The sequence below is a fragment of the Xyrauchen texanus genome, chromosome 9 (genome assembly GCF_025860055.1).
Source record: "Xyrauchen texanus isolate HMW12.3.18 chromosome 9, RBS_HiC_50CHRs, whole genome shotgun sequence".
NCBI classification, from domain to species: domain Eukaryota; kingdom Metazoa; phylum Chordata; class Actinopteri; order Cypriniformes; family Catostomidae; genus Xyrauchen; species Xyrauchen texanus.
This window is the reverse complement of record NC_068284.1, coordinates 273,144-417,322: the sequence shown is the minus strand read 5'-3', so window position 1 is coordinate 417,322 and position 144,179 is coordinate 273,144. Positions and strand designations below refer to the sequence as shown.

The 144,179-nt window shown below is 39.5% G+C and overlaps 3 protein-coding genes, 1 long non-coding RNA gene and 1 pseudogene across 4 annotated transcripts in view; 3 read left to right on the top strand and 2 right to left on the bottom strand.

Annotated features, from left to right (window-relative positions):
* LOC127649414 (gastrula zinc finger protein XlCGF8.2DB-like) overlaps window positions 1–31,014 on the bottom strand; it is a 73,735-nt gene extending 42,721 nt beyond the window's left edge. The window contains exon 1 of the mRNA XM_052134488.1: window positions 30,911–31,014. The gene's annotated coding sequence lies outside the window, so the exon portion shown is untranslated. The remainder of the gene's footprint in view (window positions 1–30,910) is intronic.
* On the bottom strand, window positions 12,588–13,972 carry LOC127648947 (putative nuclease HARBI1; annotated as a pseudogene).
* Window positions 23,426–25,618, top strand: LOC127648946 (mucin-5AC-like). Its single transcript, XM_052133793.1, has 4 exons — window positions 23,426–23,455; window positions 24,196–24,367; window positions 24,458–25,176; window positions 25,520–25,618. Exons 2-4 carry the CDS (start codon window positions 24,196–24,198, stop codon window positions 25,616–25,618), a joined length of 990 nt encoding a protein of 329 aa, XP_051989753.1. The 5' UTR covers window positions 23,426–23,455.
* Window positions 31,015–33,817: 2,803 nt separating the features above from the next.
* Window positions 33,818–47,904, top strand: LOC127649416 (uncharacterized). Its single transcript, XR_007971292.1, has 3 exons — window positions 33,818–34,158; window positions 46,641–46,861; window positions 46,957–47,904. It is a non-coding gene; the product is annotated as an uncharacterized LOC127649416 (long non-coding RNA).
* Window positions 47,905–59,976: 12,072 nt separating this feature from the next.
* LOC127649409 (protein SSXT-like) lies at window positions 59,977–112,693 on the top strand. The gene is made up of 10 exons (XM_052134482.1): window positions 59,977–60,130; window positions 84,427–84,503; window positions 84,713–84,797; window positions 89,902–90,028; window positions 94,144–94,368; window positions 96,904–97,068; window positions 104,108–104,185; window positions 104,696–104,818; window positions 108,905–109,035; window positions 111,984–112,693. The coding sequence occupies exons 1-10, from the start codon at window positions 60,062–60,064 to the stop codon at window positions 112,008–112,010; spliced, it is 1,107 nt and encodes a 368-aa protein (XP_051990442.1). The 5' UTR covers window positions 59,977–60,061; the 3' UTR covers window positions 112,011–112,693.
* The last annotated feature ends 31,486 nt before the right edge of the window (window positions 112,694–144,179 follow it).

Here is a 144,179-nt window from a genome sequence, read left to right as displayed (position 1 = left end):
AACAAATATAAAGAAATAGGTTGCAGCAGTTTGTCTTTCGACTACACTTGAGAAATCCGCGATGGGACTGAGCCTGAAATAGCTTCAGTGACTTCTTATAGTACAGATTCGCTGTCAATCAAAAGGAGATGCAGTCTTTCGACAGATCCTCCAATCATCACGCTGAAGCCCGGAGTCCGGGCCAGCCCACTCCTCATTCACCCCCAGAGACGCTGAGCGTCCGTGGGCGGGACATAATCGCAGCATTTATCCAATGACCGTCTATTTTCGGAGCACTGAAAAAAACTGTTCAGAGAAGCCCCATTGAAGTCAATGGACGCTCGGCTTCAACAGGGAAATGCACTGACGCTACGGGAATGTATGAGAAGTAAATCGAGTCAGCCGACCTGCTATATGTAATGTAGCTGATTCTGAACGAACTCATCTTCGAGATGAACGTGTTCTAACGCATTTTTAGTCAATAAATTGTTTACACAATAGTACATATTTGACCATTATTTTTTTGACATTATAGGGGAAGCTGAGCTTCCCTTGCAGTCTTAAAGAAATCCCCACTGTTTCATTTATATCCTAAGGTGTTTAAGTTAAAAAGAAGGAATATGTATTTATAAATATGGGTATACTGCAAGCAAAACTGCTTATTTCTTTGAACTGGAAAAGTATTTGTGCACCAAATATAGGGTGTTGGTTGAAAGAAATGGTAACAAATATGTTGATGGAAAGATAACTTATATTTTACGGGATAAATATAAGATCTTTGACGGAGTCTGGGGGCCTTTCAAATTGTTAAAACAATAAAATATGGTGAATTGCTAGAAGTGTTAATAGATTAAGAGGTAAAATTGAATATAAATGTAAGGTAAGACATGTTTTTGTTTCCTGTGTTGTTTTGTTTTTATTTTTGTTTGATTGTTTGCTCTTGATCTTGTTCTTTCTGTTATTTGGAAATGCATATGTATATGTGTGAAATTAAAATGCAATAAAAAATAATTATAAAAAAATGAAAGTGTGAGACTCGATGCTCAATTATTAATCATTACCATTGCAATAGACTTGAACATGGAGTCGGGGTGAGGGGCTCAAAATTCAAATACATGTAATTGAGGTTGGAATGGGGGGAACAGTATGCTTTATTATGTTCATTTATTAACCTGTTGATAACCATTTGTTCGCACTCGGGAGTGACGTCACTCTGCTTACATTTAATATATAATTTCCGATTTTTAATATATAAAATACGATCTCTGTTTCATGATAGCAATGCTCCAGAAACAGCAATTTGTTTATTTGTGCCAGGAGTACAAATGAAAACATGCAATATCAAAACGAAAAAGACTTCATACCTTTATTATGAAATCGCGATCGCCAGATGAATCCAATTCGCCACACTTGGGTCAATTGTCCATTACAAGGGTTCATTCTATAACATCCAATAGCAATTTTTTGTCCATAAAAGTGATAAATCTGAGAAATATTGATATATTCTCCATTGTTTACATGAGATCTTGCCTGGAAGAATTACCCTTCATTGTCGTTCTTCAACAAACTATACAATCTGAGCAGCATTCATGTTGTAAAACTGTATATTATCTTATATATTAGAGTCTTATAAACAAAATGAGCCCATCTCCAAAGTCTATTTTAAAAATGCGGCGTAGTTTCATTCATAATAGCTAAGCAGTGCCGTCGGAGATTGTGTTGAATTTGAGATGCGGAGCCTTAAATATACTCTGTATGCTTTCAGCGATTTACTGAGTAAAAAGCTCACAGGAGCATAATTTTTTGTTAGATCATCTTCAAATTTGAAACCTAAGTTCTTTAGACTTGTGGCTTTGAGAACATTGTATTTCTGGGATGTCTTGGCACTTTTATTATTGTTTTTATTATAAAAACATGTTCAGCACAAAATATTTCCATTACTATAAACTTCATAGTTCTCTAACTTAAAAAAATAACAACATATATTAATTTCGAATTTGGGAAATAAAGCCCAAAGTGTCTTCTTTCCAAATATACAACTACAAATCTACAACTGTGTCCATACTCCAAAGGATCCAGTAAATACAAACATTTAAGTTCAGGTATGTCATTTTCATGGTTTGTGCTCAAAAAGGGGGCGAACATCAACAGGTTAAATAGTACACAACTCAGCACTAAGTTCATAGACCATTCATTTTAAACACTTAGAGTAACATTTACATCCAATTTGATTGACAAAATCCACTTGGCAGAACTCAGAATACACAATAGTATAAGGTTTATGCAACTTACAACTCATAAATATGCATAATTAGCTTAAAAAATGACTTCCCACGAACCATGCATTTTGCATCATTCAAACAAATTGGAAGTGGGCACTTCCTGTATGATTCAGTGAAAAAAGCCTTGAATCATATGCCAGAAACTTCAGCCATCGAGTACTCCATCCTGGGGCTTTCAGATACAATACATAATAATTTCATGTCCCTCAGTGTTACTGTAACAAAAATCAAGAAAAATATTCCTGAAAAATTATTGTCACATTACACTCACAGGTCAGCCAATTAAGCACTTAACAAAGTCATTGGGACTTGAACCTTTCTGAGTCGTGAAAATGTGATAATGAATGGTTGAAATTGTAAGTGGGACGTGCTCTAACTTTGCTCCCTGAGCTCCAACGGACCCCAAATTTCACATGATGACACGTCAAGAGTCATACTAAGAGCACTAAGGTCTAGGATGCAAAAAAAGTATTTTTCATTATTTTCAACAGATCTCTATGACAGTCATAGGAATCAATGAGACAGGCTCAAATGTAGGCCCATGTGCAACAGTGTATTCAACGGAGGCTTTATTTCTTAGCAAGCCCCCAGGGCCTCCAAAATCTAGGACCTGACTCTGGGGCCCCTTAGAAGCTATAGTTTACAATTTGGTCCTTTCAGGCCTTCAGAGACCCCCCCTTCAAGCTGCTAGAATCAGAGGGTTTGGGGACCTGCAAGCGTTCTCTGTCAGCGACACTTGCCTGGAGTTCGGTCCGGGAATGGAGGTTTCAACAGTAACCTAGATGTTTTCTGATTATGTAAAGACCTTTCTTAAATTTAAACAGGAGGCTTCAGGTTACCCCTCTCACGTAGTCACTGAGGAGGAAAAAAAGGCATATATTGATGATTAGTTCAAATAAGAGGGTATTAAACTCGAATTTGAAAATATCTATCTCAACCCAGCTCAGAGGTCTATCAACAAATTGTTTTTGAATAATCTGTGGGGGCATTTTGCAATGAGGGAGAGCCTAATCGCTTCTAAGCTTTTGAAAGGCCCAGAGGACTTTGCTCACATCATATTTGGCTGTCAGTACGTTGTTAAATATTTCACATTCATGTATGATGAAATTGCTCTGGTACAGTATCGTCACTGCTTTGTACGACACACGTGATGTGAATATATTTCTGGGGGCCTTTACAACAGCACACACCCGGTTAGAGTTGTAAAGCCTCATGGACAAGCTAGGGGACAGATTGTTGTATAGCGACAGAGACAGCGTTATCTTTATCTCTACAGACGGCGATTGGGATCCACATCTGGGTCCTTATTTAGGAGAGCTGACAGATGAAATTGATGCATTGATGATTACATCACAGAGTTTTGCTCAGGAGGCCCTAAAACATACGGATATCACACTGTGAAAGGTAGTGTATGAAAGCAAAGGTTATAACTTTGAAAGCAGAAAATTCCATAGCCATTAGATTAGACACATTGATTTGTCTTATGTAAAATCGCATGACACCAGACACATCCTAGCCTACACAGACAACATCACGAGGAATAAAAAGAACTTCACTTTGCAAAACAAGTCAGTTGTTAAAACGTTTCAAGTGGTGTATAATAAAAGTGAGCTACTCCCTGATTATACAACGCTACCATATGGCTACTAATCATTTTTTAAAACACCGCAGTGTGCGGGAGGTTGATGGTTTTGATTTTAAATTCAACATCCTTTTTCATGTTTAATAAGTGTACCTTAAATTCTGAAAAGTCTTATTTTGTAAAAATGTTGTTGGAAAATGCTGTAAATATGATTTCTAAAAAGATTGAAAACATTGTGTACATTTATGATTGCTGGCAACCACTGTTTGATGAACTGTATAAAATGTATATCATTAAATTTGTGGAAGGAATACCGCAATCTCTGAATGATGATGTTTTATTATTACCTGTCAGTAAAACAAATCTGTTGATAATTGATGATATGATGGAGGTGAGTGGAAACTCTGAAGTGGAGAAGTTATTCAAGCAATATGTTCACCATAGAAACCTCAGCACTATTTATATTGTGCAGAATTTAGTTTTCTAAGGTAAATCCAGCAGAACCATCAGTTTGAATACAAATTATTTAATACTGTTTAAGAACCCACGTGATAACAATCCAATAAATATGTTTGGAAAACAAATGTACCCCGGAAACACAAAATATATCATGGAATGCTATTAAGATGCCACCAACCAGCCTTTTGGATACCTCATGATAGACTATAAAGCAAAAACCCCTGAACATTTTAGTCTCAGAACGGGGTTACTTTCAAACCAACCTGTAGTTTACATTAAAAAAGAAAACAGTGAGTTGGTAAAATGTCTGCTAGACTATCTAGAAACCTCCCCCTGTTAAAAATGTTATTTAAAGCGACCCCAAAGCAAAGGCAACTTATTTTGCAATCAGCATCTGACAAAATAATTTTAACATTTTGTGAGGTCGGGCTTAAAATTCTCTATGTCACAATTCCGCTAAGAACCCAGCAGCACCGCCGGTTGAAGAGGAGAAAGACTGAAATCAAATACATCACCAATAAAAAGATTGAAAAAAACACATGATCAACCAGAACGGAGGATTCTTCTACCACTCTTGAGCATAGCAGTACCCTTTATATCCAGTCTGATAATGTCTAAACAAGGTTGAAGATGGAGTACGCTGAGAAGATGTTTTAGTCCCACAAAACCATTTAGATAAACTAAAGATGTCCAATACACGAGAGTCTTTTCAACAAACCCTGGAAGACAATCTGGATGTTACTATAAAAATATTTGGTATAAAGACAATTTGAACACTCATGAGATGGCTAAGCTTTACACAGCAGCTTTACAATTTTTTTTAACAATAGTTAAACAGGGTGATCGGGACAGTAAAACCTTTACGTTTGCATTACCAGGACCTGATGTGTCTCACAAAGAGCCATCTGTTACCTCTGTTGAAGATGGTGTGGGTAATGATGTTGTCGCTGAGGTATTGGAGAATGTACCATTGAGAAGTGTGAAAAATGCAAGATCACCATGGATAAAATGTCTAAAGCCAAAGAAGTTTCATCTTGGAATGATTCTGGGGAGTTTGTATTCAAAGGTAATACTTTACCGGGGTCACGTACTGTCTCACAATGGCTATTGCCATTGATCTGGGGCAAGCACGTGTTTCAGTCCGTTCCAACAACACATTGACAGTAGCATATTTAAATCGCCAAGGTGGTGTACGTTCTCTTCGCATGTTGCAACTCACCCGCCATCTCCTCCTCTGGATTCAGCAGTGGCCACTTGCATCCTGGGCAGCCTCAATGCCACAGCGGATGTGCTGTCGTGGTAGGCGATGCTCATCAGAGAGTGGAGACTCCAACCCCAGGTGGTCCAGCTGAATTGGAGTCAATTCAACAAAGCACAGGTAGACCTATTCGCTTCCCAGGAATCCTCCCACTGCCGGCTCTGGTATGCAATGATGGGAGCCACCCTCGGCATAGATGCGCTGGCACACATCTGGCCCCGGGGGCTGCACAAATACACGTTCCCCCCAGTGAGCATACTTGCACAGACCCTGTGCAAGGTCAGGGAGGACAGGGAGGACAAGGAACAAGTCACCCTTGTGGCGCCATATTGGCCCACCTAGACTTGGTTCTCGGACCTCACGCTCCTCACGATAGCACCTCCCTGGCAACTTCGCCTGAGAAAGGACCTTCATTCTCAGGGACTGGGCACCATCTGGGACCCATGCCCAGAACTCTGGAACCTCCACGTCTGGTCCCTTGATTGGACACTGAAGACTTAAGTGGTCTCCCGCCACAGTGGTAAACACAATCACTCAGGCCAGGGGTCCTGGAATTTACAATGTCCGGGTTGAGCCGGTTTCATCCCGTGTTCTTTAAGGTGCAAACAGGTAGAGTTTGGAAATACAGAAAAGCTGGCCAGGTGTATAGCTTGCGTACACGAATTCGTGGACCCTGGATGTCCTTCCTCTTTTAGCCCTGTGGCTCGCGAATTCGGCAGAGGAGTTCGCAGCCAGACCCACTACAGGTACTAATATGCCCTGTACTGGGATAGGTGCTCCACAGGTGCTGATCACTCCCTGTGATGTATTTTCTGTGGTACGGTCTCCATGTCGGCAGACACGCATCTCCCTTGGCCAGAGCTCTCTCTGCCCCCGGTTGCTGTGTTTGTAGAGCTCCTCCCCTTCGAGGCAGGACCTACCACCGCACCTCTTCCATGTGTGGCTAGCCATGTGTCCTATTGCCAGATGTTGAACTCCGCTTTTGGGCAGGAGATGGTCTCCGCAGGGTTTTTTCCCCCTGAAAAAATAGGAAAGGAAAAGAACACCTTCCCCGATGCGTATAATAGCCAAATCTAATACTCTGTGGAGAGAAAAGCTAGTTATGTTGCTTCCCCCCCTCAGGGATGTGGGGTACTACATGACGTCTTTTGGGGTGTTGGGGGAGTTTAGGGGCAGTCTAATGCACTTGCTATTACGCACGCAACAGCTTGCTTGCACCTGCATCGACAGTTCATGCAACACAGATCAGCTGCTGTGCCGTTTTTCTATAGGGACCCATAGTGTCACTACTTCGACGGAGGGAACGAGATATTGTGTCCCTCTTGCCACAATGCTGTACTAGCCGCTGAAATGTTATCAGATCAGACTCACACATAAATAATGATACAGTGATTCTATAAAAACACATTTTTATTTTATTTTTGTAAATCAGGCATAATCACAGCAATCCTCCCACACACAGTACAAAGCAAGCTTAACTAGTAAAACAGAAACACCAACATCATGCAATATCAAGATAATGTAGGAATTTAACACATATATCTGTATTTTTGTTAATCAGGTAATTAACCAATTTCAAAAGCATAACTATCACTCTGCTCATTTCTTGAAAACATCGCACACATATCTGTTACATATATACATTAGCATATTATGTCAGCAACTTAACAGACATTATTGCATTCAAACTAAGAGTTTAGAATGGTTTTAAGGCGTGCCTACTTCGGCAGGGGATGATTCACCAGTAGAGACCCCAGACATTAGCAATTGAGGAGGAGGAGGAAGCAAAGGTCAAGTGACAAAACATTTATTGGGTCACAAATCATAGGTCATTAATAATCTTTGTCATTCGGTGTATCATATTTACTACTAATGATTCTCCTTCTTTTACTTGAACCAGCACTGAAGAAAACATGTCCACCCCATATCTTCCCAAATTTTCTGCGGGGAAAGAGGAGTTTCTTGAAGAAACACTATATCATATTTCTTAAGTTTAAGAAAATAAATAACCTTCCTTCTCTTTATGGAATTAATGCTGCTTAATGGATGAATAGCCCATTCACTTTTTATGTAGAGAGAGATAACCCACTCATATTAACATTTGACATTTTGATATAATAGAAAAAAATAAATTGTGTCAAAAATAAAATTCTAAATACCACATCTCAGCATTAGTGCAACAATCAAACCCCAAACTTCCCCCCGAACAAAACAAACAGAAAAAAGAAAAACATGCGCATTAACCCCACGCACGACAGGGCAAACTGCCGTTGATCCCTCCAAACTCAAAAGGTCCAAATGGAACTAGCCTACGAGAGTCCCTGTTACAAATTTGCAATCGGATTGCTCAATTTTGCCTCACAAATTTGTTTTTAAACTAAATTACATAACAGAACAAACCCAGCCAATAGGCAGAATAAAAACAATTAAGATGTGTATATTCATTCACAGAACTGTCTCAAAGGTGTGTTCCTCCACAAAACAAATTCCAGCCTATATAAAGCTGTTCCGTTTTCTCGGACAGACAATCTAATGTTGAGTGAGCTGGCTGTTTATGAGTGCAGCAGATGACGTAATCATTCCAATGTCCTACAAATAATACCCCACAAAACAAACTCCATAAGCACAAGGAATGAACAGATTCATCCACAATTGTCCCGAAGCAGTGTTATTCCACAAAACAAAATCCAGCCACTAGGCGGAACCAGCACAAAAAGAAACAAAACATGCATTCTGGTTCCTTGGATGGTCAAGAGAGTCAAATTCACTCGGAGGCCACATACAAATATATACCATGACTTACTCAATCCGTCAACTTTATAAAAGGCATCCTTTGTGTAGTCATGTAGATATTTTGCGGTCGCCCATAGTGTCCATTTTCAATCTAGCCGAAAACCTCTGTGTAAAAGTGATCTTTTACCATCAATGCAAAAGTCATCAATGCAAAAGTCCCTTGGAGTGTCATTCCACAAAACAAACTCCAGCCGCTAGGCATAAATGATGCCCAACTTCCTCAAACAGTCGAGTCATTGAACAGCGAGTTGATCCACTCACATGGGAAACACCCACTGATTACTCACCCATTGTTTTTATGAAAGACAATGCCTGTTTTTGGCACAAAAATACCTTACGGCTGTTCTTGGTGTCTATTCTCAGTTTGGCTGGAAACATCAGAGCAAAAGTGATCTTCTGTTGATGTAAGAGTTTCTTACATTCCTTGAACCGATCGTGTTTCTCTCTTGTCGAACTAGCAAAGTCTGGGAACAAGAAAATATAGTGATTCTTCCAAGAAAGCTTTCCTTTGCTCCTTGCCTGGCGCAACACGAGATCTTTTTCAGATGATCTCAGAAATTTGTCCAGAATTGATTGGGGCCTGTCATGATAAAATGGGGCTAATATGATCATATTTCTTGGTTCTTGTTGGCACTCTGGCTGCTGCATTTTGAACCAATTGAAGTTTATTTATTGATCTTGCTGGATATCCTCCCAGTAATGCATTACAATAATCTAGTCTTGAGGTCATGAATGCATGAATTAGTTTTTCAGCATCAGCAACAGAGAGCATATGCCTTAATTTAGCAATATTTCTTAGGTGGAAGAATGCTGTTCTACAAACATTTGTAATTTGATTTTCAAAGGACAGATTGGTATCAAATATAACACCTAAGTTCTTCGCTGTTGAAGATGATATAACAGTACATCCATCTAGAGTCAAATTTAGCAGCTTATTTTTTTAGTTTTTTTGGTCCAATAATTAGTACCTCTGTTTTGTCAGAATTGAGTAGAATGAAATTTCTGGCCATCCAATCTTTTATTTCATTGATACACTCTGCTAAATAAGAGAATTGTGAAATCTCATCAGGTTTTGAAGAAATATAAAGGTGTGTATCGTCAGCATAGCAGTGGAAACTTATTCTACGATTCCTGATAATATCTCCCAGGGGAAGCATATACATGGAGAAAAGCAGAGGCCCTAAAACTGATCCCTGTGGCACTCCATATTTTACTTTTGTTTGGTTTGACAATTCCTCATTTACATAAGCAAAGGCAAGGCAAGTTTATTTATATAGCACATTTCATACACAGTGGTAATTCAAAGTGCTTTACATAGAAGAGATTAAAATAAAAAAAAAAAAATAAATAAAAAAAAGAATAATTGAAACAGTTTAGAATATAAAATATTGTACTGTAATACAGTACCAGAAAGTGGTAGCGGTCGGCTAAATATGACCTAAACCATGCTAATGCCACTCCACAAATGCCAACATAATTCTCTAGCCTATTCAAGAGAATGTCGTGATCTATCGTGTCGAATGCAGCACTAAGATCTAAAAGCACTAGAAGAGAAATGCAGCCGCGATCAGATGATAAGAACAAGTCATTTGTATCTCTGATAAGTGCAGTCTCTGTACTGTGATGAGGCCTAAATCCTGAATTAAATTCTTCATATATACTATTTCTCTGTAGAAATGAACATATTTGGGAGGGTACTTCCTTTTCTATTATTTTTGACATCAATGACATCATTAAAAATCGGTCTATAATTAGCAAGTTCTCCAGGAACAAGTTGTATCTTCTTAATAAGCGGTTTGATAATTGCCATTTTAAAGTTTCTTGGGAAATGTCCTAAGCATAGCGGGGAGTTAATGATATTAAGAAGAGGTTCTGAGATTACAGGAGATACCTCTTTTAAGAGCTTAGTTGGTATAGGATCTAAAAACAAGTTGTGGGTTTTGATGTTTTGATAAGTTTTGTTAGCTCTTCATGACCTATGACAGAGAAAGATTGAAGTTACACGTGAGGAAAATTATTAGGCACTGTTTTCTGAGGTGCGATGACAGATGATTGCATAATTCCAATTTTTTTCTGATTATTTCAATTTTATCTGTAAAGAAATTCATAAAGTCATTACTCTTGTGCTGCGACATAATATCTGGTTCTGTTGAGGCTTTATTCCCAACCAATTTAGCCACAGTACTGAATAAACATCTAGGATTTTTGTGTTTTTTTTCTATGTGTTTACTACAATATGCTGACCTGGCAGCTTTTAGTGCCTGTCTGTAGCTACAGACACTATCCTTCCATGCACCACGAAATACTTCTAATTTTGTATTTTTCCACATGTGCTCCATTTTCCGAGCTGCTCTCTTGAGAGCATGAGTGTGATCATTGTACCATGGTGCAGGGCTTATTTCTTACATTTCTTTAATCGAAGTGGGGCGACAATATCAAGGGTGCTAGAGAAGACTGCATTTATATTTTTTATTATTTCATCAAGTTCTTCTGGGCTTTGGGGTTTATTGAGTGTATGAGATAGATCTGGGGCCTGTACCATGATGGTAGTTGAACAAACTCGGGGTTACAGGATTGGTTTTGAGTCGACAAAACCAAACCGATGCAATCAGGCTTTATTGGTACCATGACGCAGCTCATCAACTTTCTCTGTCAACTCAGGCTTTGATCCTTAAGCTGTGATTACTCCACACGCGCGTGCACATAAAAGAGTGACGTCGACACTGAACAACCAATCGCGTTCGATATGGATAGAGCGAGAGCTATATATTTTTCAAGCAGGAGCAAGAGATTATTATTCAGAAATATGAAGAATATAGGAGTGTTTTTCAAGCACGCAGTAACACTGTATCTGTTGCCAAAGCAAGAGAACAATCTTGGAGGAAGATTGCTGATTGCGTTAATGCGTAGGCTAAGTTAAACAATTAATGTAAATTTATGTAGGATAATCATATTAAAAATTTATTAAATGCTAAAATTAAAATGTGTATTCGTGCTGATATATACATGCATACATAAGTGTGTGTGTGTGTAGATGTATGTAAAGTGTGAATGTATAGGCTATTACATCCTAAGAAAGATTGATATTCATTGATTTTTAGATGCAACCCCAACTCAAAACGTTCTTGGCAGCAGATCAAAACAAAATATAAAAATATAATTCAAAGTGGTGAGTATTTACCAAAACCTTTTATTACTTTTGTGAACATTTAATCACAAACACTTGTTTGCAGCAAACAGAAAAAAGTGTGACATAAGGAAAACTGGGGGAGGGCCACCTCCTCCAGAATACACTGTGGCGGAGGAGTTGGCACTGAGTAACAACAAGGGGCGGCCGATTATGGATGGGATTGCAAGTGCTGTACAGTCTGACCCTGGTGCTGGCTCCTCTAAGCAAGTGACACTGGGTATGTGTGTGCAATGCATTACTAATGTTTTAAAAAAAAATTTAATATGGCTGACTCTATAATCTGCACAGTAGAGGGAAATACAGTGTCCCTGTTGAAGCCAGCACACATGCACACAGTCTCCTGCACAGAGGTCAGTACACCAGACAGAACACAATGAACATAACCTGCTTTATAACAATTTTGATTTAAATTGGCCTTCAATTTATAGGGTGAACCAAATGATGAAGACACTCTGTCTGTGTCTTCAGAGACAGTTGCTGAGGTGAATGCACTGGGCTTTTTATTATAGCACACATTTGAATGTCATAATTAAATGACTGGCTCTTACACATCTCTTTTATTGTAGGATTTTTCACAACCTGCCCCAGAAACTGAAGCCTCTACCTCAATGGGCTTCAGAAGGAATGTGAACAAGGTAATGCTTTAAACCCTTAATTACAGTCAGTCCTATGTTTGTAGAAAGTCATGCCACTTTTTGTGATTTGATCAACCTCCAGAAAACGTGTAATGATTGTTTGTGGTGGAATTGTTTCAGGTGGAAACAGACTCAGTCAGGGCCCTTTACAAAAGGAGTCTAGAACTAGACTGTTCACTGAAGGAGCTGGACTGTGAGCTGAGGAGGCTCCAAACTAAAAAAATTAAATTGGAGATCAAACAGCTGGAAACAACAGATCTCAGTATGTGAACTTTTTTTTTTTTAACCAAGTTACCCTGTATGAACACTATGAATGTTTATTAATGTCATTTTTCTTTCTCTCTTTCCTCCCTAGCCACATGACCAATAAAACAGTTTGAGACCTATCAGCAGTGTCAGTGTGCTTTTATTAAGTAAAATATTGTGTTGTGATTGCATCTCTGACAGCTGCGCCAGCTGGGTGGTCAATTGTGATGGGGTCAATTTCATCAGGGAGAAGCTGGTTTTGTGGTGGTACTCGCTCCTTTCTGATAGTGGCTATATTGTGCAGAATGGCACATGCAGCCACTATCTGTGATGCCCGCTCTGGTGACACTCTTAAACGCCTAAGGCAGTTGAAACATGCCTTTAGGATGCCAAAGGTCATCTCGATCTTGACCCTGGTTTTACTGAGGGCCACATCGAAGCGGTTTTGTGGCCCTGTCTGAGGGTCAGGATAGGGGGTTAGCAAAAACCTCGGGCATGCATAACCTCGATCTCCTACCAACAGGCCATCAAAAAGCCCTGTCATAGAACAGAAAAGGGAAAAATTGTGTAAGCTTTTCAAATTAAAACTTTAAAGTGTACTGTACCAATTTTAACTTGCCTTCCTCAAAGCGCTGACACAAAATAGACTCACGGAAAATTTGTGAGTCATGCACTGAGCCAGGCCATTTGGCATCCAAACTTGTGATCATGCATTCATGATCACAAGTCATCTGCAGATGAAATGTACAGTAAATAATTGTCCTATCTGTTAGTTACTTATTTAAAGATTGATCTCAATGCAAATAAAAATAACTTCACATTTTTCAAATACCTGAACATTAAGGCTGTGAAAGGACTTTCTGTTCACATAATCTGCCTCATGTTCTCCTAGAGCTGTGGAGATTGCAACATGTGTGCAGTCTATTGCTCCTATGACTCTAGGGAATCCTATCATAGGAATTAAAAATATAGATTTAAAATCATTCTTAACAGCTACTGTAGCCTATTGCATTATATATTTCTAAGTATGAAATGTGCTTTTTTGCAGAAGAAAAAAAACGAACGTGAAAGGTTAAATTTGTTCATATGATGTCACCCAATCAAGATATCTTACCGGCAATTTTATAAAATCCCTCTTTTATGGACATGGTCGATAAATGTCCAGGGAACACAATGAAGCTATTTATGTACCCCTGCAGAGCGAGGACCACCTTGCGAATGGTCCGACAGACCGTGTTTTTCCCTAGATTCTCTGCATCACCAACCGCATACAAGTATGTACCACTTGCCAAAAAACGCAACGCAATACATACCATTTGCGGTACAGTAAGGGCATGGCTTCGACGAGTCACATTTGTTATGTGCGGCTCAAGAAGTTCACAAAGATAAGACATTCCTTCCGCGGAAAATCTGTATCTTTCATACAAGTAAGTATCGGGAAAGTCAAAATGGATTTTGTCTGTCCCTAAAAACTCTATCTCTACGAAGTGCTCGTCTAACAATTTGCGTGGAGATGTCCACAGGATTTGGGAGAAAAGGTGAAGCCATTGCAGCAGAGAACAGACGCTGGGAATTAGTTGCGTCACCTATATGTTTCTTTGCTCACAGCTGATTGGTCAAACTTCAGTCTGAGATCTTGAATCCAGAACATAACCTGCCCCGGAGCAGGTTAGCCGTGCAGCGTAAGATACCATGGCAACGAACACCGATTAAAGCCGAGCTACTTTCATAGTACCTAAAACCCAGGGTTGGCGGAAGCTAAACTGGAACATAGCTGGCTAGCCACCTAAACCGGCTTCATGGTACAGGCCCCTGGAAGATTATTAGTGAAGCTATCTTTCGTGGTCGAAAGAATAGTTCTACCTGAACGATAGCGTGGTGTAAATTGAGTAACATTAGTTGACTGCAGCATACAATAGATGAGGTAATGATCTGAGATGTCATCGCTCTGCTGCAGAATTTCTATATTATCAACATCAATACAATATGACAGAATTAAATCTAGCGTATGATTATGGTGATGAGTTGGTCCTGTTACATTTTGTCTGACTCCAAGAGAGTTGAGGATATAAATAAATGCTAATCCTGGGTGATCTATACATTGTAGTAAGGATAAAAGACGACAGAGATTTTTTATTTATATTTGACGGTGTCACATTAAGCATTATTAGTTCAAAAGATTTACATTTATTATCCTATCCTCTGAGTAACACCAAAAATGTCACTGTAAATTGTAGCAAAACCTCCTCCTCGACTCTTCAGACAAGGCTTATGTTTATAACAATAACCCGGAAGAGTAGATTCATTTAAACTAATATATTCATCCAGTTTAAGCCAGGTTTCAGTCAAACAGAGGGCATCCAATCTATGATCTGTAATCATTTAATTGACAATTAATGCTTTGGTAGAAAGAGATGTAATGTTTAGTAGCCCTATTTGTATATTATGTGTATTTTTAATTTGTTTGTTTTGTTCAAGTTTGACCTTAATAAAATTTTTTCTAAATGATTTAGTGAGAGTATTGTGTTTGGTAGTTCAGGGAACAGACACAGTCTCTATGAGATATCTAGGTGATACAGTCTCTATGTGTTGTAGTTTATGTGACCTTTGTGACGTCTCAATGCAGCTAGCAGACGTTCGGATTAACCAGTTTGTCTGCTTCCTGACCTGGGCCCCAGTTAGTCAATTACTATCATTATTAAGACTATGAGCCAAATTACTAGAGAGGAGAGCGGCACCTTCCCTGGAGGGATGGAGTCTGTCTCTCTTTAGCAGGTCCGGTGTACCCCAAAAACTCTTCCAATTGTCTATAAATCCTATTTTATTCTTCAGACACCACTCAGACATCCAGCCATTCAGTGACACTAATCTACTATAAACCTCGTCACCACGATGAGCAGGGAGGGCACCAGAGCATATTACAGTGTCTGACATTGTTTTTGCAAATTTGCACACCTCTTTAACGTTATCTTTAGTGATCTCCGACTGGCGAAGCCAGACATCGTTAGTGCCGACATGGATTTTAGAAAATCTACGTTTAGCATTAGCCAGCACTTGTAAATTTGATTTGAAGTCAGACGCTCTGGCCCCGAAATGCAATTAACAATAGTGGCTGGAGTCTCTATTTCCACGTTCCTTACAATAGAATCGCCGATAACAAGGGCTATTTCAACATGATTCTCAGTGGGTGTATCACTGAGTGGAGAGAATTGATTGGAAACCCTAACAGGAACGGGAGACTGGTGTCTCTTTGCTGAGCGAATATGCCGCCGAGACGTCACCCAAATGCCCTGCTGCAGGGGCTCTATAGCCGGAACCAAAGTATGTATGTTGCTCTCTGTACTTCCCGCATCCGAAACAGTATCTACCGTCTACTCTTTCTCACTGACCTCCACAAGCGTTCGGATGCGAGTCTCTAACTCATTAACCTTCTCCGTCAGCCTGACTAATTCCTTACATTTATCAAATGCGAATCCCTCACTGCTGACGGAGGAGGCTATTGTAAACATGTGACATGCAATGCAGAAACAAATAACATGAGTGGATGCCATGACTTATCGCAAATTATTTGTTGTTGGTTGTTCCTGAGCAGTGAGGGTTTGAGATTGATGTGAATCCTTCACGCAATTGTTTGTTGTTGTTGGTTGTTCTTGATAAGCGGTGCTTTGAGATCGATGCAATAATCTGTGTACCGCAGAGGAGAAAAAACGGGTGCACGCTGAAAAAATGCACACAGTTTAATCGCGATAAAAATAGAACGCGGATGCAGGTAGAATATGCACACAGTTGAATCGCGATAAGAGAATAATACGAGGGAAGACACTAGGCGGATCCAGCTCAAAAAGAAATAAAACAAGTGTACGGTTTCTTGGACGGCCAAGTGTATATTTAATGAGTCAAGTTGACTCAGAGGCTGCACAAGAAACACACCCTGATTTCCTCATTGCTTGTTGTAGGCATGTACTGTAGATATTTTGCGGTCATCCTTATCACTGGTCATCACTGGAACTTCCTTGTAAAAGCGATCTTCCATCAATACAAAAGTTTCTTGAAGGAGTGTCATGCCACAAAGCAAGTTCCAACCGCTAGGCGGAACCATCACAAAAAGAAACAATAATGGTGCCCAGCTTCCCCAGACAGTAGTACAGTGAGTCAATCTACTCAAATGAGAAACACCAAATAGCTTACTCACTACAATTCTTTTAAATAAAGGACATGGTTGCTTGGGGCATAAAACTACTTTTAAAATACTTTGCGACCATCCTTAGTATTTATACTCAGCTTTGCCGGAAACATCAGTGCAAAAGCGATCTTCCATTGATGTAAAAGTTTCTTGCATTCCTTGTTTACAAAGTCTGGGAACAAGAACATTTTGTGATTCTTCCAAGAAAGCTTTCATTTGCTCCTCGACTTGCATAACACGGCTCCTATTCTCAGATGATCTCAGGAATTTGGCCAGGATTGATAGGGGATTTATCAGCTAGTTCCCTCTCTGATGAATCCAGATAATCGATCTGCTTCTCAACATCTGCCAATCTTGTAACCAACTCAGAGAATTTTGTTATACAGTATAACAGTATAACGTATAACAGCGAGATCTTCTAAGTCAGCAACAACTTTCGTCAGCATCACAAACATGTTTGACAATGACCTGCCATCCAAATCGAGTCCCCGGTCAGCAGGCCCGTTAGAGGTTTCAGCTTGAGCGCATAAGTGTCTTTTAATATCTCCAGAGCCCGAGGATTTTGAAATTTTGTACATATTGACTTCAAAGAGCAAATATGTAGCATGGTGTATCAAATCTCACCAGATTATAAAACAAAAATAATAAAAAACTAGCAAAGTGTGCAGAGCTCGTCACTCACACGTCTACTTCTCGCATGGCGTCACGTGACTCCCCTGCTTGAATCATATTGTGACTCTAATACAATCCATGATGTTGGGTGCTTCAACAGGCCAAAGCAGAGACGCTGGTCTTCACATCTCATATCTTCCATGTTTGTTTACACACAGGACTGCATGTGTTTCACCCATCCAGTGGCAGTAGCAGAATGAGCAGAACGTTTTTAAAAGTTGTAATTGTATGCTCTTAAAACGCAGCACACTTCGACGGTTTTGTGCGGAAAGGTGCCAATACTTTTAAAGACATACATTTTTACAAAGGCCAACAATTAAAAATAGCACAGATGGGTGCAAAAATAGTCCAGGACACCTTCAAAACAGCACAACATCATGACAGCACAGAATGAAACACAATGGGGGTCTCAATTTTAGTTATAATTTGGCATTGCGTCTTTTAAAAGTGAAATCATACACACGATAATGGTCAACGCCATTCATCTAGTGCACATTTATGTAGAAAAACATTTAAATCCAGACAAGCACATGAAGGTGTCCTGTTGTAAGTCCACTTTGGATGAATGAATGGGTTACACAAAAGTAAAGCTGGTGTAATAAAACTAGCGTAGAAAATACACATACAACTGTTAAGTATTTTAACACAATTATAAACCACAAACCTCAGGACATAACACCCCCACCATTAAGTTTGCAACCATAGGTTGTAAATTCTACTAGTACAACTTACCATAAAGAGAGTAAAAGAAAAGATTATATATATACACACCCACACACACACCACCTAAACTTTCAACATGGTCTACTCTGGAAATCGCATAAGCAATCACATTCTCAGAGCCTTTAATATGACGGATGTCGCGGTCATACTCCTGAACAATGAGCGCCCAACGCATCAACCGTTGCTTTGAGTTACACATCTGTGATAGAAATATTAAGGGGTTATGGTCTGTATAGATCACAATGGGAAGAGAGCTACCACCTACATACACATCAAAATGCTACAAAGCCAACAAAAGCGCAAGAGCCAGTGTAAAGTTTAGGAGGACAGTGAAGGCCCGCCCACTTGATGGCCAGACACCCCTTTTCCACGGTGCTGTACTTCGTTTCCCTCAGGGAGAGCATACGGCTGATGTACAGCACTGTACGCTCCTCCCCCTCCACCACCTGCGAGAGTATGTCCCCCAGCCCTCTGTCTGAAGTGTCCGTCTGTAATAGAAAAGTGAGAGAGAGAAATTAGGTGTATGCAAAAGTGGCTCCCCACAAAGTGGGACTTTAACCTGCATGAACGCCTGTTGGCACTGCTCCGTCCACTGGACCGGGTCTGGAGCCCCCTTTCTAGTGAGATCAGTCAGCAGGCTGGTGATGTCCGAATAATTAGGTACAAACCTCCTGTAATTGCCAGCCAGCCCCAGGAACTGTCTCACCCCTTTTTTGATCTTGGGTCTCGGGCAGGTCGCAATAGCCACAATCTCTTCAATTTGGGGATACACCTGCCCTTGAGCCAAGTGGAACCCCAGATACCTCCACCCGCCCAATCTTGCACTTCTTGGATTTTGCTGTGAGCCCCGTCCGCCGCAGAGATCTCAGGGCCGCCCTCAGATGCTGCATGTGCTGCTGCCAATCGTTGCTATAAATGATGATATCTTCTAAATAGGCAGTGGTGTAAGCTGTATGCGGTCTAAGCCTTCGGTCCATGAGATGCTGAAACATGGTCGGGGCCCCAAACAAACCGAATGGAAGTGTCACAAATTGGTGCAATCCAAACGGCGTGGAGAAGGCTGTTTTTTCGCAGGAAATTGGTGTCAAGGGGATCTGCCAATAACCCTTTGTAAAATCCAATTTCAAATAAAATCGAGCAGAACCAGGAAATTATCCTGAGGATGGGAGGGGCTACAGCCTCTCCACCCTCACATCATCATGACGTGGAGCTGACGAAGATGGTCCCGGCTCCGCCTCCCCTGCCAGAGCATCGCACATATCACATCTCATCGCTTTTACGCAGGACCCATCCGCACACATTCCCACGATACATTCCGGCCAATTAGTCCCCAAAATCAGCGGATGGGTGAGGCGGGAACTAACTGTGGCCTCCACCCTATGTTTTGTTCCACGAAATTTAATCCCAAGGGTAACCACAGGGTATTTGTGAATATCCCCATGCACACACTTCACCCTCACCATTTTAGCTGTGCCCAATGCCTCGGGTTGAACCAAGCATTGGTGGATCGTGGTTTGATTACAACCCGTGTCCACCAATGCTTGGTGAGTACCCCTCTTGGCCTTTACTGGTATCCGTACTCTCTGGCTCGGTCGGGGGCAGGCTGCGGGGTGTCGGGGATCTGGAACACAGTACCCAGCTCCATCACGGGGCATTGATCGCGGAAGTGTCCCGGATCCCCTCAACTCCAGCAGGCCGGCCCAGATGCCACGCCCGCACCTGTGTCAGCGGACACTACCACCTGAGGGGCAGAGCAGTGGGGCGCTGTAGAGGTGTGTGGGGGGGGTGTCCACAACCATGCGCGGGAAACTGGTTGCGGTGGAGGAGCTCCTCGCCTCCGCGGGGCAGAAACAGGTTGTGGGGAGAGAGCAGAGTGAGAGGGAGGAGGGGAACACACAGGGGGAGGGGGAAGAGAGAGAGAGAGAGAAGGGCTCCTCCGCCCTCGGGTACACCACTAAATAGTCCTCCGCAAGCTGGACAGCTTCCTCCAGCGACGCCAGGCGGTAGCACTGGACCCATTCCACCATCCCCTTTGGCAGTCTATGAACCAGCTGTTCTAGTACCACCTGGTCGATCACTCCCCTGATGTCACGATTCCCCACCAGCAACCATTTCGGGCACGTGTCTCGAAGCCGTTGGGAGAAAGCAAACGGGCGTCGTTTTTTTCCAGCTTCAAGGACCGGAACAGCTTACAATACTGTTCCATACTATGACCCACCCACTGCAAGATAGCCTTCTTCAGGTCCGTGTATACCAGGAGATTAGCCACCGGCAACTGTTTGCAGCAAGCTAAGCTAAGCTGACAGTAATGGAAGGAGCCTAGATGCCCACTGGCTCCAGATCTCTGCTGTTTTTTCAAATAGGTCGTTGAAGGCCTCAGCATCATCTTACGCCCCCAACTTCAGGAGCATGGGGGGGGCAGCTGGCTGCGGTTGTCCGGGGTCATGGCCGGGGCTCTCTCCTGGCCAGTGAAGCTCCGGATTGCGTGCCGGTCCTCTGCTTGAGCGCAGGATCCGTCGGTCCTGGTCTTGGCGTAGCTCAAGCAGGCATTGTTGGTTCGTCTAATGCATACTGTCGAGGGGCTGAAGGATTTAATCCAACTGGGAGGACTCCATGGGACATACTTGGATTCCTGGGTTTTCGGCACCAGAGTGAAGGTTGGGAAGAGAAGGAGGACACGGAAGGCGGGTTGCTCCACTCAGGTAATGATTTTTACTGAACACACTGCAGCGCTCACAGCTTCACAATAATGTCTAACAATTACAACTGTACAGCTTCACAATAACAACTCTACAGCTTCACAATAACATCTGTCCAGGACCCAGACTCTCTCTCTCTGCCTTCTACTGGTGGCGTGGGTGGTTTTATCTGCTCTCCCCTTACTCACTGGAATTAGAGACAGGTGTTAGTCATAATTTAGCTCAAGTGTAAATACCCTTACCGCTTTCTCTCTCTCCGGACGGGCACTTGACCATGCCCCTATTGCGACAGCCACTTTTCCTTAGCAGCAAAAGGTTTCACACACCCCTGACCAACTTGCTTGCCCAGGTATGTGACAACAACCTTTCTGAACTCGCACTTAGTGAGATTCAGTGTTAGCCAGGCTTCAGCCAAGTGGCTAAATACCAACCTAAGAGTTTGCACAAGCTCTCTCCACTTTTTCGAATAGATGATTACATCATCTAAACAAATTTCTAAAATGTTCACCCCGGCCAGGGCTTTTTGCATAAGCCTCTGAAACATTGCAGATGCGTTACGCATCCCGAAAGCGAGTATCTTATACTGCATGAAGTGATTGGGGTTTACAAACACAGAATTCTCAGAAGCACGGCAAGTAAGAGGCACTTGCTAATATCCTTTAAGACGGTCAAGCTTCGTAACAAACCTTGAGGATCCTAACCAATCAATGCAATCCTCAATCCGTGGCAAGGGAAACGAATCTGCCTTAGTAATTTTATTTACCTTACGTTAATCAGTAAAGAAACGATAAGAGGTGTCCGGTTTGGGAAAGAACAGACAGGGGGAACTCCACAGGCTTTGGTTGGGCACTGCAAGTTTGTGATACAACATGTATTCAGCTTGTTCTTTCAAAACTTCTCTTTTTCTGTGATTCTCTCTGTAGGGGTGCTGTTTTATTGGAGTACACTCACCTACATCAATATCATGAAACAGCACGGTGGTCCTACCTGGCACATCTGAAAACAGAGTGGGGTGCGTGTGCATTAAACTAATCACCTCATCTCGCTGACTGTCAGATAAGTGAGAAAGATAGTTAGGCAAATCTTTCAATATCACTGAGTTTTTTAAATGTCAGAATTTAGAGGGTTTTTTCCATCAACCCATCAATCATCTAGACAGTAGCTAACAGAAGAGGGTGTGGCAGCAGAAGCTATAGCTACAGGAAGAGATTTGTCAGTACGTAGCAGATATCTCTTTAGCATGTTAATGTGACACACTTGTGTTTTTCGTTGCCGATCAGGAGTACAGATCACATAGTCAGTGTCACTATGTTTTCTCTTGATTTTTTATGGCCCAGAAAACTTAGCTTGGAACACTGAGCCAGGAACAGGCAAAACAACAACAAGATCACCTGGTTTAAATTCTTGTTCAACACTCTTTCTATCAAAACGAGTCTTCATCTTTGACTGGACTGTAGCAAAATGTACTTTAACACCTCCCAGGCCTTATGAAGTCATTCTCGGAAGGAACTAAACATTGTCTAAAATAGAGGAGTTTTTAACCAGCATATGTTCGCTCAACATTTTCAAGGGTCCTCGAACCGTGTGACCGAACACGGGCTTGGCAGGACTAAATCCCACAGCATCTTGCACAGACTCCTGCAGTCTCAATACAATAAGCATGAATCATGGATTTTAGGGTTTGGTGGAACCGCTCGAGCACACCCTGCGACACAGGATGGTAAGCGCTCCACAACCTATGCGACACCCCCAATGGCTCCAAAGTCTGTTTGAACTTTTTGGAAGTAAAGTTCGAACCCTGATCCGTTTGGATTTCTCTTGACAACCCAAACATAATACAAAACTTTACCAGTTCTTTAATTGCTGGAGCTTTAATTGTTCGTAACGGAACTGCTTCAGGGATCATAGATGCGGTGCACATGATCGTTAATATGTACTGATACCCTTATTTAGACTTCTAAATAAGACGCAGTCTAGAATTAAACTTTCAAATGGTTCATTCATTACCGGTATATGTTGTAACGGGGCAACTGGAACCTTTTGATTTACCTGGTTGTTGACATACCATACAAGTTCTACAGAACTCCAAAACAGATGATTTGAAACCAGGCCAGAAGAAATATCTAGAGACACATTGAGATGTTTTCCTGACCTCCAAATGACCTGCGAACCAGAAAGCTCTGAGAACCAGAAATGTCAGGCACAGGAACAGTTTTTCCCCTTAGGTTATCCATCTCATGAACAGTTGAATCTGCCCCATTGAGCAATAACTATGTGCAATACACAGTTCAGTCTTTTTTAATTGATCCAACACATCCAACAGCCATTTCATTCCTCTGGAAAAAAAATTATAATAATTTTATATAATATAATTTGTAAATAATTTGATTTTGCACTGTACATAACAGATAACAGAATTGTATTATATTTGCACTACGTATGTGTACAAATGTGCATAATAATTTTTTTATTGGATTTTTTTTATTATTATTATCTATGTCTTGCTGCTGTTTTTGTATTGTTTTTGTTTGTTGTGCTCCTGTCATCGAGACAAATTCCTTGTATGTGTAAGCATACTTGGCAATAAAGCTGATTCTGAATATCAAAATATGGAGTAGTATGAAGCTGCAGACTCGGAGCCTGCATCTACAGTCCCGCATTCCAGAGTCCCGCATTCTCAGACCCCTCGTTTTTCGAGACAGCGCCTCCTATCAAATCGGATCGGATAAACATGTGAAGAACTTAAGCTGAAACGTGAGTATCGTCAATTTTATTTAGCGAATCATTCGATTTCTTTTTTAATCAAACTACTTTATAGCTCATCGATACACCAACATAGGCCATTTAATATTTATAAAGATAGTTTGTAACAAAATTTGAGCCGTTAATGTATGTTTTTTCGCCTTTTTCCCCCGAAAATATTTTGACAGCTAATACGTTAGCCTTTAACCTTGGACTTTTTTGTAGACAAGCCATTGTAAAAATTATTATTGATTAAAATTAGTTGACTTTAAAGTAGACCAATTAAATACATTAAGTGTGTTAATATCAAAGAATGTCATAATTAATTATTTAATCAGATTTGCCGTTTGACCTTTTTTTAATTACCGGACCGTTTCTCCTAAAACTATAAATTGAATTAATTAATGCCTGAGTAATTATTTTACTTTATATAATTTATGTAGACTACTTAGATTAGTTCTTATAAAACGGAAGTATTAAAATGAATCAATATTACTAACTAATAATACTAACTAATATTATTAACTGTGAAGTTTTATTTACAACTCATACAATTGCCTAAAACTCAAATTTACTATGCCTTTACTATGTATTAACCAGTCTATGGTATTAACATGTGAGCTAGAATATGTCATTTGGCCTTTTGTTTGGGTTCCTTGTTTTAATTTGTATTGACTGAAATTTGACTGTATGGGCTCTGTGGGCTGGTCTTAAAATTTGAATTTGAGTTTGACTCTCTCTTTTTTTTAAAGATGGATATTACAATTCAAAGGGGGAATTCACTTCCAGAAATCCAGAAATGTCATAAATGCTGCAGTGATTTTCACTGCCCATTCTGTGACCCCATATATTTCAAACCCACAAAGTTGTCCAAAGTTCAAAAACATCTCAAGGGACACTTCAACAGAGCACTGCAACATGAAGGTAACATTTGCAAACATCTTTTTTTTGTTTGCTTTTTGAAAGATCATAAGACTGTGTGTGATAGTGCAATCCTTTGCTGTTGTTTTCCAGGGTACACCATACATCGATGCGGTCGCCCCTGCCGAACCCAGCAACATTATCATTGCTTGTACTGTCAGTCAACAATTTTAAGAAAGCCAGATTTCATTACACATTTAGGTTCCTGCAAATGTAAGAGCGTTAAGAGAGCAAGTGCCACTGATGCCTGTAACATCACACCCACTGCTGTGGCAACTGCTGTTGCACAAGCTACTGCCATTGCTGTTCCAGCTACCACAGCCATCGCTGCCACCTCTGTGCCATCTATCATTGTGCCACCTACTGTTATGCCGCCCTTTTCTGCCATCTCTGTGCCGCCCACTGCTGCGCCTTCTACCACAGCCACTGCTGCCACCTCTGTGCCAACCAGCACTATGCCACCCACTTCTGCCACCTCTGTGCCAACCAGCACTATGCCACCCACTGCTGCCACCTCTGTGCCAACCAGCACTATGCCACACACTGCTGCCAACTCTATGCCACCCACTGCTGCCACCTCTGTGCCAACCAGCACTATGCCACCCACTGCTGCCATCTCTGTGCCAACCAGCACTATGCCATCCACTGCTGCCAACTCTGTGCCACCCACTGCTGCCACCTCAGTGCCAACCAGCACTATGCCACCCACTGCGCCAACCAGCACTATGCCACCCACTGCTGCCACCCCAGTGCCAACCAGCACTATGCCACCCACTGCTTCCACCTCTGTGCCACCCACTGCTGCCACCTCAGTGCCAACCAGCACTATGCCACCCACTGCTGCCACCTCCGAACCAACCACCTCTGCCATTGTCAGGCCAGTCACAAAAACTGGCATCCGTGTGGGTCCAAAAGTATTGCAGAAATGCCCCAAATGTCATTTGACATTTTACAGAAAAAATTTAAAAAGGCACATTGAACGAAGACACACAGCAAAAATGATGGACATTTCATCCTCATCCCATCTCAAAAGTGAATGCATAGATCCCCAGAATGGACTGTATGCAGTCCACAAAAGTATTCATGGGGCTTCTACTCCTCTCCATGTTCAAATTAAAATATGGGGGGAACAACATCATGTTTCTTGTGAATTAGGTGACTGCCAAGCTAATATGGAGTTGGCATGGAGAAGTGGACTGCAGTCATACCAGTGTGTACACCTCCGGTCAGTTTCATACTGCAAAACCTTTTTAACCTCGCCCTCACTCAGAGAAGATAGTCTTAAAGAAATGGTGAAAAGCAAGTGGTTTGGGAAGGAAAAAATTAAACTGTGTGTTGATCGTCAAACCCTAGCCAAAGAAAATAATGCACCACTTTCAGTTCTGTCAAAGATTTAAGCCCCTCCATCTAAAAAATTTATATCGATTCATGAGCCAACTATTTCATATTACAGCAGACTAGGCAGAGTCATGGTGTCTTATGATACAAAAAAAAATGCATGGCACTGTCCTTGTGCAAAAACACAGAGATCATGCATACATAAATACATTGCAAAATGGCACTTATTCCAAACCAATGCAGAACTCTTTCGGAAGGTCCGGAGCACTGAAAGGAGCGCTGAGGAGTTTCAGGTGACAGCAGTGGAGGAAAGTGATGGAACTCATGTGTCTCATGTGTTTTAATGCAATTGAAGACGAAAAGTAAAGTCACTAATACAATACTTTCTTCCTTTTTTCTTTGCTTTGTCCTGTTTACAGCAAGATGATGTTTAGGTGATTGTTAAATAAAGTACAGAATTGTTTATTATTGGTGTTTTGTCTATTCTTATTTGAGTTTTGCTTCGCATTAAAAATATAAAAAAACAGGTTTTGTAATGTTAGCATGGTATAATGTTAATTAGACCATTATAGGTTGAACTGAAAGAAAAATTGGAATTTGAATAAATAAAACATTGTAGCAATATAATATCACATAATATTTTTCAGAAGATAGTTCAATCTGTAATTGTATCCCTTCCATCAGTAATTTTCTTTCAATTACACCCATGCTCAAAAAATTACTACTAGGAAATTTGTTAGTCAGAGAATACGAGTTTTTTTGGCACATGCATTAAGCAGGGAACGCAAATATTTATTTGGATAACTTTAAATAAAACATCCTATTGTTTTCAATGGCATTTAGCAGGAGGTGCTGTCTCGAAAACCAAGGGGTCTGAGAACGCGGGACTCTGTGTGCGGGTGTTATACGATCTTCCGAACAGCAGGAGGCGCTGTCTCGAAAAACGAGGGGTCTGAGAATGCGGGACTCTGGGTGCGGGACTGTAGATGCAGGCTCCGAGTCTGCAGCTTCATAATATTGAAAATATGTCATATATATATATAAGGTGAATTAATATTTAATTCACAACATAATTATGTGTCCCCAGTGTGGATAGACAACCACAAAATATGGTGAAAGACAATCCTCTCGTTCCTATCCTTTCCTTTCCCATCAATAAAAACAGTGTCTCTGCACAATTTTTTTTTTTTTTTTTTTTTTATTGAATTTTAAGAATTACAATTTCAGTCAGGGGTACAATGAATAAACTAAATAAACAAACATAAAAAGACAAACAAAGCAGTGACAAACTTAAAAGTTAAACAAAAATGTGAAAATGCTTACATATAGATACGCACTTTGCAGCTTTCTTATTTTTCAAACCCAGTATTGTTTTTAGGTATTGTTGAATTTCTGCTCTCAAAATTAAAAACAAAGGCTTGTTTCCTCCAAATTTACATTTATGAATACTAAATTTAGCTAACAGAAGAAGCAGATTAATTAAGTAGTATTCCTTATGAAAAGATTGGTCATAAAGGAAAAAACCAAATAACACATTTTTAAAGCAGAGTTGAAAGCTGGGCATGATATGAGCCTTAATAAAGCAGAAATCTGACCAAAAACAAACTGAATGAGGACAACTCCAAAATAAATGATAAGATGTTTCATCATGTAAATCACAAAATGTACAAGATGTATCAATATCACAATTAAATCTGTTCACAAGATAATGATTACATGGGTAATATTTATAAATTAGTTTAAGGGAAATTTCTTTGATTTTGTTTGTGACTAAATATTTATGAGGAAGTTTCCAGATTTTATTCCATATCAGATTATCAGCACAACCATTCCAAAATGATATAACAGCAGGTCTGGAGACAATATCCCTTTGAAACAAAGCCCGTACACAACGATTCTTATTTTTAATATAGGAAGGAGAAAAACAGATACGGCCAACTTCAGTATCAGCAGGATCCAATGAGTATGGAGATAGCAAAGGGCAGGTATTTTTAAGAAGCATTTTTAGACCAGAGGGAACAGCATCCATAACCACAGCAAAATCTTTAGGAGTAACTGGAATATTATATTTAGAAAGAAATTCAGAATAGGTCAACATAAGTCCTTCATGGTTATACAGTTGGCTAACAAAAACTATATCATTACAAAACCAGTTCATAAGAAATAAAGATTTAGATTTATACAAAATGTACTTATTATTCCAGATAAAACACCTGTTTGGGGAGAAATTGTGTTTATAGATTAAATTCCAGGAAAGAAGCATCTGTTTGTGAAAATTAGATAGTTTTAAAGGAAGTTTAGCAATTCTGTAGTCACAAAGCAAAAGGAATGGAAGACCACCAACTTGTGAAAAGATAAAGTGAGGTATAATATTCCAAATAGAAGTTGTTTTTTTAATAAATTGCTTAATCCAGTTAACTTTGAAGGTGTGATTAAGAGTGGTAAAATCTAAGAAGTTCAGGCCTCCATTTTCAATTGAGTTCATAACCACAGATTTCTTTATATAATGGGTTTTATTATTCCATAAGAAGTTAAACAGTATTTTATCAATCATTTTACAAGTATTATCATTAACTGCTAAGGAGAGCTGCATATGTAAGTCTCGAGATGCCCTCTGCCTTGGTGATCAGTACTCTCCCCTCAAGGATAGGTCTCTCAGTAACCACTGATTCCATTTTTTCTTTGTTTTGTCAATGACTGGTGAAAAGTTAAGCTTACAACGTTCCTCTTCATTCTTTACAATCTTAATACCTAAATATGTGATTTCGTTTTTAATGGGAATATTACAAATTGACAGAAGATTGCTGTTTTTAAGAGACATTAATTCACACTTATTTATATTCAGATAAAGCCCTGAAGCTTTAGAGAATGTATGGACAATTTTAAGGGCTAAAGGTATTTCTCCTGCATCTTTTAAAAAAAAGAGTGGTATCGTCTGCCAATTGACTAATGATAATTTCACTGCCAGCAGCAGTGATACCTCTTAAAGGGCTCTGTTTAATATGATCTGCAAGAAGTTGTGTACAAAGTAAAAATAAGTATGGGGAAATAGGGCATCCCTGTCTGATACCACGACTGAGATTGAATCTGGGTGAGGTGCCATTACTCAGCTTGATTGAGCAATTTGCATTAGAATATAACGTTTTAATGGAATTAATAAAGAAATCACCAAAATCAAATTTTTTTAGGGCCGAATATAAGAAATGATGTTCAACAGTGTCGAAGGCCTTATGGAAGTCTAAGAAAAGAATGAAACTCTCATCTGGGTATAGATGTGGGTAATCAACAAGGTCTAATACCAAGCGAATATTATTTGAAATATGTCTATTACGCATAAAACCTGACTGTGTGTCATCAATAATAGAGTCCAAAGTCATCTTAATTCTAGAAGCTAATATAGAGGCTAAAATTTTATAATCATTATTAAGTAGGGAAATTGGTCGCCAATTGTCTAAAATTAAAGTGTCTTTTTTTGGTTTTGGAATTAAGATAATTAGGCCTTGTGTCAGGGTAGGCGGAGTTTGCCATAATCAATACATTGTAAGAAAAGATTTAAAAGAAAAGGAGCAAGTTCTTCTGAGAAGGTTTTGTAGAATTCGGAGGTTAAACCATCTACACCAGGGGATTTATTAAGCTTGAGCTCTGTAATAGCTTGAAGGACTTCCTTTATACGTATAGAACTATCACAATGTTCTTTTTGATCTTCATTTATAGTTTTCGAATTAGTAAGACTATCCATAAAAACAGAGGAATCATTTTCACTAAACCTTGACTTGTAAAGAGTGCTAAAAAAGTTTGAACAGTAATCCGCAATGTCCCTTGAGTTATGTGTTATCATACCATTAATATTCAAATGCAAAATTGTATTTATTTTTGCATGGAATTTTTCTAATTGAAAGAAATATGCCGAATTCTGTTCACCCTTTTACAACCATCTCTGTCTAGATCTAATGAAGGCCCCCTCTGCCCTCCTTTTATAAATATCATCTAATTGGCTTTGAAGTGTGAATAACTCAAGGTATTCATTATCCGACAAATTTGGAGGAGATTTATGAGTAAAAGCCGTAATTTTAGAAATGATCGTCTCCTCTTCAAGTTTTTTAGCTTTAGATAATGAACTGCCAAATTTTCTAAGAAATTTACAAGCTTCAAATTTAAATAACTCCCAATTAGTGCAATAGTTATTACTAATCTTAGCTATATTCCAATATTGTGCAATCAGACTGCGAATGGTCATCTTTACAAAGTCATGTTCCAATAATGACTTATTGAGCTTCCAATAAGAGTTATGGTAGTTGTTGGAGGAAGGAGAGGAATGTAAAGAAATGTTGATAGACACTGCCTTATGATCTGTTAATGGTGTGGGAAGAATATTAACAGAGATATCTTCTTTATGTAAATTGCATGGAGTTAACCAGTAGTCTATACGAGACATAACGGTACATGCCTTATTCTTCCACGTGAAAGAACTAATACCTGGGAATTTCTCTCTCCAAATGTCTATAACTCCAAATTTCTGCATAAAGGCCTTCAGTGTGGAGTTCTGATAATTTACACTACGAGGTGGCCATCGGTCAAGGGAGTTGTCTAAAGTGATGTTAAAATCACCTCCTATTAAAATAAGTGAATTTGGGAATTTAGATAAACAGTGTGTAATTTGACTCTCTAATTTTTTGATTAAAGCATCATTTTCAATTTTAGAGTTGTACCCATAAAAATTTATAATAACTGTAGTCACCAGATCTAGTTTAGTAACTAAAATAATGAAATGACCAAGGGGATCCCCTTCAGAAAATAAAATATCCCCAGAAAATTTGTTTTTTAAAATTGCAACACCAGCTGTACGCTCAGAACCATGAGCAAACCAAGCATCATTACCCCATTGAGCTTTCCAGAACTTTATATCTTTGGGAGTTGAATGAACTTCTTGAAAGAAACAAAAGTCGGATTTCTGCTGTTTAACAAATAAAAACAAAGCTTTACGCTTAACATTAAACCTTAAACCCCTGACATTAAGTGTAACTAACGAAAATGACATGAATATATGATGAACAAAAGGAACAAGAACAATATTAGAAAAAACTTCCATCCCCTTCGAACTGAAATAAAATAAGAATGAGCCCGGTTATGAAACTATAAAAGTAACTGATAACATTAACCCACAATTAACTTGCATTAGGCAAGTGATAAACAATAGCATAAACTTACAAGTTGGCATAGAACAGGTCAGAAGAAAGTGTTCACATCTGACGCAAGATGAAAATCACTTGAATTCACGAGGGTGACTGCACTTCTTTCCCGTCAATGAAAACGCGCACACCGACAAAGAAAGCTCGTTTCCCTTCCTTCCTAGCAGCTTCAACCAAAGGCCACCTCTCCATCCTCAGTGACTTGTCTGCTTGAGACAAATCTTCGGTGAATCTCAGCTTGTGACTCCTCAAATATTCCGAGTGCTTGGCCTGCCGCCAGATCAGGTCCCGCGTAGATCTTCTCACGAAGCGAATGATCACTGGTCTCGGTCTATTGGCCTGCTCATTCAGCCTTCCCAGTATATGTACAACATCTATGTCATCTTTGAAAGAGACGTTTGAGTCGGGAACAACTGAGACACAGACGCCGATGATTTTTGACTTGATGTTTTCCTCAGAATGTTCCGGAATACCGTACAGACGGAGGTTCCATCTCCGCTGATAGCGTTCGGCATCATTCAGTCTTTGTTCAAGTTCGTGGATTTTGGTGCTGTTTAAATTGGCGGTAGTTTTGCAGCTTCTCAAGTCTGTTTTTAAACCGTTTACTTCTTCAAAAACAAAGTCAAGTGATTTCTTAAGGCCCTCAATGCTCACCGTATTGCTGGTAATCAACTTACCGAGGTCGTTTGCACTTTCTTTGATCCTGGATGTCAATGCCGCAATGACATTATCTTGCAGTTCCGTCAGAGAAATTTCACCTCGAGATTTCTTTTGTTGGGGTTTCACAGGCGTATCTAGGTCGGAGTCAGAGGTTAAATTGGGCCGGAGCGCACCGGAGCGCAGCTCCGCCTCCTCAGGTCCACAACACACCCTGCCGGAGCTCAGCTCCGTCTCCTTCAGCACCAAATATTGTTATTCCACTTAAATTATTTTTCATCTCCTGACTCCTGGCAAATACATGGCATATGAGACTGAATAATTAGCAAGACTACACAGAGACACCCAGGCTACATGGAATTATCAGACGTCATAAATGCATTGTTCAGCACCCCGCCCACAACCATCAAGGGAAAACTGTCACTATTAAGACAGCGACGTTACCATGGAAACCCACTAACGGCTAGAGCGATCGAATATAAAAATAGCATGTAGCTAGAACATGTTATATAACTAAAGCATGTTAGTTTACATGTTAAATGAACTACTAAATGAAGAATAACATCAGCTGCGTGAGCATCTAAAATAATATATTGATTTTTAACAGTTTGCATATACTGTAGGTGCACGACAGTGACGCCAGACTGCTCCTGTCTGTACATGAGCCCATTATTATCCCATTTGTTACCTAATATTTATACACATATTACACAGAAGGAAAGGCTCCTCATTACCATGGTTAGGTCAGTGTGCTAGTCTTAAATAATAGTAATAATAATAATAATAAATGAATGTATTTATGAAAAATAAATACTAGCTGAAACACATCTTGAAACTTTAAACTGCCACTGTTGATGTCTAATAAATTTTACCTTTAGATAATTTCATTTGAAACTGAAATATTTTGTCAAAATATAACAGTTACTTTTACTGTAAAATCCTGAAACAAATTTGTAAAGGTGATGTGTGTAATTATTAATATTTTTAACTATTTTGGTAAAGGGGCCACATCGGGTTTTAAGTAGTGCATGGGGGGGCCACATTGTAATGCTTTTGAGATACAATGTTCTGCATTGATTTGGTTTTTGTAACTTTTAAGCCCAGAAATAGTTGTGTACTCAATTTTCTGAAGTGTATCTGTGACTAATGGGACTATTCTGCAATTGCCTAAAGTATTATATTGCTCTACAAAGATAGATACTTTTCTATCAGGCATTACAAAACTCAATAAAGGCGGAGATTATACATTTATTTTGCCATCTCTACTTCCCTGTTAATTTATTATTATTTATAATTATAGAACGACTAATGTTTGTCGCAAAGCGGACGAGTTTACTCTTTTTTTTTTCTTTCTAAAACTTGTCATGATGCGTTTCTCCTCGATGGTTTTTCAACACTCAACAGAATAACACAGGCAGCATAAATATGATAAATAATTACTGCAAGAGTTACATTAACATACAGGTGCGAAGGGACTTCAACGTTTCTAAATTGCACAAATAAAAAATAATAATAATAAAATAAGTGAATTGTAAAGTATTTGTCTTTGTTTGAATAACTACTCAACCCTACCTTACACATTAATACTGGAAAAAGAGCCCCCATTGGTGTAAAAACCCAAGTCATTTTACGGCGGGATTTTGAATGATGACCATTCACGGTAAATAAGGGCTCCGCCTCCCTACAAAAGCCAATTTAACCACTGGTCGGAGTCATGTACGATCTCGAGACTAGGGCTTTCAGACCGGGTGACATCGGTACGTTTTTTGTCATATTGATGGTCTACCTCGATGTGTGCCGCAGACCCACCAACAGCGACAGGAACATCTAACTCCATCTCTTCCGTAAGTGACTTGGAGGTAGAATTTTTGTTTTTTCCTTTGCGTTTCCTCCTGCTATCCTTGGTTTCCATGTGCGTTAAGGAGTTCAGTTAACAAACGGCAACTTGAGGAAATTAAACTAACTTAATTAATAAGTTACTCTGCTAAAACAAAACAGAAAAATGGCCTAATGCATAAACGAACGATATGATGAGTCCGGGTTTAAATAGAGTTAAAATAAAGGGGATGGTAAGTAAAATTGAATCAGCTGCATGAAATTGCGACCGCACCGGCTGCCATCTTGGATCGCCCCCGTGTCTCTGTACGATCCGTTCAGGTTTGCAGCCCCTTATGACGTCAAAGGGGAAAGGCACCGCCCACGACTGGCGAAGAGATCTGCCCGAGGAGCTTAGATCCCCCCTCATTCAATCCTGAGAGAGCCGCGACAGAGCGCCATATTTATCTCCTCGCAAGAGCAGCTTGTGCCAATTTGAGAATGTCCCATCTACGAGGTAAACACGCCAAATGTTCTGTTGTTAACTGCAAGAGCGAGCACAAGATTCTTCATTCACTCCCGGCATCTGAGCCACTTAAGACCCAGTGGATTCGTTTTATTTTTGATGGCAATGCGCCCACAACAATAGGAAAATCCATGTATGTTTGTGCAAACCATTTTATGTCGGACTGCTTCATCAACGAGGGTCAACACAAGGCTGGATTTGCTTCCAAGCTAAGGATCAAGGATGGGTCTATACCAACTCTCCGTGACCCAACTTCAGATTTACAAGTCGTAAGTTTCGCACTTTCTACATTTTTAATGTTTGCAATTCGGTTCTCTGAACTTGCTTGTTTGCATTTTGAGCGGAAAACACTGTGCTTTGTGTAACGTAGCAACTCTGTAGGCATCGTTTCACAGTTTCCACCAGAGCACCTGTACCACAGTTAAAAATGAGCATTACACTTAATGAATCATGCCACTATATTGCGCTTAGCGGACGTCATTACAGCACTTATTGAAGTAGTACTGTTCCCTATAATGGAAAGCGGAGAACGCTAAAGTTGGTGTTAGACACCAAATAACACATCATCCAAAGTAGCTAAACGGCCGAAATAACCCTTCAAAAGTTACACAAATTCGTCAAACAACTCCGGTGTTTTCAGTAGCAGCCACATTGGTTCTCCTGCAAACAGGTGTTTTGCCGAAATTGGAATCCCTGCCAGAATCTGAGTGCCCCTCGCGTGCACGCGCATTACGTCAGTTGACGAGACAGTGGTGCAGCGAGTTTAAAACTATTCCGTCTAAAAAGCATTTATAATCAATCTTTTTCACACAACTGACCAAAAGGCAACGTAGTAATTTATTATTTAAATGCATGAAAGTGTGAATTAAAAAACATTATGTAAATTAATTTTGATGAAGTAACAACGGAAGCTGAAACTAAGCAGAGGCTTCGACAGTGCAAGCATTATTACACCATATGTTGCTAGCGTTGCAGTTGTGAATAATCTGTTTGTGTAAAGTGCATTGATGTAGCCTATGTTTATTATGTCAAATGTGTACATTATGCAAAAAAGTGTAATATGTATATGATGTGTAAGAGGACTGCACATTGGTGGAACAAGCATTCAAGGAATTTCACTCCTTTCACAGATAAAACAATGTAAAATTGAACTGCATTGACATGCTATTCATGTAGGTTATGGTGTTATTCTAGTAATTTTAGATGTAATATTGACTGGTGTAATATATGATGTAATATATGAACTCTTATCATTGGACCTAAATATGAACATCATACAAATGTATATTAATTAATCTGTATCATTATGGTTTACACCATAATAAACATACTAAAGTACATTGATGAAATGTGTGTATATACAACAAGACCGTAAATAAGAGAATAAGTAATATATTGTTAGATAGTAAGGCACACAGACAAATCTGACAATTGAAGTGAATATATGAGGGTAAGTTAAACGTGAGCCATTATGTTTGTGGATAGCATACTCACATTTTCACCAAAGGGGAAAGGTAGATTCCAAAATTGCTAAAGGATTTAAAGATTTTACTTTGTAATATATTTAAACGTTTATTCAAGTTCAAGTTCATTTTATTTATATAGCACATTTTATAACAGCCACTGACTGACCAAAGTGCTTTACAGAACTACAAAATTAAAAGACACCAACACCATGTGTAGTAGCACATCATAAAACAGTACAACAAGGTTAAGAACACCTTAAAACGGGAGACGTCCAAGCAGTCTCAGAGACTATCAGTAGTAGAAAATAAAAACAGAGAAAACAGTAACAGGTTTAATACTAGTATCATACTCGAAGGAGAGAAATATAAAATAGACAGAAAAAAAATATATAAGTATAAATATATCTATAAAAACACCCATACACACACACATACACATACGTATATATATACATACACACACATACATACACACACATATACACATACATATACACGTATATGCACCTTATTTGTAGGCCAAAGAGAACAAGTGCGTTTTTAAAAGTGACTTAAAAGAAATCACAGAAGGGGCTATCCGAACGTCCAAGGGCAAATTGTTCCACAACCGAGGCCCAACCACAGAAAAGGCTCGATCCCCTCTACGTTTAAGTCTGCATTGAGTGACTTGTAACAGATTTTTTTCACCTGATCTCAGACTTCTTGACGGCGTGTAAGGTTGAAGCAGTTCAGTTAGGTAGCTAGGCTTGGTTGCATAGAGCTTTGTACACAAATAACAGGATTTTAAACTCAGTTCTGAAATGAATGGACAACCAGTGAAGAGACCTCAGAATTGGGGTGATGTGGTCACTTTTCCGACCATTTGTGAGGAATCTTGCAGCTGCATTTTGCACCAGTTGAAGACGAGCTGTTTATGCTTTGAGATACCGCAGTAAAGTGAATTGCAGTAATCTACACGTGTGGTGATAAAAGCATGAACAGCCATCTCAAGAGTTTTGTGATTAAGAAAAGGTTTGACTTTTGACAACAGCCGCAGGTGATAAAAACTAGAGCTTATTACAGAAGAGATTTGCTTTTCAAAATTTAAAGACTCATCCAGACAAACGCCCAAGTTCCGCACACTTGCAGAACTAAATGCCGCTAGTCTGCCTAGGTCAAAGGTAACAGCCTGGGGATTACCAGTGGACCCGAAAACAATGATCTCTGTTTTGTTTTCATTTAAAAACAAAAATTTTTATCCAGCCAAAATTTTACCTCATCCAGACAACCTAACAATGATGAAAGGGCAGAGGGATCATTTCTCTTGATTGGAACATACAATTGGGTGTCGTCTGCATAGCAGTGAAAAGATACCCCATGTCTTCTTAGAATGGTGCCCAGTGGTAAGATGTAGAGGAAAAGAGAGAAGGCGCTAAAATAGAACCTTGAGGAAGGCCACAGGTTAGATGCGCAGCAGACGAAGAGCAATTTCCTAGCTTTACTCTGAAAGTACGACCCGAGAAATAAGATTGGAACCACTGGAGGACGACACCTTTTAGCCCCACATCATATTCTAGTCTGGATAACAGGATAGAGTGGTCGATAGTATCAAAAGCTGCCGACAGATCAAGAAGAACAAGAGCCACAGAGTCACCAGTGTCAGTGGAGCGATAGATATCATTTAACACTCTCAGCAGAGCAGATTCAGTACTGTGAGCAGACTTAAAACCAGATTGAAATTTTTCAGAGATATCATTGCATTTTAGAAAGGGCTGGAGGTGGTCAAGAACAACTTTTTCCAACACCTTAGAAACAAAAGGCAAAACTGAGATAGGACGGAAATTATTTAACACGGTGGGATCCAGTGTAGGCTTGTCTAGAGAGCAGTACGAAGGTTTTATCTTAGTGATAGTTTCTTTGAGGAGATTCAGAGTGATTGGCTCGAAAGCATCCCAGGTAACAGAATTCATCAACTGACTAGTTGCAGAGCGGCTGGCATTGCATCTCAAGTTAGATATTTTGTCAATAAAAAATCTCTAGAAACGTTCACATAGCTCATCCGAAACATCATTCAATACATTTGCCGGAGGATTTAAAACCGAGTTTATAACAGAAAATAAAACCTTTGGTCTAGAGTGGTTAGCCATAATCATGTCAGAAAAGTCGCAGCTTTTGCCGCCTTTACAGCATTTTGGTAGGTTGACAGGCTGTCTTTAAATAACTGAAGTGAAATATGTAGCTTGTCCTTCTTCCATTTACGCTCAGCCTTTCTGCTAGCTTGTCTTATTCACGAATATCCACATTGAGCCATGGTTCAGATTTCGGTTTAGGTTTGAAGGGCTTAAGCGGAGCAGTTTCATTTAAGGCATTTAACCAAGTGGAGTATAACAGACCGAGATGTTGGTCAGCATCTAGTTCCACTAGTGGAGAGTTCAGAAGCAAGTGTGTGGAGGAATTCATAAAGTGCTCAGTTAAAATTTAAGACAAAACGAGGAGAGTATGATCTAGATAATCTTACATCTTCACTGATGGTTTGAGCAATGCAAGGAAGAGATGTAGAAAATAAAATTGGCTTATGGTCCGAAAGCATAAAATCAGATATTACAACCTCACTAATCACCATCCCATATGAAAGCACAAGGTCCAATGTGTGACCCTTCATGTGAGTGGAATCATTTATCCACTGGACTAGGTTAAAAGATTCAATAAGGCTTAGAAAGTCCTTTGAGAGAGTATTAGATTGACAACAGACGTGGATATTAAAATCACCCACCAATAAAAAACGGTCATAGGTTGTGGTGATATTTCCAATGAAATCTGTAAATTGCTGAATGAAGTCCTTGAGTAAATGTGGCGGACGGTAAATCACCCCTAATAAAATAGGGCCATTCCAGTCTAAATGAAGTAGTTGCGCTTCAAAACTTGAAAAAGGACTGACAGGAACCGGCCGGCATCGCACAGAGAATGAGTCTTTAAAAACAGTCATGATCCCGCTCCCTCGTCTGTTCGGACGGGGGGTGTTGAAAAACGAACAGTCATTAGGAACTAGTTCAGAAAAAGGGGTTAGGTCACCAACCTTAGTCCAGGATTCAGTGATGAACATGAAATCCAAACAATGAGAGGAGAAGAAGTCGTTGAGCAGGAAGGTTTTGTTGACCAAGGATCTGGCGTTGATCAGTGCCATTTTGGGCGGATGAATCACATCAGGGAAAGCTCCGCCTTTCTTCAAAGAACGTAGATTTCCGGGATTCACACCGTTTTGCCGATGACAACTGCCAACCCGAGGTAAGCCAACCAAATGGACAGGCGAACATCGCAGGGGAGTGATAGATAGGAGCCACCGATGAGCCAGCGGTCGCCGGGCAACGAAATCGCCGTCCGACATATGATTTGCATCGATCCTGAGTCTTTCAGTAGCTTTCAATCTGATGATGCGTCCACCCCGACTCCCGCGTTTCCTTCTACGTTTCCTCCATGAAATGATAGGCGGCCACGGGCGAATACATTCCAATGTATGCGTAGTGGTGTTACTGTGTGATTGATTAAAAACGTGCGCTACATCCTGCTTATAAAAGTCCATAAAAGAGGTGCGAATGTTCAAGAGTAACTGTCGGTCATAGACCAGACGTGTGCAGCAATTAGAGGCCCAGATAGACATCCATAAAAATATCCAAAACAATAAGTACAAGAGAGACCGACGGCCAGCCGAACACACAGGCGCCATCTTTTCCACTTTTGTGGGGATATTGTCAAGCCAATCCCACAGTGCAAGTATTTATTTGCTCAAGTACTGCAACAAGCTAATTTCTGCTTATTTTTTGTATAAAGATTAATCTGATCTGTAATAATATCCTTTGGCTATGGCATATCAATTGTAATATCGTTATCTATAACAACATGGGTTTACCTGTGGGCAGAATCTTTTCGACAATCTCATCTGCACACCTGCTAAAATTATATTGCACTCCCTCAACTCAGCATTTTGAGGTCACATCACATTTATGTTGGTGACATATCTTCCTATGAAGGCTGTGTCCTCAAAAGCAGTTAGACTGTAGCTTTTTAATAAAATGGGTTTACCAGGGGGGATTATCATTTTGTCAATCTTATCATTACACCTGCCGAAATTGGAGTGCCCTCCCAATCTCAGGATTAAAAATTCACAGAGTAATCACATTTACATTGGGGACATATCTTCCTATGGAGGTTGTGTCCTTGTAAAGGTTGACAATGATAAGGAGGATACGAAAGGCAAGTTGCTCCTCTCAGGTAAGGATTTTTAATGGACATACGGCAGTGCTCACAGCTTCACAAAACAAACTCTTCAGCTTCACAATATGGACTTTATAGCTTCACATTAATAACTGTTCAGGCCCCAGACTCTCTCTCTCTCTCTCTCTCTCTACTGCTGGTGGCTTGGGTGGTTTTATCCGCTCTCCCCGTGCTCACTCCACCCTCCGGCAGGTAGTACCGGAGGGTGAGGACCGCCCACTTGATGGCCAGACACTCCTTCTCCATGGTGCTGTATTTCGTTTTCCTCAGGGAGAGCTTATTGCTGATGTACAGCACCGGGCGCTCCTCCCCCTCCACCACCTGCGAGAGTACGGCCCCCAGCCCTTTGTCTGACGCATCTATCTGTAATAGAAAAGGGAAAGAGAAATTAGGTGTATGAAAAAGCTTACCCCCACAAAGTACTGCATTAACCTGCGTGAATGCCTGTTGGCACTGCTCCGCCACTGGACCGGGTTTGGAGCCCACTTTTTAGTGAGATCAGTCAGCGGGCTGGTGATGTCCGAATACTTAGGTACAAACCTCCTGCAATAGCCAGCCAGCCCCAGGAAATGTCTCACCCCCTTTTTGGTCTTGGGTCTCGGCAGGTCGCAATCTCCACAGTCTTGTCAATTTGGGAATGCACCTGCCCATGACCCAAGTGGAACCCCAGATACTGTACCTCCACCCACCCAATCGCACACTTCTTGGGGTTTGCTGTGAGCCCCACCCACGGCAGCGATCTCAGGAAAGCCCTCGGATGCTGCATTTGCCGCTGCCAATCATTGCTATAAATGACGTAAGCGGCGTAAGCTGTATGCGGTCTGAGGATTCGGTCCATGAGACACTGAAACGTAGCAAAACAAACTAAACAGAAGTGTCACAAATTGGTGTAATCCAAATGGCATGGAGAAGACTGTTTTTTGCGGGAAATTGGTGTCATGGGGATCTGCCAATAACCCTTTGTCAAATCCAATGTCGAATAAAATCGAGCAGTACCTAACTGATCGAGCAACTCATCAACACAGGGCATCGGGTACGCATCAAATTTAGACACCGCGTTGACTTTTCTATAATCCACACAGAACCGTACAGACCCGTTGCTCTTCAAACTAGGACAACTGGACTGGACCAATCACTATGGGATTCCTCTATTACCCCATATCAAGCATCACATCCAATTCTTCCCGAACCATTTTCTTTCTGTGTTCGAGTAAGTAATAGGGACAGCTATGTACCACCACTCCCGGCTCAGTCTCTATGTGGTGCTGGATGAGGTTCGCATGACCCGGTAGATGGGAGAACAAACTCTTGTTGCAACTTCGCCACTCCTGCGAGCTGATACGGTGAGAGGTGGTCTCCACAAGTGACTGGGGTGATACGAGTAGGTTATGTGTTTACCTCCGGGCCGAGCTCCATCCTCTCCGGAACTACCATAGCCAACGTCAAGGGACTGCCTCCCTCCATAATTTCAGGAGGTTGAGGTGATATATTTGACGTGCCCACTCTATCGGTTCGCTTTACCTCATAATCGAGTTCCCTCACTCGTCGTGTGAACTCAAAGGGGCCTTGCCACTTGGCGAGTAATTTAGAGCTCGATGTGGGGAGTAATACGAGTACCTTATCTCCTGTTGTAAATTCCCGTAGTCAAGTTCCCCTGTTATACAGTCGGCTCTGCCGATCTTGAGCTTGGAGCAAATTCTCCTGTGTTAGTTGCCCCAAGGTGTGGAGTTTTGCTCTAAGATCAAGAACGTACTGATGACGTCAAGCACCCCTCCCGTGCACTGCCCATACATCAGCTCGAACAGGGAAAAGCAGGTAGAGGCTTGCGGTACCTCTCGTACTGCCATAACAGGGGGTTGAACCATTTATCCCAATTTCTAACATCCTCGTCCACGAACTTATGAATCATATTTTTGAGGGTTTTATTAAATTGTTCCACCAGGCCATCTGTCTGTGGATGGTAAACGCAGGTGCAAGTCAATGCACCTAATAGTTCATAGAGCTTGTGTAGTGTCCATGACATAAAAGTTGTGACCTGATCGGTGAGAATTTATTTCGGAATCCCCACCTGGGAGATTATTTTGAAGAGATTATTTCTGCATCACTACGTGCTGATATGTTGCTCAGAGGCACTGCTTCCAGATATCGTGTTGCATAGTCCACTAGGACTAATACAAAGTGATGTCTGCATGCTGTCTGCTCTTATGGCCCGACAAGGTCCAAAACCAGCAAGTCCCAAACCAGTGATGCAGCTACTCAGGATGCTCTCAATAGTCACTCTATAGAATGTAGTGAGGATGGGGGGTGAGAGATGTGCTTTCCTCAGCCTTCGAAGAAAGTAGAGATGCTGCTGGGCTTTCTTGGCAATAGTCACTCTGTGCTCTCCTAAAGTCAACAACCATCTCTTTTGTTTTGTCCACATTCAGAGACAGGTTGTTGGCTCTACACCAGTCCGTTAGCCGCTGCACCTCCTCTCTGTATGCAGACTCGTCGTTCTTGCTGATGAGACCCACCACGGTTGTGTCATCATCGAACTGATGTGGTTCGAGCTGTGCATTGCTGCACAGTCGTGAGTCAGCAGAGTGAACAACAGTGGACTGAGCACACAGCCCTGGGGGGCCCCAGTGCTCAGTGTGGTGGTGATGGAGATGCTGTTCCCGATCCTGACTGACTGAGGTCTCCCAGTCAGGAAGTCCAGGATCCATTTGCAGAGGGAGGTGTCCAGGCCCAGCAGGTTCAGATTTCCAATCAGGTGCTAAGGAATGATTGTGTTGAATGCTGAGCTGAAGTCTATGAACAGCATTCGAACATATGAGTCCTTTTTATCTAGGTGGGTGAGGGCCAGATGGAGGGTGGTGACGATGGCATCGTCTGTTGTACGGTTGGGACAATACGCAAACTGCAGTGGGTCTAGTGAGGGGGGCAGCTGGGTCTTAATATGCCTCATGACGAGCCTCTCGAAGCACTTCATGATGATGGGTGTGAGTGCGACGGGATGGTAGTCATTGAGGCAGGACACTGAAGACTTCTTTGGCATGGGGTGATGGTGGTGGCCTTGAAGCCCGTTGGAACGATGGCACTGCTCAGAGAGATGTTGAAGATGTCGGTAAGAACTTCTGCCAGCTGCTCTGCACATCTTCTGAGCACCCTGTCAGGAATGTTCTCTGGTCCAGCAGCCTTCCGTAGGTTGACTCTACATATAGTTTTCCTCACATCAGCCGTATTAAGACAGAGCACCTGGTCGTTGGGAGGAGGGGTGGTCTTCCTTGCCACCACGTCGTTCTGTGCTTCAAACCTAGCATAGAAGTTGTTCAGCGCATCTGGAAGGGAGGCATCTTTGTCACAGGCAACTGATGTTGTCCTGTAGTTGGTGATGGCCTGGATGCCCTTCCACATGCGCCGCGTGTCGCCGCTGTCCTGGAAGTGACTGTGGATTCTCTGGGTGTGTGCGCACTTTGCCTCTCTGATAGCCTGGGACAGTATGGCCCTCGCTGTTCTTAGGGCAGCCTTGTTGCCTGCTCTGAAGGCGAAGTCTCGGGTCCTCAGCAGCGCACGCACCTCCACAGTCATCCACGGCTTCTGGTTGGAGTGTGTGGTGATGGTCTTGGAGAAGGTGTCATCATCAATGCACTTGCTGATGTAGCTGGTCACTAATGCTGTGTATTCCTCCAAGTTGGTAGAGTCGCCATATGTTGCAGCCTCCCTGAACATGGGCCAGTCAGTACAATCAAAACAGTCCTAAAGAGCAGAGATGGCTCTTCCTGGCCAGGTTTTCACCTGCTTCTGGAGCAGTTTTGTGCATCTGACGAGCGGTCTGTATGCTGGAATTAGCATAACAGAGATGTGGTCTGAGTAGCCGAAGTGGCGGCGGGGCTCTGCCTGGTACGCGCCTGGGATGTTTGTGTAAACAAGATCAAGCGTGTTCACCCCTCTCGTTGCAAAGTCCACATACTGATGGAATTTAGGGAGCGCTGTCTTGAGATTCACATGGTTGAAATCTCCGGCGACAATATACAGTCCGTCAGTGTGAGCATTCTGCAGTTCACTAATCGCCTCATACAGTTCACTGAGTGCTTCCTTAGTGTTAGCACTGGGGGGAATGTAAATGCCAGTTATAATAACAGTGGTGAATTCCCATGGTAAATAAAAAGGGTTGCTTCTAACAGTCACAAGCTCCACCAGCGATGAGCAGTAACTAGAGACTAGCATAGAGTTATCGCACCATTTGGTGTTGATGTAAACACACAAGCAACCACCATGAGTCTTACTGCACAGAGATGCATTTCTGTCGGCACGAAACGAGGCGAGCCCATCTAGCTTAATGGCGGAGTGCCATCCCAATCTCAGGAATAAAAGTTAACAGAGACATCACACATATTCACTCTGTCGCTGAGCCACGTCTCCGTGAAAACAAAGACGCAGCAGCATCTAAGCTCACGTTGTGTAGTCTGCTGGAGTCAGATGTAGTCCACTTTATAGTCCAGGAAGCAAACATTTGAGAGCAGGATAGACGGGAGAGCCGGCCAGCTAAAGTTTGTTTTTAGCCTAGCATGGTGCATGCTGCGCTTTCACTTCCTTGCAAACTGCTTACGACGTCCCCTCCCCCAGCCACCGGCATCGGGTGACGCCGAGGACTGGAGGCCTGGTCTCCGCAGCAAGCCGAGTTTGTGTAGCTTCTCCTGCAGATCATCATGCAGCATGGTTGTTGCATGAATCTATATTTCAGCAGTGTCTGGCGATGGTAGACACGAACACCAGTTTCTCCGATGTCCATGTTCCGTAAAAGTCAGGCTAAGTGACAAAATTAGCACCATTTTGGATCCGGAGTGGCCGCTGCGTGCTACCGCGCCGCCATCTTCCTTGCATAATGTGATGGGTAAACCCATTTTATTAAAGCTACAGTCAAATAGTTTTGAGGACAAAGCCTCCATAGGAAGATATGTCCCCGGTGTAAATGTGATGTCTCTGTGACATTTTCATCCTGAGGTTGGGAGGGCACTACAATTTCGGCAGGTGTAATGATAAGATTGCCAAAATTATAATCCCCCCTGGTAAACCCATTTTATTAAAGCTACTTTCAAATGGTATTGAGAACACAGTCTCCATAGGAAGATATGTCCCCAGTGTAAATGTGATTTCTCTGTGACATTTTAATCCTGAGATTGTGAGGGCACTACAATTTCGGCAGGTGTAATGATAAGATTGCCAAAATTATAATCCCCCCTGGTAAACCCATTTTATTAAAACGCTACAGTCTAACTGCTTTTGAGGACACAGCCTTCATAGGAAGATATGTCACCAACATAAATGTGATGTGACCTCAAAATGCTGAGTTGAGGGAGTGCAATATAATTTTAGCAGGTGTGCAGATGAGATTGTCGAAAAGATTCTGCCCACAGGTAAACCCATGTTGTTATGGATAACGATATTACAATTGATATGCCATAGCCAAAGGATATTATTACAGATCAGATTAATCTTTATTCAAAAAATAAGCAGAAATTAGCTTGTTGCAGTACTTGAGCAAATAAATACTTGCACTGTGGGAATAAACGTTTAAATATATTACAAAGTAAAATCTTTAAATCCTTTAGCAATTTTGGAATCTACCTTTCCCCTTTGGTGAAAATGTGAGTATGCTATCCACAAACATAATGGCTCACTTTTAACTTACCCTCATATATTCACTTCAATTGTCAGATTTGTCTGTGTGCCTTACTATCTAACAATATATTACTTATTCTCTTATTTACGGTCTTGTTGTATATACACACATTTCATCAATGTACTTTAGTATGTTTATTATGGTGTAAACCATAATGATACAGATTAATTAATATACATTTGTATGATGTTCATATTTAGGTCCAATGATAAGAGTTCATATATTACATCATATATTACACCAGTCAATATTACATCTAAAATTACTAGAATAACACCATAACCTACATGAATAGCATGTCAATGCAGTTCAATTTTACATTGTTTTATCTGTGAAAGGAGTGAAATTCCTTGAATGCTTGTTCCACCAATGTGCAGTCCTCTTACACATCATATACATATTACACTTTTTTGCATAATGTACACATTTGACATAATAAACATAGGCTACATCAATGCACTTTACACAAACAGATTATTCACAACTGCAACGCTAGCAACATATGGTGTAATAATGCTTGCACTGTCGAAGCCTCTGCTTAGTTTCAGCTTCCGTTGTTACTTCATCAAAATTAATTTACATAATGTTTTTTAATTCACACTTTCATGCATTTAAATAATAAATTACTACGTTGCCTTTTGGTTAATTGTGTGAAAAAGATTGATTATAAATGCTTTTTAGACGGAAGAGTTTTAAACTCGCTGCACCACTGTCTCGTCAACTGACGTAATGCGCGTGCACGCGAGGGGCACTCAGATTCTGGCAGGGATTCCAATTTCGGCACAACACCTGTATCAGCAGGAAAGGCACAGCCCACTTCCAGAAAGGGGCGGGGGGAGCAGTAGCTCCTTTGCATTTAAAGCTACAGACACTAAAACAGCCGTTTTGACTATAGGTATAAAGGCATGTTAGAATAAACTATCTGTGAGGTATTTTGAGCTGAAATTTGTCAGACACATTCTGGGACACCTGATACTTTTATTACATCGTGTAAAAAGCGGCATAATATGCCCCCTTTAAGAAATCGTCTTGAGCCAACAAGGCACAAAAAATGGAAGTTAAATATTTAAATACTGAACTGGTTTCATCTATTTAAGAGGAGCATTTCCCTTTTAAATTAATCTAAGTGGATGCATTTAAGCCCATGTTGCAAACAAATTAAATTCTTACAATAAACTATATTCATGTACAGTCCCCTGTCCAGCTTGTTGTTGACTAAGGTAGGAGACATCCTGAGTTTTCTGTAAAGTTTAATGTCAGGTCATATGTCATTTTGATCATAATAAAAAGTCCCAGCATATGTAACCTGAGCCCTTATTCACCCTATGTGTCTTATACTTGTATTACAATGATTGTAAAATTATTACAGTTGACCTATCAGCCCAAATTGAGTTGTGAGATTGGGTGCCAGACAGATGAAGCTTTAAAAAAAGATGCTGCCTGCCAGACAAATCTTGAAGCGCCCATCAAGAAAGAAACCGTAGAAGAAGAACACAAGCCACTACAGCTGCTGGATACATACAATATCATCACTATAAAAAAGGAGGAAGAACTTTGGGACAGCTGAGGAGAAGCCCCACATATGGCACGGTTTGTTGTTGTTTTATTGTAATGAACTACAGTATGAAGCCATCGTTTATATGAGATTTTGCAGTTTATAATGTTACTTTCATTGTGTGCTACAGGCTAGTGGAGCTTCTCTTTAATTACATGTTGGAGGAGCCCCAGTAGTTTAAGGACCTTCAGAAGAAAATGGCAGGTTCCGGAACACGTTCGCACACAATTGGAAAGACCTAAAAAGTGGGAGGCTGTGGCACTGCACACGTCAGGCTTTAAACCCATGGACGCCAAAGAAAAAAGCCACTCTTTTTATGCATATCTGCAATGCAGTCGATAAATAAAAGGGATATTATGTGTTTTTGACAGGAAATGTTGCAGCTGATGTTTTGACATGTTGATAAACTTTAAAATGGACTGCAGAATACTTAAGTTAAATTATTTTTGTATATATATATAGTGGTTGGAACACCATTTTTTTGAACAGTATTTCTATTGGCAGTACAGTGTGTTTGACCATGACTTAATTGTGGTCAAAGTGAATCACAATTTGTTTTATGTTAATCACATCACTGTTCAAATTGCAATAACAATATTTTTCAAAATAATAAAAAAATGAATTTGTTTTGTCCACAGGGCAAACACCCTACAGACCTGCCAACCTGTACGCATTTTGCATAGCGGATACGCATTGTGACCTCAAAGTACACTGGTACGATTTGTCACTCTAAACTACGCAAAAACCCGGTGACGCATCTTTGCACGCGCAGTACTCAAATCAAGCAAAAGACCAATCATAGCGCTGGGTTCATTCATGAAATAGCAAGCGGAGATGGTTGACAAATGCGCATATCATTAAAAAGAGACAGCAAATCGACAGCAACACAAAATCCTGCTCGATCCCCCTTCCACTACCGCCATCTCACTGATTTCGAGGATGGAACAGTAGTCACTGTTCTTCTAACTCCTTAAGGTAAACGGGTTGTGGTGGATGTGTAAAGATTAAATATTGAACTTAATCCTCTGGAGTCGACGTGATCGAATGGATTAATTTAAAATACTCCGTCATTCAAGATCACTCCGATAAGAGGAAGACCTCATTCAGCCAAGCAAATGATAAAATGCTCCAGTAATGCTGAACAATAAATCTTTATAAAATTGAAATGCTATATGGCTAAATGATTATGAAAGTGCTGTGATTTAAATAAATGCAAACATTTCCCCTGATTTGTAATGAGAATCGTTTATAAATCAACATTTATGAAAATGTACCATGTACTGAAGTAATTTTATTTTGGCAGAATGAAGAAATTAAAGACATATATATACAGTAAATATTAGTATTGTCCTAGTTTTGGTTTGATTGTGACCAGTTTTTACTCTAAAATACTGCCTTAACAGGAATAGCACAAGTATGTGTGACTGAGTGCAGACCTGCTAATATTTAACATTAATAATGTTATCCTAACGCTACGTTATTTGCAAGCTAGCTTGCTTGTTCGCCAGGCATTTAAGTTGGTAAAGTTGTATAATCAGGGACCATGTGTAGCAATAGTTAAACATGACTTTTTATTCGCATTCATAATTATTATTATTAAAGCAGATTATGGCAGGATGGGAAATGGTGAGACATAGAAAGTTACCGAGAGGTGTGTGTGTGTGTGCGTGCCTTGCAGCTAAAAAAAACATGACATCAGATGAGGACACTGACAGGGAGAGAGAGAGCAGCAGGCCTAAAAAGAAATGAGTCCATGCCCCACAGCACTTCCTCACAAAGTATCAGGAGCAATGGCCGTGCCTCCGCCCGTCAAAACTGCCAAACCATGCATTTTGCACATTGTGCAATTACAATTTTTACATCAGCCATCAAGCAGCTTCAGGTAATAATGTGGCTATCTAGGATATTCTAGATATTTCTTTAATTGAATAGGCTACAATTTTAATTTAGCCTGTTTCAGGATGTGTACCTATACAGTATAAACTGATTTAGTTATTAAACAAAATGGAAATTCTGAACACAAACTTGGGTTTTATTAATATCTCATTGACAGTGTTTTCATCACAACATATTTTTTATTATTATTTTTACATATGTAAATTAGGGATGTGCGAGACTAGTTGACTAAATGGTACAGCTGCTGCAGTTGCTGTTGGAAATGATAGTCGACTAGTCTGTTAATATTGCATTCCCAAAACATTTTATTTACACTTTGTGTTATATTGTTTTTATCATTACTTAAAAAATAGCAACACAATTATGTAATAAGCATTTATCTGGAGGATGATTTCATGCTTCTCTCTTTCACACAGAACAATGTCCAGATGAGCAAAACAGGTTATGTTATTCATGCTTCGTTCTTCATTATTATTCAGCCATAATTTAGACCTATATCACATTCCAGTCGTAGTCTTTAACACTTCAGCACAACATAATGCGAAGGTTAGCAAAGATTTTTAAACTGAAATCACGGATGACTGACAAGTGCGAGTCTGGAGAAACAGGTGTTTATTTATTCATTGTCAGTGTTGAGAAACGTAGCCTACATGTTAAGTTATTGTGTTAATAATAACTAAAGTACCTAATTATGCTACATATTTATTTTGTATGAAAACTAGCGCATTAGTTACTTATGGATTAAAAAGTACCGTTGTCTTATGGAAAGCCAATATGGTCAGAATTCACATGTTTTGTATCGCCGTATTAAGATTTGAAACGCCATAAAGCATTAAAGGGTTTGGCACCCAAACATTTTAATTATCCCATAATTTATAAACCCTCAAGCCATCCTAGGTGTATATGACTTTCTTCTTTCAGCCAAACACCATCATAGTTATATTAAAAAAAACAACCTGGCTCTTACAAACTTTATAATGGGAGTGAATGGTACCTTCCAAGCACATCCATTCATCACAAAATTAATCCATTTGGCTCCAGGAGAAAAATATCCATATTTATAACTTTATAGACTATAACCACTGGCTTCCGGTAACATCGTCCGCGCGTTCACAAGAGAGTCGAGTTGCGGCATATGACGTTGGCCTAGCGTAAGCTCCGGTAAGAAGTGACGAATGTGGAAGCGCTGAGGACAGAGGAAGCCAGTGATTCTAGTTTATAAAGTTATAAATTACGGATATTTTTCTTGGCTTACCATAGTCTCTCATAAACACAAACACGTGCACACAGAGAGAGAGAGAAGATAATTGTAAAATGAATCGTGCTAGGTTTGAATTTTGTTCTTGCTTGTGTTTTTTTTTCTGTCAAAATGTCAGAAAGCATTTTGTATTATCATCCATGTTTTTAAAATTCGTTAAATGACAGACACTTTACCATTAACACAACCCCTCGTTATATGTCGGACTTATACTTTATATTCTTTTTAGAATAAGTGATTTGTTTTGTTATTGTTAACTGTTTTCTATAAATATGTTTGTAATGGCTAATGTTTATTCAGCTAATACTGGTCAAGTTTATAATGTGCAATGATCAAATGCAAAGACAGCACGTCACAAATATAAACCCCTTTTTTCTGTGGGATTTAGTATCATATTTGGATATTGGAATAATAAATAAAGTATTTTAAATTAATCACATTACACACAATGTTCCTATTTTTTACTGTTTTCCAGGAGTTTCTTAATTTTAGACTAGTTGACTAGTCATTACAAAACCTCCGTTTAAACTACTCAAATTAGTCGTAGCGCACATCCCTAATGAAAATACTTGAAATTGCATACAAAAAAATTATTTCCATTTTATATTAAATAATTAAAAGCGATTCACTTGTGGTTCATCAGTTTGTATAAGCACACATTATGCAATGCAATATTAATCATGCATAAAACAATGGTTTTAAGCAGGTGTATTGATAGTTTTGCAGACTGTCGACGTCACGTAGAGGGGGAAAAAACATTTAAAAATTGTGGCTGTTACAGATTCAACCCCTAGAATTAACAAATTCTTCCTAAAATCACAAGATTTGAGACCAGTTTGGGCAGAAACCCTTTTCACTACATTTATTGTAGAACACAACTTGCCGTTAGCTGCTGCAGACCATGCCGGAACACTGTTTAGGATGATGTTTCCTGATGGTGAGATAGTGGACCCATCACAGTTCTAGCATCATTGACATACTTAAAAACATCATAACATATGTCAATGATGCTAGAACTGTGATGGGTCCATGAACCAAAATATTATAGACCTAGTCATTTTCAGATTTATTCAACAAAAATATCTGAAATTTAACCAAAAAGTGTTCAACTACCAAAGCAATATGGAATATAAAAATAGTTATCATTTACTTGCTGTACACTACTCTACACTGTATGGCCAAAGGTGTGTGGACACTCTGTCTACACTGCTTCTAATTAAGGACTTTGACTATTCCAGCCATTTCTGTGAGGAAAATTCTTAATTTTACAGCATACAATGACATTCTAGAGAATTGTGTGTATTGCAACAGTTTAGATAGGGCCCCTTTCTGTTCCAGCTTGTCAGTGTCCATGTGCACAAAGTGAGGTCAAAAAACACATGATTTTGATTAGGATGAACTTGACTGGCCTGCACAAATGCATACTGTTGGGATGACTGTGAGCCCAACAACTTACTGTTGACACAGAGAATCGGCTGCAATACAATCAAACAGCAAGGAACACTTCTCTGACCACTGTTTGCATCACTTTTCTTTAAATGTAATGCATAGACATTCAGTTCCTGCCAACTAACCTGTATCAGCCAAATAACAAGTCCAATGCTTCTGTGTGCACTTCCGCTGGCAATTCGGGATGGACTTCAAAGACATTTGGAATTTGGCTCGTAGTCATAATAGTGATCGTGTTTGAGTAACTGGGGCACAGGTCAGGAAGCAGACAAACTTGTTAATCCAATCATCTGTTAGCTGTCTTGAGACATCACACAGGTCACATAAACTACAACACAAAGACTGTATCACCTAGAAATCATATCTGGTTGATAAGTCTGATGTCACATGTGACGTTATAGCCATTTCCTGGTCCAAACACTCCTTGAAAAAAGCAAACAACTATGGCGGAATCTGTGAACCGTTTCACGATCACTTTCTCCTTTAGTGAGGCATCATATAGGGTTAAAGATGGTGTAAATTCTTTCAACTCCAAAAAAGTGATTAGTGTTGCTGTTCTCCCAGGTGGTATAATCAAGGGTAGAGTCCAGGCATCCATAAAAAGAGGATTTACGAGGTTGAGGTGAGTTAGAAGATAGCAGTAAGCTAGCAAGAAAGTGTCCCTGGCCGATGTGCAATGCGTGAGGAAGACGGCGAAGACACCGGAAATGGATGAAATTGCAGCCATGAGGGTGTCTTAGATGACAACATCCACGAGGTTATTAATTAATTTGCAAATGATACTGATGTTGTTGAATGGTCTGAATTATTTGCTTAATGTTATGCGGTTTAAAGCCATTGTATTATGTGAAAATGAATCATAATTTTCAAACAGTGCTAACATACACTCATGGTGTGCTGTAGTACTACCGAAAAATCATGATCCTAAGCTTTATCTCCTTACCGAAATCTTAGATGGCCAGTCAGTAATTTATCTTTTCTTAAGCGTTAAAATATTGGTGTCTGGAACACCGTGAGCCCGGAGGCTATAGTGTACACTATGAGTTTTAAAAGCTTAGCAGTAAAGGTGTGCTATAATAGTGCTAATAAAAGGCTGTTATGTTGAGATAGTATTCACTCTTGGAAAGATCTCAAATACTATTACTCATTTTATTACCCATTTTATACTATTATTTCTATCAGCTGGAATCAAAAGATTTGTCACCCAGGAGGACAAGGACTGGGCACTGGCATCCTTGTCACAATTTGGGCATTTTACTGGGATGAGGTGGATTTTGAGTCCAAAAACTCCTCAGGTACGACTTTTGTACTTTGATGTGCCCTCCATGTTACCAGAAACATCACAATTACACTACATTTAATCAGTGACAATTCAGATAGAGAAAAGTCTTCCTACAATCAATAATTTTATAAAATGTCAAAAGTTTCATAATTTCTCACAAGGGGTGTCAAACTGGTGTACTGTGTAGTTAAAAACAAAAATTACATCGTTTAGGCCCATGACAAATGTGGTTTGACACATTATTTAAACTACAACGTACAACGTGTAAACCCTTGCAAATCACCGACATCTGACTGGAAGGTATTTTGTATACACTATGAGGCCTAAAGTATGTGGACACCTCACTGAAACCTCATTCATTTACAATCATTTTTGTTTGTTGTTGTAAATATCTGACACTATGTGCTTAACTTTAGATCTAGACTTTCCCTATCAAGACGTTTGATGGGCTGGTGACTAGCCCAGGTTTTGCACACTGAGAGGGGACTGTTCCTGTCTGACAGCAGCCTGCTCGGTGGATCTGCAGATGGGACAGTATCTGGTGATTGCATTGTTGAGATGGAGTGTCAGTTGTCAGCCAGAACCAAGACTATGCAGGCAGCAGAGAGTAGAGATTTTGTTGTGGATTTGGATGAAGTGGCTGGTTCCCTGACACTGAAACAAACTCGTAACTACTGGCATCAGGTCCAGGGCAACCTACACCTGGCCAGAGCTAACAGTTGTCACCTTCTTGTATGGACACCACTTGACCTTGTCATCCTGGCAGTGCTCAAAGACCCAACATGGGCTGTTAACATTAATTGTTGTTTCCATCCAAGTTTTTTTTTTTTTTGTGACAAAAGGAGTAGCACATCAAAAAGTTTACCGATATAGCTGATAGAAATACAAATCGTCGCTAAAATTGAATGTGTGAACATAATATTTTTCTGTTTAACCTTAGCGCATAAACTATATGTTGATACTTCAAATGTCACGAAAAACTAGTTTGGAAACACTTTTTGTCAAGAAAATAGGCATTAATGCAAATATGTAGTGTCACATGACAGAATTTACCCCAATCATCATCCTTGAAAACCAATTTATTGTATGTGAAGCATTACTCGCACTGTTATGGATTAGTCTTAATGGCATACCTGCACAGATCCAATGCTGCAAACACATCTGCGTCATGACACTTCCAGGACTGCCAACACACATATCTCTCACCGTAAGTTGTCCCTACTACTTGGTGCAGGTTGCCAACTTGAACAGGGCCATGACGATTTGCTTTCGGGTCGGAACCAGTGGCAACCTGTGATAGGTGCGCCATTTGGACCAATGTTACAGTCCTATCAGAAGGGAACTGCTCCCATTTGCCATTCCTCATCTTTTGATTGCATTTATTTGTGAAATTAAAATTACAGTAAACTGACAAAGAATTGTCTCAATACTCCCCATTTTACCAAAATCTGGGGGATTGGAGAAATTGGCACATCTGGGAAGCACAAAGGTACACAATTAGTAATATACACACATTTATGTATGGAAATGGCTTAAGGGCAGATTTATTTTGCGATAAACCAAAACATATGAAACAAAGTGTTTAAGCTTGATGTCATCACACACACCATGTTAGCATGACGCTAGCATGTTTTAGCACTTCATTAGGTGTTACTAGCATGTGTTAGCATAATGCTAGCATGTTTTTAGCACGTTTAACACTTCATTAGGCGTTTCTTATGGAATAATATTCCGGACATTATTCAAAAGGAATTGCAAATTGTATTTGCAATTGCGTTTTCAATTTGTGGACGCATAAAATGTGACATAATCCAAAATTACCGTTTGCATTTTCGTTTAAGTGAACGCACAGTGACTGCCAGATTTCAAATGGAAAAGCAAAGTCCGTTTGCAACTGTGTTTCCCATATCTTACGAGTTTTGGCCCTGTCATATTTAAATAGCAATTTCAATTACCACGTCTGCTTTTTCACTTTCTCAGCGTCGCGTATGTAGCCAGCCAAAACTCAAATGGAATACTATTTATTTTTATTTTTTTTATTGCAATATTAACAAACAGAACAAGATGATACATACAAGAAATATAAACAATCTTTCAAAACAAAAGAGAAATTATGGTTCAGAAAGGAAAAGTTAAGAGAGGAAATGTGAAAGAAATTGAAATATATTCAACAATAGTCTAAAAAGAAAAGAGAGTAAGAGAAGAAAGAAAAAAAAAGAAGAAGAGGGCACAAAAGAAAAAAACATTAAGAGAGAATATTAAACATGGCACTAATTCTGGATGTTTTCATTGAATAATTTTGCATGCCCAATTTTTCAGTTTTTTATTTGTTAAAAAAGTTTGAAATATCCAATAAATTTCGTTCCACTTCATGATTGTGTCCCACTTGTTGTTGATTCTTCACAAAAAATTACAGTTTTATATCTTTATGTTTGAAGCCTGAAATGTGGCAAAAGGTCGAAAAGTTCAAGGGGGCCGAATACTTTCGCAAGGCACTGTAGCAGCACTACCTACCAAATGAATGTTCTCCCTTCTTTCCTCAACTGTTTGTGTATTTCACTATTATATTCCTACTGCTGGGTTAACACAACTACTGTTAATGTTTGAAAAAAGGATACATGTTTCTACTCTTACCCATGATGATAATCAGGACCAGAGAAGAAGACCTGCTCCGCCTCCTGCAAAGACAAATGCTGTAGCACTGTCAGGACATATATGATGGCCTAGCAAATGAAAATGGTTCATTTAAATCGACACGGGTCTGTCCGCAAGCAGCACACAGCATACAGTAGGTTTGAAAGTGCAGGAGCAGGAACATGCACAAATACATGATATTGTTAGGCAATCCTCTGGAAATAGAACACCACAGATGAGCAGCACTTCATCCGTGGAGTTCAGTAGCAATGGTGTTCTATGCAGTACTGACTTCAGATTAGCAAAAAGGGTGTCCTGTTGTTCTTCACTGTCGAGGTGGACAGACATCCGGGAAGAGGACACCACTTTGAAGACTTCCCATTGAGTACACCATATGGGCAAATTATATTGCCACAATTATCACAATTAGTTTGTTGTAATAGGATTTTGAAGTGTATTGTGTGGTAGCTGTTAGTCAAAGAACAACTGACATTGAAGCTAGAATATGCAGAATTGGAGAATCTTTACTGTTAATCTGTAATAATGAATCATGTGAATATTGTCCAAGTACCACTAAATGCTGTTCAGCTCCCTGTGACTGTACAATGAAGTCCACCCGTCTCTTTTCCTCTTTTGCATGTGGACTGGAATGTATGAATGCTGCAATTCGCCTTTGTTGTAGAGAAAGTATTTTAGAGCTGTTTGACAAACACGACATTTCTACTGAAGTGCTTGTGAGACAAAACTACATGGTAAATACCTACTTGTAGTCAGTCTGTGTGACGAAAACTTTTGAAAATAAGATGTTAACATGGTTGGATGCTGCGATTTTCTCGTTTATTTTGGCAGTTTAAATTTCTTGCTGAGGGCACGTAAAAGTGGTGTTTAACAGAGGCCTGGGTCATAACTGCTCTGGACGTGAAGCAATTTGATGCGATTGATGAATGTATCCTTCGAAATAACTGGCAAAAGATTTGCGCTAAAAAAAAATGTTACTGCTCAAAGTTCCCATATATTAATTATCGTTCTCTAACTATAATTATAACCTAAATAGAAATGAGAAATGTATCACTGTAGATTGTGTCAGCATGAGAGCAATACCATTGTAGGTTTTACTCAGCATATGAAAGTACACAGTAATGTTCCAAACTGTTCCTTCACCTGTGGTGTACCTGACTGTTCCCGTGCTTTTACAACATTTTCAGCATTCAAGTCTCATCTATATAGAGACCATAAGGGGTATCATAGGTCTCATAGAGGTATCCGATTTGAACAAACAGACACAACATTGATTTGCCAGATTGAACATGTTGTACATCATTTCACATGTACAAGTCTGAAGGATTAATTAGGCATTTAAAGGGCCATATAGATGAGGGCAGGGAAACACAATGCCCTTTTAAGAGCTGTGAGAGGACATTTAGTGTTAAATCCACATTTGCATCTCATATCTCAAGAACACACAAAAAACAAAAAAATGCAGCAGGCACTTTCAGATGAGATACAGTGCATAATTATGAAGTTTGATGATAGTGGAGCATCTTGTTTCATTCCATGTGTAGTCCTTCTGCTTCATCACACTTCAGAGAGAAACCTGAAGCACCCATTCTTCAGACCGATGTAAGTCATATGTACTGTAAACAAATTGTGTTATGTGGGGCTGTATTTTGATCTCATATATGTAAATCCATTTTAAGTATCTCAAAATTGTTTCCATTTTTTATTTCTTGTAGGTGTCTGCAACAGCAGCTGATGTGGAGAAACTTTTGACGCTTCCAGACTCATTGTCTTAGGTAGTGTACAATGTTCTGAAATCTGTTGTAAAAATTTAATAAACTTTGACTGTTGTATTTTAGTTTATATATTTTTTTTTATAAACAAATACTAATATTTATTAATAGGTGAAATTCTCTCTGCGACCCAGTGGATGCTGAGTATTGGGGTGGGGTGGTTTTGAATTCACACTCCAACTTTGTGACTGGATTTGCGGCTTTGTTTTCACCTTATTACAACTTCAACCTGGTGTACCAGGAAGAGGCATCCTGCACACTTGAATTTGTTCAAAGGTAACAAAATGTATTTAAATAGAAGTGTGTATATTATGTTAACTACTTAATACATTATTTGTGCAGTAGTGCTTATTGTAAAGAGGTACTTAAATTCTTTTTGTTTATTTCAATTTTGCACACTATCCTAAAGCTTCTGCTTGTGTTTTTGTGACTGATTTTTGTGCAGATGTTTTGTTGGAACCAACCCAGCCACTGGCACCAAGACAGCCACAACACAGGTTGGAGCGGAAAGGTCTCAGAGAAGAGGAACAACACAGTCAACCCTCATGTGTGTACTCTTCTCAGAAAATGAATGGACTTTGAGTTGACATATGTATCAAAACCACGACTTGCTGTATACAGAAGGAGACTTCTGTTTAAAGACACTTGTTTTATAAGACATAGTTACATTCTAACATTTCTGATTTTCACTCAAATCTTGTTCACTGCCAAAAGGTGGTCAACTTACAAACAAAATGTAAAAGAAAAACATTGTTTATAAGTTGTTTTTAGATGGAATATTCTGGGTTTAATGGAAGGTAAGCGCAGCATATGTTTCATAATGTTGTTTAGCACAATATATATATAAATATTTTTTAAAAAGCTCAAGTTACAGAGAGTTTTAACAAGATTTAAACTGTGATTGTGATTTTGATAAGATTTTATATTAAGTGGTTTAAATAAACAGTAAAAGTATTACAATGCTTTCTGTCAGTTTTAATAAATATTTTTCTCACAACAGTTTTGACTATTTGATTTTATTAATTTGAAAATACATTTAAATATTTTTCATTCTAATATGTTTAAATTAAGATATTGGTAAATAATAGATTACAGTTTACTGTAGAAATCATTCTTTACAGCATTTTCAATGTAAAAAAACTGTTACAACAAAATCTTGGCTTTTGGGGTATTTACAGGATTTTATTGGCAACTGTAGTTGCCAGCTAAATACTGTAATTTAGTGGAATTACAAAAAATTACTGTAACATATAATACAAGTTTAATTTTATATTACTGTAAAAAAACAACAAAGCACTGTATTCCACATACAACAATTAACTGTAAATTGCTTTGCAGTATTATACTGTAATCCATTTTATAGCAATTAACAACATTTTTAAAGGACTTTATTGGCAAATTTTTTGCCAGCTAATTCCTGTAAAATCTGTAAAAAACCCAGTGCTTGTCACAAAGGAAAGGTTATACTGAAACAGAGAAGAAGGAAAACGTTTTATTTACAATTTTGACAGAAACCTGCATAATGTTGAGACATTACCATTAGCATAAAATCCCACAGTCATTTCCTCAGATCTGGTGTAAAGGATAAAGGAGGTAAGGATAGTGATACATGAAACATGACTGATAGATCAAAGCTGCTGTCTTCTCTGTCACCTGATGACTTCTAGATGAAATGCAGATTACGGGCAATAGTTCTATTTCTTTGGAATAGCTAATTATGCATATATTATTCATCACAATATCATTCCCAGTCTTCTCCGTCCAGCTCCCAGGATCAGGATTGACTGACAGTGGATGCAGTGGTAATGCCACTGTGGTCGGCAATCTAATCCACATCTGTACACCCTAAAACATAAGAACATTGCACTGTAGTATTATTATGATGATCATCAGTGTAAATTATGAATACCCAAAATCTGAATCAAGAATCTGGTTACCAAAAACAAAACAAAAGCATTAGTTTGGATTCATTGCTCAAATGGAATTGATCATAACATTCAGGCTGCTTTTCATGCATAGACATATAACTCAATTTGCATTTCCCGAGAGAATGTTTGCAAACTTTACCTTCATGGAGAACTGCACGGTTGAAATGGTTCTCTAAATGGGTTTTGACATTGCTCGACTTTGTTGGGTGACAGGACAAGGATCTCCGTTCTTGGATTGTTATGTGCTTCTTGAAAAAGAGAGAGCGCAATTGGTCAAATTAAACATTTTAAGTTCATTTCATAAACATAAATAGATATAAATTAGGCCCAAGGCTAGTACTTGACCAACAGATTTGTTTTAATCTTCTGTCATACTATTGCCAACATTGAGCTAAATCTGTGTCCTTGAAAGCACTTCATATAGACTATACAGTATATGACAGAATCTAACACGTGGTATTTTAATAGTCAATTATTATGCAAGCCTTTCTGTTATTAATGTCAATTAAAAATGTCAAATGTCTCATTTAGCATTACAAAAACTATGTCAAAATGAAGAGACGTGTTGATAACATGTATGATTTAACATGTAAAAATGAATTCACATTTGATACTCACACTCTGATTGCAGTCACTGGTCCTCTAATTCGGTAGGTGGCGCTGTCTCCGGTACTGCTGGATCATACTACTTGAGTAAACTTCCTACAAATTGATGTCACGGCTAAACAGTCTCGCAAGGACTAACCAATCATTACCAAATTATTATTGTTATATGAAGTGGTAAATTGAAATTTACTTTCAATTCTATCATTCAAATAATATACATTGTCAAGCGTATCGTTATGAAACGGTATTGTCAGTTCATTGTTTTGAGTGTATTTGTTCCCCCCCTCTCTCTTCCGTTAGCAGTGGTTCAGTCTAATGTTTGTTCGGGACGGTCAATAGCTGAACTCGGCCAACATTAAATCATCATCAAACTCAATTATCAGTAAAACATCATGTCTGTGGCTTTCGCACCGCACCGGCAGCGCACTAAAGCCGACATAACGCCCGCAGGAATTCAGAAGGTGAGTTCAGTCAGTCATTTATTAACAGAATGGGTCATCATATGTGTTTGGTGTAGAGCGTTAGCTGTAGCATCTCTCCCGTCAACACTGGTAACACCAGACATAATCAACACATACACATTTATATCATGATATTTGTGAGCTAATCCCACACTCATGCGGCAGAGATTATTTATATACTGTATTTAGCTTTTCACACCGGCTCAGATCTCCTCTGCTCTGTTGGCTCTTTGTTAGCCGTGCGCAAACATGTTCAGCACTCTCATTATCACCTTTTTACTTGATTCATAAGCATCTCTATGAATATGCACACACAGGGAACAATGTGCTTGCCATTTCTCATCACTAATAGTGTTAGTACTAGCCTGTTTTTGTAGAATTATACGCTTGTCGTTACAGGCACGTATGCCAATGCCATCGATTACTCGGGTCTGATTAGATCAGTCAAGATCCAGGTTCAATTACTCTGTACTGATTTGATGACCGAACTAGAGAATAATTCATAATTATACCTGTCATCTACTTGGATATTGTTACATTTGGTTTAATTAGAGATATATATTACATAAATATAAATAGTATTTTTTTCCTTCAGATTTAAATTTTTTTATCGTTTCACATAATTGAACACAGAAAAACAAAACAAATATACACCGAATCAATATTAACTGCCACTATTACCCTTCCCCCTCCCAGTCCCCAAATCTACCCTGGCCTCAACACAGACAAAATAAATTTATAAATAAACAAATCAAAACTATAACAATAATAATCACCCATCCATAAATGATATTTTATGCCCCATTTCTCCACGAACACGCTGTAATTCCCCATTCTTCTAAATGACCCCTGTTCAAGCGCCACCACCCTTCCCATCTCCACGCACCACTCCTGAAAAGAGAGTCTTCCAGCCATCCTCCAGCCTCTTAAAATGATCTGTCTGGCAATCATGACACTGGTTAAGATCCAATTTATGTGTCTATTTTCAATATGGATGACTGCCCCATTGCCCAAAATAAAGAGTCTGGGGCCAAATGATACTCGAGTGTAGTGTTGTCAAAAGTACCGACTTCGGTACCAAGTCGGTACTGAAATTTTTAAAATGTGACGCTTTGAGCGCTGTTGAGCGGAATCGTAAACACCTCTGATTGGCCATTGTGTTCTCGCGCTCATCGGATATGTCTGTGATTGACTACAATGATCAACGCACAGGAGCGTTTGAGAGTACACGGAAGTGTTTGAAAGTTTTTTTTTAAAACGGGAGTGGGAGCTTTTGAAAGCACAAGCAGCAGTCTATCAGCGGACCGGTCCTGCTTTCAAACGCTCCCGTGTGTATCTGTGCAAGAGCTCGGTGAAGAGCATCATTGATGTATATTTACAACATGTTTTTGAAGCGCTGATCATTGTAGCCAATCACAGACATATCCGATGAGCGCGTGAACACAATGGCCAATCAGAGGTGTTTACGATTCCGCTCAACAGCGCTCAAAGCGTCACATTTTTAAAATTTCAGTACCGACTTGGTACCGAAGTCGGTACTTTTGACAACACTACCCGAGTGCCAAGTAAATCACACACCAGACTGAATCTTCAAATCGTACAGAGCAAGTGGCACAGCTGTAGATACCTAAAAAACTGAGATCTGGGGATTCCAAAATCTTTAACCAAAGTTTCAAAGGATCTCTCATATAGGTCATCGAGTGTTGTAATCCACTCTGACCAGCAGAAAGGGGACTTGTTAATAAAGAATAGCGTGAAGCCTCCACACACGCTATGTCTTCACGGTAGCTCGCATTGGGAATTGGACATTCCAAATTGGGAAGAAAAAGAGAAAAAAAATGCAATGTCCCCCAAAATTGAATCACATTTATAATTTGCAAGATATGATTTATGCCTTATGCAATCCCATACAGATATAAATACATCATATTAACCATTTACACATGTGCTTTCAAGAGTTCTGTGGAGGAGATGATGGCTTTTCGGTCACCCGTTTAGTCATGCAAGTTTTGCCCATTTGTAGTGTTTTCACAAGAAGGATCAAAGATTATTCACTGACTTAAAGATTTGATAACTGTCTGAGAGAACAGACTTGCTACTAAATTGTTTGTGATGTGTAATATACAGTAGGTAGATATTAGGCCTAAACTGTGAATTAAGAATGCGTATCAAACAACCCAAACAAGATCAACACTGACTGATATACAAAGAGCAAAAATTAAAATACCTGTATGGTCCAGAAATGAGACATGTGACAGGTGTTTTATGAGGTTGATATGAAGTAGACCATTTCAATATTTATCTTCACCCTGAAGCTGAAAAGCTCTGATAATAATAGCCATAGTGATCTTGCTTCTTTTCATATCAAATGGCATTATCATGTCGAATTAATGTTTACATTTTGAAACATTACCTAATTAAATGTATACTTAAATTTTGGATTTTGAGCAGCTGGAGATTTACAGACACGTGTATAACTGGGGTTTCACAAAGTTTATTACATCTCATTCAGCGCTTCATCTCTAAAGGTGAATTAATGAGAGAAAACGTTTTAGTTTTTTTACATTGGGAATAAAACTAGCGCTCTGTCCCGTTACGAGAGCACATGCATGTTAAACAGTCTACGCTGCACGGAGAGAGATGATGAGACATATGCATGGAGTGACATGGATTTTCAGTCCTATAGAAAGAAACTGTTGATTTCTTGTTTTTAAATGTGTGGATTACTACTTTTCACCAACATGTAAAAACAAAAAATGTGGGGATGTTGCGCACTGTGAACACAGAATTGCACAAGACGTTAAATCCCACTACGAAATTAATTAAGTGGGTTTTTTTCCTGCTATTTTCTACACATTGGTAATAGCTGCTGCTAAGACACTTGGAAAAGAGCAAGGACAGTGCTCGGAGAGTGCGTTTGGTGTCTGCACCATCTTTTGTGTGCATGCGACTGTGCCTTGGCCCGTCCAGTATATTATGAATTTGTGCGTCTTTGCGAGATAATTATACTCGCGCTCGCTCCTCGGTTAGAAGACTTTGTTCGTTCCGTGTAATGTTTGTGGTCTCTCGCTTGTTGTTTTCTTGCACTAATGTTATAAATGCAGCACTGGCCCGATCAGGCAAGTGACAGTTCTAGCAACTGGCCTGAATCTTTCTCACACTGGCCCGGGCCATCGGGCAGTCCTTATTGTTGAGCCCTGGTCAAAGCTTTAAGAATTTAGAAAAGGAATTAATAATTCTGTGGAGGTAAGGCATAGGCAACTGAGTAGGCTTGGTCACAAATAATAAAATATCATCTGCGTAAACCAGAAGCTTATGCGCCATACCTCCCGCCATCACCCCTGGAAAATCATATTGCTTTCATATCATGGGTGCTAATGGTTCCAGGGCAAGACAGAACAATAATGGGGAAAGCGGGCAACACTTATCTAGAGTAAAAGAATCTGAAATGAATCCATGAATGTTTTGATGAATGAGGCATACTGTATGATCCGACCCCTCAGAACTGCTTTAAGTGCCTCCCAAGCCATGGCCACAGAAGAGACTGAGGACCAGTTGGTCTCCATATAGACATGACTTCAGCCTTAAACATTTGTTGGAAAACAGGATTTTGCAAAAGGGATACATTAAAGCGCCAACTATATGATTTCTGCCATATGTGGCAACACCTCTAAATGCACCAGGGCGTGATCTGAGACTAAGATGTTTCCAATTGAGCAATCAACAACAGATGAATAATCGGTCAATAGGGACCAAACCAGTGCCAAATGATCCTATGGAGTCTCAATATCAAAAGTTATCAAAAGAATTTGAACTTTCGACTCGAGCTAGCTACGGTATGTGAGAACATAATAAGTAGGAGTGGCCAATTGTATATAAATGGCTATAACTCTTGAAGGAAATTAGATATCTTCACCAAACTTGGCATGCTTATGTAAGAGGTCAGTCTTTGGTCGTACAGAAGAGTTGGCGCCGTTTTGCCACATGATGGCGCTATAATACCAAAAAACATGAAATTAGCTGTATCTATGCAACTGTTAGTCTGAGTTGAAAATTGGCAAGCAGTGTCTTTGTCCAAGGTGCCAAGACTGTCTAAGAGGACATTGGCGTATCTCAAAAAACATGGCCGCCATCAGCCAATGAAGTTTGAGCACTCATTAGACAAGGTTAACAGAGGCCGATCGGCACAAAACTAGGTGGGCTTGTTTGACTCCTGGCCCTAGAAGTCTGTGAGAAATTTGAAAGAAATTGGACACCGAGTGGTGCTAACGAGTTTTAAGCCTCAGTTATCACACTAACTTTCTCAGTTAGACACAATTTGGATATCATATGTTAGATCTCCTCATTCTGAACAACTTTGTCTCAGGAAGCACTGCTTTCAATCAAATGGTTAAAAAACTTCTTTTGCGAACTAGTCCTAGGTTTTTAGCTCAAACTCAGTAAAACGCATTGGCCTCAAGGTGGCGCTATAGTGATCATGTTTACGTTTTGGCCCATAAATCCTAAACCGTTCGTCGCACACTCAAGTGTCTTAGATTGATGGATTCCTTGGCTCAAGATGAACAAAACATATATCTCCTACTTTTTCGAACTCCTACACCGTATGTCCGATTCACATGAAAATTGGCATTTGCCCCAGACAAAAAGTTATTTTGATTCGTTGAAACGTTGTGTGTATATAAGCCAACGAACTGGTCAGGTGTCGTCCATTTTGTACGTATTGACCAATATCTACCAAACAAAAAGGCCAAATGTTGCACAAATTGATACACATGTACAACAGCACATTTTGAGTCTGCATACAAAATCGCGAAAACAATTTGCCTATAGGGGGCTCTACAAAAAATGCTTATAACTCTGCAACTGTATTATCAATGAAGTTGAAAATTGGTTTGCTTCTTGTAGGAGTCAGATAGGAGTCACAAACTCTTTACCCTCCTGCCGTCTGGCAAGAGGTACCGAAGCATTCGGGCCCTCACGGCCAGACTGTGTAACAGCTTCTTCCCCCAAGCTATCAGACTCCTCAATACTCAGAATCTGGTTTGACACACACACACGTCCTGAGTTGCACTTTAATTTTGTCATTTTATAACTGTCTGCTACCTAAATAACTGCTATGTGCATAGAACACTATCTCATAGTATGTTATGTTTACGTTTTTAGAAACTGTCATCTTTTTGCACTACTGTGTACTGGTCGGCACTGCACTGTGTCTATTGTCCTGTTCGTTGTCAGTAATTTGTTGTACTGTCCCGTACTTTGCACATGTTTGCACGTGCACTTTATATAGGTATATATAGGTAGTTTATATAGGTATTTTATTTCGTTGTGTAGTCTCATGTGGTCCTGTGTTGGTCCTTTGTTGTTTTTATGTAGCACCATGTTCCTGGAGGAACGTTGTCTCGTTTTGCTGTGTACTGTACTAACTGTATATGGTTGAAACGACAATAAGAACCACTTGACTTGACTTGAGATTCTTACATATTCTACAATATGACTCAGACAAATAAACATGCCAATCATATTTCAGCAAAATGGCTGTATATCAAAGAAAAGTTTAACTTTATTTATTTATTTAGGAGTTGCATTTATCATGTGGGTTGACCTAGTGTATCCAAAAGCCTATAATTCCTAAAATAAATATTCAAACTTCTAAAACCTTTTTGGAGATTGGGTGCTTTGTGATTTTATAACAGTTAAAAAGTAAAAGAAATGACCACCATAACAATTATCCTGTTTCAGGATCGTTAAACACAAGACACCAGTCATATTTAACACCAGTTTACAAATTCAGCAACTTACAAAGTACATATACAAATACATTTTTTGCATACTTTGAAAGTTCTTAAAAGCTTGAACCCCGTTAATTGCTGCTTGCAGCTATATTTAGGGCCCAAGCCTTGAAAAGGCAAGGCCCTATTGATTTCGTTAGAATTATTATTAGGGCCCAAGCCTTGAAAAGGCGAAGGCCCTATTGTTTTCGTTAGGATTATTATTATAATTTTTTTTACGACTTTAGGGGCACTTTTGGGGCTCTTAACGTGCTCAAAAACTCTTGAAACTTTGCACACGGGTCAGAACCCGCGGCCATTAGGGCCGGGCTGAAGCTGGTACCCGGGCGTGGCAGGGGGGCTCGACAGCGCCCCCTTGAACAGGGTCCGAAAACTTGGTCTATAAATCAAACACGCTCGCATGTAATAATAAGAAACTTGGTACACATATAGATCTCATCGTTTCATATATCCTTCATACTTTTACTTTTTACCCCAGACCAACAGGAAATCGTCTATTTAGGGTTAATTGGAAAACGCATGCAATGGAATGTGAAATACTCCTCCTAGAGAATTCCACCAATTGCCACGAAACTCGGTCAGCATGAAGTCAAGACATTGAGGATGAAAAATTGACAGCGGATTTTTGATATCTCGAACGGTTTGGCCGTGGCGAGGAAACGAAATGATGGCGCGAAAAGAGAAACAGGAAGTGTGTTATAACTTCTGCATACATTAATTGATCTCGATGAAACTTCAGCAGTGTGTTCGCTGTAACAGGCCGATCGCATGGATGTGACTATTGTGAGTCAAAGTTATAGCGCCACCAACTGGCAGAAGGAAGTGTGTCACTTTCAAAATGCTTTGAAATCACCCTCTTATTTTTACCCGATTTACTTAAAACTTTAGGTGTATAATGTAAACACACGGCAGATGTAGATGTGTGAAAGGATTATTGATATCTTCGGTACCTGTTGCCGCGGCAACGCTTCAAACTTGAATATTCTTTTTTGATGCTTTTAAGACTCTTAGCATACTTCAAATTGCATGAAAGTCGATAGACACATCACATTTATTAGCCAGTACACATGTGCAAAGTTTCAGAAACGGGCGTGGTGCAGGGGCTCAGTAGCGCCACCTTTTGACAAAAGTGAGGGGGTTGGTTTACACTTTGACCCACAGTCACAAAACTCAGTAATTTTATTGTTCTCGTCAAGCCGAACAACTTTCTAATTTACAGTCATTAGCTCCGACCAACAGAAAGTCAGATATTGTGGTTTGAATGTGGATTTCTTGTAATTTTTCTCTCTCTGACAGACAGTGACCCCTCCCATTCTGTGTTTTTCTCTCTCTCTGTCTCTCTGACAAAGTGCCCCCTGCCAATTCTGTGTGTGTGTGTGTGGGAGGGAGGGGGGGGGGTGGGGTTCTCTGTTGGGTGAGATTTGCTTTTTGATTGTTTGATTGTTTTTCAAGGTTTCCGGGACTTTTGGGGCCCTTAACCTGCTCAAAAACTCTTGAAACGGGTCAGAACACGTGGCCATCAGGGCCGGGCTGAAGCTGGTACCCGGGCGTGGCAGGGGGGCTCGACAGCGCCCCCTTGAACAGGGTCCGAAAACTTGGTCTATAAATCAAACACGCTCGCATGTAATAATAAGAAACTTGGTACACATATAGATCTCATCGTTTCATATATCCTTCATACTTTTACTTTTTACCCCAGACCAACAGGAAATCGTCTATTTAGGGTTAATTGGAAAACGCATGCAATGGAATGTGAAATACTCCTCCTAGAGAATTCCACCAATTGCCACGAAACTCGGTCAGCATGAAGTCAAGACATTGAGGATGAAAAATTGACAGCGGATTTTTGATATCTCGAACGGTTTGGCCGTGGCGAGGAAACGAAATGATGGCGCGAAAAGAGAAACAGGAAGTGTGTTATAACTTCTGCATACATTAATTGATCTCGATGAAACTTCAGCAGTGTGTTCGCTGTAACAGGCCGATCGCATGGATGTGACTATTGTGAGTCAAAGTTATAGCGCCACCAACTGGCAGAAGGAAGTGTGTCACTTTCAAAATGCTTTGAAATCACCCTCTTATTTTTACCCGATTTACTTAAAACTTTAGGTGTATAATGTAAACACACGGCAGATGTAGATGTGTGAAAGGATTATTGATATCTTCGGTACCTGTTGCCGCGGCAACGCTTCAAACTTGAATATTCTTTTTTGATGCTTTTAAGACTCTTAGCATACTTCAAATTGCATGAAAGTCGATAGACACATCACATTTATTAGCCAGTACACATGTGCAAAGTTTCAGAACGAGCGTGGTGCAGGGGCTCAGTAAGCCCACCTTTTGACAAAAGTGAGGGGTTGGTTTACACTTTGACCCACAGTCACAAAACTCAGTAATTTTATTGTTCTCGTCAAGCTCGAACAACTTTCTAATTTACAGTCATTAGCTCCGACCAACAGAAAGTCAGATATTGTGGTTTGAATGTGGATTTCTTGTAATTTTTCTCTCTCTGACAGACAGTGACCCCTCCCATTCTGTGTTTTCTCTCTCTCTGTCTCTCTGACAAAGTGCCCCCTGCCAATTCTGTGTGTGTGTGTGTGTGGGAGGGGAGGGGGGGTGGGGTTCTCTGTTGGGTGAGATTTGCTTTTTGATTGTTTGATTGTTTTTCAAGGTTTCCGGGACTTTTGGGGCCCTTAACCTGCTCAAAAACTCTTGAAACGGGTCAGAACACGTGGCCATCAGGGCCGGGCTGAAGCTGGTACCCGGGCGTGGCAGGGGGCCTCGACAGCGCCCCCTGGAATGAGATTCGAACACTTGTCCGTATATCAAACATGCTTGCATGTAATAATATGAAACTCGGTACACTTGTAGATCTCATCGGGCCGAACAACTTTCGTGCTCTAAGTTTTATGCCAGCCCAACAGGAAGTCGGCTATTATGGGTTGTTTGGAAACACATGCTCAGGAATTATATATATTCCTCCTAGAGAATTAATACAATTGCCACCAAACTCGGTCAGCATGAAGTCAAGACATTGAGGATGCTACATTGCGGACAGATTTTTGATATCTCGAACGTTTTGGCCGTGGCGAGGAAAAGAATTTATGACTAAAAAAAGGACACATAAAGTGTGTTATAACTTAGTTAGTTCTATCTACAGTTACAAAACTCGGCGTGTATATTGTTCTCGTCAAGCCGAACAACTTTCTAATTTACAGTCATTAGCTCCGACCAACAGACAGTCAGATATTTTGGTTTGAATGTGGAACACATAGCAAATGAACTTTGAAGCTCCAAAAAGCACATAAAGGTAGCATAAAAGCAAGGAAGTGTGTTATAACTTCTGCATACATTAATTGATCTCGATGAAACCGCAGCAGTGTGATCGCTGGAAGAGGCCGATCGCATGGATGTGACTATTGTGAGTCAAAGTTATAGCGCCACCAACTGGCAGAAGGAAGTGTGTCACTTTCAAAATGCTTTGAAATCACCCTCTTATGTCAAGTGAACAAACAGTTGATAAAGAAATCGGGTATCAATATATTGAATTATAAATTATTGCAGTGATCAACTGTGATGTCCGGTTAAGATGAAAATAAACCGGCTGCGCCGTCTCTGTCTAAGCAATTATCTTTCTGAAACACGTCACAAAAACTTACAGAAACGGATAACACAAACATGATGTTGGAAATATTCACTTATCAGAATAGTTTTATTAAACTTTAGTCTATTTCAGTTAAAGCCATTTCAGTTATAAAGCTGTCTCATATGTAATTTCTCCTTTACTTCTATAATATAACCACTAGGTGGAGTTCTAAGCCTATTTTCTGTATTCTCGTTGTTTTAACGTATGAAGAATACTTGTACATGTTGTTGAGAACGCAGTAAAGTGTGACGCATATTTCGTTCTGTGAGTTTTATGAGTACTCCGAGTCTTTATTAAAACCAACACATGAAACATATGTCTAAAGAAAGTAGGGATGGGCTGATCGATGCGAACGTATCAAAACTTTCGAGAATGATGTTGTTTTAGGGTTGACTCTGACAACACGTGATCCGCGAGGCGAGATCATTTTTGCTCGCATCTTCACGAAGGTTTGTCGGTTGTATACAATGTTTGCCTGTTTGAACATTCAAGCGATTTTACACTATTCAACTCAACAAATGTGAAAACAACTCAAATACATGTTTGCGAGCAGATTGAGTGACACAGCTATGGAAGAATTAATTGGACTTTAATATTTGTAACCCACAGAAGACAATCTACAAATGTGTACAATGATGCGCAAATATTTCACTATCTGCAAATGTGTATATTTACATTTGTGATACGTAAAATCATATCCACAAAAATACAGGGTGATGTGTACAACACAAAACTGTTTTTACACATTTGCAGATTACTTCCTGTGAATTTGTGGGTCATGTTACATTTGTAAGTTCCTTTTACACATTTGTGGAATTTTGTCCAATGTGTACCGTGGAGATCTGTAAATAAACATATACACAAATATCTCACGATTTGCAAATACACACAATTAAATCTGTACAAATATCTTTTTATTTCACATACAAATTGTGAGTTACGCATTTGTGGATCCATTTCTACACACAAAACTGTTTTTACGCATTTGTGGATTGCTTCAGCGCAATTTGCAGGTCACGTGACATTTGCAACTCCTTTTTACACATTTGTGGATTTTTGTCCACTCTGTCCCGCTGCGATCTGCAAAAACACATTTGTAAGGCGTACGTGTGAGAGCAGTTAATTAGCCACACCAGCAGGTGGCGGTAGCGACATTTTCTCCCATGAATTGAGAGGATATCGATCGACGACTGCACAGTCTATGCCATAGACATGTATTTATTATGTCTATGGTCTATGCCACTCCAAGGAGATATCAATCATCGACTGTGGGTTGTTTTCAACCAGTAGGTGATGGTGATAAAATGGAGAATCTTCAACCCAACGCTCGTGATCCAGGAGCGGGTTCATCCTCGTCATCTCCAGGTAAATCTGCGATGCCTACAGTTTGCTAACGTTGTGTGGTAAATTAGTTGGGTAACGTAAGCTCGCGTGAAATCATTTTGTTAAATCGAGATATTTTATGTTTCACAGTAATTGGTAGTTCACACTACAACTGTAAATAACTAGACATTAGGCTTTATGCACAGCTTCACTACTTCCTGAACTTCAGCCAGCCCTTTGTTTCTTGTCTGCCATTATTGGACAAACTGATTAATCCAGGTGTGCCTGATTATTGTTACTGAGGCCAGGCACACCTGGATTAATCAGTTTGTCCAATAATGGCAGACAGGAAACAAAGGGCTGGCTGAAGTTCAGGAAGTAGTGAAGCTGCCAGACTCATCCAGCCTGTAAACTATGTCTGCATAATCAACAATTGTTCTTTCCAGTTGAGAAGTTATTATTTTTCTGACTAGTTGTAAAAACAGTTATCGCTGTCAACTGATCATTATACATTCTGTTTTCATGGTGATAGGATCAGTGGGCCAGGACAGTTGTCCTGATCACTGCAAAATGATCATTCACCTAATAACTCTAAACAATTATGTCTGGTGTGTTTCTGTTAGATGACTATGGCAATGATGTGACAATGATTTTCTCAAAAATTTTACTAAGCCTTCCCTTTTTTTAGCAGCACCCTGGCCTCATCTCCTGTCCAAGCTGTTAATGGACTCCGAGTCTGACACTTTCTAGGCTACCTCGGCTGACCCACTGGACTCCATTCCATCTAAACTTTTTTGTAGGCCTTACAAGTGTATTTAGGTAACTATCGATAATATACTGTATTGCTTTACGTTCAGTATTTAAATAAATGAGCTGAAAATGTTTGTAGTATTCTATTCAATTTTATTTATATAGCTCCAAATCACAACAACACTTATCTCACAGCACTTTTCATCAAGAGCAGGTCTAGACCGTACTCTCTGATGTTATTTACAGAAACCCAACAATGCAAGCACTAGGCTACAGAGGCAAGGTTCCTTTTAAGAGGCAGAAACCTTGAGCAGAACCATGGCTCAGGGTGGGTGGCCATCTGCCTCAACCGGTTGGGGGCGAGAGAAGAGAGAGAGCCAGAGGGAGAGAGAGAGCCAGAGAGAGGGAGGGAGGGAGGGAGGGAGGAGCAGCCTACACAATATACACACAGAGGTACAGACAGTAGCGGCAATGTTGCCATAGACAGAGCGAATAATGATACAGATATTCATAGCAATGTTTATGATAATAGTTGCAATGATAATAGTAATAGGACTAGTAACAATAATCGTAACAGAGGGTGTCGCACAGGAACATGGGGGCAGCAGGTGACTCGCAACCACAGATCCAGACTCCACAGCTCCAGAGCCAAAAACACCTGCAGAAAGTGATAGGAGGGACAGGAGAGGGACGAGAGAGCAGTCTTCTATAGTCTACATTTTCATGATTTAATACATGAAGTTGTGTGGACTACACAAAATGTTGAACCTTCCTGTCAGTTATATAATGCTTTGTAAAAGTACATTATTACCAGACATTCTTTATTTGATAAATCCCACTCAGGGATATTGGATTTCAATAAGTTGTAACATACTGTGATGTAAAATGACTGAAGCTGCTCTATACAGTATATTTATAGATTCCACCCTCTCCCACCACATTGAAGGTAGAATACAATCAATTCAAATAGTGTTAAAACACCAGTTCCTCCCTCTCCCCATCTTTGTCCATACTAAAAAAGAAGAGATGAAACATTGTGAATAATATGGACAAACTAACAGAGCAAAGTATGCAGTATATTTATTCTCCTTCATAAGTTGCCTTGCATTTTGTCTTTTGTGGGTTACTCAAATGGTGAGTGGTTTACATAATCATACAACTCTACAACCCACTAGTGCCAGCAAACAATTAACAGCCCCGGGCTGAAGGACTGTGGCACAGCTTCATGTCTAAACATGGACATAACAATGAATCTCTATTTTGTAAAAGGTTACGAAGACTCCTTAACAATTATATAGTATTTGTGCATTCAATATTTTCATATTTTTGAAAAAAAAAATGCAATTTCACATAGCAACATCTACAATTGAAATTGCCTCAGAGCGCTATATATATAGCCCAGACCATGAACCGCCTACATTAGAGTAACCACTACATGTACAGTGCTGAGCTAAAGTTATTTTGTATCCACATAGCATTAGTATACAGGTGCTGGTCATATAATTAGAATATCATTAAAAGGTTGATTTATTTCAGCCGAGGTAGCCTAGAAAGTGTCAGACTCGGAGTCCATTAACAGCTTGGACAGGAGATGAGGCCAGGGTGCTGCTAAAAAAAAGGGAAGGCTTAGTAAAATTTTTGAGAAAATCATTGTCACATCATTGCCATAGTCATCTAACAGAAACACACCAGACATAATTGTTTAGAGTTATTAGGTGAATGATCATTTTGCAGTGATCAGGACAACTGTCCTGGCCCACTGATCCTATCACCATGAAAACAGAATGTATAATGATCAGTTGACAGCGATAACTGTTTTTACAACTAGTCAGAAAAATAATAACTTCTCAACTGGAAAGAACAATTGTTGATTATGCAGACATAGTTTACAGGCTGGATGAGTCTGGCAGCTTCACTACTTCCTGAACTTCAGCCAGCCCTTTGTTTCCTGTCTGCCATTATTGGACAAACTGATTAATCCAGGTGTGCCTGGCCTCAGTAACAATAATCAGGCACACCTGGATTAATCAGTTTGTCCAATAATGGCAGACAAGAAACAAAGGGCTGGCTGAAGTTCAGGAAGTAGTGAAGCTGTGCATAAAGCCTAATGTCTAGTTATTTACAGTTGTAGTGTGAACTACCAATTACTGTGAAACATAAAATATCTCGATTTAACAAAATGATTTCACGCGAGCTTACGTTACCCAACTAATTTACCACACAACGTTAGCAAACTGTAGGCATCGCAGATTTACCTGGAGATGACGAGGATGAACCCGCTCCTGGATCACGAGCGTTGGGTTGAAGATTCTCCATTTTATCACCATCACCTACTGGTTGAAAACAACCCACAGTCGATGATTGATATCTCCTTGGAGTGGCATAGACCATAGACATAATAAATACATGTCTATGGCATAGACTGTGCAGTCGTCGATCGATATCCTCTCAATTCATGGGAGAAAATGTCGCTACCGCCACCTGCTGGTGTGGCTAATTAACTGCTCTCACACGTACGCCTTACAAATGTGTTTTTGCAGATCGTAGCGGGACAGAGTGGACAAAAATCCACAAATGTGTAAACAGGAGTTGCAAATGTCACGTGACCTGCAAATTGCGCTGAAGCAATCCACAAATGCGTAAAAACAGTTTTGTGTGTAGAAATGGATCCACAAATGCGTAACTCACAATTTGTATGTGAAATAAAAAGATATTTGTACAGATTTAATTGTGTGTATTTGCAAATCGTGAGATATTTGTGTATATGTTTATTTACAGATCTCCATGGTACACATTGGACAAAATTCCACAAATGTGTAAAAGGAACTTACAAATGTAACATGACCCACAAATTCACAGGAAGTAATCTGCAAATGTGTAAAAACAGTTTTGTGTTGTACACATCACCCTGTATTTTTGTGGATATGATTTTACGTATCACAAATGTAAATATACACATTTGCAGATAGTGAAATATTTGCGCATCATTGTACACATTTGTAGATTGTCTTCTGTGGGTTACAAATATTAAAGTCCAATTAATTCTTCCATACACAGCGAGCCGCGTCGTGTATAACGCACGCACTCCGATGAGACTTCGCTTTCGCTGCTGCTTGCGTCTGAACGGACAATTTCATACAAAAAAATGTAAAAATAGGCTACATGATATATTGGGGAGTCTGTTATGTCTTAAGTGAACAAAGAGTTGAGAAAGAAATCTGGTATAATTATATTGAATTCTGGCATTATTCCAGATGACGTCCTGCTATATTTTTCTCTCGAAACAGCGGAAACAACTTAAACAAAATACTGCGTTATTTGTGCCCATACTGATACATTTAATACATCATCACAAACTATGAAAGTCGTACTTTTATTTGTGTACACTTAAAATAACAACAAAACCTTGTGCTTTTGTAAAATAAAGAAAATAAACAGGGTGCTCAGTCTCGGTCTTCGCGATAATCTTTCTGAAACACGTCACAAAATTAAAGTGGAAAAAATCAACCATTCACGCAGTCTGTATTTTATCGTCTCACAATGAATACAGATGCAACAAGCACAGCACAAAACGAAAATAATGATACTTCTCAGTTCTCAAAAGATTAAACTGAACTGTGCCTTGAATATCGTAACATGCGATAAAACCCTCTTAAAGAGACAGTAACAATTTAGCCTTCGCCCTGAGCATTGACCCCCCAAGTCATTTAAAAGTACAAATGGTATTATTTTAAGTTTTTTAATTTCTCTCTTACGCTGTAAAATGCCACGTTTTTGAATGGCATGTAAAATGTAAAAATAATCACTCAATCTCCATTTTTTTCTCTGATATGTTGCTATTTTAATGATTTAAAAATCAAAGCACTGACCATTTAAAGTGTGAGCTTGTACATTTTGAAATAGTTATAAACAGTCACAGCAATGCAGTGTTATTATATACCTAGATAGTCTTTCAAATAAAATGAGTTTACCCCAAAAATATATTTCTCTCATCATTTACTCACCCTCAGGCACGTGCACACATAGACATCAAAGGGGGCTTGAGCACCTGCCCTTTTTCTTCCTCGAGAGAAAGTGCCCTTTTTTCTGGGGTGTTTATTTTTATTTTTTTAATAAATAAATTAATATATATATTCCTGTTTGCGCACAGCTTCCCTGTCAAACAAATATATTTATTAAATAAAAAACATCAGGTCGGTAGATGAGATTTTGTCGATTGCCCGCCCTCCCTCCCTCCCTCCGCGTCGTGTACAGTGCCTCGACTATACAGCTAATTAGCCAAAAGCAAATATAGTTAACTTGTGTCTTGCTAACATTCATGACTCATGAGCTACTAGCTAATGTAATAGGTTAGCTAAAGTCTAGCTAAGGCAATATATCATGGCCATACAGGCCAATATACTGTACTTATTGGAGACATTACAGGTGAATACAGTCACATTTGTGTGATGTACTTAACATAATGATAAATAATCTTAAGATATTATATCGTATGCTATGTATTGTGAATACACCCATGTTAAACATAGAAATGTACTTCCATTGCATATCATAGGAACACATAAGCGTAAATTATAATTACATTAATAAACCTGTACAAAGACCTCCAGATAAATACTGGCCTTCTGGATTAACACATTTAAGTGCTGCAAAAGATATTGACCTATGACATCCTATGACATCAAAAATTATTCTACATTTGAATTATCTCATAGATGTGACTATTGTGGTTCACGGTCATAGGCCCTGTCCTAAATGGCACACTTCATATGAATTTTCAGTCTTGTGTACTTATTTCATGTGTCCATTAACTCCATGAGACCGTAGGATGTCTCATTTTTCATTTTAGGTATCGGAAGGGTGCTCACGCATACTTTGTGGTCGATATGTGCCCTCGAAGCGCACTTTTGCAGAGCCCATACTGATGCGAGCTCTACAGCACACATCTTCTCGACGGTCAAAGCGAGGTTACGTTATTGCCCATCGTGCACAGCGACCCTAAAGGCACGGGGGTGGCGGTGCCACCGGCGCTTGGGCCCGCCATCGCTGCGAGCAGCTATATTTTCTATTGTTTTTTTGTACGTTGTTTTTTTGCTATTTAAGTTATACGTGGACCGGTTTAATTGTGTTCTCAGTCTGAATCGACAGATATTATCAAAAGTAATTTGGTGTTTTGTTCTAAGATTAATTTGTCTAAAAAAAATCATTATCCAATTTATTGCTGTATAAAAACTATAAAATGAATTGTTTATTAATGAGATAAAAACATCAAGGCTCTAAAAGTGTAACTGTTAACTAAGTTTGCAGCAACAAATCAAAGTTTTTTTCTTTTCGTACTTCTCATAGTTCACTCTAAAAATATAATTTTTATTAAAAACCTCTTGACGATTATTGGACAGGCAATCAATTCATTATGTGATATAAGCTGTACATGGCGCACACGGGGGCTGCCATTATAGAATCACAGGACCAGTTGAATACTACTCGCTTAAAGGTGCTGTAAGCATTATTTTCTTTTTTAATGGAAAGGTATCCAAAGTATGTCATACTCCCTGAAAGATATTAATGAAATAAGTGTCGTAAGATATCTCACCTGTGTCTATGACAGCACTAGACTCTGTAAACAGCAAACAGAGATGTGTCTGTAGTCAGTGACACTTTCTCCCTGTCAATCATTTTGTGCATTCTATTACTGTTGTAGTTACAGCAAATTATTGAAGCTTAAAGCCATTTTTATGCCATGTTGCTTATAAAAGTTGTCAGTTGAAGGCGCTATTTTGCTACCGTTTCTGCTCTATATCTGTCTCGATAAAGCTAATTTGTTATATTTAGAGTGTTGGGTTTTGGAAAGAGGGGGTGTGACTAATCCATCGGCTCAATTTGTGGAAGGCTAAAATCACTTACAGCACCTTTAATCTCAGTACCATCATGTTATTTGACACTTTCATTGATTAAAGTAGCTGACTGAATTATGCTTGGGATCGATGCCTTTATCACAAATCAATAAAAATGTCTTTAACTTTTTGTCAGGATGTTTCATAGTAGACACTCGCCAATTTTCATGTGAAAAGTAGGTTTTTCGAATTGTGCAAATTGGCATGAACTCTTACATGACTGAAATAAAATCAGAGCAATCGTTTTGTTCATCTTGAGCCAAGGAATCCAAAGATGTTATGTGGGCGTCATGCGGTTTAGGATTTATGTGCCAAAACGTGAACGTGATCACTATAGCATTACCTTGAGGCCGATCGGGCCGAAACTTTGTGATATGTTTTTGGTGTGTATGAGGAGTTAGAAAAAGTTATTAAAAAAAATTATTTATTTTTAAATTAACTATAAATTGCTAGTTCTTAGAATTTTTGTCCAGTATGTGAAACTGCTAAGATAGTATCTGGGCATGATGGTCATGCAAGAAATCGTTCAGAGTTATAAGCCAAATTATACATTTTTCAAATTATAAAATCAAACATTGAATTAGTTGAAGCGGCATTCAAAAGCGTTATGGTTTATCAAAATTCTGTGAATATATTTTTGTTGGCAGAGCTTCTAGATGTATGCCAATTTTCATGCTAATCGGACAAACGGCCTAGGACGAGTTTGAAAAAGTAGGTTTCTCAAAAAAGTTAAAATGGTGGAGAAATTTTTATAATGGAAAATGACGTCATAGGGCAATCGAATTGTCTTGAGCCAAGGAATCAGAGAAAAATCTGGTTCAAAAGTTATTAACATAAATGTGTGTGCAAGTTTGGGCAGTTGGTGGCGCTAGAGGGTTTGAGGTTGAGATTCCAAATTTGCTTTGGTTACATATCAGACTGTCCTCTATCCGTATGCCAAATTTCATAACTCAAGCGGTTCTATGGGCTGCCATAGACTCAAGGGCAGAATAAGTAGTGGAATAATAACAATAGGAAAACTAGCGCAAACAATAGGGGTCATTCGCCCCCCTCGGGGCTTGACCCCCTAATAATAATAATAATAATAATAATCATAATAATAATCATAATAATAAAAATGATTTACAATGACCTTAATTTATGAGACAATTCTAAATGTATTTATTTTATTATTTTACTCATTATCTAAATAATCTGTGGTTTTACCTGTGATTGACATTACAAATGGGAAAACTATGATAAACATAAAAGTAGAATGTAGAATAAAGGACTAAAATCTGGGCTATATATCCAAGAATTATGGACAGATTTGTCCTGCTGTGTAGTAAACACTCACCGTTGGACCACTTTATTAAGAACACTTTTACACCTACTTATTAATGGGATTATCTAATCTAAATAGTGTTAGGCAGAGTACATAATTGCATGAATAAGTAGGTGTACAGGTGTTCTTAATAAAGTGGTTGGTGAGTGTATGTTCTGATGATCAGAATCAGAATCAGCTTTATTGCCAAGTATGCTTACACATACAAGGAATTTGTCTTGGTGACAGGAGCTACCAGTCAACAACAATACAAACAATACCAAAAACAGCAGCAAGACATAGGTAATTAAAAACAAAAAAGAACACAAAATAAATAATTATACATATACGTACATACACTCACCTTCATACATACCCACATACACACACGTAGTGCAAATCTAATACAATCTGTATATAAAGAACAAAAAACAGTATATTATGTACAGAGCAATGTAAGTAATGGCAGAAGTGGATATGTTGGATAATATAAATTAAAATTAAAAATTAAACTGTGTATTGCACATCATTATTGCTCAATGGGGCAATTTAATTGTTCATTAGATGGATGGCCTGAGGGAAAAAAACTGTTCCTGTGTCTGACGGTTCTGGTGTTCAGAGCTCTGAAGCGCCGGCCAGAAGGCAACAGTTCAAAAAGGTAGTGGGCAGGGTGAGTGGGGTCCAGAGCGATTTTACCAGCCTTTTTCCTCACTCTGGAAGTGTATAGTTCTTGAAGGGGGGGCAGGGGGCAACCAATAATCCTCTCAGCAGACCGAACTGTCCTTTGTAGTCTTCTGATGTCTGATTTCGTAGCTGCACCAAACCAGACAGTTACTGAAGTGCAGAGGACAGACTCAATGACTGCTGAGTAGAACTGTTTCAGCAGCACTGGTGGCAGGTTGAACTTCCTCAGCTGGCGAAGGAAGTACAACCTCTGTTGGGCCTTTTTCACAATGGAGTCGATGTGTATCTCCCACTTCAGGTCCTGTGAGATGGTAGTGCCCAGGAACCTGAATGACTCCACTGCTGCCACAGTGCTGTTTAGAATGGTGAGGGGGGACAATGATGGGGTGTTCCTCCTAAAGTCCACAATCATCTCCACCATTTTGAGCGTGTTCAGCTCCAGGTTGTTTTGACTGCACCAGAAAGCCAGCCATTCAACCTCCTTTCTATATGCAGACTCATCATCCTCTCGGATGAGGCCGATGACAGTGGTGTCGTCTGCAAACTTCAGGAGCCTGACAGAGGGGTCCTTGGTGGTGCAGTCATTGGTGTACAGGGAGAAGAGAAGTGGGGAGAGCACACATCCCTGGGGGGCACCAGTGCTGATGGTACAGGTGGTGGAAGTGAATTTTCCCTGCCTCACAAGCTGCTGCCTGTCCGTCAGAAAGCTGGTAATCCACTGACAGGTAGAGGTGGGAACAGGGAGTTGGTTTAACTTAGTCCGGAGTATATCTGGTATGATTGTGTTGAAAGCCGAGCTGAAGTCCACAAAAAGGATCCTTACGTATGTCCCCGGTCTGTCCAGATGTTGCAGGATGTGATGCAAACCCATGTTGACTGCATCATCCACAGACCTGTTTGCTCGATAAGCAAATTGAAGGGGGTCCAGTGATGTCCTTCAGCTGGGCCAACACCAGTCTCTCAAATGACTTCATGACCACAGATGTCAGGACGACAGGTCTGTAGTCATCAAGTCCTGTAATTTTAGGTTTCTTAGGGACGGGGATAATAACGGAGCGTTTGAAGCAGCATGGGACTTCACTCTGCTCCAGTGATCTATTGAAGATCTGAGTGAAGATGGGGGCCAGTTGGTTAGCACAGGAACGAAGGCACGCTGGTGAGATGCCATCTGGGCCTGGAGCCTTCCTTGACCTTTGCTTCCGAGAGACACGGCACACATCGTCCTCACAGATCTTGAGTGCAAGTAGTGTAGCGGGGGGGGGGGGGGTGCAGGAGGTGTTAATGGTTGTGTGAAATGAAGGTCCGAGTCCATGTGGGGTGTGAAATCGGGCCTTTCAAATCTGCAATGAAACACATTCAGGTCGTCAGCTAGTCGTTGGTCCACCACAGGGTTGGGGGTAGGAGTCCTGTAATTAGTAAGTTGTTTCAGGCCACTCCACACTGATGCAGGGTCATTAGCTGAAAACTTGTTTTTCAGCTTCTCAGAGTAGCTTCTTTTAGCCACTCTGATTTCCCTATTCAGTGTGTTCCTGGCCTGATTATACACGACTCTATCCCCACCCCTGTAAGCCGCCTCTTTGGCATGACGAAGCTGTCTGAGTTTTCCTGTGAACCATGGTTTATCATTGTTGAATGATAAAAATGTCCTAGTAGGGATGCACATATCCTCACAGAAACTGATGTATGATGTAACAGTATCTGTGAGCTCGTCCAGGTCTGGAGCTGCAGCTTCAAAAACACTCCAATCAGTGCAGTCAAAGCAGGCTTGTCGTTCCAGCTCTGCTTCAATAGTCCATCTCCTTACAGTCCTTACAACTGACTTTGTTGATTTTAATATCTGCCTGTAGGTCGGGAGAAGATGAACCAGACAGTGATCAGAGAGTCCCAAAGCTGCACGTGGGACAGAGCGATATGCATCCTTTAATGTTGTATAGCAGTGATCCAATATATTTCTGTCTCTGGTGGGGCATGTAATGTGCTGTCTGTATTTGGGCAGTTCGCGTGTGAGATTTGTTTTGTTAAAGTCCCCAAGAATAATAATAACTGAGTCTGGGTATTGTTGTTCTGTGTCTGTGATTTGATCAGCCAGCTGTTGGAGCGCTAAGTTCCCAGACGCGTTTGGAGGAATGTAAACACTCACCAGAATAAACGAAGAAAACTCCCGCGGCGAGTAGAACGGCTTACAGTTAATAAAGAGCGCTTCCAGATTAGGGCAGCACATCCTCTTTAATGTTGTTACATCTGTACACCAACTTTCATTGATGTAAAAGCATGTTCCACCGCCTCTCGTTTTCCCCGTTAACTCCGCGATGCGATCCGCTCTGAACAGCTGGAAGCCCGGCAGATGTAATGCGCTATCCGGAATGGCTTCACTCAGCCAGGTTTCAGTGAACCACAGTGCAGCAGAGTTTGAAAAGTCCTTATTATTATGTGTGAGGAGATGTAGTTCGTCAGTTTTGTTGGGAAGAGAGCGGAGATTCGCGAGATGAATGCTCGGCAGTGCTGTTCGAACGCCGTGCTGACGGAGTTTAACCAGCGCGCCAGCTCGTCTCCCTCGCCTGCGTCTCGTAGCGTGTCTAAACAACACAGCAGTGCCTCCAACTAAAATGTCCAGCAAAACGTCCGAATATTCAAAAACCGGGAAAAGATTATCTGGTATGTGCTGCCGAATGTTCAGCAGTTCGTCCATGGTAAAACTGACTGGTAATAGATTGCTAAACACAGGACATACAAACAAAAACAACAAAAGAATTGGAGAGCTCCACACCGAGGCGGCCATCTGCGGCGCCATCATTGCTTATTATCTCATGTCAAATATGTAACAAGTTGAAATTAGAACAAAGTGGACATGTTTGCCTTCAGGGATTCATAGAGATGACTTTGATCGTTAAGAGCCTGAAGAAAACTATGAATATAGGTTGAAATGAAAACAAAAACCATTCTAAATCATAGTCTCCCTTCATAAATGTGCTATATTAATGTACAGTCAGAATATTTGATAACTAGAGTTAAATGTCTAGTCTAGCTTGATTTCCTAAAAAAACATTCAAAATGAAATCTTCTCAAACGGAGTGGGTAATATTCTGAAGTGGGCTGAAATGAAGTGACATTGTAAGGCATATTTATCTGAAGAAAATGTTTTAGAAATGAAATTATTAAATGAAACCGTTTTCAGGATCATTGTTATGGTGGTCAGTTTCTTTCCTTTAGCTGTCTGCTGATCTCTAAACTCAGTTTCTGAACATTACATCCCGCTCTGACGACTATTGTGTTTGCACATTCCCTTGCACATAACTTCTACCTCCTGATGTCACCGGCCATATAAATATATTTACACATTTATACCTCATTCTGTACAATGCTTCTTCATTTGCACCGTGTACTGTATTCATAGACATTTGCATTGAGCTGGTCTCTGCTTCTCTACATCATAACTTTGCACTCAAAAACAAAACACATTGTGTATATACTCACATATTTATATATTGCTATTTGCACTTCTGCTTAGATGCTAACTGCATTTCATTGGCTCTGTACTTGTATTTTGCACAAGGATGATAGTTGAATCTAATCAGAATTAAGAAAAATTGTCACTTGAGAAGAGAAAAGCTTCATTTGATAGCGATTACACACCTGATAACATTAATGGAAGTGAACCGAACTGCTTCTAACGTCTCGTAACATACTCATCATGATGCTTTGAACTGCTTATTTACTATAGCTTTTACTATTGCATGAATCAATACATAAATGAATTGATGATTATGAGCTTCTTTTTTTATTTACCTTGGAGCAGATGCAAGTGTCCTTGCTGATATTATTCATGTTCATTTGAGAATGAGGACTGGCAGTTTAATCCATAGTATGCTATTTAATTTAAAGAAACGCTGTGTATCCTCTCTGGGTACTTCATGTTACTATTACAAGTGACCCGGCAACATCGTGTTTTACATGTTTGTGATCGGTTTGATCAAATCCTTCTTAAAACTATTCAAACACACCACTTGTGTAGGCTGTCATTGGGAAATAGCAAACACATGTCACCATTAGATGGTCCTGCAACAGTTCCTCAGACAGGATTAGTCACATGCTTTTAAGGCGAGGGTTAGGATGAGCATGTACGTCAGCCACCAGCAAAGACCTTTTTTGACCTAGGAAAAACCTTTCCTAATGCCATCAGCATTGGGGTGTAAAACAATATTTGTTCGTATTGTATCGTACGATAGATAAATAAATACGGTACAGAAGTGTGATTACAATCGAGCAATGTAACATTGGGCGCTGAGTGTTCGGTTCACAGAGCATCTAGTGTACATGAGTGAGCGAGGAGCTCCGAATGATCATCTGCAAAGATTCTTTGAAATGATGTGCTTACTGAAAAGTGCTATTCAAATGAAAGTGACTTGAATGTAGACACACACATTTTTCTTTTTTTATATAACAATCTGCATTGCCATTGTTTTCTAGTATCTCTCTGCTTTATGTTGCCAATGTCAGACACTATTGTGTCACTCAAGATTTCAATTCATTTGTCAAATCTTTAATGAGTTTAAGCAAAAACAAATTGTGGGTCTGTTTATCTTTTTTTCCAATCGTGTCGTGAAGCTTCTGTGTCGTGTCGTGAAATTTGTGTCGTTGCATGCCTAGTCAAAGTTTTCTCTTTTCTTTTCTTACGTTTTTATGAATGCATATTGTTCATTTCATTTTTGTTTCCAAAAGAAAAGCACTTGTTGAAGTTACCTTAGTTTGAAACCGTTCTTACAAATGCTTTTTAATAAAACAAAATATGAACTTGAAATTCCCGTGTGTCTGCATTATTATCCAAAATGAATATTAATATTTCTTCATAGACCGTGTTTTAAAATAAATAATATTTATAAAAATGTATATATTTTTACCCACAGTTACTGGATGAAAACAATCAGTTGATTCAGTGCATCATGGACTTTCAAAGTAAAGGAAAAACAGCTGAATGTTCACAGTAAGTTCTTCCTCTTTAATGAAAGTTTCTCAAGTGACTCATCTGTAAGACATTGTTTGCATGAATTGATTTCACTTGCACATGTTACATGGAATGTATTATTATTCTTTAAGCATTATGTGGAATGAGTTGTTAATTTATTAATCAGGGTTGTGAATTGTTACCTCTTTCACTCCTGATCAAAGCTGTTTTTCATTGCATTTTGACAGCTACCAGCAGATGCTGCACAGAAATCTGGTGTATCTGGCCACAATAGCAGACTCGAATCAAAATATGCAGTCTCTGCTGCCTGCGGTGAGTGTTTATTATTACATACAGCAATGCATTCAGCGCTAAGTGGTGGTGGCGTAGTGGCTAAAGCGCAGGGCTGTTAATCAGAAGGTCACAGGTTCTAACCCCATGGCCACCACCATTGTGTTCTTGAGTAAGACACTTAACTCCAGGTTGCTCTGGGGGGATTGTCCCTGTAATAAGTGCACTGTAAGTCGCTTTGGATAAAAGCGTCTGCCTTATACATAAATGTAAATGTAAGTGAGCAATGGTAATAAAGCAGGCTGTAGTCATACTTGAGACCTTCATACATGGTGAAAGGGTCATTTATTTCCATTCATATACATGGGAGAGCGGGAAAGCAAGCATATGTGAACGATTCATCTTTCAATGCATACTTAATTCAAATGACATAGACATTTGTATTGCACACAATATTATACTTTTAAAGTATTATTATGGTATATTGCAATCTTTACCTCACAAATCTTCTGCCTGACATTTTTGTCTCTTTTGAAAGGATTTGCTTTCAGAGTGAACAAATTGTGTAAATTGCTTTTTTGTAGGGCTGGGACGGTTACCGCATTACCGCAATACCGCGGTCACGTGACTCCAACCGCGGGTCTGAGCTTGTCACCGCAAAAAAACAAAAACAAAAAAAACATTGGCCTGCACATGTGTGCACGTTGTGTCTAATGACATGGATTCATTGATTCTAATGATATGGATTATGTCTAATGATATTAGCCTACATGGATTCAAGGTTTTCTAAACAAAACTTATCAAAATATGGAGCAAATCCGACCTTTCATGAAGTTGGGGAGCGCAATGTTCCATGACACATAATAACATTCCATTTGTATTAGAGATGCGCGGATGGGCTATTATTATTTAATCCGCAACTGCATCACAAAACTCATCTGTCCGCACCAACGCTTTTTGATAAATTTTCAAAACCGCATCCAGGCGCTGACTGTTTTAAGGTCTGAGCGATGCAAGGCGCTGCTGCCGCGAGGCTAGAAAGCTCTTGGCTGTTCTAGAAAGGAGACTGATCCAGTGCAGCAAAGATATTTTAAAGGCTAAAGTCCCTAGTAGGCTATAGCCTATTGGCTATGTTGTATCCCCAGAATATCAGCAGTGAAGTCCGTTTCCGATTGGCACAGGGATAAAAATAAATAAATAAATAGTAACGCACATCGGCAAACCTGACTACTAGGCTACTGTAGCCTAAAATTTTATCATTTTGTTTTGAATTTTGTTTAAAATGCATTTTAAGATTTCTATTTATTTCTCATGTCTGTGAGGCAGTAGGCCTAGCCGCCGAGTTTCGGTTCATTTATGAGAGAGCTCACGCAGCAAGAGATCGCATCGGCGCTTCCACGTCCTGCTGCTGATTATATGTCTGCTATATTTGCTTCTTATTTATTAATTCCAGGCAATTAGTTAATGAAACAGTGATTAAAATTAAGATACAATTTATACAAAACGAAATTTTAATTTAAAGAAAGGCTTTCTACAAAACAAAACTTAATAAAGTGGTCAAAATCATGTCTGACCCATCTTCAATGCGAATGTATCTGAGAATAATCTTAAATAAGGAAATCTATACAGTGTTCATGCCAAATTACTGCTTGATGAAAATTTGACTATTTAAAATTGTGCTCGTTTTTTTTCTTCGGATGTAGGTGACAATATTTAAAGTCTGTCTATCAAAAGGGACTTCTGATGTGTGCGCCAAAGTCTGTCGGGGGGGGGACATCTCTGATCCAATGTAATGTATTTAATGCGGTTTACCGCTATACCGCGGTAATATCTTGCTTTTCAACCGCGGTTAGAAAAAATCCATACCGCCCCAGCCCTACTTTTTTGTGTTTTTTTTTTTAATAGGAAGTTTTTTTTATACTGTAATTTAGTCCATGTAAATTACAAAGGCCTCCACATTTGTCACTGAGGGTTTTATGTATTTGCATTTAGCACTACACATTTATGATATTAATATTAATACCTCATCATAGAATGAAATTATACAACCCACATATTTACAGCTCTTTCAGTCAATGAATGTTAAAATTAAAAAAAATATATAAAATGACATTCCATAGTATCAATATGCAGGTAGTCAAGTGATTTCAATGAAAAGATGAATCTTACTGATGCTCCGTTTCCTCTTCATTTATAGCTGTATATGGGCCTTCCCTAAAATACATTTTTAATCTGCCTTTCAATATAGACCTTTTACAGCATCCTTTACAACTTGGAAGAGAAGAGTTACTTCCCCTTAATGTTGAGATCATAAACAGCCATAATCTATAGGCCTAATCAGACACATCATTTCAGTTAAAGCAACATCATTTCATTCAGTACCTACAAGCGCTTCACTTTTTCCACATTTTGTTATGTTACTGCCTTATTCCAAAATGGATTAAATTCATTATTTTCCTCAAAATTCTACAAACAATACCCCATAATGACAACGTGAAAGAAGTTTGTTTGAAATCTTTGCAAATGTATTAAAAATAAAAGAAATCGCATGCACATAAGTATTCACAGTCTTTGCTCAATACTTTGTTGATGCTCCTTTTGCACCAATTACAGCCTCAAGTCTTTTTGTGTATGATGCTACAAGCTTGGCACACCTATTTTTGGGCAGTTTCTCCCATTATTCTTTGCAGGACCTCTCAAGCTCCATCAGGTTGGATGAGGAGTGTCGGTACACAACCATTTTCAGATCTCTCCAGAGATGTTCAATCGGGTTCAAGTCTGGACTCTGGCTGGACCACTCAAGGACATTCCTAGAGTTGTCCCGTAGCCACTCCTTTGTTATCTTGGCTGTGTGCTTAGGGTCGTTGTCCTGTTGGAAGATGAACCTTCGACCCAGTCTGAGGTCCAGAGCGCTCTGGAGCAGGTTTTCATCAAGGATGTCTCTGTACATTGCTGCATTCATCTTTCCCTCGATCCTGACTAGTCTCCCAGTTCCTGCCGCTGAAAAACATCCCCACAGCATGATGCTGCCACCACCATCCTTCACTGTAGGGATGGTTTTCTCCAGACATAACGCTTGCCATTCAGGCCAAAGAGTTCAATCTTTGTTTCATCAGTCCAGAGAATTTTGTTTCGCATGGTCTGAGAGTCCTTCAGGTGCCTTTTGGCAAACTCCAGGCGTGCTGTCATGCACCTTTTACTGAGGAGTGGCTTCCGTCTGGCCACTCTACCATACAGGCCTGATTGGTGGAGTGCTGTAGAGATAGTTGTTCTTCTGGAAGTTTCTCTTTTCTCCACAAAAAAAGTCAGTAGTTCTGTCAGAGTGACCATCGGGTTCTTGGTCACCTTTCTGACTAAGGCCCTTCTCCCCCAATCGCTCAGTTTGGCCGGGCAGCCAGCTCTAGGAAGAGTTCTGGTGGTTCCAATCTTCCATTTACGGATGACCGAAGGCACTGTGCTCATTGGGACCTTCAATGCTTCAGAAATTTTTCTGTGCCCTTCCCCAGATCTGTGCCTCGATACAATCCTGTCTCTGAGGTCTACAGACAATTCCTTGGACTTCATGGCTTGGTTTGTGCTCTGACATGCACTGTTATCTGTGGGACCTTAGACAGGTGTGTGCCTTTCCAAATCATGTTCAATCATCTGAATTTACCACAGGTGGACTCAATCAAGTTGTAGAAACATCAAGGATGATCAGTGGAAACAGGATGCACCTGAGCTCAATGTTGAGTGTCATGACAAAGGCTATGTGATTTATTATTTTTAATATATATATATATATATATATATATATATATATATATATATATATATATATATATATATTTTACAAAGTTTCAAACAAACTTCTTTCATATTGTGATTATGAGGTATTGTTTGTAGAATTTTGGGGAAAATAATGAATTTAATCTATTTTGAAATAAGGCTGTAACATAACAAAATGTGGAATTTCTGGATGCACTGTAGTTGCCGGAAGCAGATGGACCCTACTGGACATGAGAATGCCCAGCCCCATGGCCTTTTTAAAGAGCAAGTCAACTAGAAAGGTTTAATGCCACACCATACAACAATGGACATATAATTCTGAAAGCCTTTCATCATTCTCCACCTTTGCTACAGCAGATCTTCATCATATAATGCACATGTAGAATCATGTTTGGCCTACTGAAAAGCATTACATTAAATCTATGTAAAATGATGACAACAGTGGGAGATCCTGCACTTAAAAGAGGGTCTATTAATACAATGACACCATCAGCAACTGTGGGAAATGGAAGATGATATGATGCCATGTTTTTAGAAACCCAGTTGTCACTGGATACATCAAATGGTATTAAAAATGAAAGTGCATACAGTACCCATAACATAAAGTAAAATAGGGGACTGGTAGCTCAGCGAGTAAGACACTGACTACCACCCCTGGAGTCACGAGTTTGAATCCAGGGCGTGCTAAGCACACCCTGGATTTGAACTTGTGTAATCTCCTCGTGGTCTCTATAATGTAGTTCTTGCTCTCAGTGGGGTGCGTGGTGAGTTGTGGGTGGATGGCGTGGTCTTCACTGTAACGCACTCAAGCCATGTGATATGTGTGGATTGATGTCTCAGATGCGGAGGCAACTGAGATTTGTCATCCGCCAACTTGATATAAACAAGTCACTACACCACCACGAGGACTTGAAGCGCATTGGGAATTGGCCATTCCAAATTGGGGAGAAAAAGGGGAGAAAAAAATCATACAGTAAAATAAAATAAGCATGCACATTACATGTTAAAATACCATTAAAATGTACCTTAAAATTTAAAATATAGTCAACCTGTATAGGCTATTATAATATTAATAGAACATAAATGTTATGCCTATTATTAATTTAAATACAAACAAATAGCGTGGCGACCATTTAGTCGCAGTCTGGAGCCCTGTCTTACTAGTGTGTTTTATTGATCTTCTCTGTGGGGTCCAAGTAATTTAGCATGATTGGAGTCTAGTGTGACTTCACGTAAACACTGTAGAAAAGTTTTTCTGTTAGTACAGCATAGTCATACCAATTTTCAAATGTTGATGCTTAAGTCATTATACTGTACATGTATCTCCTGGACTCATTGTGTTATCTTGAGAGTAAATCAGTGTCTTGTCTTTCTCTAGCCACCCACTCAGAACATTACCATGAATCAAAGTGGGGCTCCTTCACAGCCCCCTCACGGTCACAGTATGCCCCCAGACGGGCCACCGGCCCCACACATGCAGAACCAGATGAATGGACAGATACCTGGTAAAGACAGATCAAGGCTCTCAACTCGCTGTAAAACTTCCATTTTGACTGAGATACAGTTGACGTCAGAAGTTTAAATACACATTAGCCAAATATATTTAAACTGTTTTTCACAATTCTTGACATTTAATCGTAGAAAACTTTCCCTGTCTTAGGTCAGTTCGGATCACTACTTTATTTTATGAATGTGAAATCAGAATAACACTAGAGATAGTGATTTATTATAGCTTTTATTTCTTTCATCACATTCCCAGTGGTTCAGAAGTTTACATACACTTTGTTAGTATTTGGTAGCATTGTCTTTAAATAGTTTAACTTGGGTCAAATATTTTGAGTAGTCTTCCACAAGCTTCTCACAATAAGTTGATGAAATTTTGGCCCATTCCTCCAGACAGAACTGGTGTAACTGAGTCAGGTTTGTAGGCCTCTTTGCTCGCACACGCTTTTCAGTTCTGGCCACAAAATTTCTATCAGATTGAGGTCAGGGCTTTGTGATGGCCAATACCTTGACTTTGTTGTCCTTAAGCAGTTTTGCCACAACTTTGGAGGTATGCTTGGGGTCATTGTCCATTTGGAAGACCCATTTGTAACCGAGTTTTAACTTCATGGCTGATGTCTTGAGATATTGCTTCAATATATCCACATAATTTTCCTTCCTAATGATGCCATCTATTTTGTGGAATACACCAGTTTCTCCTGCAGCAAAGCACCCCACAACATGATGCTGCCTCCCCCATGCTTCACGGTTGGGATGGTGTTCTTCGGCTTGCAAGCCTCACCTTTTTATGGCCAAACGGTTCCATTTTTGTTTCATTAGACTAGAGGAAATTTCTCCAAAACGTATCATCTTTGTACCCATGTGCACTTACAAACTGTTGTCTGGCTTTTTTATGGTAGTTTTGGAGCAGCGTCTTTGCTGAGCAGCCTTTCAGGTTATGTTGATATAGGACTCTGTTTACTGTGGATATAGATACTTGTCTACCTGTTTCCTCCAGCATCTTCACAAGGTCCTTTGCTGTTGTTCTGGGATTGATTTGTACTTTTTGCACCAAACTACATTCATCTCGAGGAGACTGAATGCTTCTTCCTGAGCAGTATGATGGCTGCATGGTCCAATTGTGTTTATATTTGCATACCATTGTTTGTACAGATGAACGTGGTACCTTCAGGTGTTTGGAAATTGCTCCCAAGGATGAACCAGACTTGTGGAGGTCCACATTTTTTTTTTCTCAGGTCTGATTTCTTTAGATTTTCCCATGATACTAAGGGGCATACTCTTGATCTTGTTTGCTGTTCTGGTATAACACCTTACAATTGTTCTGTTTCTGATCTGTCCATATCGAATCACCTGCTGGTGTCCTTTTGTGCCAAATTGGCAGTTTTTAAGGTAAACCTGTGTCGTCCGATCACATTTCGAAATATTAAGAACATTGATGTGCCTACTCTTGCTGATAAACTTGCCATCTTCTCCAGTAAATTGGATTTTTCTACTGTTGATGAACTAGTTACATACTACAATGATGGACTGAACATGATTTTAGATGAATTTGCACCTGTGAAAACTCGAACTGTTTCATTTGTACATTCAGCTCCTTGGTTTACACCTGAACTGCGTGAACTTAAAACTAAAGGCCGTAGGTTAGAGCGGTTGTACGCCAGGTCTGGCCTTACTGTTCATAAAGAAATGTATGCTGAACATATTCAGAATTATAAAAATGCACTGTCCAAGGCTAAATCTGATTACTACTCAAACATAATTGGAGATAGCAATGGGAATTCCAGGTCCCTTTTCTTGGTGGTAAACAATATTCTGCAAACACCTGATTCTTTGCCATCTGATGTGTATTCCGCTGACTTATGTGATCGTCTTTTGACTTTTTTTGCATCTAAGGTTGGAAATGTAAATCAGCAATTAGGCCTACTTACTGGTAATCTTCACAATGACTCCTGTCAATCTATCACTCACAAACCTCCACACTCTGTTTTCTCTAACTTTACACTACCAACTACTTCAGAGATAGTGGTTCTGATAGGTAAATCTAAATCTTCGACTTGTCAGTTAGACCCTCTACCTACTCCTTTAGTGAAAGCTTGTTTACCAGCCCTGTTGCCATTGATTACTAAAATTGTTCATGCTTCACTTGTTTCTGGTTCTGTATCTCTACATCTTAAATCTGCTATTATTACTCCCACACTTAAGAAACCTGGGGGTGATCCATTTAATTTTGATAATTTTCGTCCAATTTCAAATTTACCGTTTATCTCTAAGGTAGTGGAAAAGTGTATTGCAGTTCAAATTCATGAACATCTTTCTAATAACAACTTGTATGAACAATTTCAATCTGGATTTCGTCCCCACCATAGCACTGAGACTGCTCTTGTCAGAATAACCAGTGATCTATTGTTGGCAGCTGACTCTGGGATTTTATCCATACTTGTCCTTCTAGACTTGAGCGCTGCCTTTGATACTGTCTCACATAAGATACTTCTTGACAGATTAACTTCTATTGGTATTACTGGCACTGCACTGTCTTGGTTTAGGTCATATCTATCTGGACGCAGTCAGCGTATTCAATTAAAAGGTTTTCGATCAAGAACATCTACAGTCACCACTGGTGTTCCCCAGGGTTCTGTCTTGGGCCTGCTTCTTTTCATTATTTATATGCTCCCTCTTGGTTATATTTTGAGGAAATACGGGATTAATTTAATTTAATTAATTTCCACTGTTATGCGGATGACACCCAACTTTACCTGTCTGCCAAACCCTCTGGTTCATTTCCACCACCATTCTTGTCCAGCTGTTTATCTGAAATTAAAGATTGGCTTTCAGCTAACTTCTTGAAGGTAAATGGCAACAAAACTGAGGCTTTGCTTGTTGGCACTAAATCTGTTTTGTCTAAATCGAACTGTCTTTCTTTGTACATTGACAATACTGCAATCTGTCCTTCTTCACAGGTTAAAAGTTTGGGTGTCATCATGGATAGCACACTATCCTTTGAAGCTCAAATTAATAATATCACGCGGATTGCATACTTCCACTTGCGTAATATTAACCGTCTCCGTCCCTTTCTTTCAAATAATAATACTGCTGTTCTCACGCACTGGTCACTTCACGTATAGACTACTGTAATGCTCTTTTCACAGGTGTTTCCTCTAAATTGCTACATAAGCTTCAGTTGGTTCAGAATTCTGCAGCTTGTGTTTTATCTAGAACACCTTCTACTGAGCACATCTCTCCAGTTCTTCAGCAATTACACTGGCTTCCAGTAAAGTATAGAATTGAATTTAAGATCCTGCTACTTACTTATAAGGCACTTCATAATCTTGCACCCCAATACCTTACACGACTTCTCCATGTTTACACTCCTTCACGTGCTCTCAGATCTTCATCTTCAATTTCTCTTGTGTTACCAAGGATTCGACTAACTACCATGGGTGCCAGATCCTTTAGTTATGCTGCCCCCCGCCTATGGAACTCTCTTCCCCTTGATATTCGCAATAGCGACTGCTTGTTGACTTTTAAAACGCGTCTTAAGACATATCTTTTTATACAAGCTTTCTTATAACATTTTGTATTGAGTTTTTAATGCACTTTATCTGTATGTGGCTTGTTTGTTGTGTGTATTGTCCTATGCAGTGACCTGTATATTGCTTGTGAGGTGACCTTGGGTGTTATGAAAGGCGCCATTAAATAAAATGCATTATTATTATTATTATTATTATGATGTCAAGCAAAGAGGCACTGAGTTTGAAGGTATGCCTTAAAATGCATTGACAGCTACACCTCCAAGTGACTCCAATTAGCTTATTATAAGCTAATTGTCTAAAGGCTTGACATCAAGTTGCTTAAAGGCGAAGTTAAATTAGTGTATGTAAACTTCTGATGCACTGGAATTGTGATATAGTCAATTAAAAGTGAAACAATCTGTCAATAAACAATTGTTGGAAAAAGTACTCCTGTCATGCACAAAGTAGTCCCTTAGGTCCTAAACGACTTGCCAGAACTATAGTTTTAATGACTTCAACCTAAGTGTATATAAACTTCTGACTTTAACTGTATACATGATGTAAAGTTGTCTGTCACTGCAGCACTAATGGCTGTCTGCTTTCTGTAGGTCCTAATCATATGTCCATACAGGGCCCTGGCCCCAATCAGACGCCCAGCATTCCCAGCAGCTCCATGAACATGCCGTCAAGCAGCCATGGCCCCATGGGGGTGTATAACCACACTGCACCCTCCTCACAAAGCATGCAGTCACAGGGACAGATGAACATGAGTCAAGGGCAACCCATGGGCAGTTATGCCCCTCGGGCCAACATGAACATGCAGCCCAATCAGGGTACTTTTCCTCTACTGTCACTGTCTGTTTTGCCATGATTGAGTCTGAGAGCCTTTGCCACACTAAAAAATATAAACCTTCTGGATAATGTAATGCCCACATCTCTCTCTCAAACAAAAAAGACCACTAAATGATTGGGAAAGATCTTAAAGCGTGTACATGTTGGACATAATTAAAAATGTTGTCACAGACTATTTTTAATGTTATGAGGAAAGTGTTAATTGTTTTCGCCAGAGCCATTTCGTTCTTTCATTTAAAAATGGTTTTTATACAAAATATCACTACGTATGATATAAACTCATTTAGTCTGAGATGTGATTGGTAGAGAGGACATGTCTTCACTGTGCTACCTGATACATGAGAGCAGAACAGTGTGATCAAATTTGTGTGGGAACACACAACTATTTTAGAAAATAATTCCACTCCCTGTCCTCTTAAGCCAAGCGTACACTACACGACTTGCAGTCGGATTCCTGAGACTCAGTCACTCGTGCTTGTGCGAACCCTTCAGGACTGTATCAACTACACAACCATTTGTCCCCGAATGAGACCATGTGCACACCTAGCATTAAGATTAGTTTTGGGTGAATTGATCACAAATGTACAAAGCGAGACATCACCGTTACTCCTGGTCATCTTTTTTGACTACTTGTGTTTGGATGTGGAGGAGAGAGTCTTTGAGTTCATGACGACATGCTTCAATCATTACATCTGTGTTTTACTGAATGATAATAAAGTGCAAAAAAGTCAAAGACGAGAAGGAAAGCTCTAAAAACCGGAGCACAGTTTCTCTTAATATTCCCAAACATGATGTTTAGAGTTCTTTTAGTGCAGGACCTGTAACTGAGCTTCTGGTGTGTTTCTGCTCATATCTGTCCCTATTGTACATGTTCATGCATTCGTTTTTTAACATTTCCGAATCCGATTGTATGCTTATTCTCTTGAAATCTGCAAGGAACCAGCGAAAAACCTGCCATTTCAGCCTCTTTTAGCATCAAAAATGCATCTTAAAATTAAGATAACAAAATTCAATCACAAAACTCATGAAATCAAAAAACATGAAAGCGTGGCTCTTGCCCATTTTCGTGATTTATTGGCACTATTTGCAAAGGAAAATAATATTAATAAAAGCAGTTGAAAATGATAAAAACAGCAGGGGAGATGTTAGTGAGGTGTTTTTATTTTATTTTTATTTTTGTCTCCTGCTACGCAATACTTGAGGTTTGCACTGGCCTTAAAATGAAACCCGACCCCTTACCTGAGACCCAACCCTATCCGGCCCAAACTATAATGTCAGATTATAAGCCCAAACCCAAAATTGCTCACTATTTTTATAATTTCTTCTCTTAGAAAGTATGGTAGGTAACATTTGTAACTATATGGAAACAGTAAACATACAGTTTAACAAGACACTGCAGCCCCTCAGTACACTAGAGCAGAAAGGAGAAAAAGAATAGCATAGAACAATCTGGAATATGGAACAATGCATCAGTCCCCTCTTTACCGACTGAAGTTTTGTGACACCTGCTCTAAATAAATAATCTAGAAGCAGTACAAAGACTGAAACGCAGGTGTCTCGACAATCGTTTTTGACAATTTCAAGTTCTTTTTATTTTGACACTGTGTTTAAAAAGTGCCAGTCCTGTGCGAGTCACTGAAGAAACCGCGAGACACGATGCAACAAAGACATTCGTCCAGCATGTGTTTACCTAGGAAAACAAGGAGAAAACGGAACAGATGTGTGCAAAAACACGGTCTGTGTGAACGGCCCCTAACTCGTCCATTCACGCTTGATTGTGAGTGAGAGCGTGTGCATGAAACATGTTCAGTAGGCCTGTTTAATTTTTCATTAATTACAAACTTGACCCGAACCCGAAGTCCCACTTGAAACACTGACCGAACCCAGCCCGAAACCGGTCTGGTTTCCGGTCCCATCGGGGTCGGGTTTGCAGACCTCTACCAATACTTTGCTCTCCTCTTTCAACAAACATGAAGAAACCGCTTGTGCCCATTTTGCTGTATGCAAAAGGAAATATTTAAGAGAAATATATAGACAAATAATATAGACAAAGGGTATAGGGAGATGAGGGTGAAGTGTGAATTTATTATATATAAATCATTTTTGTCTTTTGCTTCCTAATACAGTGCCGCCCTCTTGCGCTCGCTATACTTCATTGACTTTAGTTCATTGTCCGTCTTTTCTCGTCGGGACAGTGCACACATGATGACAAGACGTCTAGATATCAAGCAGTTTTGAAAACTGTCGCAGCATCTGGGACTCGTCTCGGCCTGTCACAGGAGTGTGTACACAACAAGAAGTGTACGCTACTTTTGTAGTGAAACCCGAGACTCATCACCATCTCAAAACATCAAAGGCCACTAGGCATTAGGGGCTTCCCGGCTTTCCACAGCTTTCCAGCACATTTCTTGAGCCTTTTTCAAAGGTGTAAATGACCGGTTCAAAAATCACAGTTTAATCATAAACCCAGTTGCTTGTTTATTTGCTCACTTTGAGTTTGTTTTTGTTTTCTTAAGGGCCTATAATGCACCAGCAGGCTCCATCTCAACAGTACAACATGCCCCCTGCAAGTGGCGGCGGACAGCATTACCAGGGTCAGCAGAACCCCATGGGCATGATGGGTCAGGGCAATCATGTGATGGGACAGAGACCAATGCCGCCCTACAGACCACCACATCAAGGTACGTTAGAGCTAATTGCAGAGGTTGTGTCTGTCATTGTGTCTGCTCTTGTCTTTTTTTCATTTTCTTATCCTGCTATTGGTTTGAAAGTCATATAAGGTCTTTTCCACTCAGTTCTCAGGCCTGTACCACGAAGCTAGTTAAACAAACCCTAGTAACCCTAATGAATTCAGAAAGACGGTGTGATTTTCTTCTATGCTGAAAACAGATCATTATTAAAATATGAAGAATTTGGGGGTTGAAGCTGCTGTTGCAAAGCACATGATATTATAAAAAAAGAAAACTGATTTACATAGCACAAGAGATCAATATGAAATCATGAAGAATGAAAACACATTTACACAGTACAAGGGATCAGTGTAAAATTATAAAGATTTTAAAGATACAGTTGAAGTCAGACTTTTACATACACTTAGGTCATTAAGTCATTAAAACTACTTTTTTAACCACTCCACAGATTTAATATTAGCAGACTATAGTTTTGGCAAGTCATTTAAGACATCTACTTGGTGCACGGCACAAGACATTTTACCAACAATTGTTTATAGACTCATTGATTCACTTTTAATTGACTATATCACAATTCCAGTGCGTCAGAAGTTTACATACACGAAGTTAACTGTGCTTTAAGCAGCTTGAAAAATTACAGAATAGGATGTCAAGCCTGTAGTTAATCAGCTCCTGATAGGTGTACTGAAGTAGAGATGTACTTGTGGATGTCTTTTAAGGCCTACCTTCAAACTCTGCTTGACATCATGGGAAAATCAAAAGAAATCAGCCAAGACCAACCAAGTCCATAAACAAATTGATTTGAAAAGTCTGGTTCATCCTTGGGAACAATTTCCAAATGCCTGAAAAGTACAACGTTCATCTGTACAAACAATAGTATGCAAGTTTAAACCATGGAACCACACAGCCATCATACCACTCCTGACAAAAACTCATTCGGTCTCCTCGAGATTAATGTAGTTTGGTGTGAAAAGTGCAAATCAATCTGAGAACCGCAGCAAAGGACCTTATGAAGATGCTGGAGGAAACAGATAGACAATACAAACAATAAAACAAATCCTATATCAACATAACCTGAAAGGCTGCTCAGCAAGGAAGACACTGCTCCTAAAGTGCCATAAAGCCAGACTACAGGTTGTAAGTGCACATGGGGACAAAGATCTGACTTTTGAGTAATGCCCTCTGGTCTGATGAAACAAAAATGGAACAGTTTTGCCATAATGACCATCGTTATGTTTGGAGGAAAAAGGGTGAGGCTTGCCATCTGAAGATCACCATCCCAACAGTGCAGCATGGGGGTGGCAGCATCATGATGAAGGAATATTATGTGGATACATTGAAGCAGCATCTCAAGAGATCAGCCAGATGAAAAACACCAAAAGAAAGATGCCCAGGGTCCCTGCTCATCTGCGTGAACGTGCCTTAGGCATGTTGCATGGAGGCATGAGGACTGCAGATGTGGCCAGGGCAGTAAATTGCAATGTCTGTACTGTGAAACACCTGAGACAGTGCTACAGGGAGACAGGAAGGACAGCTGATCATCCTCACAGTGGCAGATCACGTGTAACAACATCTGGACAGGATCGGTACATCAAAATATCACACTTGCGGGACAGGTACAGGACGGAAACCACAACTACCCGAGTTACACCAGGAATGCACAGTCCCTCCATCAGTGCTCAGACTGTCCGCAATAGTCTGAGAGAGGCTGGACTGAGGGCTTGTAGGCATGTTGTAAGGCAGGTCCTTACCAGACATCACCGGCAACAACGTCACCTATGGGCACAAACTCTCCTTCGCTGGACCAGACAGGACTAGCAAAAAGTGCTCTTCATTGACGAGTCAGGGTTTTGGCTCGCCAGGGGTGATAGTCGGATACACCGTGGCCTGGACTCTGGAGCAGGATTGATTTGGAGGTGGAGGTCATGGTCTGGGGCGGTGTGTCACAGCATCATCGGACTGAGCTTGTTGTCATTGCAGGCAATCTCAACGTTGTGTGTTACAGGGAAGACATCCTCCTCCCTCATGTGGTACCCCTCCTGCAGGCTCATCCTGACATGATCTTCCAGTATGACAATTCCACCAGCCATACTGCTCGATCTGTGTGTGATTTCCTGCAAGACAGGAATGTCAGTGTTCTGCCATAGCCAGTGAAGAGCCCGGATCTCATTCCCCCCAGAAATGTCTGGGAACTTGCAAGTGTCTAGATGGAAGTGTGGGGTAACATCACACGGCAAGAACTGGCAAATCTGGTGCAGTCCATGAGGAAGAGATGCACTGCAGTATTTCGTGTGTGTGTGTGTGTGTGTGTGTGTGTGTGTGTGTGTTAGTAATATTGACTTGTGTATTTTATATTTACTTTATTTTCTATCCAATTTGTATTCTTCTATTTATTTCTAAATCTTTTCTTATTATCTGTCTTATTGGTGTATTGTTTTGTTGTGCACTGGAAGCTTCTGGCATCAAGAACAATTCCTTGTATGTGTAAGCATACCTGCCAATAAAGCTGATTCTGATGTCAGGAATTGTGAAAAATTGATTTTAAATATACAGTGGGTACGGAAAGTATTCAGACCCCCTTAAATTTTTCACTCTTTGTTATATTGCAGCCATTTGCTAAAATCATTTAAGTTCATTTTTTTTCCTCATTATTGTACACACAGCACCCCATATTGACAAAAAAACACAGAATTGTTGACATTTTTGCACATTTATTAAAAAGAAAAACTGAAATATCACATGGTCCTAAGTATTCAGACCCTTTGCTGTGACACTCCTATATTTAACTCAGGTGCTGTCCATTTCTTCTGATCATCCTTGAGATGGTTCTACACCTTCAATTGAGTCCAGCTGTGTTTGATTATACTGATTGGACTTGATTAGGAAAGCCACACACCTGTCTATATGAGACCTTACAGCTCACAGTGCATGTCAGAGCAAATGAGAATCATGAGGTCAAAGGAACTGCCTGAAGAGCTCAGAGACAGAATTGTGGCAAGGCACAGATCTGGCCAAGGTTACAAAAACATTTCTGCTGCCCTTAAGGTTCATAAGAGCACAGTGGCCTCCATAATCCTTAAATGGAAGATGTTTGGGACGACCAGAACCCTTCCTAGAGCTGGCCGTCCGGCCAAACTGAGCTATCGGGGGAGAAGAGCCTTGGTGAGAGAGGTAAAGAAGAACCCAAAGATCACTTTGGCTGAGCTCCAGAGATGCAGTCGGGAGATGGGAGAAAGTTGTAGTAAGTCAACCATCACTGCAGCCATCCACCAGTCGGGGCTTTATGGCAGAGTGGCCCGACGGAAGCCTCTCCTCAGTGCAAGACACATGAAAGCCTGCATGGAGTTTGCTAAAAACACCTGAAAGACTCCAAGGTGGTGATAAAAAAGATTCTCTGATCCGATGAGACCAAGATAGAACTTTTTGGCCTTAATTCTAAGCGGTATGTGTGGAGAAAACCAGGCACTGCTCATCACCTGTTCAATACAGTCTCAACAGTGAAGCATGGTGGTGGCAGCATCATGCTGTGGGGGTGTTTTTCAGCTGCAGGGACAGGACGACTGGTTGCAATCGAGGGAAAGATGAATGCGGCCAAGTACAGGGATATCCTGGACGAAAACCTTCTCCAGAGTGCTCTGGACCTCAGACTGGGCCGAAGGTTCACCTTCCAACAAGACAATGACCCTAAGCACACCACTAAAATAACGAAGGAGTGGCTTCACAACAACTCCGTGACTGTTCTTGAATGGCCCAGACAGAGCCCTGACTTAAAAAGCAACATGCAGGTTGGACACCCCTATATAGCATAGTGTATGTTGATGATAAAACAACAAGATTTTCTGAACTGCAGTAATATATATTTAGCCATTAACGATATGATGAGATATATTGTGATAAAATAACTTCCGCGTCTATAAAGCACTAACCGGAAGTGACGATGGCCAAGGGAGTCTGGTCAAGTTCAAGCTCAGGTTACAATGGATGCGTATGAAGAAACGGAGTTCTCCGGTGTGGACGAACACGCCTATGATGGCCCACAGGCCTATAATAGATAGAAGCCAGGGGGAGATCAGGGGGAGGAACAATTGGCAGAGTAGAGAAGTACGGCGGGAGAACAGTTTGAATTGAAATGAGGGGGAAACGGGAGAGTTGGGCTAGCTTCCTGCCAATAGCTATAGCATTGTGCAAACTACTAAATTCATTTCAGAAAGCAGACAATTACGTTACGACAACCTGTCCTAAAGCTCAGTCTCTCTCCCTCTCTCTGTATTATTATACTAAATAAATATTAAATATTTAATATTATAAAAAATATATTATATAAAAATATTATACTATTATTATTACTGAAATTACACAAATTAAGAGTTAAAATAATTAAAAGTAAGACTTACTCTGCTAAGTGCTCGTTTTCGTTGCACAGAATGTCTGCTAACGTTAGCACTTGGTCCTCCAGTCCCGCCCGCTCCAAAATCCGGTGTAAACTTTGACGGTGGACTTGATTCCATCGAGTGCACCGAGGGAACAGCATCAGTAATCAGCCTCACGTGGTCCTTACTCCGAAATCCCATCCGAGACTCCAACAAATCTCCAGGTCGATAATTCTCCGGAGTGAAATGTGCGCCACAAACGACCGAGTGTGTGGTAACAGACGCGGCAGTGAAGTCTGCTCTCTTCACCTCCACAAAAAGCACCCAAGACCGAAAAGTCTTGTTTTTCCTAGAAGGAAAATGATGGACACGATGTCCTGACAGGCTGGAATTCGTGCAACCAGCACAAACACAATAATTTACCATTATGGCTTCTCTAAAACTCGATCTAAAACTTTCTGTCTCTCACTACATCAACTCCCAACAATGAGAGAGCTGACCGCGAGCTCTTTTATTTGCCTCGCCCTACGTCATATGACGCGTTGCTATAGCGGGAAAGGCGTATTCCAGAGCCTAGCACATTTTCATCAAAATCTCTACATCAAATGAGATTTCATTAGTAATTTCTACATATGTGTTTTTAAAAGACCTCTGCAGAAAATATAAAGTATTAATTCAGTTATAAATTCAACCTGCATGTTGCTCTTTAAACCCAATTGAGCATCTCTGGAGAGACCTGAAAATGGCTGTCCACCAATGTTTACCATCCAGCCTGACAGAACTGGAGAGGATCTGCAAGGAGGAATGGCAGAGGATACCCAAATCCAGATGTGAAAAACTTGTTGCATCTTTCCCAAAAAGACTCATGGCTGTATTAGATCAAAAGGGTGGTTCTACTAAATACTGAACAAAGGGTCTGAATACTTAGGACCATGTGATATTTCAGTTTTTCTTTTTTAATAAATGTGCCAAAATGTCAACAATTCTGTGTTTTTCTGTCAATATGGGGTGCTGTGTGTACAATAATGAGGAAAAAAAATGAACTTAAATGATTTTAGCAAATGGCTGCAATATAACAGAGTGAAAAATTTAAGGGGGTCTGAATACTTTCCGTACCCACTGTAAGTGGCTTAGGTGTAAGTAAACTTCTGACTTCAACTGTATTTACAAAGCAAGAGGAAATGGCACTGCTGCCGTGAAAGCTCAAGAGGATGCATGCAGACTTATTGATTTTAAAGGCTTAAATATTTGTTTAAAATGTAAAGCTTTTATAATAATTTAAAGCTTGATATAATTTCATACTTTTAAAAATATACTATTGAGCTATTAAAAAGTGAGCACTTGGAATATGAGGACGTATGCCTTTCTAACACATATGTCTTTCTTGCAAAATGACAAGTAATTAAGACATATGTGGTGTACCAATGTGCTTTTATTGAACTTGAAATATTGTAGGATCATGGCATCTCTGCAAACTAGTACATGGAAGAAGGGGTTTGAGTGGCATTCACCCTTGTATTATACAGCCATTTGTGAAGTGACTGTGTGGAAGCTACAGGTTGCAATGAAGGAAGAAATCAATCTATTAATCTAAAAATACAACCGAGAATAAATTAACCAATTTATAAATGGACACCTTTAAATGTGTTTAATTTACGTTTATATATTAAATGATATTTAACAAAAATTGTGCATTTAAAATGTCATGTATTTAATGTTTAATATGCAATTAAATGTAACAATAAAATAGCACATTAATAAGTCATTTTTAAATGCACCTTTTAATTTGCGTATTAAAAATGGGCTTTTTTGGCATGACGGACCATCTTATAACTCCTTCGATTGGGACGTTTGAGAGGTAGTGTGTCTTAAAACACAAAAAAACTCAGAAGTTCATTGGTTGCTCCCACGTGTCAACTGTCCAATTTGAAACTTGTCAGATGGATAATGAAAAGCCAAAGTAAAATGAAAAGGAAAAGTCATTGGCAAATTTTTTAAAACGCAAAAAAAAAGGTGCATTTTAAAAATTATACATTTAATAACTTGAATTAAATATACAATTTATTAATGCTCAATTTAATTGTTCAATATATTAACACATTAAAATGTGTCTATTTGTCCATTTATAAATTGGTTTATTAATCCCATTCTATTTTAAACGGCACATATGATGGAGCTGTAGAATTGATCATTATTGATAGACATTCTATGTATTCCATCTCACTAGCTATTTTAGAGAATTGGGTTGATGTTTTCATAGATATTTTTTGGTCAGAGTGGTTAAATGATTACTGTATTTACACATCTGATCAAATCAATATCTCACGAATAACTAATTATCATGAAAATCCTTTCCTTGAAGTGCGCTTTAAATTGGAGTGAAAGATACAGGTAGAGTGATTTTCTTGCATCACAATTGCTCTCAGCTGATATATTCAGTGTCTGTTTGCGATCTTTTATTCAGAATAAAACCTGTTCCAGAGCAGACTAGCTTTGGTTTGCAAGTTTATATGACTTTGAACTCTGGTAAAACTGACACACTTTTATGGTGCAGATGCAGTGTTGTTTTAAACTAAGCTAAAACGTACCTGGCAAATTGATCTAAACAGGCTTCGTGGTGCAGGCCCCAGGTTTGTCTAAAGCCGTGTGTATGTTTTTAGGACCTCCTCAGCAGTACCCTGGTCAGGATGACTACTACGCAGAACAATACAGTCATGGAGGACAGGGGGCGCCAGAGGGTACGATATCCTTCCCTTGTCTCAATTTCTAAGAGATGAGAGTGTTGCAGCCATTAGTGTAAAACATTCTTACGGTACTTACTGAGAAACTTGGCATTAAAGCTAGGCTTTGCCAGCAATTCTTGCAGATTTCGTGAGTTAACGTTTAGAAAGGGGAGTCGACCTAAAAGAAACTCACTTTAGTGTGTTGGTGAGTTGTCAGCTGTGCAGTATATTAGAGGAAGTGTGATGGCATCAGCTTGACATGAGCAATGATGTTCAAGTGGTATCATGAAACTCTCCAGCAGAATGTCAACTTTGTGACAGATAGCTTCTTCAGCATTGGTGTAGAATCACACTAGTGATGCGTTAAATTCCTCCTTGACTTAAAGTTGTGGAGGAGGACATCAGTGTCAACCATAACACAAAATGTGTCCGCTGGAGTTTGTGCAAACACATTCAGTTCATTTGACTTAGCAGGTAGTTTATGAAGTTTCACAGACTCAATGAATGTTTGTGGTGTTTCTGTAGGAAACTCTCAGTATGGTCAGCAACAGGAGGCGTATCAGCAGGGTCCAGCGCAGCAGCAGGGTTACCCACCACAACAGCAGTATACAGCACAGCAGGGTTATTCTGGACAACAACAGGGATACGGTATGAATTAAATCACATTCACAGATAAATGTGTCACGTGAATCCAGAGATGTAAACGCTTAAAAGCATTTCTTTGAGAGTTCAGATTTGAATCATGTTCAGTCAGCTAGGGATGCACTGAACCGATACCTGGATCGATATCGGCTCCAATACTGAAGCTGTTAGATGGATTGTGTATCGTTCCGACGAGCTCTTTCCAAATCTGATTCTGTGTGTTAGTCATGTTAGTTATAGTCAAGCTCCAAAAATGACATAAAAGAACCATTAAAGCACCATTAAAGTTGTTCAATTGGCTTTGAATAAAATGCAAATCAGTAATATGAAGACGTGCGGTAGCTCTGTAAATCACAAAAGCCTGTGTTTAATAAGTAAATATATAGTATGAGCAGCACCAGCGCGTTTGTGAATGGTGCTGTTCTATTTACAGGCACTCGTGGCTATTTTTAGCCTTCACAGCGGTGTGCAATATTTGAGCGCAGCTCATGAACAACATCTCAGATGTAGATGCTCAATAGTTCGGCTCACCTATAATATGCATTTAAAACGGCACCGGATGTGCATTTGACCAGAATTTGAATAAGTGAAATTAAACTACTGTGAAATTGCCTACAAACAGACACATACAGGACTTCTTGGAGACTTCAGAATGTCAAAATAAAAGGTTTAAATGCACGATGTATATATATTACTTTTGTATTAATATTAAATCAGTAGTAATAATATTAATAATGTATTAGTATTGTCATCATTAGTATTTGTTTACAATTTATATCAATATGTAAGTAGAGTGGGTTCCAGAAAGAAAAGTGGACTGATGTCTTCCAACTAAATTGAACAAGAGAGATCTGAAGTCCAGATCCTTAAATTTAGGGGAAAAAAGGGGGGTGGGGGGAGACAAAAATTTATAAGAAAGTGTTTCTTTATAATCTATACATTTATATTGAAATAATGTGTAGTTAGAGGCTTGTATTTCTTTACTTATTAAACAGTACTCCCAATTACTTCCACACGGTAATGTAAAGATATTCTAAACTGATTATGCAAAAAAACAACAACACTGGGATCCAGATCGGCATCAGCCGATACTGAGATTTCCAGAATCGGATTGGAAGAGGAAAAGTGGTATCTGTGCATCACTAGTCAGCTAGAAGGAAGTGAAAATTCTCTGGCTGGTCAGAGCATCAGTGCATTTTAGCTGATAAAGATGACGAACAGGTGCAGTTGTTTATAAACCAGACACATTTGGACCGTGATGGAGAGAAATCACAAATAACTTGGTTGTGGACAGTCTGTGTTAAAACCAGTGTAGTTTTCATATTTAATGAAGGAAGCACCTTTTCCAGTTTGCTAAACACCCCGCTGTAACATTCAAGCTCTTTTAGTTTTGTAAGCCGGGAACACATCGCTTTTACAGCAATTTGCCGTATTGAATCCAGAAAATGTCATTTGGGATTTATGCAGAGTTTTTAATTTTTAAAGGGTTCAGGGTGATGTAGGGACTATCAATTAGTTGATAATGCCATGTAAACATTGATAAATGTCAGTGTTATGTGAAAACAGAGAACAAGTGCTGAGCTTGAGGCTTATCAGGTCTCCAAACTCAGAAATAAAAGTACTGTTTACACATGCTCTATAGGGTATAAAACAGATTTTTTTAAATGTTTTTTTTGTCAATATTTACAAGCCACAGAATACATTAATACAGAAAACAGGACTTTAGTTTTGTATACACATTACTATAACCCTTTCTTCTATTTGAGCATAAAAGACATAGCACTTTGTCTCATGTATGCAAGGTGTTACTCGTAGTAGTACTACTTCTAATAATAATAAATATAGCTGAAAGCAGCAATTGCATGGCCAAGCACTGAAACGGCAGGCATTTCAACACAGTAAGCACAAAACATTACATGTATATGATGTACAAAGCAATCGCACACTACTCCACAATTTGCCTCAGGACAGGATCGAACCTATGCCTTTCCGTTCCATAGTTCAGAGAACAATTCACTGTACAATGCTGACATAAAGTAAACGGCCACCCATGGGACATACCCCAAAGCCCTAAAGACTAAACATAAATCTCAGTTTTGATCTAAATCACACATTGCACACAGAAGATACAAAACCCTTCCCGTTTCCCCATTTTCACCATTTTAATTTAATGTCTCTCCATGGCAACACCATTCGATATAAAAAAAAAATCGGTTCGCAATTTACCATCGTCAGTATCTTGGCATGATGTTACCCACATTTAGTGCTTGTAACATGAATCCTCTAGGAGGAGTATTTCAAATTCCAGAGCATACATTTTTCGAATGATCCAAAATGTTCTACTTCCTGTTGGGCGGAGCTTATGACTCAGCACGAAAGTTGTCTGTCTTGATGATATCTATATATTTACAAAGTTTGGTGACTGTAGCTCGAAAGGTATGTGCTACAGAGTCCCCTCTACACACCCATGTATGAACTTTTGCCAAGCCTTAATGGCCGACGACTCTGACGCATGCAAAATTGCACGTTTCAGGGAAAATGAGAAACTTATTTGGAATAATCTTAATTAACTGGATGAAATAATGACCAGAGAGCAGTGGAACCTGAACTTATGGTGAATGGTACCTTAAGCATGATAATGATCTGGCAAGTGCTTTTAATACATTTTTTATAAACTCAGTGTAGGAGCTGGCCCAAAGCCACTCTTCCAGAACTATAGTTTGCACCCCCATCAATGAGGCCAAACCAATTTTTAGAATAACAGAAATAACTGAATCCACAGTTGTACGCATCATAATCTCCTTAAGAGATTCCAAAGCAAAGGATGCTTACGGATTGGATACCACATTATTTAAAAAAATACAAGGATGTTTTAGTCTGCCCCATTGCACATCTTATCAACCTGTCAATTAAGCATGGAATTTTCCCAAGCACCTGGAAGTCAGCTGTTGTGACACCCATCTTCAAGGCAGGTGACCAAACAACAGTGGGAAATGACAGACCCATCAGTATTTTACCCATAGTGTCAAAGGTGGCTGAAAAGTGGGTAGTAAAGCAGATGACCGCTCATCTGAAGAGTCCAGCCAAGTCCATGACATTTGTGATGCAATGAAAAAAATAAATAAAACAGAAATGAATGAACTCATCTCTGTTTGCATGCAGCTCTATTAGCCCCTGAAGCCAGAGTTTAAACACACACAAATGCACGTGCACAGGCACACTCATCACGCTTGAATATTACTACAGAGACTACTGTATAACATGGACAAAGTTGAATATGCATCCAATGTAATAGAAACTAAACAAGGCAGTTTCACAGGACACGGGACCTGACAACTGGTAAAAGTGCATGTGGTGCATGTGGCGTTTGTGCAGTTTGTGCTCGTATTGTGGTTTATCCGTGGTTAAAAACTTCAGTGGTGTCACCCACATCATATCTCTGACAGTTTACTAAAAACAGCATATCAAATAAAAATTACATATATACAATTACAAAATATATCTTTTTATATATATATATCTCAGTATAGACTTATTTCTTTAGATGGGGATCGTTTTAAATAAAACTAAATTAAGTTGAAATAAAAACTACATTAAAATCGGAACATATTGTAATAACCATGGTTGTAATGACTGACGCAGCTTCTACTTTCTTTAGTCTTATGTTTGAGTGGAGGGGAAAAGCAGCACATAATTGAAATGTCAACGGAACACAAGAAGTGTGTTGAAGGACAGTTTGTCTTCACTTTAAGCTTTCAATCTGAAACCACCTTGAAGTTTGTTCAGCAGGATACTAATCATACTTTATATCTGAAAGGCAACGGAAAGCTGTTTTTCTTAGTCGTGAAGTTTAAAATAAGCTTAAAATATTGATGTTGAGTTTACGGTTACAATTTTAATTCAGATTCATGAACAGATTAGGACTCGGTCTTGAGTCCGACTTGGCCTCTTTTGATCTGTTTAGTGGATTTGTGTGTGGAGGAAGAGTAAGAACATGGAGTAATCTAATGATGTCTAATAATTGAGGATAACAATGGTTTTGTGAATTTTCATTGAGGATGATTAATTCGATTTGTAAATGTGAAATAACAGGTTCGTCTCAGGGTGCTCCAGGTCAGTACCCAAACTACCCCCAGAGTCAAGGGCAGCAGTATTCAGCCTACAGACCACCACAGCCCGGACCACCACAAGGACAGCCACAGCGCCCCTATGCATTTGACCAGGTGAGCACTCTGCAAAGATCGATTAATCTAGAGCAGAGCTACTCCACTTTAGAAAGCTCAGGGGCTGCGATGCAGGACCCATAAAGCCTTGAGGGCCGCGCTCTTAATGTGAGTCATTCTTATAGCCTTTAATAAGATTTATCCATGGATTTTATAGTGAGTTCATTTTTCAAGTATTAAATATTAAGTAGGGGTGTGTTAGTTGAATTTACTCAGTTTAGTAAACCACATTCATTGCATGGATTTATTATAGTAATGTTTTAGTAATGTGGTGTTTGTTTTGTGGTTTTAGTATAGAAATGTCATTTTGTGGTCACTTTGGTTTAACTACAAATATCATGCAGTTACTGTAATAAAACCATGGGTCATTTCCCTAAGGAACTGTCAAAGACACTGTCAACTAATAGACAAGGAGTGTCCAGCATCACACAAACCTGAGATACATTCAAAATAGGTGTGCATGATTTGGGGAAAATGTCTTATTGCAATTTGCGATATAATAAACAAATGGTATCATGAGTCAACTTGCTTGGTTATCAAGGAAAACGCACAAATAATGAAATGTGTATTTCTCAACTCAAACATACAAACTAGCCACAACAGCAACTATAAATGCAGTGTTTTCAAATTAAAATATTTTTACAAAATTAAATAATACCATCTTTGCATTACTGCAAACTTGTTATTTTCTCAATATTACACCTAAATAAAATGGAACAATAAATAAGAACATTCACATTTTCATGAACATTGTCCAATCAAACAGGGACGTTTAATCAGGATGTGACATGTACTTTCTATGAGTTCTTTTGAAAAGGAAACTGGATATAAAAGTGTGCTTCTCTCAAACCACTAAAACTGTTGTTGCTGTTGTGTATACACACATTTTGTTGTCATTTTAGTGTAATTTTTCACATAAGATTGAGCTTATCATGATGATGATGAGCTGCAGACAGCGGGTGTGAGAGACGAGCGTCTCCGTGTTAGTGCGCATCACCCGGCAGAACTTTACGGGGAGCGATTATGATATTAAAATGGACTTTTACATGGTGTTTGTACATAAATGTGAGTTGGCAGTGTGTGCGCACAACCACCCACTCCTCTTTTATTTCTATTCATCAAAAACCAGTGTGTCAAAATGAACCGTTTTCATTTCTGCTGTAAAGTGACGTCACGTTAGATCAGGCCACACCCACGACTGGTGACGGACTCCACCCTATTATCATTGCTCCTCCCCTGAGTGATGTAAACGCAGTCCTGGAGCAGATACAGAGATTAGAATGTTCATGTACTCCCGCATCAGAGGCACTGAAGATGCAGTTTTTGAAGGAAATGTGCCCCAGAACATACAAAAATGTGTGTATGATATAATCATTTTACACCGGACTGCTTTGCGAATGTGTCAATTGAACAGAATTGAACTGTATTGTCAAGCATGGATCGGTACCAACTGTTTGTGTTCCAGCTAAAGTTAGCATTGTCTGTGATTGTATTCACGGAGACCTGAGCCATGTTATTTATCTTACTGACTGTATAATTCATAACCGCTCCTTTATTATTCACAATACAGTAAGCTGATTGTGTTTTCTGTGAACATAAGAGCGTTGTGTTAAAAGTGGAATGTTTACTTGCGAAGGATTTGCATATTTAAGGTCCAAGCGTTATATGGGTGCTATATTAAGGCTTAATGGCTGAATGGTTAATCAAAATAAAATCAAAATCGTGACATTACTCACAAATATTAAACCACACGGGCAGCGATTGAATAAATATCCTGCATGTGCTGCTTGCTGCGGTTCTATTCTCTAGTCTATTAAATGTACTCTGTGCATGCCAGAAGCTCATGATGATAGTGTTTTAAAAACCAATTCCTCCTCGTGCTAATAGACGTGCTTGAGTTCAGTTTGATGTCAGCGTGCAGAGCACATTATAAATACAGTGTTCTTGATTGACTAATTGCACACCTGCTTGGCCATTAAAGCTTAAATAACCCCATAACACAGTGTTCTTTTGTGGATAGAAGAACGGACCGTAAAATGGACCTTTCTTAAAACTTTTGGCCAGATCCACAAAGGCTTTGTACTCCCAGATGTGTGTTATTGAATTCCAAACATTCATGTATATAGGGGGCGTGTGCATGTTCATTCACAACTGCTGTAATCCACACCCATGAAAACACCATATAAGGAAGTCGACGGACTCGTCAGTAAAAGCACGTGTATGCGGAACAGTAATGAAAGTGCTTTGACATGGTCAAATAGTGTCTGTGTTGTCATCGCATGTTCTTGCTTTCATCAGAGGCTCTTTTGTGAATCAGAACATCAAGAAGTCAGTAAAAATGGTTTATGAGTGTAAAATAAATTCACGCGGGAGGAGGATGTCCACCGCATTACCCCTCGCTGGTTCAGTCCGTTCAGTGCATCGCCAGCATCATTTGTGAAACTTGTGTAAATCATGATGTAATATAACTGGAAGAATCTTTAGAGAAACTGATAGAATGCCTGAAGATATTTAACTGAAGTGCTGTAATATTTTACTGATTTGCGAGCTGTACGTCATTGTTTATTTATGGGTTCAACGGCATTAGTCATCAACTGAACGCGGTGTGCTGATGCCTACACGGAATTATGAAACCTGAATAAAAGAAAAATCCATCCAGTCATGTTAGAGGGGCGATGCAATCTGAGAGTGAATGTGCGTGTCAGCGGTGTTCTCCACAAACCACTGCATGCTCTCATTCACCTCTGACCTTGGTATGGACCACCCTTTTCCCAGCATCCTCTCTCTTCCGCATAAATATCAAATTCTTAAATAAACTGTTTGAATTTGAAATGTGTCATATGCTCATGTAGAACGGACTACAAATGCTGTTTCATGTTGTCTTTAGTGAACACATTTGAAATGATGCAACATGAAAAACAGGATGTTGACTGTCGTTTTCCTCACAGGGTCAGTATGGAAACTACCAGCAGTAAATTCCCAGTGCTTGACTTCCAGTCTGAGTGTTTCCTGTCGTGTGTGGTGTGTGACCTGACGAAGGGCTCGTGCTCTCTCTTAATCTCCCTGTACATCACCCGTGAAGAGAGGACTCATCCCTGTGTTCTTAATGCAGTGATTGGCTTGAATATCAGCACAGATGGTCTAAACGTGACACATCTGCCAAACTCATTTTGCAGCATTAGGAAAGTCAAATTTCATTTCCTGTCAACTTTTATCTGCAGTTTTGAGTTGTACAGAGTAGCCATGCCTTAAATGATACATCTGCCTTATTTACAGTAAAAGCAGTGAAAATAACACAGACACACACAACGATGATGGTTTCTCCATCTCTCTGTAATACTGTTCACCATGTGATCCCCAAGCCCCTTCTGCAAATATCAGATGAGCAATAATGCTGAGGGCTACTGAATGACATTTTCAAACTTTGCTGTGTTTAAAAGTATTTCATGCTTTATGAAGTCGAGCTCAGACTGAGTCCAGGTGTTGTCCTGTCTTTAATGCCGGTGTTTGGCTGGGAAGTTGGATTGATGAAAACATCTGGTACTGTAATGACTGTTTGTCAATCATGAAAATACTGCTTTGTGTCAAATGTGAGTTTTGTGTAGAAATAATCTTTAAAAGTGAAGTCTCATTGACATTGTCAGACTTTGTATCAGTTGATAGCTTTTAATAAAATTATGTCTTTTTGCAGTTTGCTGCCTTTTACTTTTTCCTAAAAAATACAGTCAATGCCAACTGCATTTAATATGAACGGCACAATGTGTATCACGTCTGTTTTATTATTGCCCTTTAACTCCAACATCATGAGCTTTAATGCTCCACACTTTTGTGCCTTTTCATAGAGAAAAACACTTCTAGGAATACTTAACACAAAAATCATAATTTACTCACCCTGATGTTGTTGCAAACACATTTAACTTCTCAATGGAACGCAAGAGATGTTACGACTGACTGTCTTGGTCACAAATTCATTTCATTGTGCAGAAAGATTCAATGAAAGTACAATTTGGCCTAAAATCTCCTTTTCAGTTTTATGGAAGTAATTCATATCTATTAGCATTAAATTACTCTATTTAATTACTATTGCTCTCACACTTTCTGTCCAGGAGGGATCATTATAAAGGTGTGAAATGTTCTTTTATCTTCCCTGAGGTCCACTGATAATGTCAGTATAAAAAAATTTTTTTCATCAGAACGGTAATAATTTAGTAATCTATGATCATTTTGCACCCTGCCTCTGTCTGAAACGCTTGGTTTTGTCCTATGCGCTGATGTGTTTTGAATGAACTCGTGATGTACAGTATTTGCAGAAGTTGAGAACGAGTCATTTTTGCAGATTGGTTTCAAGAAGTGCTTTTATTGCATTGGGGATAAAGTTTTGAGTTCTGAAAGTTACAGTATGTTTTTATAGTAGAGTGACCTTATGTCAAAATATTCAAGAGAATTTGATTCCTAATGACATGATCGCATTAATAGGCAAAACAAGCATGGCATTTCAAGCAACAATTACATTTATATTTGTCTTTTATTTGTTACAGAAAATATTTACAGTTTCGTTTGGATGACAAAAAACAATACTTTGCTTCTTTTAAAGTCTTTGACAGTACGGCGGCCCCCTGGTGGTTCATGACCCCTATGCAACTTACTTAGTTTGAAGAACCAGCACTTCCACTAGCTCTCCACATTTCACTCTACCTATCTTAAGTAGACTAACTTCCACCTTTCCTCTCTTTTCCCGAATAAGGGAACAAGACTCTGTCCAGCACTACCACACTACTGTTTTTCTTGCTGCCAAGGCTCGTGTTCTCTTCCTTTCAGCAGAAAATGTGAAATGGCTCTGAGCCGTTTGCAAATGAATTGCTGGTTTTAACAGTTACATTTTCTCATGGTTTGGGTTTAATTGCACATTTGTAATATAGAAAACAGATATGATCAGTTTTGTTGTCGAGTGTTTAACATCACATACATCTGAGATCTGGTCAAACGGCATGTGTGAGACCCTGTTCCTTCAGAAATGTACAGCTGCACTTCTAGTTGTCCAGAAAAAGGGTGAAAGTTTAATTAAAAAAAGTAATTAGATAAAACTCTTAGGCTCACATTAACAGTTATAAAGTGTCATTATGAGATTTCTTTGTAAATCTCAAAAGCATAAAAGAAAATTAGGCGGAGGTACCTTTAACAGCCACGGCATATTGTGATCTTACCTATGCCCTACTCACTCCTAAGACCCGAGTCCACGATGTGGGTACTTTAAAGGGCCCTTAAAGAAAAGATTAATTTTCTCACTTTCGAGGGGCTCTTCCCGCAGCTGTGGCCCTTAAAAGAGCAAAAATGCAGTTTTGAATTCACCCCGGGACATAATTTAAAAAAATTAAATATGTTTTTCATAGAATACTTCATCAAAAGAAGCAGCTGTCGGATTTATTTTTATTTTTGCTAAAACTAATAAGCCATTAGACTAATCACTTTCAAAAAAGTACCATGGCATTAACATTCTTTTATTATTATTATTATTATTTTTTGGGGGGGGCATGTAGACTACATAGTAATTATTCAGAACCATGGTATTACTTTCTGGACATGACATTGTATCATGGTTCCACCACATTTTACACATGGTATAAGGGCCTAAATATTAATGCCAGAATATAGTCAAATAAAATTATATTAATATGCAAAGAAATTAAGAGATAGTACTTTAAAGCCGGCATCACACTTGTTGATTTCCCCAGTGATTTTCAGATGTGACGCTGGCTGAAGAAGTGTCTGTTCCATAAAGAGGATGATGAGGTCAGAGTGAAAGTGGTTCGGCAAGGCCCAGGTAGACCTGTTTGCCTCCCAAGAGACCTCCCATTGCCCGCTCTGGTATGCCCGAACAGAGGCTCCCCTCGGGGCAGACGCACTCGTAAGGGCCCCGGCCGTTTCTTGCTCTATGCGGAGAAACATGGAGAGAAAAGAGGCCCAGCCAGGCTCGGCCTGTTCCCAGGTTGGCATGCGTCACCTTGTTCCCCTGTCTAGGGTAACCAGAAGGATTCTGACGACTTTTTTGGGGCATTTGGGGAAGGGTACGTGCAGTCTGACACAGCCTTTGCATGTAAAATACCTGCCTGCTCTTGTGTCAGCAGAACACGTACACGGCTCAGCGCATGGCAGATTTAAATTGGACCCCTAGTGTCGCTTCTCCAACACAACGTCAAGAGAGCGACAGACGGGGAATGTCTAGGTTACGGATGTAACCTCCGTTCCCTGATGGAGGGAACGAGACGCTGTGTCCTCCCAGCCACGTCGCTGAGCCGAGCCACTGTTGTGGCCAGACCATTTCCAGCTCCTCAGAAAATTCCTGAATGAACTCTACGTATTTCCTCGCCTTTATACCCGTATGTCTGGGGGCGGGGTTTGCAAATACTGTCTGCCAACTTTTCATTGGCCTTTTTTCATAGATCAGAGGCATATTCGGTGCTTAAGAGAGACCCCTAGTGTCGCTTCTCCGACACAACGACGGGGATCCAAAATTCTTGGATCTTAACAAACCATGAAATGGGTTGTGTCTCAATCTTCTGATAAATGCTGTAAATACCTAAGGAATTGAAACCTGGGAATCCCAAAATGTTGAACCATATTGTCCATGAGAAACATTGTAACAAACTTTGTCTTGTTCCTGTCGAACAGTAGCGCGGAGAGGGTTTGTGGGATTGCAAATTTAAGTGTCACTATAAGATCAAGTGGTCTACTGTCTTTCATATCACATGAAAAAGTGATGCACATGCAACAAAACAAAGTGAAGCAGGCCTGCATATAAGAGAAAGATCCGAATCGACTCCCTTCAAAATTCTGAAGGGATGATGTTCACAGCTCCTATTTATTTATACACTCGCTCCGGGGCAGAGACTAGAGTGTCGAGAGAGCAACTTGAAAGGCAACTATGGTAACGGGGCTTTGCTTTTCCCCTTGAGTGGCCGGGGCTTCCTTGCCAACTATATCTATTTCTATATTTGTACATAAAATCCTGTTGAACTCTTCCAGAGGATGAAGCTGGTGGCGACTATGTGCTGTGAATAGTTGCTTTACGCTTTTTTGTTCTATTTCTAAAATGTCTCGTGGGCCACATCAGAGCAGTCGAAGGGTCGCAGATCTGTGTTGAATTCAAAAGGTTGCATGTACTTAGATGATGAAAAATAACTTGTATCTAATGAAAATAGAAAATGCAATTAAGTAATTATGTTATTCATTTATTAAATGCAATTATTTAATAAACCAACTTCAAGCATGTGAACGACCGTATATGTCAGTCACTACCGAAGATCAGGAAAAACTAGGATAGATGTCGTTTTTATTACAAAATATATTTTTTACTATAAAATGTCAATATTCATGACATCTCTTGTTATTACTAGAAAGAATCTAATTTTTATCATAAAATATGTATTGATAATGACATAACTAGTAAACAGATATTAAGTATGTGTCAGCACATCTACTGTTTTGAAAGAGGACTTTGCTCAGCACATTTGTGAAGAATTTACATTAATGCATTTGTGAGAAAATCGTGCCCAAGGCCACGTCACTCCAAAAAGGGATGTATTTATTTGATTTTGTGTTTGTTCAACAATATTTTTTAGAATAGAATTAAGAATTCATTTGTGAAATATGAAATAAGGCTCAAATGAAACACATTTGTATATTTGTAAACCACGCATTTGTTTGTCAAGTCAGAGGTGCACAACAACTACCCTACATGTCCTCTCAAATGGCCTTTATGTTTGCATATTGCTGTCTTTCATTTGAAAGTTGAGTTTTCCTTTGCGAAGCGGATTGTGTTTGTTTGCAAAAAAATGTATTTGTTTGTTTCGTTTTGGCACAAAATTGGCTCCATAGTTGACGTGTCTCCTGTACGTTGCCAGTCAGTGAATGAGTGTCCAAATCCATGATCAGCACAGATTACCACTAAAGCAAAAGAACAGAGTTAAACAGTTTCAGCATTACTGCCAATAACTGCTAAGAGACGCGACAGACGGAGGTAATCACACATGCAGAATAGTATCTCAGAATACACAACACGTCCAATGTCTGAGGCGGATTGGCTACAACAGCAGAAGACCACATCTGGCACGTTTTTAGGACCATAGTGTTCCTTATAAAGTGCTCAGTGAGTATATATAAGTTTACTATCACAGGATATCTATTGCTTTATTACAAGATAAATGAGAACTGTATTCATGAAAATAAATCAGCCTGATCACATTTACATGCTTAAATATTTGTATGTTCATATTTTTACATTTAAACGTACATGTTTGTAAGTTTGGATATACATTAAACGTAAAATGTGTTTTTTTCATCTAAAACATAAATATCTTTTATTAATTTGCAGCTTTAGAAATGTAAGATATTGACGAATCCATAACAAGTATATATGAATACACCATTTTATTATAAATATATTTGTACATTTTTACTGATTTATAGATATTTTAAGTCAATATAACTTTGTAAATATGATATTTAATGACTTTTAAATCACATGTTTACATATAATAGTAGGTTAATCTATAATCAGGAGTACATTTGACATTTGTGAGAAGAAAAAAACACAAAACACAAATCTGTTCTTACAAAGAACCCTTAAAATTCAATAAATTTTATATTAGCCAAACTCAGGAGAACGTGGTTTCAGATATTTCAAAAAAATTATTTCAATAATTAGAGATATTAACTGCAATATTTGCCAACTATGGACTAACAAACTAATTTTTCATACTTTTTGAAAATACCATGAATTAACATAACCTGATTTGATCTGGTGACCACTAACAAAAGCCACATTTGTGGTGATCAACAATTGAATAGAAATGTTTCTTAAAATTTGTATGTGCTCTTTCGGAAGCTAATTATCTTATGGGACAAAAAACACTTCTGGAAATCATTTTACACATAAATGTACAGGAGGCAACTCAATGTATTTTTTATGTAAAACTCTTGGTAACAAAGTTGACCTTAAACAAAAATTCATTTACACAGACAACACAGTTGACCGGACATGAGAAAGTAGCAAAATGAGCTAGAGATAATATTTCACAGGTAAATGCCCAGAAACAGGTAAAAGGGGTGTTATCAGAGGCTCACGCTCTGAGCGTGCGTGCGTGCGGAGTGAGTGTGCCAGTGCGATAGAAAGCCAGCCAGCCTTTGAAGTAGACATGGATTAGACATGGGGAAGTTTGTATATTTTTAGCGGGGGAGCACTCCAAGAGGACATCTACCCATGAGTCAAGTTCTGGATTCTGTGTACTGTGTTTTAAACCCCCCTTTCTGAACAATCGCCTTGAGAGACGGAGCTGGCCCGGTGCCTCGAGGAAGACTTAGCCGACTAAAATGCGACACAGCTGGCCCAGTGTCACACACATAAGAAGAAAATATTGATGACCACATTAATAGCACATACTTACTTACAATATGCACTAGTGGTATCATATGGACCCCTAGACAAATTATAGGCAGGTGGGTGGAATATAACTTTTTACTGTTTGAGCCCCGATTCATAAGGATTGGGAGTCTCATCTGAGATTTGTATGTGCTGTAGTTAACGTTGGAGTGTAGCTTGTGTTGTATTTCATGTTGGTGGTTGTGCGCTAGTAGAGTGAAGGGTTTGAAGAAATATTCACGTTGCGGTGGTTACACAAGCAGTGGTGTTCACATTAGCTATTTGAGCAATTTTAGGTGAGTTTGAGTTGATTGGATTTAATTATGTTTGTTATCTAATATAGTTATAGGCAGGCTTTCTTTTTTTATTTCTTTGAGTGAATTGTCTTGCATCAAAAATGGAGAGATTTGATCCAAGTAAATTTAAAAAATATATATTTAGTCTGTGCTGATTTTTTTCAACTCACTGTTGCTCATTTAAAAGAGTTTTCTGTATTTCATGAAACCTCTCATGGAATAGCTAGGTCAGGGTTTCATTACTCGAGAGAGGGTGAGTCAGGGAATCAGGCTTTGTGTCCAAACACTGACTGAGTTTGACACTAATGTGGAGTGAAAGGTCACATTAAATCAGTGTCGTAAGTTGCAGGCTAAGAGAGCAGCCAGAAGTGATGTTCCAGTGAAATCCATTGGCCTAGTGGCAACTAGGCAGGAACCAAGTGAAATTTCAGGAGTGAGGGCTAGGTCAGTTTCAATGGAAGCTGAACATCATGTGTTTAAGAGTACTGTGTCTGTTTCCTGTGGAGAGGAGGAGTTTCAGGTCACTATTTTGAGGAATACGGGAGCTGCTTGTAGAAAGTGTCCTTGATTTGTCCGAGTCTACTTCTGTATAACCCATTACTTTGGTGAAGGGTATTGGAGGGGTGTTTGACTATTTGCATAAGATTTGTTTAAAATCTAAAATAGTAGAGGTCTATGTAACTTTAGAAGATGTGCAGTCGCTCCTGGTATAGGGTTTTACACTGCTTTTGGGGAATGATTTGGCTTGAAACCAGGTTCATGTGACCCCAGTAGTTAGCCAGACTCCTTGTGTAGTTCCAGAGACCAAAGCATTTGAACAGGAGCACCCTGGCCTATTTTCAGCTTGTGCCATCACCCATTCTCAAGCCTGGGTGGGTATTTTTAGAGACAGAAGGGACCATTCATGAAGCTGTTGAAAAACCTTTGCAATTCAGGCCTTAGTCAAACAGCAGCAAGAGGATTATGAGTTAGTGCCCCTGCTGGAGACAGCATTATCCCTAGCTGAGATTGATGAGGTGGATGAATGTTTTATTGGAGCAAGAAGTACTTGTATTCAAGTCATTTCAACAGGAAGTGTTGAAACTTGCCCATGAAACTCAATGGCAAGTCACCTAGGAACAAGGAAAACCCAAGGCAAGCTAGTCAAGCACTTTTATTTGCCCAAGTTACACTGGGATGTGGTTTCATTCTGCCATTCGTGTCATGCCTGCCAGATAGTGGGTAAACCAAATCAGACCATTCCAGTCGTCCCTTAGCATGTTTTGCTGGTAGCGGAGGAACCCTTTTTCATGTAGTGATTGACTGTGTGGGAACACTGCCATGCACGCAAAAAGGTAATGAGTTTTTGCTGACAATAATTGATGTGACGATGAGGGTTCGAGAGGCGGTGCCTATGTGAAATATTAAAGCACGAATGATTGTTGATGCTGTCTCTAATTATAGTGATGGTGGAGGGAGACCTAAAAAGGCACGCCAGAGTGAGAGAGAGAGAGACCTTGACCTTTAAATACTCTTTTAATTACAATAAAATTAAAAGATAATATAAATATTACATTATCAAAAAAACAAACAAACAAAAAACAATAAAATATACCAAAATAATATGCAATATTACATAATTTCATAACAACATCTCAAAACCTCTCTCTTCAATGGGTTGGCATAACACACCTTCTGTAGCTGACAAGAAAATCAGTATTATTTGACAACTCATAGTAAGTATACTCCACAGTCAATCAACTTTTTACTAGCCCTTAAACATATGTAGTTTTAACATATGTAACCCTCCACTAAGAAGAATCTTATTTTGTCAGTCAGATTGCCATTTTAGCCTTACCAAATATCAGCATATGCCAGATCCCAGGATGTGTAAATGAGAGCTTCCTATCAGCCATGACACCTCGGAATATCATCTCCGGATTCAGGTCCACAGGGATTTTCCCATACAATAGAGATATTTTCTCTGATGCAGAGTTGGAGCCATCTATGCTGTCTGACAGGCCGAACCCAGAGCTACCGTCTGCTGCTGAAGCGGATCCACCAGCTCCTGCTACGCTTCCATTTTTAAGCCCCTCAAGCTTTGGATGTGCTTCACCCAGGGATGCAGATGAGCTGCCCAGCCGCAGTGGATACACACATCCTGCTGACATTATTCCTCTGCCTAAAAGTCAGCATCCCAGGGTGCAAAAGAAACGCAAGCATGTAAAAACCAGAATACTAACAGAAACCCCTGAAAAGCAAGCCATGGAAAAAGCTCATGAAGAAAAGAAAAAGAAACAGCAGAACAAAAAGAAATGTGTCAACAAAAAGCAAGAGAAGTCCAAGCCAACAAAAGACAAGGTCACTGTTTACAGCAGTTCTGAGGAGAGTGATGTTCCAATCCCAATGGCCGACACTTCAGAGTCTGAGAGCTCTGAAGACTACAGAGGTGAGCCAGAGACTTCAGCCCTCTCAGTTGGCGACTTTGTAGTGGTCAACTTTGCACCCAAGTGCAAGAACTACCACTACATTGACTTGATTGAAACTCTGGAGGGTGATGAAGTGGGTGAAAGATTCCTCCGCAAAATTTGTGGGACAACTACCACTGAAAAAACAACATTTGCATTTAAGGAGCATGATGAAGGATTCTTCCCACAGAGTGATATCCTGAAAAAGCTACCTCAAAAAGGAGGAACTGCAAGGAGGGAGCAACACTTAATATTTCTCTGCTACCTAGAGGAATGGAATGTCATGTCGAATAATTCCTATAACATTCTATGTTTGATTGTTGTCATGGCCAAGTAGGCCTACATTTTGTTCAACTCTGATTCCTGCATACAATTTTGTGATAGTCATGTGCTTGGCTACAAAGTTTGCAATTATACAGAAATTCAGAACAATATGTGACATGTTGGTGTTTATGTTATGTTTATAGACTAAAAAGTTTTCTATTATGCCAAACATACAGTTGAGAGTCTACACAAAGTATAAAACAAATAATCTGTGGATGTTCCTCAAAATAATAAAAGTTTCATTCAATTTAAGACTTCCATGTCTATTTGTTAATCCTAGATACTCAGCAAACCATTTTCCGGTTTTAGAACTGTAGACAAATGAGTTGTAATATTTATTTAATGAACACCAATAATATCAGCAAATATAATTTAATTATTAATAAAGTTATACTTTAAAAGTGGTTAATCTGGTTAATACAATGGTTAATAATAGTTGAAGTGACACAAGGGAGCCATGGGAGCCTCACGTACCTCTGAACTTGAGGAAAAGCCAATGAGAAATTGGCAGACAGAATTTGCTTGTCCTGCCCCCGGTCATACGGTTATAAAGGGAAGCGGGCATGCGTCTCTCAGTCAGATTTTGTCTTCGGAGCCGAGCGGTTGTGCAACAGCAAGCTGAGTTCACCACTGTTCCACTCACCTCTACTGGCAAGAAGCACTGCTGTTGGATCCTACGGTGCATTTCCAGCTGGCGTTCTCTCTCTCAGTACGCTGTGCAGTCCATGCCCCTAGGCGCTTCGACAGCGCTTTCACTGAGAGCTTTCTTTGAAATAGCCTTGAAAAAAACAAGTTCTTTAAAAGAGAAAAAGTTCAGGTGTTTTAAAAGAGAGCAACCTCCTTTCAGTCTCCTGCCAATCTCCAACATCCACAGCCACACTGATCCTGGGGAACACTATCTCAGCTGTCTCAGCTTGCAATGGCAAAACAGGAAAGGTCTTTTTGATTTCATCCAGTAATTTCTGAAGTGTTCGAACAGAGTGAATATCAGTTCTTGTATCCAGCTGTTCTGCAGTGATCCATTGCTCATTTAACCTGAGATGGTGAATCTTGTCCCTGCTCTCACCAGACATGCACGGACACTCTGTGATTTCAGAAACACACTAGACAGATGAGGGTTGGAAATTAAAGGTTCTTCTAAATTCCAAGCACTAGATGTGCCAAACTATTCCCTTTCCACAGCAAAGATCTGCCATACTTGAAATACTGAGGTATTAAAAAGAAGGGAGTCCACCAAGGTCCATCTCTTTCAGGTTCATTAAAAATTACGTTTATCCAGATTTAAACATCCTACTCTGTTCAATAGGGCACAAGCTACTACCATCCAGTTCTGTGGTCAATGGTAGAGTAATTTCTGACCAGTCTGTAGTTTAAAAGCAGCCACTTTTGACCTGATATATATATACGTCCTTGACCCCCTTCATGTTGTCCAGACCAGAAAAAATGTACAAACAGTCTTTGGAAGCTTCCAAAAAAAATCACATGGATTTAACACAGTTAACTTGTGCCATAAAGTAGAGGCAACTAGAAAGTTTATAACCAGTACTCTTCCCCTATAGGACAGTTGAGGCAGCAACCATTCCAATTTAGACAACATGGCACATACTTTATCCTTTACACCCTCCCAATTTTTTTTCCTATATTCTTCAGAGCCCAAATTCCTACAAATTTAAAACCAGACTTTTCCCACTTGACATTTCCTGGAATGGCTCGTAAAACCTTTGTTGTTTTGTCATTAAACCACAATGCTTCGGTTTTACCCCAATTGAGTTTTGCAGAAGATGCTCTCTAATATAACTCATGGCATCTGCATACACAGTCAATTTCACTGAATGATGAGGGATTTCACAGAACATAAAACAGACCAGTTTTTTCTTAATAAGCACAATAAAGGTTCCCCTGTTAAAGCATACAATTGACCTGACAGTGGACACCCTTGCCTAATGCCCCTCTGTATTCTTATTGGCTTACTTAAGCCTCCACCTATTTTTACCATATAAGAAGCATTCATATACAACCGTTTTAATCCAGGAAATAAAAACATCTTCAAACCCAAAAGCATGCAGTGTTTTAAAAAGAAAAACATGATTCACTCTATCAAAGGCCCACATTTAAACCATTTAGTTTGGAATAATCCTATATATCTCTTATTTAAAAAACAGTATCAAAGATCATTCTTTCAGGGATACAATAAGACTGATCTTCATGTATTATATCAGTCAAAACAGATTTCAGCCTATTTGCTAATACTTTAGCTATTAAAGGTGGGGTATGTGATTTGCAAAACGGCCGGCAGATTTTGAAAATACACAACTCATAAGGTCCTAACTTCTCTCCTCCAACGCTGGCCCTGACTCCACCCATTCGAAAAACATGGACGCGCAATCATGCACGAGCGAAAAATCAATGCGCGAGAGCGAGCCAGGCTAGCATAGGTTGGAGTTTCTGCATGACGTCACCATTTACCTGCTAAGACCGTCAACATGGCACAACATTCAGCAGTAAGTTGCACCAGATATTCTTAACATTCAACAGTCACATAAATCATTAGTATTGTTAGAAAATTGATGTTTTTGAAATGTAAATATATATTGTATAAATATAAAATATATAAAAATATATTGGACGTCCTGGTTGTCACCGAAGTTTATGGCTAAATATAGGGCTGACCGATATAACGTTATCAGATGAGATTGTTATGCGCATCTCGTCAGTAAAGCACATAACATAAAGTGCATTCATTGATTAGTAAATCGCCATCAGCTGCTTTCAGATGGGCGGCGTATACTACACAGATCCGTAGTTCACTAACAAGCTGGGCCGTGATAATGAAGGGTAAATTGCCCAGCTTGTCAGTGATGAACTACAGCTCTGTGTAGTAAATGCCGCTCCATCTGAAAGCAGCTGATGACTAACGGACACAGCGCCAGGGTGGTGGGGGAGGGGGCATGGTACGACCGTTTGATTGACACATTTTCTGTCCAATGATTCTAGATGGTCTTGAAAATGATCGGCTGGAGTTTTTCGAGTCCTGCCCGTTCCACAGATGATTAAATTGCTTAATTTTCATTTCAGTGCTTCTAATTTACAGCCAGTAAGTGGGTTAGGAATAGGATTTCAAGTTATTTTGAAAAAATGGTCAAAAAAGAAAATCACATACCCCACCTTTAACTTATAATCAACTGTTAGAACAACTACAGGCCTCCAGTTCTTTAGAAGACTCAAATCTCCTTTGTCAGGTAAGAGTGGCAGCACTGCTCGTTGACAACTTTTGGGAAGTAATTTATCATCAAGACATTTTTGAAACACCTCATAAAAGTCTCTTCCAATAATCCCCCATAAAGCCTTGTAAAAATCCACTGGCAAACCATCTATTCCTGGTACCTGACCAGGCAACAGCATCAGATAACGCATTTCAGGTTTTGACTCTGCTTTTTAGTGATGCTAGGAAGCTGTTACAGTAATTGTGAGGTATCATCAGTATCTGTGTCTTTTCTTTTATTCAGAAGATGTTGTCAGTACATTGCACTTTGTTGCTTTGAAACATTTTCTAAGTTAAAAAAAGCAGTGGGCGCATCCATATCATTTACAGACATTAACCGAGATCTTATAAGTGCACTCTTTGTCCGAACCTGCAATAAAGCTTCAAGAGCCATTTTTTAGATAAAAAGCTATAGAAGCTTCAGAATGCTGATGCACATTTGACATAATCTGAAAGATCTCGTTCAATTTCAAATATTTTTTGTTTGATCTTTATAGTAGAAAAAGAAGTGTACTGCTGACAAATGATTTTTATTTTCCTTTCCTTTTATTTGTTATTTCCCACCAATGTATTATATTTTAGAAAAACCCAGATACTCCAAAACAATTTGAATTTTTCCTGAAAATCCTTCTCCTGTAATAACGTCACATTTAACCTTCAGTAAGGACTCTTTTGATGTGAGTAATATTCAATGTAATAAAGTGATGATCTGATAGGCAGCATGGAAATATTTTACACTCTACGACTCTATTATTTACTGTGTGCTTAATATAGAACCGATCAAGTCTTGCTGCACTAATCCTCCCCTGTGAAACCTTTGTCCAAGTGTATTGTTTAACATCACTATTTCTATCTCTCCACTTTCTTTGAAATCATGCTGAATAAAAATGCTTTTCAAGAGAGAAGATAAAAAAAATATGGCTCCTCACTGTTTCAGTGATTTTAGATTTTATCCATATTAAAATCAAGAGTACAGTTCCAATCACCACCAACAATTAAGAAATCATCAGAAGCAGAACTTTTTAAACAAATAAATTTTATCTACTGTATTCGGAGCAGAGATATTTATAAATACAATCACTTGATTATTAATTTCAGCTTTTACAATCAGAAGACGACCTTTTTCTAATTCCATTTTTAGATCCAATCTTTACATTAATATGAGATGAAAACAAAATAGCTACCCCTGCACTTTAGTTTGTACAACCACCCTTCCACCACAAACCCCACTCTGATTCATTTTGTATATCACTATGAGTCTCTGATTGTCCTTAAGATACTCATGCAATCAATAAACTTTGTTTTCCTGCATCCCTCATCCCATTAACATTTAAAGACCCTACTCTTAAAAACTGCATCTTAGGAGAGAGGGAAAGGAGAAAGGAAAACAAAACAAGCTAACAAAAAGATACATAAACCTAGAACCCATACCCATGTGCTTCTCATTTTTTAGTTTTGACAATTGTACAAGTCCTTGCTCATTCTGAGCCTTGCGTGCAGCCGTCAGAATGTTTTTCAAATGAAACCGTTTTCTTTTTGAAATTTTTAACATCCATTTTTGATAAAGGCAAGGCAAGTTTATTTATATAGCACATTTCATACACAATGGTAATTCAAAGTGCTTTACATAGAAGAGATTAAAATAAGAATAAAAAAAAAAAAAATAAGAATAATTGAAACAGTTTAGAAAATAAAATACAGTACAAACAGTCGGACACACAGTGGCACAGTGCTCATTCAGTAAATGCACAGCTAAACAGATGTGTTTTGAGTCTGGATTTGAATGTGACTACTGTAGGAGCACATCTGATCTCTTCTGGAAGCTGGTTCCAGCTGCAGCTGGCATAAAAGCTAAAAGCAGACTCTCCTTGCTTAGAGTGAACCTTTGGTATTTCTAGCTGATGTGATCCTAATGATCTGAGTGATCTGTTGGGTTTATATTCAGTGAGCATATCTGCAATATATTGAGGTCCTAGCCCATTGAGTGATTTATATACCAGTAATAATACTTTAAAATCAATCCTAAATGTAACTGGGAGCCAGTGTAAAGACCTGAGGACTGGTGTGATATGTCTTGCGGTCTTTTTGGGAAGGCCAGTGAGGAGTCCATTACAATAATCCACCCTGCTGGTGATGAAAGCATGCACAAGTTTCTCTAGGTCTTGACTGGAAACAAAGCATCTAATGCTTGCAATATTTTTCAGATGATAGTATGCTGATTTAGTTATTGCTTTGACATGACTACTGAAACTAAGTTCTGACTCTAGAGACACACCAAGATTCCTGACTTGATTTTTAGTTGTTTGACCCCTAGCGTCAAGGTATGCATTCACCTTGAGAACGTCATCTTTGTTTCCAAACACAATGACTTCAGTTTTGTCTTTGTTTAACTGAAGAAAGTTTTGGCACATCCAACTGTTAAATTCATCAATGCATTGGCACAGGGAGTCAATGGGGCTGTAATCGTTAGGTGATTGGGCTAAGTAGATCTGTGTGTCGTCTGCATAGCTGTGGTAAGCAATTTGGTTCTTTCTCATTATTTGGCTCATTGGGAGCATATACAGGTTGAACAGGAGTGGCGCAAGAATTGAGCCTTGAGGGACTCCGCATGTCATGGACGTCCACTCAGACTTATGGTCTCCTATACTCACATAATAACCTCTCCTTCTAAGTATGACCTGAACCATTTTAGGACCATCCCAGAAAGCCCCACCCAGTTTTCCAGCCTGTCAAGAAGTATGTTGTGATCAACAGTGTCAAATGCAGCACTGAGGTCGAGTAGTACCAGTACTGATAATTTGCCTGTATCAGTATTTAAGCTGAATATCGTTTATTATCTTTATGAGCGCTGTCTCTGTGCTGTGATGCGATCGGAAACCAGATTGAAAATTGTCAAAGTATCCATTTGAGTTAAAGAATTTGTTCAGCTGATTGAAGACAACTTTTTCAATGATCTTGCCTATGAAAGGAAGATTTGAGATCGGTCTATAGTTGCTTAATATGGTCTTATCCAGACTGCACTTTTTCAAGAGGGGCTTGACAACTGCAGTTTTCAGGGAGTTTGGAAAACTCCCAGAGAGAAGTGAGGAGTTTATCACTTCTAGGAGATCTGCTTCTAAACAGTTGAACACACTTTTGAAAAAAGATGTGGGAAGTGCATCAAGGGCACAGGTTGATGTTTTAAGGTGCTGTACGGTTTCTTCCAAAATGTTGCCATCAATTTCTTTGAAATCAGACATAGTAACTACTTTCTCAGGTTGTGGTTTGATTTGTCTGACCCCAGCACAACTCAAGGATTTGCTGATCACCTTTCTGATATTATTGATTTACTCAGAGAAGAAAGAAGCAAACTCACTGCACTTGCTGTCTGTTCTGGTTTCCCTGGATGTCGTCCTTGGGTGCTGAATCTTGGAGCAGTTCTAATATGTCACAGTCTGTCTGTGGTGAACTTTGTGGGCAGGGCTCAGATGAGATTGTGTCCATGAGCAGAAATTGTTGTGGCTGAGTGGTGTTATCATTGTCCTTGTGTGATTTGTCAACTGCATGTCCATTCAGGTGCTGAAGTGAAGTCCTGTGGTCATTCATACTGTGTCCAGGTGTGTGTGCCATTCAGATTGAGTGGATTGGCACACACTGCAGAAGGATGATTGAGGGAGAAGTAGATATTGTCCTTTAGCACTCTTGAACCAAGTTTGTTTGGGTGGTGGCCATCCTGTCGAAACAGTTGCCTCTGACTCCAGAAAAGATTAAAGAACACAGACGTACCCTCACCTGAGGGACACATCATGTCTAGTGTGTTTCAGCAGGTCATGACAGAGTTGGGTATCACTCAGGTAAAGTTATCGGCTGATCATCCACAAAGTCAGGCAGCAATCGAATGGTGTCACCAAACACTGAATATCACGGTGAAAATGTGACGGCATTTAACTGATTATAAACGCAATGAAACTGATTAATTCCATGAATTCAATATGAATCTATTCAAACAGTACTTGTAAATATTTGTACGTTTCTAAAGTGTTTTTTTTCATGGAAAGGTTTGCAAATATTTGTCCTACTCCCTAAAGATATCACTGAAATGAGTGTCATGAGGTATCTCACCAGTCTCTGTGACAGCTTTAGACTTTGTAAACCGCAAACAAACAATTTTCCGCAGGCCGCAGTCTCTGACGCTTTCTGCCTGTCAATCATTTTGCACATTCTCCTAGTGCTGTCCTTGCAGAGGCTTTATGCCATATTCTAACTAATAATTTGTCAGATGAGGGCGCTATTTCGCTACTGCTGTGTTTGACACAAAGCATGTTCCCACAGTAGTCAGTCTCAACAGTATCTGTGCAGCAATTTGGAAAGAGGGGTATGGCTAAATCAACGGCTCAGTCTCTTGGAAGTTAGAACGGCTAAAATAGCTTACAGCATCTTTAAAGTTGCACTCAGTAACTTCTGTCTTTGTGTCATCATGGACTTCCACTGACACCATACAGCATCATATAAAATCAATAGTACTCAATTTCAGATGCCATTGTAGAATTTAGTATTCACAGTCAGTCATGATTACTTTAATGGTAAATGGTGTGCACTTATATAGCGCCTTTTTAACCTTAACGGTATTCAAAGCGCTTTACACTGTGACACATTCACCCATTCACACACATATTCATACACCAATGACAGCTAGCCTGCCACTGCGAGCAACTTGGGGTTCAGTGTCTTGCTCAAGGACACAACCCTGCGATTAGTGGCTGACCCGCTCTACCACCTGTGCCACAGCCTACAGATATTTAAAAATGATAATTCTTGTCTTTAGGAGTTAAACTTTTTTTAATGAGGAAAAAAAAAAAATATATATATATATATACAGTGAGGAAAATAAGTATTTGAACACCTTGCTATTTTGCAAGTTCTCCCACTTAGAAAACATGGAGGGGTCTAAAATTGTCATCGTAGGTGCATGTCCACTGTGAGAGACATAATCTAAAAAAAAAAATCCAGAAATCACAATGTATGATTCTTTAACTATTTATTTGTATGATACAGCTGCAAATAAGTATTTGAACACCTGTCTATCAGCTAGAATTCTGACCCTCAAAGACCTGTTAGTCTGCCTTTAAAATGTCCACCTCCACTCCATTTATTATCCTAAATTAGATGCACCTATTTGAGGTCATTAGGTGCATAAAGACACCTGTCCACCCCATACAATCAGTAAGAATCCAACTACTAACATGACCAAGACCAAAGAGCTGTCCAAAGACACTAGAGACAAAATTGTACACCTCCACAAGTCTGGAAAGGGCTACGGGAAATTGCCAAGCAGCTTGGTGAAAAAAGGTCCACTGTTGGAGCAATCATTAGAAAATGGAAGAAGCTAAACATGACTGTCAATCTCCCTCGGACTGGGGCTCCATGCAAGATCTCACCTCGTGTGGTCTCAATGATCCTAAGAAAGGTGAGAAATCAGCCCAGAACTACAGGGGAGGAGCTGGTCAATGACCTGAAAAGAGCTGGGACCACCGTTTCCAAGGTTACTGTTGGTAATACACTAAGACGTCATGGTTTGAAATCATGCATGGCACAGAAGGTTCCCCTGCTTAAACCAGCACATGTCAAGGCCCGTCTTAAGTTTGCCAATGACCATTTGGATGATCCAGAGGAGTCATGGGAGAAAGTCATGTGGTCAGATGACACCAAAATAGAACTTTTTGGTCATAATTCCACTAACCGTGTTTGGAGGAAGAAGAATGATGAGTACCATCCCAAGAACACCATCCCTACTGTGAAGCATGGGGGTGGTAGCATCATGCTTTGGGGGTGTTTTTCTGCACATGGGACAGGGCGACTGCACTGTATTAAGGAGAGGATGACCGGGGCCATGTATTGCGAGATTTTGGGGAACAACCTCCTTCCCTCAGTTAGAGCATTGAAGATGGGTCGAGGCTGGGTCTTCCAACATGACAATGACCCGAAGCACACAGCCAGGATAACCAAGGAGTGGCTCTGTAAGAAGCATATCAAGGTTCTGGCGTGGCCTAGCCAGTCTCCAGACCTATACCCAATAGAGAATCTTTGGAGGGAGCTCAAACTCCGTGTTTCTCAGCGACAGCCCAGAAACCTGACTGATCTAGAGAAGATCTGTGTGGAGGAGTGGGCCAAAATCGCTCCTGCAGTGTGTGCAAACCTGGTGAAAAACTACAGGAAACGTTTGACCTCTGTAATTGCAAACAAAGGCTACTGTACCAAATATTAACATTGATTTTCTCAGGTGTTCAAATACTTATTTGCAGCTGTATCATACAAATAAATAGTTAAAAAATCATACATTGTGATTTCTGGATTTTTTTTTTAGATTATGTCTCTCACAGTGGACATGCACCTACGATGACAATTTCAGACCCCTCCATGATTTCTAAGTGGGAGAACTTGCAAAATAGCAGGGTGTTCAAATACTTATTTTCCTCACTGTATATATATACACTATATGTAAACCATTTGTAAATTGATTTTCCAGAAAAGTGTAAACACTGTGGCACTTTCAAACATTGATCTGTTTGTTTGAGTGGACTGGACCTCCCGACACAGCAACATTGACTTGACCAATGGCATGAGTTTGGTGGCAGGACTATCTGTTTGTTCAACCGATGGCAAATAGACAGTGTATTCAAGAAGTTCATTTGTAAACAATGTTTGTTTTGTAATTCATTTTGCATGGGCTAGTCTAGTGTCGTGACACAGAAATGACACTCTTCAGCATTAAATTGAGGCACTATTCTCTGCTACTGTACTGAAATGATGGGCTGTGATATTCTATAAAACATCTCCTTGTGGTGTGTATAAGAGAGAAAGACAGGTGAGCATCTTGTCACAAACATTTGCAGTGAAAAGTCACCCAGTGTGAATAGCCATAAAGTAAACATGATATGTCATTCAGAACCTATTTTATGGGTTGATGTCAAACAAACAAACAAACAAACAAAAAAGGGTCTGTTTCACAGACAGAGCCGGTTCTTTTGGTGAAAGATTATAGACAAAAAAAAATTATTTGGAAGAACATGTACTTATGAATCATTCCCAATATGAGCAGGAATTGTATTTAAAACAAACAAACATTTGATTTCATGTTGACCTTAATTCTGAGGTTTAAAGTTTGAACTTGAAAGCAAATTACAGAGAGTATTTATAATATATAGACTTTGATACATGAAACAACCTTATTCTTATAATAGGCCTACCTGAAGCATAATACACAACTAAATATTTTACTTGACCATATCCATAAAACTGTAGCCCCAATAATTCTCCTGCTGCTGTGTCTGGAAATACCACGAATGAGCTACACGATGAGTCTTGTGTACCAGAAGGGGGACCAGCCGCCCGCTTAAGACGCGGGACTCCTGATCCGGCGATTCCCTGGATCCAGACGCCAGGTCTTGAGGACGTCCCGTGAATTTGAACCATGCCTCTCTGTCAGTGTGTGAGAGCAGCAGGCTGACAATGATTTCCTCCGTGATTGCGCTCAGAGCGCGTCCCCGCGGGGAAGGGGTCCCCTCTGGAGCCGGCCGCATGGCTTTGGGGTCTCGCATCTATTTTCCATTATTATGTGGAATACCGGAGCGACAGTGCAGATCGAGACCTCTCAGCTTGGTGATGAGGAGTGAACAACTTCTTCTCGGTCTCTTTTCTTCTTTGGTGCTCATTGTCACATTAAATTAGAACACGGGCACTCTCTTACAGTCTTTAGCCTGTGCCAATGTGAGGAAATAATTATTTTTACTCGTTTTTTGCTTAACTGCTACTTTTATTTTTTGATCACGTACAGTGACATGTTGATGTCTGTTATGCGCAATTACAAAATATCATAAAATCACACTTGCAAGAAGCGCGTTTCATGATCTCTGAGGACTTTACTCAATACTTGTGACATTTGAACATTACATTCACATTTATGCATTTGGCATACGCTTTTATCCAAAGCGACTTACAGTGCAATTATTACAGGGACAATCCCCCCAAAGCAACCTGGAGTTAAGTGCCTTGCTCAAGGACACAATGGTGGTGGCCGTGGGGTTCGAACCAACGACCTTCTGATTAACAGCCCTGTGCTTTAGCCACTACGCCACCACCACTCCACTGAACACATCAGCTGTTTTAAACAGATTCAGATTAATTCTGATTTTATAAAGAGGATATACATTTATATATACATATACATTTATGGTCTTCATTGATGTCGCGCCGCAAACAGTCCAAACCCAGAGCTCTGAAAGGTAAGTGCTGGTTTTCAAGAGACCAGATCAGGAATGTTCTAAGATATAAAACATTAACAGCGATATTATGATCGCAGAAGCGCTTTATTTGGACTGTGTGACTTTCAAGAATATTACGAATAATCTAATGTTTTCTTTTTGATCTGCCTGATGTAGTCTACATAATATTTTAAAGATCAGAATGAATCAGGAACGAATATAAATCCTAATCACTTAACCTTGAGTTTTATATCTGAGATAGTTTCAGATAATGATGATGTATTATATATGTGTTATTGAATGATATGACCTTGATGTTAAATTAACAGGAAAGTTTAGAGTGTGATATCACGTGACTGGAGCTCTGTAATGAAATGTTTATTTCACGTACACTTGATGACAATTTGATTTCTGCTGGTACCATATTGACCATTTGCTATATTGTGACATGTATTAACACATTTCATCTGTATGTAATGTGTATTAGTTTATGTGCAAATCTCAGAATCATAGTTTTAAGTTTTAACCCATGTGTACACACACACTAGAGATGCACCGATTGCAATTTTCTTGGCCGATTTCCGATTTTTTGCAAGACCTGCCGATACCGATTATTTCCGATTCCGATTTTCTTTCTAAGAACTATTATTGACCACATATACAAACAAAATCTACCTTTCTTCAATGCAACATTTTATTTTCATTATAAAATAAATTATTAAACATTACAATTTCCCCCAAAGTTACAGGATCTTCTCTCACTTAAACAACTCTCAAAATAAAGTGCTCTGTGACTGAAAAGAGGTAGAAATAACAATTAACTGCAAATGAGTTGCTTTATATAACAGATGTCATTTCCCACTATTTTTATAAATGGACCTTTTTCTCTTTATTACTCGTCTAACAAAACAATTCCAAAGATCAGAAAAACTGAAGTGTCCAATACGCTCAACTTATGTTAGATGTCCAAATATCAGTTGTAAAACTGAGCACTGCTTCGGGAACGGCTTGTAACCATACCTGTCAACACTCCCGTTTTTCCCGGGAGTCTCCCGTTTTGTTATTTCTCCCAAAAAAACTCCCGTAATTTGTATGGCCCAAACCACGTTATATGAATAATCACATCAATATATTATTCCAAGGTGGTCCAGTTGCCAGATCTTGAATGAAACGCATCCTACTCACACAATCGACACATCACACACATTACAAATCATTTATGACCTCAATCTGGCAACCAAAACCCATTTGCGCTGTTGATATCTGTGCAGGCAGTAGACGCGGGATGTTAAATCAAGCATCACTGGTAGATGGGAGGAGAAGACTCAGCTGGTGCTCCGGTGAAAAAAACTAAATATACATGTACATTTAACAACAGCTGGATGGAAGAATTGAATTTCATATCCCGAAGCCATATCGACAATGCCCACGCCTTTTACAATGTGTGTCGCACTGATTTTAATATCGGACACGGTGGGAAAAATTACGTTAAATCACAACGGCACAATTTGTATAGTATTTAGCCTGCCTCTGCCATCCAGCACCCCCCTTCCCCTCTCCCGGATTTGTGTACCCAAATGTTGACAGATAACAGGCTGCGTGTGTAACATGACACGAGATTAAACAACTCGGGCAACGCGACGTCGGAAAGTACCTCTTACTCTGTATCGAGGAAATGTATCAGATTTCTGAACCCTCTGTCCTCAACTATGGAGAACAGCTGGTCATCCAGGACCATGAATTCCATCATGTTCCTCGTAATTGTTTTGGTCTTTTCGCTGCTCATTACAAGGAATGATCGGAGAGGCTGCTGACTTGTGACTGGCTCTGAGCTCTGGCTAGCTTTAGCCGCTTTCACTTTTTAGCTTTTTTAAAATGGGCATTTTCAGCTGGGTGATGGTGTTTTAAATGTCTAATTAGGTTTGTTGATCCGAAAGTTATTGTGGTGGTTCCCCCACGGTTTACTTTATTACACATTTCGAACTTTATGTATCTTCACACAATGAAGATCTCCCACGCCAATGACATGTTTACATGCGGCTGTGATGTTATTGCCTGCGCCGCTGGCAACAAAACAGACCGGCTTGGAATCGGTAAGACGTGAGGCTGACCGGCCGGTTACCGTTCCGGGCTGAGCATGCGGAAAATCAGCTAATTCCGGTCCCTGGCCGGTCGATCGGTGCATCTCTAAGACACACTCGCACGCATCAGGTAAATATTCTGTAAGTGTTGAATGTGTATGACGGGGGTGACCAAAATGTTTTATTGTTGGCGTATTGTAAATGTTTTATTATATTGAAGAAGAAGAAAAGAAAAATGGCAAGATGCCACTAGATTTCCAGTATTGCATCATCTTTATATTGAATGCATTCAGTATTTCTCAATTGTAACTGATTCTTTTGGCCCATTTACCCTAAACATTACTTAAACTCTCTAAACAAAGACACATTTCTCAAAACTATAAACACAATTCACCTGTTTTCACACATGTTCCAGTTTGTTTAATATTTTCTGCAAAACTCTACACAAAAATGCCCTAATTTTCCACAGGATTAACCATGTTCTCATTCAGAAAGCACAACACTCAAAATAATGAACTCTGTTACCACACATTTCTCCATACGTAAACACTAAGTAACAAAAGAGTTGGAAGGCAGAAAGACAGCAGACAGAGGGGAAGAGGAAGATGGAGGGGCAGAAGAACAGTTTCCCCTGATTATATTTGTCTACAGTATTCTGGTTGACTGTTTGTTTTTGGATGGTACAACAATGCTGGGCAAAAAGAGTCGTTTTACAGTTCCATCTAACATTTACATAAACCTTCAGACAATAAAACATCCACAGCAACTGCAGTAACAAACCTATTTTAGAGATGTAGTATACCTACAGGACTTCATTAGTTTATTGCAGTTTAGAGGACATGTACTGTACTGTGTAGCTCAAGTTTGAGTTTTAACAATTTACTTTATTTGTCAGTGCACTCATTTAGATTGATAATTCCGGAAAATAGAAATGGATCAATCTAAATGCAACGCAGTAACTCACTCAATTAATGCTTGTAAAAGCAACGCAGTTTAAACGAAAACACAAATCTGATGCATGTGCGCAGAAATCCATGTCCGTGCGGCACACGCCTGTGTGCTTAATATAACCAACGCCGCTGCAGCGTGCACACACACACACACACACACACACAAAAGTCCAGGGGCCGGTTGCACCAGCTATACGTACATTGCAACTTAGCCTAGTTGTGGCGTAAATGGGCACTACGTCACAATTTACACACTACTAAATATTTGAGCGTTGCACCATTAAACTCAGGTAGGACGTAACTCTACGTATGAAGTCAATATTTACGGCAAACTCCGACCAGGAGTAATGGTTGGAATAAAAAAGCATATTCATTTAATGACTCGTGTTTTGCGTGATAGTCATTAATCATTTCGATATATATTATGATGTTGACATTTACACTCGTTTACATTTACAAGAGAGAAAATAAAACTTTCTTTTAAGCGGCTCTTCAGAATGAAACCGTTCTAACGGTGCCGTTTTCAGTGTGCGTCGTCCGGTGACACGTGTCAATATGAAATATATAAGATATTAAAATGAATAAATGTCTATTTTTCCAGCCTGTTGTATTATTATTTATTTATCAGCCCTTATTTATTTGAGATACAGTTTCTATATATTGTTATTTACACACAGCAAATATACTATTTATTAAATCTACTTTTATTACGTATTATATTTTAAAGGGCATATAACAGACATGGGGACTTGTGACTTGGTGACTTGGACTCGAGTCGACTCGAGTCGCTATTTTTATGACTTGTGACTTGACTTGACAAAAAATAAAATACTTGAGACTTGACTCGGACTTGGAAGTTAAAGACTCGGGACTTGACTTGACTTGAGAGACGAAGACTTGAATGACTTGAGTGTTAATCACATCATGTTTTCAGTTTGAATATAAAATATATAAATTATTTAAAAAAATAAAGTTGATCCAGCTGGAGCGCAGGCTGAGAATAGTTTTGTCATGACTGGATCACGACACTATAGGCTATCATCAGGGTCATCGTTTTCAGCTTCAAAAATGATTATCAAGATGGTAAAAGACGAACAGCGCTTTGCAAGACATGCAACGTTAAGATCGCCGACAGCCAGACGACAACCTCCAATTTCGTCCGCCATTTGAAGAGCCATTCTGCCCAGTAAGTGCTTGTCAATTTGTTAATTTTATCTGGTTAGTTGGTAGTTAGCTAATGTAATAATAGCAGGGTTCCCACGGGTCCTTGAAATCCTTGAAAGTTTGTGAATCTGAAAAATAAAATTCAAGGCCCTGGAAAGTTCTTGAAAATAAACATACATAGATACAGGTCCTTGAAAGTGCTTGAATTTATTTTGTGCAAGAAGTTTTCTGGAAAAAAAAAATCTGTCCATTAATTTTTTATTTCGCCAACACTTCGTGGCTTATGCTGCATACTAGCCTGCTTGATTTACGTTAGTTACGCGCATTTAAGTGTTTCCCGCGCGAGGTACTTTGTTTTGTACGTTGCCATGACGTTCACGCGCGCTGGTACCTCAACGTTTCCCACTCACAGACATTGCAAAAATAGGCTTATGGATATACTCTGAGTGTGTGTGTGTGTGGGAGTGTGAGAGCGCGAGAGTGAGTGTGTGTGTGTGTGTGAGTGAGGGTGTAGGAGTGTGGGAGAGAGAGTGTGTGAGAGATTGAGTGTGTGTGTGTGTGTGAGCGCGAGCGCGAGAGTGAGTGAGTGAGTGAGTGTGGGTGTGGGAGAGAGTGTGTGTGTGAGTGGGTGTGTGAGAGAGAGAGAGTGTGTGAGAGAGAGTGTGTGAGAGAGGGTGTGGGAGAGAGAGAGAGAGAGAGAGTGTGTGAGAGAGAGAGTGGAGAAATGTAACAAAGTTTAATGTACGTAACTGTGTTTGAGAGAGAGAGGGAGGTGTTCAGAGAGGAGTCTGTTGGATGTTATTTGTTTTATGGACTCAATGTTGAAAATTTAAAACATTTCAAACACTGTTGGCAGAAGTGAAAAATAAATAATTTTATGAAGTTACAATTTTGTTTGATTCCATGATGTATTTTACTGAACATGAGTATTGTAATTTACTGACAGTTACTTATATCTTGTCTTTTCACTTTATTATGATCAGATTCTGCAGGTAAAATTACAATAATAAGGTGACTTGACTTGGACTTGACTTGACATAGCCTGTGACTTGACTTGGACTTGACTTGACATAGCCTGTGACTTGACTTGGACTTGACTTGACATAGCCTGTGACTTGACTTGGACTTGACTTGACATAGCCTGTGACTTGACTTGGACTTGACTTGCCCAAGAAAAAAATATTTGGGACTTACTTGAGACTTGAAGGTTAAGACTTGAGACTTACTTGAGACTTGCACATGTGTGACTTGGTCCCATCTCTGCATATAACATTAACCGTAGCGAGATCAAACTTAAATTCACGGCTTTTTATTGGATCAATACAGGTAAACGTCATATTATGTGACTACACATTACTTTATGGACAGTTTACGACCTGCTAGTGAAGTCTTACCTTAAGAACAGGTGGTGCAACCAAATGAAGCACTAACTGGTAAGCCCTTAATGTGAAGTTTACCTCCTAACATATGTGAGAACTTACGCACAGCTGGCGCAACCCTGCCCAGGTGTCGGCACACAAGTCAGAATTGAGGTAGGCTATGAAAACATGATAAAACTAAAGTAAGTTTCTAAATTATACAGATGGTATTATTTAGACATTATTGGCTCCTGTATACAGATGGACATCAGAAAATGATCTGGATGAAGCAGGAACAGGAAACAGAAAGGAGAGATGAGTTTGTGGGAGGTAAACAAACAACATGATAAACAAACTACATCCTCAGCCGTCAGAGTCAGGTTTCAGACATCAGATGAAAAAGCATCAAGTCTCAGGAAAATCTCTGTCAAGTCTCTGGAATTACAGAGAAAATAAACACATGTTGTGTCTTTGATTATGATAACATTGAATCAATCTTTTGGATATTAAATTAATCATTTAATTAGCTAGCGCTAGTTTAGGACACTACATAAACCATTGGCAGTACCTATGACTGCTGTGTGCTAATTACCTAGCAACTATAAAGCACTATATATAGTTTGGCTTGTTTTGAGTTGTTGTTGCAAGTAAACTTAATGAGTTTCAAACGTCAGTTTAAACTTACACCAATTATGTTAGCTAGCTAGTTATTCATTTATAGTCAAGTCAAGTCAATTTTATTTGTATAGCGCCTTTCACAACACACATCGTTTCAAAGCAGCTTTACAGAATATCAGCATTAACAGACGATAAAACTGTAATGTCTATAAAGTCGATTAATCATCATTGTGTAATTTAGATAAAATACGATTTTTAATAGTGTTTAAAAATAATTAAATGATAATTGTATTAATAACCCCAGTGAGCAAGCTGTAGGCTGACTGTGGCAAGGAACACAAAACTCCATAAGATGTGGATTAATGGAGAAAAATAACCTTGGGAGAAACCAGACTCACTGTGGGGGCCAGTTCCCCTCTGGCTAACATTATGAATGTAATGTAAATATGAATTATGTATAGGTAAAATCATGGTTTAAAATTATTAAACTAAGTGTTAAGGGTCAGTGAATAAACATCGATTGTGTTTGAACTGTAAGATTAATGACCAAAGTCTTTGAAGTCCATCTTGATTAATTGCAGAAGTTCACATAGATGCAATTGTCCTTGTTAATTGGCTGATGAAGGCTTTTGTTGGCAATAGTTAGTCTAAGCATTTCATTTCAAGATCGTAGTCCATAAATAGACCGAGGTGATCCAGGTTGGAGTTGGCATCATTTCATCCTCTGAAGTCCGTCATAATAGATTGAAGTGATGTTTGGCTGGCACCGGCTGCATTTAGTCATCATCATTCAGCGACACGTAGCAGTGGAGTCCAACATGAAGCAGGAATGGAGCTGGATCCAGCCGGTTCTGGTGACCTCAGGATAGGAGTCCCGAAACAAATAAAAAGATGTAAGCGTAGATGCCATTTAATTTATTGCAGAGTTAGAGATCATGCTCAATTTTTCTGGTTTCTGGTTCCGGCAGACCCAACTAAAGCAGCCTAATTGTGGGTTGGAGGATAAATTAGGTGTATGCCTGGCTAAATAGATGAGTCTTTAGTCTAGACTTAAACTGAGAGAGTGTGTCTGCATCTCGAACAGTGTTTGGGGGACTATTCCATAGTTTAGGAGCCAAATATGAAAAGGATCTTCCTCCTTTAGTGGATTTTGATATTCTAGGAACTATTAATAGGCCAGAATTTTGCGATCTTAATGAACGTGTTGGAATATAGCGTTGTAACACTCCCCAAAATCTTAAAGTGGAGTTTACACTATTTTGGGATCTTCCGTACCGTTTCTAATGATAGAAAATGATGTGGAGAAAATAAATAGCAACACTGATGAAATACCAATAAACCAAGTGTATTAACAAACCAATAATATTTACAATAATAACAAACAAAGTGTATATACATGTAAAAGTGAAGTCCAGAGTGCACAGAGATATCAACAGTGTTCGAATCAGCCTCACCGGGTGTTTGTATCGTCCGTGAGCGTGATCAAGTGATGGAGTGATGAATAGATGACAGAACCAGGTCACACTTGGGGGATGGATTTCATGGGACCTTTCCCGACCAGTAAGAAACGAAACGCTTACTTACTGGTGTTTGTGGATTATTACACCAAATGGGTAGAGATGTTCCCCCTTCGAGACAGTAAGACCCCTAAGATCGTAAAAATTCTAAGGGAAGAAATCTTCACCCGTTGGGGGGTGCCAAAGTACCTCATTTCCGACCGGGGGGCCCAATTCACCTCCAAAACAGCTGTTCCACTGTTTTCACCGTGCCTCTCAGACAGCCCGCAACCCTTGGGTTGATGTTATTGAGAATACGGCTCACCATTTCCTCTTCAGTGATAGCTGGTCTGGATTTCCTGAGGACCGCTGAAGCCATAGTGGACGTGGGACACTGGAGATATGGTCTAAAAATGGGCAAAGGATATGTTTATCATCCATTTCTAACTGCACTTCTAAATCCTCTACTGTCTTCACGACTAATGGGTGAAAACCTAGGCATGACTGCTGCGGTGACTCTATTATGCCGTACCTCCAACCTGGAATTCACCCACACATGACTTACCCACACAAATTGTTCCCAGCTGGGACTCCGACAATCAGGATGAATTGAAAAAGCTGATGGAAAATTGGCCTCATACCACTTCTCAAGTCCTGGGAAAAACATCTGTGGAACAGCACAAAATTACACTGTCTGATGAAATGCCCATGAGATTCAGAGCTTATAGGGTCTCACCATTCAAAAAAAAGATTATTGATGCACAAGTGGAACAAATGCTACGGGACCATATCATCGAGCCTTCTTTCTCTCCCTGGTCATCACCTGTAGTCCTGGTCCCCAAACCTGATGGTTCCTACAGGTTCTGTGTGGACTATAGGAGGCTGAATAGTAAGACCGTACCTGACGCTTATCCAATGCCAATCATTCATGACATCTTAGAATCCATGGAAGGCACCTCCTGGTTCAGCACATTGGATTTGCAGTCAGGGTACTGGCAGGTTGAAATGGAGGAAAGTAGCAAAGCCAAAACAGCCTTCATCACCTCCCAAGGACTATTCCAATTCTGCTCCATGCCATATGGATTACGGAATGCCGCTGCCACCTTCCAGAGGCTGATGGAGAAGGTCCTAGCAGAGTTGAGAGGGAAGTTTAGTTTTTATTGGTATTTCATCAGTATTTACATTCTGAATAATTCCTCCATTAGCTTGTGTCATGTTTTCCATATTTATGAACACACACAAAAAAACACTATCAACCAATAGAAACGGCACGTAGTTCCCCGTACGGGCCACCACTGTAACACTCCCCAAAATCTTAAAGTGGAGTTTACACTATTTTGGGATCTTCCGTACCGTTTCTAATGATAGTAAATGATGTGGAGAAAATAAATAGCAACACTGATGAAATACCAATAAACCAAGTGTATTAACAAACCAATAATATTTACAATAATAACAAACAAAGTGTATATACATGTAAAAGTGAAGTCCAGAGTGCACAGAGATATCAACAGTGTTCGGATCAGCCTCACCGGGTGTTTGTATCGTCCGTGAGCGTGATCAATGGAGTGATGAATAGATGACAGACCAATGTCCTCTGATAAAAGTATTCCTGGCAGCGAGCCAAACGAAAAAACTTCTCAAGAGGAACGGCGTCCCAGCGCTTCCAAGTCAGTCACCAACGTAATTCTCTTTGTATAGACGGGTTTGAAGTGCGTACTCGCAAATGAGCCCCGAACACCGGCATAGCGGTTCTTTAAATAGAAACTGAAAGTTAGTTCCTGATTACGTGGCAGGAAAACACGTAACATGAATTCACGCGAAGATCTCGCGTGAACAGAGATGGGGAACAACACACAACAGCTGAGGGGAATGACAGATAACAGGGGAAAGCAATATAACAATTAAGAATAAATGACACACATTTAAAGTCATAAACCTTAATATAAAACCTCCCCTTATGTGGCCACGCTACAGCGTGGTAGAAGATCACTTAAGTACTGCGGAGCTAGACCATTCAAAGCTTTGTACGTAGTTAACAGAATTTTAAAATCAATATGGAATTTAACAGGTAGTCAATGTAACGATGATAAAATGGGGCTAATATGATCATATTTCTTGGTTCTCGTCAGCACTCTGGCTGCTGCATTTTGAACCAATTGAAGTTTATTTATTGATCTTGCTGGAGGTCATGAACGCATGAATTAGTTTTTCGGCATCAGCAACCGAGAGCATATGCCTTAATTTAGCAATATTTCTTAGGTGGAAGAATGCTGTTCTACAAACATTTGTAATTTGATTTTCAAAGGACAGGTTATCAAATATAACACCTAAGTTCTTTGCTGTTGAAGATGATGTAACAGTACATCCATCTAGAGTCAAATTATATTTTAGTGGCTTATTTTTAGAGTTTTTTGGTCCAATAATTAGAACCTCTGTTTTGTCAGAATTGAGTAGAAGGAAATTTCTGGCCATCCAATCTTTTATTTCATTAATACACTCTGCTAATTTTGAGAATTGTGAAATCTCATCAGGTTTTGAAGAAATATAAAGTTGTGTATCCTCAGCATAGCAGTGGAAACTTATTCCACGATTCCTGATAATATCTCCCAGGGGAAGCATATGCATGGAGAAAAGCAGAGGCCCTAAAACTGATCCCTGTGGCACTCCATATTTTACTTTTGTTTGGTTTGACAATTCCTCATTTACATAGACAAAGTGGTAGCGGTCTGCAAAATATGACCTAAACCATGCTAATGCCACTCCACAAATTCCAACATAATTCTCTAGCCTATTCAAGAGAATGTCGTGATCTATCGTGTCGAATGCAGCACTAAGATCTAAAAGCACTAGAAGAGAAATGCAGCCGCGATCAGATGATAAGAGCAAGCCATTTGTAACTCTGATAAGTGCAGTCTCTGTACTGTGATGGGGCCTAAATCCTGATTGAAATTCTTCATATATACTATTTCTCTGTAGAAATGAACATATTTGGGAGGATACTACCTTTTCTAGTATTTTTGAAATAAACGGGAGATTTGAAATCGGTCTATAATTAGCAAGTACTCCAGGATTAAGTTGTGGCTTCTTAATTAGCGGTTTGATAATTGCCATTTTAAAGTTTCTTGGGACATGTCCTAAGCATAGCGAGGAGTTAATGATATTAAGAAGAGGTTCTGATATTACAGGAGATACCTCTTTTAAGAGCTTAGTTGGTATAGGATCTAACAAACAAGTTGTGGCTTTTGATGTTTCGATAAGTTTTGTTAGCTCTTCATGACCTATGATAGCGAAGGATCGAAGTTGCTCATATAGAAAGGACACTTCAGCATTTATAAAGTTAGAGATAGCTCAGCTAGTTTCACACTGTGGCAGTGGGGGCGTTGTGAGAAAGACGGCAATTAAAGCCATACCATTTTAATTCCTGGGTTTCGGCACCAGTGTAACAACCCTCACGGGAAGGAGGACAGGAAACGAGGCTTCAACAAAA

Excerpts from the sequence above, each read along its gene's own strand:
- LOC127649409 (XM_052134482.1), top strand. The coding sequence starts at position 60,062 with ATGTCTGTGGCTTTCGCACCGCACCGGCAGCGCACTAAAGCCGACATA. Across the intron at positions 90,029-94,143 it reads GATGAATGGACAGATACCTG|GTCCTAATCATATGTCCATA; the intron begins GTAAAGACAGAT and ends TGCTTTCTGTAG. Across the intron at positions 109,036-111,983 it reads GCCCCTATGCATTTGACCAG|GGTCAGTATGGAAACTACCA; the intron begins GTGAGCACTCTG and ends TTTTCCTCACAG.
- LOC127648946 (XM_052133793.1), top strand. The coding sequence starts at position 24,196 with ATGGATATTACAATTCAAAGGGGGAATTCACTTCCAGAAATCCAGAAA. Across the intron at positions 24,368-24,457 it reads CAGAGCACTGCAACATGAAG|GGTACACCATACATCGATGC; the intron begins GTAACATTTGCA and ends GTTGTTTTCCAG. Across the intron at positions 25,177-25,519 it reads CACCCACTGCTGCCACCTCA|GTGACTGCCAAGCTAATATG; the intron begins GTGCCAACCAGC and ends CTTGTGAATTAG.